The following is a 144179-nucleotide window of genomic DNA, read 5'->3' as shown; positions in this document are numbered from 1 at the left end:
ATATGTACTTATTGTTGTTGCAAATAAATGTTTGCTGAGCTAAAGAGATTTCCTTGTAAGTACTTGTAAGTACTTGCTTTTAACCAACTAATGTTCGAGCTTAAGTATAAATAAAGGAACAGTCTGGGAAGTCCCTCAGAGCTGATTCTGAAACTACAACTACTTGTCTGTGTCTCATTTCATCCCTCTCCGGTCGACTGTATTACTGCTCATAGGAAATCAGGTTATCAGAAATCGATAATAGGGGCACCAAGCCTCGGTGCCCCGACATTTACTGGGGGCTTCGTCTGGGATACTCCAAATACCAGTCCAGGACTGAACAGATACCTTCTCAATCTTCGGGAATGGCAGACAAATCCGTACAGTGAATAATTGAAGTTTTGTGCATTTGCACCTCTCTACTCTATCTGCTTTTCTTGTAAGATATAAGGTGGGGTTCAGTAAAGGATGGTATAATGGGCATCTTAAAAATTACTGAATAACCAGTTTTCCTGACTTATTAATCAATTGTTTTGTGAAAAATAGATAAGACCGAATGTATGTGTTTGTGTTGATACAGGATGAGTATAAAAAGATACAAATAAATAACTTATATGACCTCGGTAATCAAAGGAATTCCTCTATATCCACAACTGAGGCTTGACCTTGTCCTTTGCAGATGATTATTCTTGGGTTTGAGAGGTTAATATAAGAGGTCCTTCTCTCCTGTAAAGACTGAGTGACATTGTGCTGATAAGAGATGTATAAGGGGATAACATAATGTAAACACATGTATATTTGTTTAGTGGAATAAAAAAAGGGGATTGTGAGAGTATAAAATAAAGAATAGTTATTAAATTTACAAATATATGTGTGAAGTACCTTAAAACCTATAAATACAGATATGAGAACTACACCCTTGACATAAGAGTCAAAGAAAAAACAAGTGTTTCCCATGGAACAGAGACAAAAACAGGATGCAACACTAAAAGCAACGACATTACACAGTACTGGACAAAGGATATTGCCAAATATGTACTTATTGTTGCAAAGAAAAATTTGCTGAGCTAAATAGATTTCCTTATATGTACTTGTTTTTAGCTAGTCAATGCTCAAGCTTAAGTATAAATAAAGGAACAGTCTGGCAAGTCCCTCAGAGCTGTATCTGAAACTACAACTACTTGTCTGTGTTTTATTTCATCCCTCTCCGGTCGCCTGTATTACAGCTGAAAGGAAATCAGGTTATCAGAGATCGATAATAGGGGCACCAAGCCTCGATACAACAACACTGTCTTAGTAATACCCTTAGGGTTAAGTCTTTACTGCCTTGTATATCCCGTGAAGCACTGCAAAATAGTTGGGGGTTTCCAGGAAAAAAAAAATGTAGGGGATTCCCAATGTAAAAATGATTGGGAGCCACTGGTCTAGACCAATAAAACTACATAGAAAACAAAACGCATAAACACTGTTTAAAATTAATACACCTTATTAAAATCATTATTGAAGTTCCCCCTTTATTTTAAAACTTTTTAAAAAATGCCGTGAGTCATAACCCAGATGTGACAACATAGTAATGAATTAACAATAGGAAAATCTGCCATATTAGATTGCCTTGAGACATCTTTTAGCTTGTGTATTCATATCATTTGTAAAACCACTTTCACAAACAGGAGTATAAGAGCTATGTGAGTTGATATATTTCTGATCACAGAGTTGCAGCAAGTCTGTAATGCATAAGTCACAGCCCAGCTTCATAACTAGTTAAATCAGTGTTTCACCTAACAAAGCTGGTGGAAGTGTTTAGCTATGAAGAGCTGTCACTCAGCACAGGTGTAAACAGTCACCCCTGCTTCCGCTATCTCGTTCAGGAAGGACAAAATCCATTGATTTAATGGGTTAGTAACACTTTTCATTCCAGAAGGTGATCGACCAATGGAGAGATTTTAAAGTACTTCTCAGATAATCTAAAAGGAGGAATTTCAGCCAATAGAAGATCCAGGGCGGTTGGAAGCTCAGGTCATGCCAGAGAGGGTCCAGCCAGAATCGCCATGGGGAAATTATTATTCCTGAAGCCTGTACCTATCCCAGAAGGGACATTAGTTTGCCCATGATACTTAACTATGAGTCCCTAGGTAAAAGTGCTGAGATACCTAGTGTAATCCATTGATTCTATTCCTGATTATTGATTATATTCTTGGCCATGCTACAATGTGTACCACCCTTGTGTGAGTGTGGTTGGTTCTGCTGGAAGACAGGATTTATTAGCTCACCCTTGCTTTTTAGGTGGTGCACCAGAACAGCTATCGTCCTGTGCTAGAGCACCAGGGAGAGAGCGCAACCAGGCTGTCTTATGCTGAACAGCAGGGAACTCATATTGCTATGGAAGTGCAGAGTAAAGCAAAGTTCAGCCCTGCCAGTGAGTCTAAGCTGAGAGGTTAGACAGGAAGAAAGGAAAATACAGACAGGAAAAGAAGCTGGCAGCCTGAGGTGTGTGTGAGAGCAGCAAGGGAAGGAGAGAAGTCAGATAGGAGAGTCTATTGGAAAGACAAAGGGCCTAAGTCATTAAGGAGAGCAAAGCATTAAAAATGAGTATCTTTGCACCTGAGCAAAACCATGTTGCATTGTACGGGGAGATAAATTTAAAATGTGGGGACCGATTTATAGTTTGGGTAGGGCATGTCCTAGATCAACTCTAAATTTCAGTGTGAAAATATAGCTATCAAGTATTTGTGTGCTAGATGAAAAAACAGCGAGAATTTAACTTATGTGCAAAATAATAAACTAATTTGCACCCCTTGCATTTGAACATGGTTTGTCCCTGAGGATATTTACAACTTTTTTTTACCTTACTTTCCTTAATGACTCAGGCCCCTAGTTTACAAACAAAGAAAGAGACATCAGAGCTATGGAAAGAGATATAGCAGAATAGGTCAGTCAAGCAGCAAACGCTTGTCTCTAGCACATACACAATATAATGGAATGAATACAAATAAACAATAGAACAAAACTTCAAGGGGTAAATGTATCAATCTGCGGGTTCTACAACACCCGCGTGTTCAGCCTCTTCCGCGAATAAATTTCAAGCGGCGCTGCATTGTAAAGGGAAGTTAACCCTTTACAATGCAGCGCCGCTTGAAATTTAATCGCAGAAGAGGCTGAACACGCGGGTGTTGAAGAACCCGCAGATTGATACATTTACCCCCAAGAGTCTATTAGAAATATCACAAAAGTCACTTGATTAATGTAGTGTCAAGTTTTCCTTTTTTCCATAGATGGTATCGAGCAAATAATTCTTCAAAGTTTAAAAGTTAAAAGTTAATTCCATTATATTCTGAATGTGCTAGAGACGAGCGCTTTGCTGCTTGACTGACCTTTTCTGCTATATATGTTGTTTAGAGGACCGTTGGTGGAATCCTCACAGTTATAGTACTAGCTGCTATCTTTGTCTAGCGTGGCAAGAACCTTTCTATTTTCTTTTACTATGGAAAGAGATGCTGGGGTTGACTCAGGAAGCCCCTTTTACCCGGCCACACTAACCCTCGGAATAATAATCACACACTCTGATTACAAAACAATCAACTGGGTGTTTATTTTGTGGAAAGTAAATGGGTAAGGCAGCTTTAAATATGGGGAGATTCTGGATGGGATAAGTAGGACAACGAGTAGTGCACTTGTAGAAATGTTGGTAACTTGCATTATATTTCTGGACTTGAAATGTCTCTATATATATATATATCTGAAAGGTAACACAGTCTTTGACATATGTACAGATTTATGTAAGAAGGTCTAACCTATGGAATTATAGTGTTCTTTTCTTAATGCAGCAATAATGGTGTCACTGTGCTTGGTGTTTCATTACATATCTCTCTCTCCATCTGGATGAAGATGAAGGTCTCAGCCACTGTTGGATTGTGGACACACTGCAAGTCTAACCTTGCTAGCTGTCCCTCTTTACTTAATTTGCTAATAGCAGGAGCCTCTCTCTCCACAGAGAGGCTTGCTTTGCTGTGTAATCTTCCTCAGGCTGTTTAATAGCTCATTTTCTGCAGGGATCCGGCTACAAGACTTTTCTGTGCAAAGTTATAACCATGAAGTTGTTTCTGAATCCTTGAAAGATGAATTGCATGAATTGCAAGTCATATGAGGAAAAAGGAAAATAATTGAAAGCTCTTAAAGACATTGCAAAAGAGATTGCAGCAGAGAGAGCAAGAAATTGTTGTTTTGAAACAAAAACGTGTCATGGTTCAACAAGGGGTGCACACCTTAATACAGACTGTAAAGGAAAGTAATGCGGAACATACTTTTGTGTCAAAAAAGGCAAAAAGGAGGTTTTCGTTATGGATGAAAGAGTAAAAGTCTTACAAGTTCAGAGGTCTGCACTCTGCTGTGGGGTGTGAAGTGTATCTATGTAGTGGGTCATAAATCCAGGTGTTAGATTGAGTCCTTTAGTCAACGACTATCTAACACCTGGATTTATGACCCACTACATGGACACACTTCACACCCCACAGCAGAGTGCAGACCTCTGAACTCATAGGACTTTTACTCTTCCATTCATAACGAAAGCCTCCTTTTTATTACTTTAACTTTTCTTAATGATGTATTCCCCCCTCCTCTGTACAAAGTTCTTGATGTGACAGCTTTCTGTCACATAATTATTATTATTATTATCCTTTATTTATTAGGCGCCACAAGAGTTCCGCAGCGCCGTACACAGCACAAACAGTAGACTAAACAAGGTGACACATTACAAACGGTTAACAAAAAAATACCAAGACTTCAGAGACTCCAGGCAGGCTAATGCAGTAAAGACGGAGCAGAAGAGCAGGTATGGAGAACAGAGGGAAGAGGGCCCTGCTCAAATGAGCTTACATCCTAAGGGAGGGTAGACAGATCTCAGGCACACAGGGAGCAAGTTGAAGTAAGTGGGGAGAGAACAGGGGGGCGGGAGGAGAGAGGGGAAGAACAGGTGGAGGAGAGGTTAGGTGGAAGGTTGGTAAGCCTTTAGGAAATAATATTTCTTTTGCATCTTAGGTTTTGTCTAAATCTTTCTATGAGGAACAAAAGAACACAATGGCACTGGTATAATAATCTGAAAACTAATATTGAGACGTATAAAGTGCTTAATTACAAAGTCTACAGAGAAAAATAAAAATGAAATAAAAGACAAGAAGGAGAGGAATCTGCTGCTCAAAAAAGACACACAGCATAATCCAGGTAGCAAAATGCAGAAAGCTATTTATTGGTTGTAAAATTAATTTATTAACAGTTTTTGATATAGTGCCTACATCTTACACAGTGATTTACAAAGAATATTTAATCATTCATATCAGTCTCAGTGGAGCTTACAATCTATTTTTCCTTTGGATAGAGAAAATAACTGTCGCACCAGATTAATTGAAAGAAATTGACAAAAGTTATAATAGATACTCCTGTTTCAAGAGGATAATAAGTATATTAAATATCCATTATTAGTTCTCAGGAGGTGCTACCGAAAGTCATAGCATTATATGTACTAAAAAACAAAGAAAAGCATGTGGTGAAAGACGGTGCACTTATCTGGTAATTACCTGTAGTTTATATTGTTAAATTAATGACATACATTATATAGAGGTTTCACAAACCAAAAGCTGATAAAATAATATCTTTATTAATGATTAAAAAAATTATTAAAATCATTGTGGTAGCGAAATTGTCATTAAAAATGTGTGGGTGTAAGTGTAGTATCATTAAAAATAAGACACTCTAGGAGCTGCAATTAATCTATATAATGGTAATACCCTTTATTATATTATTCATTCATTCTGATCCAGATTGCAGATTATGCAGCTACCCAAATATAATAAAATAGATGGTAAATTATATAGCTGTAATTCTGCAGCAATACATATACTAACTGCTAGCCGTAGCTAGATTGGTGTTAACTAATTGTAAAGGGACGTGATTTGATAACTGGTATCTATAAGCTGATCATATTCAACCACAAAGAAAAGATTGATATAATCGTCAACTTCATTAAGTCTCTTCATAAAAGGTTGCAAGGAGATATACTCTGTTATTAGCATGTCTGATCAGAGTATGTGTCAATGTTAGAAAGTTTAATATAGTCGTCAACATGAATCTTAGAATTTATTAGATTCTTAATACTAATAGTGAACCATGATACTATCAAAATTCTATGACTGTTGGGAGTATACTGCGACTCTTTGTAAAATACGCTATAGCTAACTCCGCTCACATGAATAGCAGGCTTCAATGGAATTAACTACGAAAATGATATATCAGGATGATTTAAGTATTAAGATATATTTTTGGAAAAACATGCTTCATTATGTCTCTTCATGAAAGGTTATGCAGACATATACTCCACTACTAGCGTATCTGCTCAGAGTGTATGTCAGTGATAGGATTATATATTATCAGTATTAATAGTCCATCAGTGTTGCTGATAAGTTTTAGTGAATAAAGAGCAAGGTTTTATAATATGTAATTATTTTTTAAAATGTATTGACAATAATAATAATCATTAATAGTACTGTTTATTTCAGATTCCAAATAATGCCTGAATGCATCAAAAAAGGTCCTCTAAGTGGCGAGATAAGGAGATCCACATTAGGAGACCAAAAAAAGATCTCACCCAAAAAAATGTTTTAATATTTTTAAATTCCTCCTGCTTCTCTTCAAAAGCGAGCAGGATAACTTCACCACTCTGGCAAACATAACGGATCAGTGAACTCTCACAAGGATTTGTCAGAGATTTTTACAGAATTCACTGTTTTCCCCATTGCTTATCAATTTGACGATTGTATATGTCACACTGTATTTGGAACATCCTACATTATCCATTCAATAATAGTTTTAAATATATGTAAGTTATTTTCAAGCTATATTAATTGTGGTGTGTTAACCACAGGTAACTTACAACATGATGATGCATAATGTGTTACAGGGATGATTAAAGGATGTGAGAAATATACTTGATTTAAAAGTATGTGCATAATATTGAAAATAAAAAAAAAAAAATATATTAAAAAAAAATATGAATGTCTGCGTTATGTGAAAAGTGTCAGATTAGGTGAAATGACAAAGATATAAAAGAGGTTGATCTAAATATAGATGATAATAATTACAACCAAATGTGACATATTTACATATATGTAAATATGTCACATTTGGTTGTAATTATTATTATGACGATTTTAAAGCGGCAATGTCCGGACCCGCTGCCTGTATAATGTAATCTAGGCAACGGATCTGGGCATTGCTGCTTTAAAACCAGCATTTTCACGTTGGGCATTAGGAGTGATGTCATTTTTTCATAGAGAGATTTGTGAAAGTTGCCTTTTACATGTGCAGGTCATTAAGCGTGGCGGAAATAGTGGCTGTCTGTTAGATAGTAAGTCTACATTTTCTGCTTGTTGCTCTTATAGTCTTCACTATTTTAACGTCGCTGTAAGGTGTGTCGGTTTTTACACAACTGAGAAAACCAACCACACCCATATAGACTTGGACAAAATAAATACAAAACCTATATGAGGCAAAATGTAACAGAGTGCATACATAAAACACACAAGTGATCTGTATGGCTAATAAGGTCAATGAGTATAAATAAGTGGGCAGTAGACTGTAAATATAAGTATCCTCAGCTGCAGGTATGATTATTGCATGGACACAAAATATACAGTGGCTGAATAGGAACAGACCATGGCAGATATAAATAGATAACAACACACAGATAATCTTTGTAAATAATATGTCCAGTGAATGACAGTTACTGGGCTGTTTTTTATGCTTTGATATATATTTGTCTCAGTATTATAATATCCATGACTTTTTCCAGGCACCCAGAGATATTAAATGTTCAGCACTGAACACACATTATCTGTTTCTGACACCTATTACATGTTTGTATCACAAGGCATATTGCACAATGGTTAACATATCTTATGTATGTGAAATTTACACAATAAATATCTTTCTGCATTTTGCTGTGAATATTTTGATATTTAGAAACAGTTTCTTCGCCTTTGTTTTTTTTTATTTTATATATATTTTTAGTTGCAAGGGACATTTTTATATTTTCAGAAATGAACTTTACATAGGGAGTTACAGAAAAACAGAGAGGAAAGAGAGAATTTCAGTTTTAAGCCTCTTACAGGGGGTAACAGACATCATTGAGAGAGACAGAAAGGAAGTGGTATGTGGCTACTGATTTGTAGTATGAATAGTAATATTGTATTTGTATTTGCAAATTGTAGTTTTGTATAGGTACATTGCCTTTTATCCAGAATGCTTTCATCGTGATTTTCACGATAATGTGCTTTTCCATTATTTATGTAACTATGCCTAGAACCTTCCAAAGCAGCTTCTTAAACATAACCTTCATTACCTTTTGGAGCAGTGACTGTAGCAAGTGGTGCTCAGTGATCATGTCTGTGTGTATATTACAATCATTAAACAGTAACATTTTTCAACCTTTTTCTCAGTTTTTGGCTTTTAATGGATACCTGCTATGTGTCCCATATGTTCGTTATTGTATTATCCCATTGATACCAAGCAGGATAAAAATAATATGATGCTACAACCTTCTGCAGCATCTATTTATTTAATGCATAATATAGTTTAAAAAGAGCTTACATTTGAAGACTTGACGCAAGAATCAAAATGTTTGTGATTTTCCAAGAAACAAGTGATTGAAAATGTTCATATTTGTAATGATATTTTTCTTTTGAGATGCTGCTGGAGAGATTTTTCAGCACCAGCATTTTCTACCACCAAATAGTGAAGAAAATTTAAAAATTCATTTTGAAATCAATCAGGTTATTCTACAGGATTTTCTGTTATCTCCAAGTTGCTTCAAACAGGATGAGCAGCACACTTGTGACTGCTGCACCTGTATGAGATTCTGACCCGCATCACAGCTTTAATAAACTGTGATAAACAACATGTTATCTAAGTTTAACTGGCCTTGGGGCTCTTCAGAGGTTATGTGGTCGCTCCCTTATATTATGGTAATGATACATAATTATACATTAAAATATAGCTGAGTGATAATCAGAGCAAAACTACATCTGGCCCAGAAAAGATTCTATGACTAGTTTATTTCAGGATAATTCTACTTGGCAATTGTTACAGCTCAAAAACTGTTAATGTTATAAATCTAAAATTTTATAAGATTAGTAAAGTAAATTGATAATATCTATCTATCTATCTATCTATCTATCTATCTATCTATCTATCTATATACACCCGGGTTTAAATCTTCAAGTTAATAAGTTATAGATGAGTTGGATGTAGCTGTCAACATTTTAAAAATAATTAGCAACCAAGATGTCATCCATATCCGTCCAGTGGAAGGCCCAGAACATGCTCACTCTATCAAAGTTATGCCCAGCGCGTACACCAACGGGAGGTCTGACTAGGACCCCAACCACTCCATTAGGCATCCCAGACCAATTGCCACCCCTTTGTGAAGTTTTCATCCAAATACTTCCAGTGGAAGGCCCAGAACAGTCTCCCAGGTCTAAGTTCTGGCCAGCATGTGGGGGACACACCCGGGGATCTGAGGCCCGATTAGCCCCTCCTGCGGGGTCCTGGATCTAAGACGGTGATCAAATGCAATTCACCACCGGTGCCTTGTGGGGCGGGACGGGGAGCCGATTAGGGCTCGACATGTGACATCTGTGTGACAGAGCTATATAAGCCGATGTTCGCCACCATTTTTCCAGTCTGACAGCAGAGAGAGATGATAGAGGACAGCACAGAGCGGCCAGAAAAACAATAAGAAAAGAAGAAGTGGAAGATATCAGAGAGTGGTGGAGAGCAGCGGCAGGGAGGCTGAGAGCTACCCTGCCAAGAAGATGCCGGGATCAAGAGGAAGAGAAACAGAAGAAAATAAAAAGTCTGCGGCCGGCAGAGAGGATGGCGGCAGTGTGGAGAGTGGCGCGGAAAGCCCCAGCAGTAGACAGGAAACAGGTACGTTCCTTGTAGGCGTCCCAACTCCCAGGTCCCCGCCGGCACCACTTGCTTCCATCTTTTCCGCAGCGGGCACAAGACCCAAATGGCAGATAGGATTAAGTGAGGATTGGGCACTATGCCCCAGTAAATTGGGCACTAGACTCCAATAAATTTTGCGCTAGTCCCTTGATAGGTAATATGGCACAAGGCTCTTGATAGTTAGTAGAGTACAAGCCCCTGATAGTTAGTAGGGCACAATGCCCTTGGTATACAGACAGTAGGGTACAATGCCCTTGGTAATCAGACAGTAGGGCACAAGGCCCTCAGTAATCAGATAGTAGGGCAGGTCAGGAATAGAAATGGGGAAGAAGTTCAGCTGACTAAGACTGGGACCGGTCTGTTCCTTTGAATTGGAGAAGGTGACTATTTGTCTGGTAGTCCTTTTTCTATGGTAGTTAGGGCTGCTTGAACCCCTGTAAGTGCCTTGAGTTGTAGTCCAATCCCTATCCTTAGTGCCCCGAAGTGCTCACTCTATCCGTGAGTAGACAACAGGAACAACCAGTTTTGCAGCACAGCACAACCTTTTGAATGAGTTCATGCAGCTTAGGTTGTGGGTTCCAATTTGGGGGTGCACGGATTTAAGTTCAAGCAGTTCAGACTGGGGGTTCCACTTCCGGGCTGTGTATTCCGTAGGGGGTGGCTTAACTTGTGTTGAGTTCCGGCAGTGGCCACTGATGGTTCCAGGCAGTTTTTCCTAGAGTGTATACTTCATAGGTGGTGGAGTAATACTCTCCCCAGTAGGTCCCATGTGATAGTTGGAGTGGTTCACTGTTCGGAACAGAGAAAAAAACCCAGGAAGGCATTCCAGAAATTCCTCAGCAGGGACCAGGAGTCAGGCCCCCATGAAAGGTAGGCACCCTTTCTCGTCTACACTTCCAATATCTATTGCCTTGTAACTGTTGGTGTTAAGCAGAGTATTACACAACATCTAGTACTAGTGAGTTGTATGTGTTGTGAAACCAGGTCTCATAGGCTATTGATAGGACTGGGGGCTGCCTGCTGTATTGAAGCTAGTATAGGTGTGGGTAGTACATGACAGTCTACAGGTCGTACTGTGGGAGGGCTGTGTTCTTATCACCCGGTTCTAACAGGTACTGATACATGTTGTGTGGATGAGTGCCGGAAGAGGACAATGAGTCTCGGTGAGCATTACCATCCTGTGGGTTGGGTGGGATACTCAAACGGATTCTGTTCCTGGCCCAAGTATTCATAGTCCCATGCCTAGACCAGAATAAATCGAGGGAATGTTAAATGGAGTATAGGGAAGTCTCTAAACGCCCAACCTCCACCTCATACACATATTCACTTGGAGCTGTAGCTCTTCTTGACAGTTATTGTGTCTCTCTTTTCCTTAGGTTGAACTGCCAGGAAGTGCCCACGCGGAGGTATAACATCAGGGGAGTTGGTGAAAACGAGTGACCGGTGCATTTCGTAGTTATGCCTCAGGATCTGGTAATTGTAAGGCACACATTTGGAAGCAATTGGTGGTTTTGTGGCCTCCTCCCTTAGGCACCCCTACAAGCATACACCAAAGGCAGGTCTGTTCGGGACCCCAACCACTCCATTAGGCATCCCAGACCCATTGTCACCCCTTTGTGAAGTTTTCATCAAAATTCTTCTAACGGTAGGCCCAGAAAAGGCTCCCCGGGTCAAAGTTCTGCCCAGCATACACCAATGGGAGGTCTGACCAGAACCTCAGCCCCCTAGTATGTCTTCTGGGATACAATGTTATCACTCTGTGAAGTTTTTGTCCAATCCATCCAGTGGAAGGCTCAGAAAATGTTCCCCGAGTTAAAGTTCTGCTCAGCGTACACCAACGGAGTTCCGACCAGGACCCTAACCCCCCTAAAACCTGGCCAGGATCCAAATGGTATAGGTAAGAGAGAAAACTAACCGCACCACGGTATTGTGTTCAGTTATAAATATCAGAACATCCACTAATTTATAGGTTAATCCAGTGGATCCCAAACTTTCTCAGTTCAAGGCACCCTTAGGATCGCCATAATTTTTTCAAGGCACCCCTAAGCCAAAATAATTACCAAGTAGTCCCCTGCCTTGCTTACCACCAGCCCTGTCTGTGGCACCCTTGTGAGATCGCTGAGGCACCCCAGGGAGCCAGTTTGGGAACCATTTGGTTAATCCAATATTTGATAAGAATCTTAGTATTAATATTTATCTGGTGGGTGCACCCAAATCCTTGAAACATAAGTATACACAAAGAAGGAAAAGACACACATATATATTGAGGCATTCTGGAGTGTTCAATCACATTTAAAATCAAATATTTTATTGATATGCATTAAAATAATTTTGTTTCTGGTTTCAAAGAGAGTCACGAAATAATAAAAACAAAAGTGATCTGTGAATTATTTAAAAGCTATATAGGACCTATCTTATAGCCATAGGTAGCGTGACTAGAGGAGAAGCTGATAAAATTCAGATTAGCTGATTACTAGTAAGTATCTAGCTTGCAATCAGAGTGTCATAATGACAGAATAAAAGTAGCGAGATACAAAGCCACCAACGCACGTTTCGCTCAGACTTGCTTTCTCAGGGCAAGATGGGGAAGTGAAATAACAGCTCTTATATACAATGAACATCAAGCCTCCTCCATGATGTCAGTTTTTTACCAAATCCATGCGTATTAACATGTAAATGATTGGCAGTGCTAGGTGCCAATCAAGAAGCATAGACTGGTGGTCCTACCCCCTGTAGTTTCCTGTTGGCTAGGAAACAATGTCAATTGATTATAGTACAGGGAACTCGATCGCCGAGTTACTTTCATTATGGAGTATTATTTATTTATTTATTTATTATGATACAGGTCCTCGCGGATGTTGTAAGAATTAATGCTGGGCAATTAATTAACATGTAAGTAACTGTACATAAATTGACATACAGTGACCAGTCATAATATGTTTACATGTGAATGATTGACAATAGTAATGGCCAATCAAAAGAAATATATAAGTAGCCCTTCCCACTGTAATTGCCTATTGGTTAAGGAACAATGTCAGCTTACAAGGTGTTAGTTATAGTAGTATCTTTCTATAGCATGTATTAGATTGTAGAGAAATGGAGTCAATCATAAATATAAAGTATATGGTTAGTCCTAATATGTTTAACTAATCTAATAATAATAATAAAATAAAATAAAAAGTAAGTGGTAAATGTGATAATTAGTGATAAAATATGATAAACCATAATTATTTGCTGAATAGAAAAATAGTAAATAAGTAAAATAAAAGGAATGGGGATGGGGTGATAAATCTGGACATTAATATTGAGCAATGTGTTAAAAAATAAATATTACAGCAACATTTGATAATAGGGAAGTATTATCGTAATCAGTTTTTTTAAAATAATAAAGTGCAAGTGCATGAGAAATCCTAGATATGAATACAATACTGGGATAACAATGAGGTGATGATTAGTGATGGTGCAAATAATAAAACAAAAATGTGAACCGTGTGTAAGACAAGTACATGATAATTAAAAAAGTGAAGAGTGCCATTTTAATATCCCTATTGATAACCCGTCTGACCCTTCCTCCATCAAACTTCTCACCCTTTCCTCCTCCCTTGGCCTCATTCAGTGGACCTCATCCCCACCCACTGTCTTGGTCACTCCCTTGACCTAGCCTTCTCTCATCTTTGTGCTCTCTTCGACTTCTCTAAGTTCTCGACTTCTCTAACTATCCCTTCCAACTCTCTGACCCCCATCTCCTCTCCATCATTCTGTCCTCCTTCCCTGCTTCCCCCCTGCCTAAAACCACAATCACTTGGTGCATTCTTGATGCTTTTGACCCTACTTCTTTCTCCTCCTCTCTCAAAACTCTCCTATTCCCTCTTCCCACCCTGGTCTGTCTGGACCATGCATCCTCTCTCTATAACTACTCCCTCGCCACTGCCCTGGATGCTATCATCATCATCCCCAGTTATTTATATAGCGCCACTAATTCCGCAGCGCTATTCAGAGAACTCACTCACATTAGTCCCTGCCCCACTGGAGCTTACAGCTTAAATTCCCTAACATATGCACACACAGACAGAGAGAGAGAGAGAGAGAGAAAGAGAGACTGGGGTCAATTTGATAGCAACCAATTAACCTACTAGTATGTTTTTGGAGTGTGGGAGGAAACTGGAGCACCTGGAGGAAACCCATGCAAACACAGGGAAAACATACAAACTCCACACAGATAAGGCCATGGTCGGGAATTGAACTCATGATCCCAGTGCTCTGAGTCAGAAGTGCTAACCACTTAGCCACCGTGTTGCCCCTGCATATTCTGTCTGCTGGCGCCGCTTAATTCCCAAACCCTGGCACTCCAAATTCACCTGCTTCTTTCAGAAGTGCTTTCATGTTGCTGAACGTCTCTGGAGGAAATTTCGCTCCCTGGCTGACTTTCTTCATTTTAGATTTATCTTCTTTTCTTATTGCTCTGCCCTCTCCCTTGCTAAACAATCTTTCTTTAAGTCCCTTATTTCTTGTCAGTCCTCCAATCCTCGCCGCATCTTTGCCACGTTCAATTCTCTGCTCTCCTCCCCAACTCCTGTCCCGCTCTCCCTCTCTGCTACTGACTCGCCACCTTTTTCCCCACCAAAATTGAGGCCATCAGACTTAACATCTCCTCCTCCCATCCCTCTCCTGCCACCTTCGCTGCTCCACCTTCCTCCAAAAACCAACTTTGATTCTCCTTCCGTCCTACTTCAGGTGAAGAAATTCACTCCCTTATCTTCTCCCCGAACTACCTGTCCCCTTGATCCCATCCCCTCTCACCTCCTTCATTCTCTCTCTCTCACTGCCTGCTCCTACCTTGCACACCTCTTCAACCTGTCACTCTCCTCCAGCATCGTCGCCTCCTCATTTAGACATAACCTTATCTCTCCCATCAAAAATCCCAATCTCAATCCCACCTTACTTGCTAACTACTGCCCCATCTCACTTCTCCCCTATTCCTCTAAATCACTTGAATGGATTGTCTGCAACCAAACACATCTTGGACAATTTCCTTCCTCGACCCTCTCCAATCCGGTTTCCACCCCCTCCACTCCACTGAAACCGCCGTGGCCTAAGTCACTAATGATTTTCAGTCAGCTAAATCTAGGGGTCACTTCTCCATACTCATCCTCCTGGATCTCTCCACAGCCTTTGACACTGTGGAGGACCCCCTTCTGTTGCAAATCCTTCTCTCTCTTGGCCTCTCTGGCTCTGTCTTTTCCTGGTTGACCTAATACCTCGCCCACCGTTCCTTTTCCGTATCCGTGTCTGGTTCTTCCTTCCCTCCCTCCCCCTTCCCGGTAGGAGTGCTCCAGAGCTCTGTTCTTGGCCCTCTGCTCTTTTCGCTTTATACTACCTCCTTGGGTTCCTCGCATCTCTTCCTTCTTTCTTCAGTATCACCTCTATGCTGATGAATTTCAACTCTACATCTCCTCTCCTGATCTTTTCTCCACCCTCCTTTCTCATGTATCTGACTGCCTCTCCATCTCCATCTCCACTTGGATGTCCTCACGCTTTCTCAAAATCAAAATTGCTAAAACTGAACTCATTGTCTTCCCTCCCTCTAGATTCTCATCCCACACTGACATCTCTATCTCTGTTAACATCACCACTTTCTCCTCTGTCCCCCAAATCCCTCTCTTTTACCCCCCACATTCATTCATTTGCCCAGTCCTGTCGCTTCCAACTGTGCAACAGTGACATCCGGCCCTTCTTTCCTAGGATGCCACCAAAACTATTATCCATACACTCATCATCTCCTGTCTTGATTATTGTAACCTTCTCCTTACCGGCCTCCCGCACTCCCATCTCACCCCCCTTCATTCTATACTCAACGCGGCTACGAAACTTATCTTCCTTACATGCCGCTCACTTTCTGCCTCCCCTCTCTGCCTTGCTTTACACTGGCTCTCATTCCCCTACAGAATCCTGTTCAAACTCTTCACCATCACCTTCAAGGACCTCTCCCAATCCACCGCCCCATATATCTCCTCTCTATTTACACACTCTCCCTCTCCCTGTGCTCGGCCAATGACCGTCCCCTCTCCTCCACTCCGATCCCCTCATCCCTCTCCAGAATCCAAGATTTCTCCCGTGCTGCCCCTTCACTGGAACGACCTCCCTCGCTCCATCTGTCTGTCCCCTAATGTGTGTTCGTTCAAACGGACACATAAAACTCACCTGTTTCTTAAAGACTTCCAACCATCCATCTAACCCTTTCTCTTCTCCTCCAGCTTGCTCTCATCTCCTCTCTTCTCCATGGCCTTTTCACTCCTCCCACGCTATATAACCTGAACTGACTCCCCTCCATGCCTGATGTCTGTTTGCCCTCCCTTAGGATGTAAGCTCTTATGAGCAGGGCCCTCATTCCTCCTGTCTCTATGCCTCTTCTTCTGCTCATACTTCACTACAATACCCTCGCCTTGGATTTTCTGACATTTTGGTTTTTTTATTTATTGTTCTGTACTGTATCACCCTGTATAGTCGTATGTTTGTATTGTTTACAACGCTGCGGAAACCTTGTGGTGCCTCATAAATAAAGGATAATAATAATAATAATAATAATAATAATAATAATAATAATAATAATAATTGATGGAACAATAAAGAAAAAAAATATTTTTGAAAGCTCAATGAAAAAGGACCACTTAAAAATACAGGTCCATAACAAGTTTATTGAGGTATCAGTAATGGAGGTTACCATCCTGATGAAAAAAGATAGTTAAGGTCTCATAGATATTCTATTTTTATATTACAGAAATACCAGTTTCTGCATTGACTATAAATATGCCAAATAAATATTATAATAATTGAGGCCATCCCTAATCAATCTTCCCATAATGAAGATTTGTATTAGCTTAATTTTTGAGCAGTTCTTTCTGAAGGGTCTCCTCTAATTCCCATGTGTATTCTGTCCATAATAAATGCTTTTAACAATTTTGAATTGCAAGTAGAAAGTGCTTTGAAACTGTAATAAGTGTTCTGAATTTTTTTGGGGTTTTTGTTTGTATTTTTGATGTTACACACATGTTCTAGTAACCTTTTTTTTATATAAAAAAAAAAAGTTGACTTGTCATTCCAATATAATTTGTATGGCCAGAACATGATAAACAAAAGATTAGTCCAGTAGAATTATAGTTAAGAAAATCCTCTATATAGCAAATTTACTCATATTTGTCCTTATGTTCTTTGGTGGTAATGGTATACTGGCATGCTTTACATGATCCATAGTCTAAGAAGCCTTTGGATCTGTTTCAATTGATATTTCTACGATAATAGGGACTATGTACTAGATGATAATATAGATTTATGGATCCAACTTATGGAAATTCTATCATCTAAATTCTGTCTCAGATCCTGATCCAAAAGAAGTTTTAAAGATTGCATTATGTTGTTTCCATGTAGCACAGTAAGCGCCGATCATTCTAACCTTTGAATCCCTAGCTTTGGGATTTGGAGGAGAAAAAATGAGGGATTCTTTGTCTCTTTGAGAGACAAAATGTAGAGCAGTTTCAATAATTTTTCTCCCATAGCCCCTTTGTTTCAATCTGGTAATTAGTTTGTCTTATCTTTATGCAAATGTTTGAGGATTCGAGCAATTTCGCTTCATTCTCAGTAATTTCCCTTTCGGTATACCTTAAATAACTGGTGTAAAATGAGCACTTGATCGATGTAAAATGCTATTAGTAGCAGTATGTTTCCTAAATACATCAGTACTTAAGGTACCTTCTTCAGTTTTACAGATCATCAGATTGAGGAAATTTGTTCTTTGTGGGTTTAATCTCTGAGGTTAATTTCAGATTTAGTTGGTTTGTATTCAAAATCCTGTGACTTGTATACTATTCATTGACCTCGGAGAGCACATGCTTCTTCTCCCACCAACCCAGAAATAGGTTGGCATAAGTTGGAGCACAGCGTGTTCCCATAGCGGTCCATCTTACTTGGAGCAATAATCTTTCCATTACGAAGTAATTTTTTGTTAGATTAAATCTCAAAAGATTGATGATGAAATTATACAGATATGTTTTAACACCCATATCAAGGAAATATGGGACCACATCCAGTCCTTGTTCGTGACTTATATGTGTGTATAGAGATTCCATGTAGTAAGATGCCAAGTATGTATTGTCACCCACTGTTATGTCTTGTATCTAAGATAAAATATCTAGGAGTAAATGTATTAACTTTCGATTTTTTTTTAACTCGCCGCTATTCGGCAAGTTTGCAGTGAAAATTTAATGTGGCAATGGCTTAAATGGCAAAACAATGCCGAATAGCACTGAGTTGAAAAAATCGGAAGTTAATACATTTACCCTCTAGAGTGTCTCTAGTATATGACTGTAGGCTAAGGACATATGGTCGCAGATGTTTGTCCACAAATTTGTTTGCTCTCTCTTTTAATCCACCAATTCCCGATATGATAGGCCTTCCCATGGGGTTCTTTTTGTTTTTATCTATCTTTGGAAGTATATATAAAGTTGGTAATTTTGGATTACCCCCATAGAGGAATTCATAATTTTGTTTAGTAATGGTCCTCTCATGGAATGCTCTGTTAATCATCATTTGATACATACTCAAAACTTTGCAGTGGGGTTGAAGATGAGGCCTTTGTAACAAAATGTATTGTTTAGTTAATGGTAAATTTCTCTTACATATTTGTCAAGTGGCCACAGGACGATATTGCCTCCTTTATCAGAAGGTTTGTTTCAATAACATCTCAGCTTTCTGAAATACTAAAGAGATTAATAAATCTAATCAGTAGTTGTTAGAAACATGTTATGCAGCAATGTATTACTCTGGGGCAATATAATGTAGTACTTAACTAACTGCCTATATAGCACCTATCTAATAGCCATAGATCGTGCGACTAGAGAAGAAGCTGATGGAATGCTGAATAGCTGACTAAACTGTAATATCCTAGCTTGCAATCAGAGTGTCATAATGGCAGAAAACAGTAGCAAGATACAAAGCAATGCCAACACACATTTCGTTCAAAAATGCTTTCTCAGGCAAGCTGGGGAAGTGAAATGACAGCTCTTATATACTATGAGGATCAAGCCTCCTCCGTAACGTCAGTTTTTTTTATCCAATCCAAGCATATTTACATGTAAATGATTGGCCCACTTAAAGAGAGAAAATGCAGAAAAATCTCTCGAATCCCTCCACCCAAGAGTAGCAAGCAACCGAGTCCTGTGTCATCTCGGAGAGATTAGAGGAAGCAGAACAAATATGCAACAGACTTTCATCTACCTAATTCCTGAATACATGGGCCTGAAGTCCCATCCACAGCCGAACACATGGGTGCACCTATTCTAAAGGAATGTGCACCACAATGTGCACTATCAAGGCCTAGGGCACCAAGCATGTACTTAAAGACTACCGTGAACTGATACAGCATGAGGGGCGGATGCATCACTATGCACCAAACACGGCAACGCATCCTGCGGTCAGACTCCAGCAAATCTAGTGATCACCTGTACAGGGGAAACCGAGCAGCTGCGGTGGGGCAACAGCACAACTCATTGTCCCCTACCCGGCTGCCGCACCTTGCAAGATGTTGAATCAGGGGACAGGACTACATTTTTGGCCAACATCCCTGAGACTGGAGCAGACCGTCCAGAGGCCACCAACTTGCTCATTTGAAATGCACCAAAGAACAGCGTTATAAAGACTGTGCTAAATAAATTACATTCATAAGGATCAAGTGCCACACCAGCACGTGCTCCTAGCAATTCTATCAAAATCTAGGAACTAATAGGTCTCCTGACATCAGAAAGGATGGGGAGCTTTCGTGATCAGCCTTACAGCGCCCCTTGAGATCAAGAATCCCCTGGTCACATCCACCAATCTGTACAGTTGGGGAAAAAAGGAGATCTCCACAAGGGTGCCAGACATCGCCGACTTGGACTTACCAGTGGTATAACCAGCCCACACAAAGCCCTGCATCCAGTCATACCAATCTCCACTACTGCCAGAAACCGCATCCTGGAAGGAAAGCCACTCTCGCCAGACTGAGGGATACTTGCGCAGTGTAGCAGAAGCCAAGGAAGTTTCCTCCAGACTCCTTACTCCCGCAGCACAATCTGCCAGACATAAGTGAGACAGGGAGAACCAATGAGAGCAGTCTCTGCTGCCAGCGACTGAAATGTGACCCAATTACCCCTAGGCAATGCATCCGCTAGACCATTTTCCAAACCCACGTGACGGGCACTAAAGGATATGTCGTAGGACAGGCAGCGCAACACCAGCTGCCAGAGCGAGCTGATAAGTGGGGGCAAAAAGCACTCTGCTTATTAATTGCATGCACTACGCCCAAGTTGTCAAACCAGAAGCCTATTTATCCCGGAACTTAGCAGCCCAAAGCTCAACCGCATTGATGATGGCAAACAGTTCCAGAAGGACCAGATTAGCTGTCCAACCAGAACAATCGTCAGGCCAGTGCAAAATACACCAGTCACCGGCAAAGGAGGCCCCGGACCCCACTGAACCTGTAGCGTCCATAAACAGCTGAAACTCCCGACTAGAAATCAAGGGATCGGCCCAGACGCGAACCCCGTGAAACTCCCAGAGAAACACTTCCTACACTTGCTGGTTGTCCCTAATTTCAAATGACAGCGGAAAAAGATTTTGCCCATCGGAATTATTCGACAAGCAAAATTTAACTGACCCAGATGAGATTGGGCCTCCTTTAAGCGCATCTTCAGGGACTCCCTTGCCTCGCAGATCATCACCAGCAATTTTGTGATCTTATCAGCCGGCAACCGACACAGGCCCATTTGAGTGTCAGCATCAATCCCCAGGTAAGACAGACGGTTGTAGTACTCTCACCCCCTCCAGCTTCACACCCTCCAGTCCGTTGGCCTCTCTGGCACTGTCCTTTCCTGGTTCTCCTCTTACCTTGCTGACCGTTTCTTCTCTGTTTCCACCTCTGGTTCTCTTTCCCCTCTTCCATCCTTCCAGTTGGGATCTCACAGGGATCTGTTCTTGGACCCTTACTCTTCTTGCTATAACACCTCCTCCCTGGGTGAACTCATCAGCTCCTTTGGCCTCAAGTACCAACTTTATGCTGACGACACTCAACTCTACTCTCATCTGCTGATCTCTCTCCCTTGCTCCTCTCTAGGGTGTCCACCTGCCTCTCTGCCATCTCCTCTTGGATGTCCTCTAGATTTCTTAAACTTAACATTGCTAAAACCAAACTCATTGTCTCTCTCCATCTTGAACCTCCTCCTCCTCTGACCTTTCAATCACTGTTGACAATTCTTCTATCTCTCCTGTTCCCCAACTTTACTGCCTGGGTGTCATACTCGACTCCTCTCTCTCCTTTGCCCCACACATTAATTCTCTTGTCAAATCCTGCTGCTTCCAGCTACGTAACATTGCTCGCATTCAGCCCTTCCTCTCCCAGGATGCCACCAAATCTCTAATCCACTCTCTGATCATCTCCAGCTTGGACTACTATAACCTTTTCTTTATTGAACTCCCCTTTTCAAATCTCGCTCCTCTTCAATCTGTACTCAACGCGGCTGCTAGACTTATCTTCCTTTCTCGCCGCTCAACTTCTGTCTCCCCCTCTACCAAGCCCTACACTGGCACCCCTTCCCCCACACAATACTTTTCTGTAGGGGCCCTCACCAACACAAGGCCCTCGCCAACTCTACTGCTCCCTACATCTCCATTATCCTGGCTATTCACACTCAATCCCGCCCACTACGATCGGCCAATGATCATTGCCTCTCTTCTCCTATGATTACTATTACTTCTTCTCATGGACGTATTCAAGACTTCTCTCATGCTGCCCCCTTTTATTGGAACGAACCCTCTCTATCAGAATATCCCCCAATCTGTGCAGTTTCAAACAGGCATTGAAAACCAACCTTTTCTTAAAAGCCTTTCAGTCATCTGCTTAACTACCCACCTTGTCGGCTACCTCTTCCTCTCATCCCTTCTTCCCCCTTCTTCTCTGCCTCTGTGTGACTCTGTCCCCATATCACCATTGTATCCTCTGTATGTCTGCCCCTCCCTTCAGATTGTAAGCTCCTTTGAGCAGGTCTCTCTCCTCATGTTTCCATCACTTTTTACTTTGCTCTCCAGCTACTCTGCCCACCTCATTCCTGGGCCTTCTTCCCTCTGACTCCTCTCTTGTTTTTCTCTGCACCTTTCAGTTGCTCTTAACCTGTTAGCCCACCGTCTTGTGCCCAGGTTTCCAGCCTGTGCTGAATATCCCTCACCCTCACCCTTTCAGCCTCTCTCTTTAGCTGTGCTTTGAGCTATCTGAGTTATAGTGTTTATTGTTAATTGTACTGTGCTGTTTTACCTTGTACTGATTGTTTATTCCTGTACGGCGCTACAGATACTTTTGCCCTATAAATAAAAAATTATATTTTTAATAATAATAATAATAATAATAATAATAATAATAGTGGGTGACCATGTGGTGACCCATACCAGCAGTCACGCACCAGTGCAAAAAAATGCTGAAGCACTCGAAGGAGCCAGATACAGCACAGCCTATGGGAAAGCACTTGTCCACATGGCACCTGTCCTCCAGTTAAAGGAAAGGAGTCTGAGAGCAATGGGGGAAGCCAGAAGGTGGACTCAATATCCACCTTTGCCAATATTGCCCCTGCCCCGAAAATGCGCACTAAGTCCTGGGCAGATTCAAAGGACTTGTAGGAAATGCTGCAGCAACGTGTCAGGATGGCATCATTTACCGACACCCCAGGTGCAATGATAAATGTTGAATAAGGTGGAACTTCCCCAGCACCTTCTTAGGCATCACACCAATCGGGGAAATAACCATGCCCTGCAGCGGCGGTTCCGGGAAGGGGCCACACATACGCCCTAAAGCCTCCTCCTTACACACCTTCTTGGCTAAAACCTCTGAAAACATAATGGCAGACTAAGTTTTTAACCTGAGAGGCCCCAACAGACCCCTCAATTGGCAAACGAAACCCCAGCAAAAAAAAACGGAATGCAGAAACTCAGCATCCGACTGCCGGGGATATCTGGCCAGTCAACGGACTATGCTGGAAAAAACTATGGGAGAAAAAGCCTTACGGAGCACCGGAGGATGATGTCCCCATCTCCTCTTACAGGCATGTTACAATTTTTATGGCCAGGTTAGTCCCGCCGCAGAGCAAGGAGGAATGGACGAACCTGCACCCCGCTCCACTCCCACAATGTCCCCCATTAAAGGCATAATATTGCCCCCTCATTGTGATGGCATGCCAAGCCTCCCATGCCATGGGAGCCGCTGGTTGACAGCAGCACTCGATACACTGTGCCATTCAAGATTTAATTAAGGGTGCAATATTACCCATTTGTATGATATTGTCTCTGGTGTTATAACATAAATAGGAAATTTTTTTAAACTTCTGTTTTTATTGTTCTGATGATTTTCCCTTTATTCAGTGCCTTATTTATATTTATATATTCAAATTATATTCATCTTTTATTTTGTTTTAAGCTCTAGCTGGTGCTTGCATTTAATCTTCAGTGTTTATACACTTTAATTGGTCATGGGAGTGATTTTGAAGTTATTTGACTAGTGCAGATTATAAAGAAGAGGGATTAATGAAGGCTCTCTCCAATTTTTATATGCAATTGGACTGTTAAAATAAATGTTTCCCGTAATTGTGACATAGACCTGGAAGCAGACGCACATACACCTTTCAAGTGGTATATCTTTTGCTGGTGCTGGAGGACTGGTGCAACGAGACACACTGATGATGATGATGATGATGATGATGATGATGATGATCAGCAGGACTAGCTGCACATCTCTGTTTGGATTATTGCATATTGACAATTCCAACTGACACTACTTCATTCATTAGTGGGCTGCTATATAATACAAAGTGGCGGCCATCTATTCACATTAATCCATTGATATTTATATTTTGATTTCAGCAGGAAATATTCCTATCTAATTTTTTAAAATATAAATAAATGTATTTAATTTAATTTCACTTAATTTAATTTAATTTTATTTGTGTAATATTGCAGAGCTGGATGCATTGTGAGATGCAGCTGACAAAAAATATGCATGTAATACCACTTTTTCATGTGTGCGTCTCTTCTTGTTAACTTATGGGGTGCATATGTGTCCAACCATACATGAGCCCCGGTATGTACAACACTACCTTCTCAAAATAGACATTGATTCATTAAGGAAAGTAGACAAAAAAAGAGTAACTTTGCACCTTGGCAAAACCATGTTGCACTGGAGGGGGATGTAAATTTAAAATGTGATTGCAGATTTATAGTTGGGGGTGGACATGTCCTAGATCATATTTAAATTTCAGTGTACAAATAAAGCTATGAATTATATGTGTGCTACATAAATAAACAGCAAGTATTTAGTATCTAACTTAAATAATAAACTAATTTGCACCCCTTGCGTTGTAACATGGTTTGTCCAGGAGAAAACTTACTCCTTTTTTTGACTTATTTGCTTTACTTTCCTTAATGAATATGTCATGATGCATAAATGGTCAGAATTAAATGATTAAGGGCAGGGCCGGATTAACCCGAGGTCTAACTGGGCTATAGCCCAGGGGCCTCGGGCATCCAGGGGGCCCTTCAAACTCCTCAGCAGCATTATTGATCGGTCGGGGGCGGGGGCGCCCCCGGCCCGATCGATGCTGCTGAGTACTGTCAGTGCAGTCCTCCGTCCCGGCGCGCTGTAGTCTGCTTACTGAGGATATCTCGCGAGAGTTCATGAACTCTCGCGAGATCTCCTCAGTAAGGAGCTTACAGCGCGCCGGGACGGAGGACTGCACTGACAGGTAAGTGCTTGGGGGGGTCCTCGCGGGGGGTGGGGGGCGGCGGACGGCTCACATTGGGGGCCTCGCGGGGAATGGAGGGCCCCTTAGCCCAGGGGCCTCCATTCCCTTAATCCGGCCCTGATTAAGGGTCAACTCCAGGCTAAACAAAAATGATTGTGGGAAATACAATGCAAAACATGTAAGGGCAAATTCTGCCAGGAAACCTTGCAACATTCAGCAGCCAAATGAAAAATAAGACCAGGGGTTCTGAAGAACAGTTTTCAAAATTTCATCATCTTTAGTTTATATTAGAAACGCTGTATCATACTAAGTGTGGCAAAGTAAGCTAAAGTTTCTCAGTCTAACATCTCAGTTCCCAGGATATTCTTCTAAGCAATTGTGAAAGGCATACACACAAGTCTGCAACCAAAGTTTCAGAGTGGGAGTTCATGCCACAGTAAAAACTTATTGAGGTCCCTCTGGTTAGGGGATAACTTCTATTAGTGTGGTTAGTGAATTCTGTAATCCGCCAAGTTTTCCAGTATCCCCCTATGCTGCTTCTTTATTTATGCTACATGAAAAAACAGTCAGTATTTAACTTATGTGCAAAACAGAAAACTAGTTTGCACCCCTTGCATTGTAACATGGTTTTGTCCAGGAGACTGAAATAAGATACCTCTTCATTTAAGAACCTTAATGAATAAGGCCCCTGGTCTTATCCTGTATACATGGGTGACCAAACTGGATGCTCATCCATGTATTACATCTGGGATTTTCACCCAAATATGTTTGTCAAATGAATTTTGCAGCCTGGTTGCATTTGAAAGACTCAATTTCAAGAAATATTTAAGAGAAGAGGTCTCCACATCACCCACGCTGGTCAATACTGCCATAATTACTACAGCTTTGATCAATCTACTTGCTTTGAATATTCTCACCTATGTGAGTATAATGACATTTATTTTATCATTGTATATAATTAAACAGTTTTACATTTGTTCCTCACTCTAGGGCACTTGAGCCTTGTGTATTACTTGCAATATTTCTGAAGCTGGTTATACAGCATAACAGCAGATGGCAGCAGAGGAGAGGTGAAAACATTGTAGATCTACACTGCACATTCCAGCATCAAGTCCTTTGAATTTTGCAGAATTATACATAACTACTATTTTTTTCATGGACTCTTTGAGGCATCCTTTATTTATAATCTACAGAGGACACAGTGTAAACAGTGAAATTATTCTACTTTCATTGAATAACTTTTAGTACATTTCTTATTGCTAATTGTTTTTGCAACTGTTCAATTTGGGCCTGATTCATTAAGCAACGCAATTTTCGTTTTTTCTTAAATAGACGGAAATAGCACACAAGTATGCCTGTATTCAAGGACAAGCGGATCTGAAAAAACATTTGTAGTTGAATTTGGGCCTAAGTACGCTCTGCCTATACGACATACTTACCTACTTTCTATTGTTGAGGGGCTGTGTGGTGGGAGGGTGGAAGGGAGTGGGTTGGGATGAAAGCATAATTTTTTTTGTGGAGGGGCGGAGCCAAAATGACATGATTCACTGCGAATTGAGGCTCCTAACGGGTAGGTTGCGGGAGAATTGTATGCTCACCCGGGGGTCCGGGAGACCTACCCGAAAATCAGGAGTCTCCTGGACGTTCTGGGAGAGTGGGTAAGTATGCTATACGGCACTTGTCATATGCAGACACACAACACACTGCTGGATATGCACAATGCATAGGTAGATGTAATGTCCCATCAGAATGCACAGAACAAAAATACATTAACAACTATTAATAATATAATCTTTAATAAAACATACATTGAAAAAATGTTTTTATTTAAAAAATAATTATGATTAATACATATATCAGGATGTTATATCATGCCTACTGCACACAGAATGCATTTTACAGTTGCTCTTAATTGCAAACACATGTTCTGGCATGCATGCGTATCAGTCATCACTATCACTCGGCACTTACACCTGCCCTGTAGCTGGTGCAAATGAAAATCACGTACCTCAGTGATGCCCAGAGCTTGAGTACGATGGATGTGTCGACCTTGGCATGCCCTTACTGTACATTACCTATGAGCAGGCTGTCGGAAGTGTCCTTTGTTTTTGAAGATGAAATGGATGCGCTGTGTTCGTATAGTCAGCACAGTGGCCTAGTGGTTAGCACTTGTGCTTCGCAGCACTGGGGTCATGAGTTCGATTCCCAACCATGGCCTTATCTGTGTGGAGTTTGTATGTTCTCCCTGTGTTTGCGTGGGTTTCCTCCGGGTGCTCCGGTTTCCTCCCACACTTCAAAAACATACTGGTAGGTTAATTGGCTGCTATCAAAAAATTGACCCTAGTCTCTACCTTTCTGTCTGTATGTATATGTGTGAGTGTGTGTCTATATTAGGGAATTTAGACTGTAAGCTCCAATGGGGCAGGGACTGATGTGAATGAGTTCTCTGTACAGCGCTGCGGAATTAGTGGCGCTATATAAATAAGTGATGATGATGATGATGATAGTCCACTTCTGAGCATGCACAGAGCAATTTTCAGCAAAATACAGCACATATCAGGATTTACGTTTCTTAATGAATCAAGCCCTTTATGTGCACTTATACAGTTTATTAATATTGGGTCTTCACACGGTGTATTATGTTTAGCATGTACCTTACTTTACAGTGGAATTGTGGAGGGTTCTTTATAAATGAGTGGTGATATTTGTGGTTGTATATTCTGTAGTTTGACATATTATTTGCATTTATTACCTGCTAGTTTACGTGAATAACAGAGATCTATTTTTTGTTCAATATTTCTTTATTAAATAGAACATCGTGATTTACAACACGTTACAATAACAAAGTCAAAATGAACAAACCACTAAAGTAGACATGACTTATTCTTTTTTCTTTTTTTTCCCTCTCCCCAATTCCGTTATTTTATAGCAAATAAACGATATTTAAATTTTAACCAAGGATAAGAGAAATAAAAAAAAAGAAAAGAAAAGTGTAATATTGCCTCACTTGGGCATCAGCCAGAGAGGAGAAGAAAAAGATAGTAAAGGGAGAGAGAAGGAGGGGGGGAAATCAGGTGAGGAAAGAGGAGCTACCTCATTAAAATTGTAATTAACATGGATCCTCCTTGGCTGAGGGAGAAAGGGTTGAACTCGTCAGCTGAGCTAGTTTCCCTGTATCCTTAAATGCAAACCAGGGACACCAAATGACATAATATTCTGTAAAATTTACATCTGAAGAGAAAATTAATTCATCCATTAACCTGTAGAATTCTATTCTCTGTAACCAATCCCTAATGTGGGGGATTTCCAATGAACCGGTATCACTGCTTTAGCGGCAGTAATTTTTTAAAGCTAACAATCAGTAATTTAGTTTTGTTTAGTAACCAAAAAGCAGGGTCATCAGGAACCTCATTACCCAAAATATCTGTAGAGACTGCCATAACCTGTGTCCAAAACAGCCGGAGAACAACACAATTCCACCAACTATGAAGGGGTGTGCCAGGGGTTTCCTGACACCTCCAACAAACACCCGGCACCCCTGGGAAAATTTTTGCTAATTGAGCTGGGCATCTATACCATCTTGACAAGACCTTATAGTGAGATTCTGCAACTGCTGCGCTAGTGGAGCATGCATGAATGGATTGGAAAATGTTAGGCCAATCATCCGTCTGAATCTGATTGCCCAAATCACGTTCCCACTCTCTGGTAAATCTTGGTAAGGAATTAAATACATTTTCTATAAGAAGTGACTATATAGTAGAGAGGAGGTGGCGAGGGCAGCTGGAGGTTTGACAAATCGATTCCAAGGCTGTAAGGTCCCTTGTTGTGTCTTTATGGGGAGGACCAGAGGACAGAAAATGTTTGATTTGGAGAAATCTCCAAATTTCTGAATTTGGCAAGTCCCATTTTGTCGGAATTATAGAGAAAGAAGACACACCCATGGGGCTTCTCAACTGAATATTACTGATTTATTTATGTATTTCATTTGTATAATTTATTTTAAGGTGCACTTACAGATACCATTCAGTGTTTTCTGTAATCATCTAAAAAGTCACCTAAGTTTTGTGCATGAGAAGAATTATATTATATTTTATAAGAGATGGTCTAATATCCATTGATTTTACTTCAGCTAAATGTACTGCTAGGGGATTTTTTTCATATCCACCTACAACACCCTGAATGGTGAGAGAGATCTAAGCTTGTACTCTGGTGGCAGTTTGAGGGTGTACACCAAGGTAGATTAGGAGAGGCACCTAAAACACCACAACGATGAACAGGAGGCTACACAGCCCCAAGTTGATTAATCAGGTTCTTGCTACAAAAGCTAGAGAGTTAATCATAATTATGAAGGGAAAAGCTGGAGAATGTCAATTCATAGGGCTAGTGGATAGGGATCCAATAAGTCAGCAATCATAATGCTTGGCTTATTATGTAATAGTTTTATATAAGTAATACTTTAATTAATTCATTAGAATTTTAAATTTATTTGTAGCCAACTAGATATGTGTATATTTAGATTTTTTTTCTTACAAGGATAACCATCTCCACTGACCTGTTCCCCGCCATTCCCCCTAATTTTTAGTTACAGCCAGCTGTACAATTCTAGCAATGAATGTGCTGTGTGCAATGTACACTATTTAGTTTTCATCACCGGAGACAGTTTGATAAATGTAGACCAGTATATCCAGGGGGCTCCTGTGTCTTTCCTGCTTCACTGTAATGTGCTATATGTGACAACATATTATAGTAGTGACTAGTGCATATTCCTTCAGTCTAATGTAGTTCCAAGCCAACATCCACTTCTGTCTCTCTGTATATTCTGCTGCAAAGTGAGATACAGGTAACACCATCCCTTTTGAAAGACCTCATAGTCATATCTACTTCTTATTAGTTTCTATAAGAGGTATAATTCAAAGTGGATCTTGGTAGTGCAATTGATTTAATATATTTGAATTTTTTTCGAAAGCATTTGATACTGTTACTCACAATTGTCTGGTTCATAGGATGAGAGGATTAGGTCTAGGGGAAAATTGGTAGAAAACCGGTTACATGATAGAAGGCAAAGAGAACATATTCAGACTGGGCTAAAGTTAGCGGTGTAACAGAAAGATCCGTATTGGGTTCTGTTCTTTTCAATTTCTTTATTAATGATCTAGTAGACTACCTAAAAAGTAAGGTGTCCATATTTACTGTTTATGTAGAGTAAGAGTTGTGTTTATTATAGGGCATAAATAATTATGCTAGCTTTTAATGGCCTCCATCTCCTTTAGAAACTTTAGAAAAGTAAAAAGAACTCTGGCATTCTACTCTCATTCATCCTGACCCCAAACAAACTTCAACATTGGAAGTGGATGCTTAAAAATCTATACTAGAAGCAATAATTTCACAAAGGGAAACAAATCAAGAACTAGCTCATCCCACTTTTTTGGAAACAAAACACATCTGAAATTGCTTATATTCAAATAGAGAATTGTTTACAATTAAACTTGATGTTAAAGTGTTGAGACTGTGAATATCAAATATATTTAGTCTGCAAAGAAATTTAGACAGGGTAAGCAAGGGAAGCACCATTTCTTAAGATTAATTTTATTTCACCTACAAATCTTGCATTTCTTCTTATCTTGCAATATTTCAGTTGAGCATTTACAAATGTCTTCCCTGGATGCAAAACAGCAACAAAACTATTTCCGTATTATATAGCTTCTCTAATCTAACAAGTCAAAGATATAATTTTGCTATAGTCTCTAAATATAATGATTTTCACTTAGCTGGGCATAATATATGCCTCTAAAGTCTTTGGGCCTAATTCATTAAGGAAAGTAAAAATAGGAGTAGCTTTGCACCTTGGCAAAACCATGTTGCATTGAAGGGGGATGTAGATTTATAGTTGGGGTAGGGCAAGTCCTAGATCAACTTTAAATTTCAGTGTAAAAATAAAGCTGTTAAGTATTTGCGTGCTATATGACAAAGCAGCCAGGGCCTGATTCATTAAGGAAAATAATTTAAAAAAAGGAGTACATTTTTCTCCTGAACAAACCATTTTACAATGCAAGGGATGCAAATTAGTTTATTATTTTGCACATCAGTCAAATACTGGTTGCTTTTTCATGTAGCAAACAAATAAATACTCAATAGCTTTAACTTTACACTGAAAAATAAAGTTGATCTAGGACATGCCCTATCCCAACAATAAATCTGTCCCCCCATTTTAAATGTACCACCCCTCCAATGCAACATAGTTTTGCCAAGGTGTAAAGTTACTCATTTTTTTTGCCTTCCTTTCCTAAATGAATCAGGTCCCCAGTATTCAACTTATGTGCAAATAATAAACTAATTTGCACCCCTTGCATTGTAACATGGTTTGTCCAGGAGTAAATTTACTCTTTCTTTGCCTTACTTTCCTTAATGAATCAAGCACTTTGTTTTATTAAAAGACTATTTTGGTGGCCAAGCTTGTGTGGATGCTTGTGAAACTTGTGCTAGATTTAAGGGCACACAAAGCAAGTCCTTAGGATTAATAAAGTCTCAACCAGATTCTAGTAAACTTTGTCCTTCAGTGTCTGTGTACTTTATGAAAGGCATTGCCATTTTAGAAGCTGTAATAGTTTTGGTTAATGCCAATCTCATTTTGCTCTTGCCAAAAAACTTCCTTTTATGGGGCTGTGGATATTAAGGATGTGATCAGATGTGTTGTTCTCGAACTACACTTCAGCCCAAGTCCTACATTCATTTTCTGTATTATCCCGGTGACAATTCCCAGATCTATTTAGCTGTATGCTACTGAATTACCAGAACCCAAGTATGGTCAAAAAGAGTCCTAATTGTCATCTGGTTGGCAGAGAAGCTGGCTCCATTTACCCAGGACCTTGCTCTGACACTGTTGGTGCATTTAAGAGGCTAAATACACAGGGGCTTGATAAGGTGTGTAGGTTTGAGGGGACACATGGCAGCTCTGTTTTATATACCTCTGTGTTAAAATTGGCTATGCATGCTCTGATGCTGTCAGATGGTATGGAGAGGATGTTCCCAGTGTCCCTCTTCATGTGACACTGGGGAAAAGTCCACACGGTCAGATTGCCTGGCTGTATGGGGCACTGGCTGAAAAACCCACACTTACTCTGATCTTAGATGATATACAAAGATACCAGACAACAAAATATCCTCCAAAGAAGGAGATAATCTCCGGCGTTAGAATAAAAAATGTATATAAGTAAAAATGTTAAATATATTTTATGAAATATGTACTTCCAATAATCAGCTCCCACTGCAGCTGTATAAAACGACTATTGTTCCCTCTCAAGACATACCAATATATACAACAAACAGCATTGTGGGAAGACTATAGAAGGACAGTATTTATAAATAATAAAAAATACAATTTATAAAATAATGAATAAAATAAAATAAAAAATATAAATATACAGACAAAGAGGGTATATTTACTAAACTGCGGGTTTGAAAAAGTGGAGTTGCCTATAGCAGATTCTAGCTGTCATTTTGTAGCATGTACTAAATAAATGATAACTCGAATGTGATTGGTTGCTATTAGAAATGTTCACTGACCCCCATGTTTTGGTTTTGGATCTGTTTTTTTTTTTTTTTTTAAACAGTTTCTGAAAAATGCTAAAATCACATATTTTGGTTCTTATTTTTATTCTACATTATTATTAACCTCAATAACATTAATTTCCAGTCCTGTCCAGTCAATTTTTGTCAAGTGTCAAGAACACTGCTACCCCTCCTGTTTCTGTGTGAGCAATGGCACTGAGCAATGGCACTGGAGATTGGAGAGTGACAGGAACACTGCTACCCCTGTTTCTGTGTGAGCAATGGGGCTGAATTACCTGGGGAGGGTGGTACTTATAAAATCCAAAACTCGCGAGATTTAATGCCGCAACAATGAAGTTTTGCCTCGTTTTCAGTTCCGAAGATGCACGAATGTACCGTGCCTGTTCGGCTCGGTACTCGGATCTGCAAAGTTCGGGTGGGCTCGGTTTTTTGAAAACTGAGCCCCTGCATCTCTGGTTGCTATAGGCAACATCTCCACTTTTTCAAACCCACAGTTTAGTAAATATACAGCAAAGTATCTTCAAGCCTGAGTTTGCATGGAAAAGGAATTGATCGCTTCACTACATTCAATCCAAAAAAGCTAATTTATTATGTATACATAAAAACATCAGCTTTGAGAAAATCTACAGGCTGGGCGAAACGCGTCAGTCATATGCCTTCACTGTGATAACGTCTGCTTACTTGTTAATTTCACTGTAGTACTTTAGTGAACGGAATATTCACACTGTTGGATTGAATGTGGTGGAACGATCAATTCTTTTTCCACATAAACTTGAAGATACGTTGTCTGTATACTTATATTTATATTTTTTATTTTAGTTTAAGCATTATTTTATAAATTGAATTTTTCATTATTTATAAATACCATACTTCCATAGTCTTCTCACAGCGCTGTTTGTTGTATATATACAAAAATACCAGACCCTGAGAGACAGAACAACAAAGTGCTCTGTCTACTGGAGCTCACAAAAGTCCCACACCAGGAAACATTTGGGGAATCCTGGTTGTGGGATCCACTTGGAATACAGTGCTTTTCCACTCTCCTAACTGTAAAACATATCCACAGGATACCTAATTGGCCACTACACAGCCATAACCTCTGATTGCTCACCTCTTAAACTATAGATACTGTAAAGCAGTTCTTACATTAGCCAAGAAAGCTGGTTAACTGAAAAATAACAGTAAAAAGGCTCAATATATGCAGATTACTCTGTTGAGAGTTAAAGTCAAAGATCCACATTTACTGCAGAAAAGCAGCAGCTTAAGAAACAAAATCTGGTTTAAAATTGGATGTACCCCACTAAGGTGGGTCTGATGGATTCTGGTAGGGATCAATTTTGTAACACCTAAGGAAGCCGGGGAATGGTAGTATATATGAGACTTTGAATCCTAAGGGCTCCTTTGCAAAGACTTCTTCCCCAGGAATAAGATGGGAATGGCATTGTTTTCTTGTCTTTGGGTGAAGTCCAATTACTACTGTTTATGAAATGTGTACAGTACATGACTGGTATAAAAATGCTATATTGAAATGTTTGGTGGGTGGTTGAATACCTGAGTTAACTGCAATTTCTTTAAATAGTATTTCCCCCATATTGTTCTTCTACAGGTGACTCAATTCATGGATTCAAACACCTCAGAGACGTAATATTACTCCACACAGCTTACTTTTCCTATTCTAAAGGTATCTCAATAGTCATGCATGAGGCAGAAGGCATTAAATATGGGTCTCGGTTAAACTAGATGCTTTTAGCCATTATGTGATTATTTGTCACAACTATCGGCTGGCTATTGTCTGTGAGAGAATGTTGGGCTTGTAGTTTCACAACACCTGAAGAGCCACGGGTTGTCCATGCTTGGCTTAGTGGATGTTTGGAAATGGAGATTTCATGCCCATCAACACCCAATAATCTAATTGGTCACATCATAATATTAATGTTAAGCTAGTGTGAATCAGACTGCAGTCTTATCCTATGTTGCCAAATGATTACCTAATATTCCAGAGGGATCATAGGTTGTCAAGATATGGGGTGAATCAGCTGTGTAATGGTCTCTCATTTAAATCCTTCAAATCTTAATTCTGAATTTGAGGGCCCATTTATTTTAAGCTATACAATTATTTTTTAAGCTACTTGCAGTTGAGACATATAACCAGTTTGACTATGGGATGCTGAAATTTCTGGCTGCAATTAGGAGCATCATCTCATAGATTCAAATTTACAGTCAGTCTTTGAGATGTTGATCTAAAATGCAGGCATAAGTTGTATATGATTTAAATGCTCAAATCAAACTGGGAATTATGTACATATACATTTTTGAGTGGGCATGTTCAGTTATTAGGTATAGGCCAATGAATTGCTTTATATTTTCTACCTGAAGGTGTGCCTTTTGTAGATCGGTTTCAGGGAAATAAAAATAGAGTCCCCTATTATTATTATTATTATTATTATTATCATTTATTTGTTGGGTCGCCACAAGGTTTCCGCAGCGCCTTACATAGTACAAACAGTAGACCATACTGGGTGAAACATTACAGAACAATAAACACAAAGTACCAATGCTTCAGAAACTCCGGGCAGACATATGGAGTAAATACGGAGCAGAAGAGTCGGTATGGAGACAGGAGGGGAGAGGGGCCCTGCTCATGCGAGCTTACATCCTAAGGGAAGGTGGACAAAAAGGCACGAAAGGGAGGCAGTGATACGAGGGAGAAAAAGGGACAGGGGAGAGGGGGGAGAACTGCAGAGTAGATGAGGGGTTAAGTGGATGCTTGGAAGTCCCCTAGAGACTTATCCATTCTTGAGACTTATCCTTTCGTAGCTGTGGATTCCTATATAGAGTCCTGTCTAGTGAATCGATAACTGGAGTAGTGTTGTTTGTAGTTTTGTTGTTAAGGGGGGGTGCTTGGGATCACGAATAAATAAAATATGTTAAGAGAGGAGGATAAATAAGTATGAATGAAAGAAGGTAAAAAGATATGAATTGTGCCAACTGTGAAATGCGGGTGAGCAAGAGAGGAGAAAAAAATGATGTCTGAATGAAAAGAGGAAAGAGAGACTATAAATTAAATAAAGATAACAATGAAAATAAAACCCAGAAAAGAGCTGAATGGGAAGATTGGGAAGCCAGAGATTCATGGGAAAGATACAGTGACACTATATGACTTTAAACAGTGTTGAAAATAAACAATTAAAAGCATGGGCAACAGATGCAGCTCCTAGAGAGACATATCACCCTCTCCCTGATTCACAGACAGCTGCTGTTGTTATGGTGACAGTATACTCTCAATGAAGAGTTTATGTAGTCTGTGGGTCTCCAGGAAATACATGGTGGGTGTCACTCCGATGTTTGTGGTGGCTGTGCTCAGAGAAGGCGAACAACGAAAATGTGAGATTCCCAAGCTGAGAGGCCCTGTACATAGTGGGTGTGAAGAGTTAGCATTCTGTGGGTTTCTTTGCCATGTTTTATGGGCATAGAGGCTGGGAGGTAGCTCATGTCATCAGGAATCACTTTGGAGATATATTTGCACCTAGGTCCCCCATTCCATAATTCCACCACTGTAACAACCTCATATGATTAGCATTCCCTATATGGACTGTTAACACTGACTATTGCCAATGACAAAACTGTCCCTACTGCAATCAATGAGTGATGATCTTCTCTGACACAATCTTACATTGGCTTTCCATAACTTCCAGAGATAATCTGCCCTAGCCTACAAATCACACTACTTATATGTCTGACGGGGCAGGCTACATAATTGCGACAGTGTAAATGTCAGCACTTAACCTGTAAACATGAAAATGTCGGCAGGTTAAATTCTGACATTTCTATTATGTGGACAGGTTGACAATGTCTACAGTGTGATTGGCGATATGCACAATGTCACCAATGACATTGCTGACAGTAAAAGAGCAATCCCGGGGGGTACAGTGGCTATACTCCAGACCCGCCGGCATTAGTCTTTTAATGTCGGCATTGTGATTGGGGACAATGTGCATGTTGCCAATCACACTGTAGACATTGTCAACCTGTAAGCTTAATAGAAGAGTTGACATTTAACCTGCCAACATTTTCATGCCGACAGGTTAAGTGCCGAAATATACATTGTCACAATTATGACCGCCACCGATCTTACCATACCTATATGTAATCTGTCACCTGCTGCAATCCTTCAGTGACCTTTCAACTCTCTTTGATAACCTAATCCAATTTCTGCTGGAAGATGTCTCATGAATAGCTCCCACACCTCACCCTGTTAGTCAACCTTCAAGATCTTCAAACATGATCACTATTTTTTCCACCAAAGAGGCATTAAGTAAAGTATTTTATTCTAGCATTTTAATTCTAGTACAATGCATGTAAATGAAATTAAAATATCATTCTTAATGAATCGATACCCGCATTTTTTTCTAGTGTTTGGGTGCATTGCAATTCTATGAACTTATTGTTTCCCATTCACTTGTGTTTGATTCAACTAAAAACATCAGAGAATCCTACAGTGACTAACTGCCTGACGGTGAAATGTGATTGACCTGAAAACGGTAGTTAAAACACTAATAACAAGCACATATCAAAAGTGTTTGCCATGAGTTTTCACTCATGTTTTTACTTACATTTTATTTAATTTCTTTGATACATAGAGTGGAATATGACTGAACTTTTAATAAGTAAAGGCTTTTAGAATTACATCTATTAGTAGTACCAGGAGCCAAGTGAATCTTATAAGTGCTACTTATACTGTATATATAAATTTATGTGATCTATTATTTAGAGGAAAAAATATAAAATATGTTAAAAAAAAAATGGCAGTTTACAAACAACACAAAAAGATTAACTAGTTAACAAAATAGCCAGAAAAGAAACAATATCTAGTTAAAAAATGTATCAATTTATTTTATAAGTGTTTGAATATATTAGACAATATTTTGATACATGTTAGATATAATTATTTATATGGCTATTGCAAGTAATTTTATTAAAAGTTAAAATTAAACAAATTATGAGTACATATACAGAAATGAAAAGCAATGTCATGGCTTAGAGATTTGTTTAAAATGATCTCAATAATAATTTACAATTCAGTTTATTCAACAAAATGCTGGCTGTTTTTCATATCTTCCTGTAAAGCGACGATGGCTTGTAAAGGCAAACTTGCCTTTACAAGCCATTGCCGCTTTAAATTTTCACTGCAAAGTCGGCGATTTCCGGCGAATTGCAGAAATCGGAGGATGATACATTTACCCGCTAGAGTTCATAAAGAACAATGCATGTGTGTTTTATTGCAGTGTTGGTAAACTTATGTATGCTAAAATAAATATTATATTTGGATATGTGATTGTTTGTTTAGTTTTCTTGTCTTTTGTTAAATACTGTAACAAGCGTTTACATGCAATAATGCATCATTGACATCTAAGCTCATGTTAGAACATATAAACCCATGCTTAAAAACTAAGGGCACTGTTTAGAGAACCATCTGGATTAAATAAGACCCAGAGGTCCCCTTTTCTATTGGAAAACACCATTGATGATGTCACCATATTCTCTGTATGAAGTAAAAAATCTTCAAGTACCTGCAAAGACAGCTACAATACTGTCTTTGCAGGTCTAATTTCTGGGAATTGAATCAAATGGTTCTAAGAAGAAATATAGTCCAGATCTAATGAAGACAGACAAGGAGGGTGCATACCAACTACCGTTCGGTATAGTAGTTAAAAGTTAACTTGTAAGTATACTAGAACTACAGGGCATGGGACTATGACATGTCATCTGGAAAATACTCATAAAATACACAAGTTTTCCTAGTAAATAATTTAATAGTAAGGAAAGTTAAGCAAAAGTAAGCAAGTTAGGCAAAACCATGTTGCATTGGAGGGAGAAGTAAATTTAAAATGTGGGGACAGATTTATATTTGGGGTAGTGTTTGTCCTAGATCAACTTCAAAGTTCAATGTACAAATAAGCTATCAAGTATTTGTGTGCTACATGAAAAAAACAGACAGTATTGTCCTTATGTGCAAAATAATAAACGAATTTGCACCCCTTGCATTGCAACATGGTTCTGTCCAGAAAATTGAGTAAGAAAACTTACTCAATTTTGTGTTTAACTTTCCTTAATGAATCAGGCCCACTATCATTAAGAACAATGAAGACAAATAATAATCACATAGTTTTATATAGTGTCTTTCTCATTTAGCAGAATCTTAATGGCCACACAATGTCAGTTCCTTCTAGTAAGAAAAAAGTGAAACTTTATTGGTATGTAAATAAATGTGGTTTCTTAGGGTTACAAGTAGTGTAATTGATTATGTACAGTCCACAGGCTGTAGTCGTCATTGCTCAAGCACCTGGGACAAATCTGGCAGTGGGGCGGCCCTAAGCTGATTCCTTTTAGTGCCAGTTGTAGCTATTTCAAGGCTCTCTCCTTCTGCTGAGAGTACAGAATACAACTAGACAAGAATAACTTTCCCTTTACTTATTGCAACATGTGCTAGGTTGAAGATGGCTTTCAAAAGTTCACATATGAAAATGCTTTATCCGACATAATGCTTGATGTTTTTTCATGAAAAAGAAACACATTTTTATTGTAAGAGTAATAATCATTTTAATACTGTCTGCAATGCCTCACACACGTCCAAGGAACACCAGCCCTGTCCCTGAAGTTAACTGGGATGCAGGACTTAAGGAAATGAACGAAACATGGAAAGGAGCCATCGCTTGTGTCGGGGTTGCAATTTTCTTCATTATGACAATCGGCATTATCTACTGGCAGGTGATGGACCAACCTAACAAGAACTGGATCCTGAAAGGAAAAGTCAGCGGACTCATATGGGATAGAAATACTCACACTTTGATACTGCAGACACTGAGTGAAAACAAAACGTACGTGGAGATAGATGTAGGCAACTTTCCTGACATGGAGCAAAATTTTGTTAAAAACTTATGTTGGCTTAATAAAACAGACTTTTGCTATACATGGGATTCTACAACAGATGTTAAAATAACACTAGACCGCAATTTCTCAGATGGTACTGAGTGCTACAATATTACCTGGACCCCAATACACTGTGACGTTAAACTAAAGGTATGTAACTGAAGGTATGTTCAATTGATAATTACTGATATTTGGCCATGGGGCTGTCACAAAAATACCACTTTCTAGTTACTTTTATTTAATGTTTTGTACAGTATACGCCCTCCTTCAACTTTTACTATTACATTGTTTTAGCTATTCGTGCTTTCAGGCTTGATTTTATATCATCAGGCAAAGGGTAGTTTATTTTCTTTGCCCGTGAAGATTACACACAGCTGCTTTCTGGACACAATTCAGAGAGCAGGAGTAGCTGTGCCATTGGCAACATAAAAAAATATATACTTGACTGAATAGTAGAGAAAAAAAAGTAACAAAGTTAAAGCAATCTCTTTAGTACAAGTTGCAGGAGGAAAGATAACATAATAAAAGAATAATAGAAAAAAAACAAAATGCACCAGATTGTGAATTCTTTCATGTTCTGAGAATTCTAGGAAAAGAACATTGATTATTCTGGAGATTTTAAATATCAAGGTAAGAAAGGTTAATTTAATAACAATGTGTAAATAACACATATGTGCTGTAAAGCTGACAGATATGTGCTTTGTTAGTCTAACTCCAAACAGAGCTCTGACCTCACACAAATCTGTGCTATTTGTATTTGATTTCATAAAACTATGACTGTCATTTACTAGCAAAGAAGCAGAATGAGTTCTGCCAATCTGACTTAGTTTTGAATTTTGTTTAGGTTTAAATTTTTTACCCACCTTAAAATGCACTTAATGTGCATAAACAGAGCAGAATAAATAGAATATTTGCCAAAACCCCATATTTAAAGAGGTGGCTCTTATATTAGATTTTCCTTATTTAAACTGTCATTTTCAGTTTCATTTCTCTATTTTATTAGTTCTAATCATTGAGATATTTAGCTAGCTAAATATTACTAAGATAAATATTGTCATTTTAGTGAATTTGTGCACAGAGCCCCTTGTTAGAGTCCATTGCTATGTCCATTCTTCTGCTGAATTTTCTGTAATGAATCTAAAAAATTAAAACTTAGATAACGTGTATATCGGGCTTCTTAGCAATAGCTGACGATGTATGTTTGTTACCTAATAAGAGTGCAACCACGTGTTATCATTGCAGCCTATAAGGGTTCTTAGTCAGGACAAGCACCTGAGGTCTATTCTTATGTGAACACAGTTTGAACAAAGGTAAAAATCAGGTCTTTAATTTTAAACAAATTAAAGAAAATCACTGTTGGACTAAATATAGAACAAGCAAAATGCACATTCTGTCTAATTTTGGTTGTGAATATAAATCTATTTCATATATAACGCAGAGCAGAAATCCGACCATTGGTAGATATTTAGACCCCTGTAAGCTGTCAGACTAGAGCTCATGATACAATAGCGAAGATGCAGAAAATAAATTTAGATATTTACACTTAGAATTCTATAGTTGGAAAAACAATAAACTGATAATGAAAACATGCACATTAAATTTGTTGTCTTACTCAAGTACCTTTAAACGTTCCTGCTGCTGTTTTCAAAGCTACTTGTTTATCTGTCCATAAATAACTTTCAAGCATTTTCTGAAACGTAATACACAGGAAGTATAGGACATATGATATCTCGTTTATAAAACATGTAGCAATTATGTGTATAGGTAAGAAAATATGTATAGTTGAATTGTAGCATACTTGGGCGCTTATTGGTTAAACAGAAGCGAAATAAAAAAAAAGTCGGAATGTTTATTAGAATAAACATGTTAACATATACATCAATTAATTAATATAAAAGTTCTATGTTAAACGGCATATTTAGTACACTTCTCTTAAAGAAAAATGAGCTTTAAATTGTTTTTATATAACTCAAGCCACCAATTGTCATAATCACGGGGCTCTAGTGTCCACTTGCCCCTCGGTTCTGAAATACTCAACCCTGCCTCGATGTGTAAGAGTCACTATTCAGGGTAATTCTCATGGAGTACTTTGAATTAATACAGTGAGTAGTGCAAAGGTATCCACAACACTGATTGAATGACAGCTGCAATGTCCAATCAGCATCATGGATACATTTGCACCGATCTGTGTATGTTAGAGAATTTCTGAAAGTTGTCGAGCTCTGAGAACTAAGCATTACAGTTCTCAGAGATCTAGGACATGCCTTACCTCAACTATAAATCTGTCCCCACATTTTAAATTTACCTCCCCCTCCAATGCAACATGGTTCTGTTAAGGTGCAAAGTTACTCCTTGTTTTTGCTTTGCTCTCCTCAATAACTCAGGCCCAATATGTAAGGAGAGCATGAGGACATGAGCAGGGCCCTCTTAACAACATCTTGGGCCCCCGGGCACAGCAGTGCATCGGGTCCCCTATATATAAAAATATATATAAAAAAAATAATTATTGTATATATAGACCCTGCAGCCCAGGGGGGCTTGTCGGAGGCAGCAAAAAAAACAAAACAATACTTACCTTGCGGTCAGCTCGCGATCCGGCTCCCTCCATGGTCTCCTCCTCCGTCGCGCTCCACAATGGATGTCGGGCGGGCGTGATGACGTCACGCCCGACATGCACTGCGAGCGCCGCACGGAGGAGGAGACCATGGAGGGAAAGACGGCCCTGGACATGAGGACCTCACAGTAATGTCATTTGGAAGAAGGAAATTAATTTATTGAACAGAAAAAAACTATTTTGAACTGAAGGTCTTCTTCAATGTGCAATGTTTAAGGAAGAAAACAAAAGACTGAATCATTTTATTACAGTACAGAAGTTAAGTAAACAGCAAAAATAACAAGAAAAGTTTGAAACCTTTTACAGTTCACACCAGATTTAAATATTTCAACATATACAAATAAAGGTAAAATGTGCTAACATTGAAAAATAGGAAGACATAAGAACATATTTTATACTTTTAAGATTACACACAATTAGGTCACATGCAGAGTTGGTTGCAAAATTGAATTCCTATAAAAAGAGCACGGAAAAATGCCTTATTTCCACCTGTATGCAAACTGTACACGATTATTATTATTACCATTTATTTATATAGCACCACTAATTCCGTAGCGCTGTACATAAAACTCACTCACGTCAGTCCCTGCCCCATTGGGGTTTACAGTCTAAATTCTCTAACACAGACAGACAGACTGAACAAAGACAGACAGATACACAGACTATGGTCAATTTGTTAGCGGCCAATTAACCTACTAGTTTGTTTTTGGAGTGTGGGAGGAAACCGGTGCACCCGGAGGAAAATCACGCAAACACGGGGAGAACATACAAACTCCACACAGATAAGGCCATGGTTGGGAATTGAACTCATGACCCCAGTGCTGTAAAGCAGAAGTGCTAGCCACATAGCCACCATGCTGCCCATACAATGAGTCTGTTTCCACATCAGCTGCTTCTGCTCCTGTTGTACGACAAGTCATCATCATCATCAGAGAGTATTTGCACCTGCCCTGTAGCAAGTGCAAAAGATACGTCTACTAACATATATGCATAAATGCGTGTTTCTGCAGGTCTGCATGAGCCGCATTTGCATAAATACGGCTTTATTGTGCTCTACCAATGTTAAAACACCACTACCCTTCCTTGCCCCGCCTCTCCAAACACAGGCAGGCGCAAGTACCAGAATTAAGCAAGTCTGAACAGGTGCCCACTTTCAGGTCTTAAGTGATTTCACACAAGATATTTTACACAAACTGGCATATGTCCCACTCTGCATTATACCCTTAGTGTATTGAGTATGTCCAGGGCCGGTGCTAGGGTCCACGGCGCCCTAGGCATTTTTAAAAAAGCGGCGCAACCCCGCAAAAATCGCCGCCCTCCTCCCTCCTCTCCTTACCTTGTCTCACCACCGCCGCCTCTCTGCTCCGTCTCCTCCCCTCCACTCACTGACACTAGTAAGTGGAGGGGAGGAGACGGAGCCGAGAGACGGCGGTGGTGACAAAATAGCCTCTTCCCCCCTCCCCGTGCATCTGAATGCTGTGCGGCGGCCGTGACAGGTATGGTCAGCGGTCGCCGCACAGTATTAAAGTCTTTTAGAATTCTGTGGCGCCCTCCAGGCACCCTCCAGAGCCCGGCGCCCTAGGCAAGTGCCTAACCTTGCCTAATGGGAGAGCCGGGCCTGAGTATGTCTTCCCCATCAGAGATGGCACCTGTATAAGGAACATTAATACCTAAGGCTTTCACATGAACTGTGCATACTGTTATTTTACTGTTTACCTCATGAGGTATTTTTAGCACTTTTTAAGAGAAATTGTGCTCCATTCGTTGCAGGATAAATGGAGTGGAATTCACATATCAGGGGTGTTAATGCATATGAACCCTTAAACATTTAAATGTAATTAATATAATGTTCAAAGGGCTTAACTTCAATTCTCCCTTCCCAATCTCTTTAATCCTTCCTTAAACTGGGTACACAGTAATGCAATTATCGTACAGATCACACGACAAACAACCGTTTGGTCACATATTGCAAGAGTGTGTACGCTCCCACAATCATGTTTTATCATACCAAAACACATTGCATCTGTTGATTTGATTTTATAAATTTCCTAAAAATCACAATCAATGATGGAACAATGTTGGGCAAATGTGGAAGTGTGTACGCACTCACTCCCAGCAGTGTAGGCAGATATCTGTAGAGTATGCAGAGTCACGATCTTTTCAGCAGATGGTTATGACAGATGAAGATCACAGATCTGTAGGTAAATTCTGTACACGTGAATCTGCATGATCATCGGGACTTTCAGTCATTGGTAAAATTGTTAAAGAAATTGCTTCTGAAGTAAAATGCAATAATGTGTAGATAGCTTTAGAGTATTTATAACAGTAGCTTAAACAATATTTGGTCTAAAGGTGTTGGTAATGTCCACTGTGTAAATCTGGTAAAGAAACTTTTATGAAATGCTAGTAAAGATCTGGCCTGAGCTGTTTTTTACTTATGCGCTCTCAGACAGGGACTTTAACCTGTAGGTAGTGGTGGAACTATCGACACTGCAGGGCGTGTGGCTGCAACGGGGCCTGATGTCACGACTGATAGTGGGTGTATGACTGGTAGAAAGTACCTGCTGTTGTTGGCGCAACTCAGAGGAAGGCGCGGAGTCTAACGTGCCCCTGGTATTCACCAGGAACCCCCGCAAGGAAGTATGGACTCCGCTGCAGGGACACGCAGGTCGCGGTCCTTCCTAGAGTCCACAGCGAGATACAAGGGGTTGTCAGACAGGCCGGTTCAGCAACGTTCAGGTAGAGGAGGTGCAAAGGGAAATCCAGAAGAATGGTGAGGCAAGCCGGGTCGGTAACGTTCAGGGAGTGCAGTACAAAGGCAGAATCCAGATAGGGGTGGTCAAACGGTCCGGGTCAAAAGGGTCACAAGCAGCACGAGGAATGTCAGGGACAAATACAGCAACTGGAACACACAAACGCTGGAGACAGGAGACCTGATACTCTGGCACTGATTAGAGGGCAGGAAGAGGTTTAAATAGTGTGGAGGTCCAATCAGCATCAGCGCTGCAGCGCTGTCATACCTGCCGCCGGGAATCCTACATAGCGTCCCGTTGCCTAGCAACGGGGCGCGTCATACAGCAAGGGGTCAGGCAGGGGGAATCCGGAAGTGATGCGTCTGGTTGCATGGCAACCAGACGCGCGGTCAGGCAGTCAGGCGGCCGTGCGGACGGCGCCTGACAGTATACCCTCCTCTTCTTCCTCCTGTTTGAAGGAACTTTTTGAGAATTCTAGGAGCGTGAAGGTCCTGCTTGTCCACCCATGATCTCTCCTCTGGGCCAAATCCTTTCCAATGGACAAGAAATTGCTGTTTGCCACGAAGAATGCGAGAGGCCAAGATCCGATTGACTTCGAATTCAGTTCCAGAAGAGGTTTGTATTGGTGGGGGACGACAGGGAGGTCGATAGAATTTATTGAGTACCACTGGTCGTAGTAATGAGACATGAAAAGTATTATGACATCTCAGAGAAGGAGGAAGTTTCAATTTGAAGCATACAGGATTAATGACTTGCATGATGGTGTACGGACCAATAAATCGAGGAGCCATCTTCATAGAAGGAACCTTTAGTCTTAGGTCCCGGGTGGATAGCCATACTTGGTCTCCCACCTTTAAGAGAGGAGTGGCCCTCCGATGACGATCTGCAAAGATTTTGTGATGCTGAGTAGCCTTGAGTAAAGCCATCTTAGTCTTAGCCCAAATGAGAGAAAACTCCCGATAAAGAGTATCTACGGCTGGAACCGGTGAAGAGGACACTGGAAAAGGATCCGGAAACACAGGATGACTTCCATATACAATAAAGAAAGGGGAGAATCCGGTAGACTCATGAATGTGTTGATTATGGGAGAACTCCGCCCAAGGAAGGAATTGAGACCATTTATTCTGGTTGTCGGAGGTAAAACAGCGGAGGAATGTCTCGAGATCTTGATTGATTCGCTCCGTCTGTCCGTTGGTTTGCGGATGATATCCCGAAGAGAATTTCAATTCTATGTTCAATCTCTTACAAAAGGTTCTCCAGAAATGGGATGTGAATTGGACTCCACGGTCCGAAATGATCTCCTTCGGGCAACCATGTAATCTGAATATCTCTTTGATGAAGATATCTGCCAAACGACTGGCCGTGGGCAGTCCAGTTAGAGGAATAAAATGTGCCATCTTCGAAAATCGATCAATAACCACCCAGATAGTGGTAAACCCTGCACTGAGGGGTAGGTCCGTGATAAAATCCATGGCCACACTTTCCCAAGGAGCATCGGGGATAGGGAGTGGACGAAGAAGGCCTGCCGGAACTCTTCTACAAGTTTTGTGTTGAGCACAAGTAGTGCAGGAAGCAATAAATTTACCAATATCGGCACGTACATTAGGCCACCAGAAGCGTCGGCAAAGCAGCGATGTTGTCTTCTTTATTCCAGCATGGCCGGCAATGCGGGATGAATGAGCCCACTGCAGGGTCTTGAGCCGGAGATGGGGTTCCACGAATGACCGGCCTGGAGGAGGAGAGGACGTTTTGGTCCTAGTAAGAGCTACGATATTAGCAGGATCAATAATATGCTGAGGAACCAACGGTCTTAAACGATCGGAATCGTCAAATGAGCGAGATAATGCATCGGCACGTCCGTTCTTGGCTCCCGGGCAGAATGTGAGCTTCATGTTAAATCGAGCGAAGAAGGATGCCCAGCGGGCTTGCCGAGGATTAAGGCAACGAGCCTCTTGAATGAACACTAGGTTCCGATGGTCGGTAAACACAGTAACAGGAAATATAGCCCCCTCCAACAGATGTCGCCATTCCTCCAGAGCCGCCTTGATGGCCAGTAACTCCTTGTCCCCTATTCCATAATTACATTCACTAGGAAGAAATCGTCTGGAAAAAAACCCACACGGGTTGTGTGAGCCAGCCGGAGACTCTTGAAAAAGCACCGCCCCAATGCCTACAGAGGATGCATCTACCTCTAAGAAGAAAGGTCGTTCTTGGTCTGGCTGGGACAGAACTGGGGCTGAAGAAAATGCTTTCTTTAACATTATGAAGGCAGACATGGCTTCCGAGGACCAAACCCTGGGGTTGGCAGTCTTCCTGGTTAAAGCTGTAATGGGGGCTATAATGGTGGAGAATCCCTGAATAAATTGGCGATAATAGTTTGCAAAGCCGATGAACCTTTGAATAGCTTTAAGGCCTTGTGGCTGAGGCCAGTCCAGAATAGCTGACACCTTGGTGGGATCCATACAAAGACCTTGACCCGACACAATGAAACCAAGAAAAGGTACCTGGCTAATCTCAAACACACATTTCTCCAGCTTGCAGTAGAGGTGATGTTTCCGGAGTCTACGTAAGACCTCCTTTACTTGTTCCCGATGAGTCTTCAGATCTTTAGAAAATATTAATATATCGTCTAAATACACTACCACAGAAGTGTATAACAGGTCATGGAAGATATCGTTAACAAAGGTTTGGAAGATGGCTGGGGCGTTGCAGAGGCCGAAGGGCATCACCAGGTACTCGAAATGTCCATCTCTGGTATTAAAGGCCGTTTTCCATTCGTCTCCTTCTTTGATGCGAATCAAATTATAGGCCCCACGGAGATCTAGTTTGGAAAAGATTTGAGATCCACTGAGTTTGTCAAAGAGGTCGGAGATGAGGGGTAGTGGATATCGATTCTTGACAGTGATGCGGTTGAGAGGACGATAATCAATACAAGGCCGAAGAGACCCATCCTTCTTCTTAACAAAAAAAAACCCTGCACCCGCTGGGGAAGTGGATTTGCGGATAAATCCCCGTCTCAGGTTTTCTGAAATATATTGAGACATGGCTGACGTCTCTGGACGAGATAAAGGGTAGGTCCTTCCTTTGGGGATGGGTTGGTCAGGAGATAAAACAATAGCACAATCCCAGGGACGATGAGGAGGCAAGATCTCCGCTTCCACTTTACTGAATACATCTTGGAATTCTATATAGGCCTCAGGAAGGTGGGTTAGCTCGGAATGAGCCATTACTTGACATTTTGGAGGCAAGACTCTAGACAGACATTCAAAGCGACATCCTGAACCCCACGACATGACTTGAGCGTGGTCCCAATCCATCTGAGGAGAATGTTTTCTCAGCCACGGTAGCCCCAAGATGAGGGGATTAATGGACCTCGGCAACACCAAAAGTTGGATCATTTCGCTATGAAGTACTCCTACCCTCAACCGAACAGGAGACGTCACGGAGGAGATGGAGCCGTGAGTGACACGACTTCCGTCGACTGCCGTCAGAGATAACGGTTGGGGCAATGGGTTTAGAGGTATTTGGAGCTGCGAAGCTAGATCTGCCGAAATGAAGTTCCCGGAGGAGCCGGAGTCCACAAAGGCCGTGGTGGAAAAGGTACCCTTGGGGGTGCTCAGGATGACAGCCATCTGAAATTCTGGGGAATTTTCTTTAGAATAGGGAGCAACTGTGGATTCTCCTAAAACGGCCTCCCCGCCACCGTTTAGGAGGAAGAGTTTCCCGGTTTCTTGGGACAAACTCTTAGCAGGTGTCCCGGATCTCCGCAATACAGACACAGGCGTTGTTTGAAGCGTCTCTCCCTCTCTTCAAGGGATAATTTAGAGCGGCCTACTTGCATTGGCTCGTCCACTGGCAGGATGGGATTTTGGAACTGGGGTGCTAGCCGTGGTATGAACCGTTTGCCGGGAGAGCGTTCTTGCGTGCGCTCTTGGTAGCGCAAATCCACCTTGATGCACATGGAGATGAGAGAATCTAACTCAGCCGGGAGTTCTCTGGAAATTAGCTCATCCTTAATCCGGTCCACCAGACCTTGCCAAAAGGTTGCCACCAGTGCTTCGTTATTCCATTTTAACTCGGAAGCCAGGGTTCGAAATTGAACTGCGTATTGCCCCACGGACAGGTCACCTTGGCGGAGGTTTAACAAGCTGGTAGCTGCAGAAGCAACTCTTCCGGGATCATCGAAGACTTTCCTGAAAGCTTCAATGAAAGAGTTGGAGTTATTAAGAAGTGGACCCCCTTGTTCCCATAAAGGTGAGGCCCAGGCAAGGGCTTGACCACTGAGGAGGGAGATGAGAAAGGCTACTTTGGTGCGTTCTGAAGAAAAGGCCCCTGGGTTGCACTCAAATTGAATGGCACATTGGTTCAAAAAGCCCCTGCACTTCTTGGGATCACCGTCAAACTTTTCGGGTGTCGGGATGCGTACACCGGAGGCCGCTGTAGAGACGGTAACCACACTGGATGCTGTGGATGCCGCAGAGGTTATGGCTGGTGTAGCGGGTGCAGCATTCTGAAATGTATCGAAGCGGGAAGCAATCCCTTGGACACATTGTAGAAGATGCGCTTGGGCTGCTTCTTGTTGCTCCACTCGTTGAGCCAAATGCAGGAGTAGGTCACGAGCAGACGGTTCACCAGACCCCTCCGTTGTCATGGCCAGAGTATACTGTCACGACTGATAGTGGGTGTATGACTGGTAGAAAGTACCTGCTGTTGTTGGCGCAACTCAGAGGAAGGCGCGGAGTCTAACGTGCCCCTGGTATTCACCAGGAACCCCCGCAAGGAAGTATGGACTCCGCTGCAGGGACACGCAGGTCGCGGTCCTTCCTAGAGTCCACAGCGAGATACCAGGGGTTGTCAGACAGGCCGGTTCAGCAACGTTCAGGTAGAGGAGGTGCAAAGGGAAATCCAGAAGAATGGTGAGGCAAGCCGGGTCGGTAACGTTCAGGGAGTGCAGTACAAAGGCAGAATCCAGATAGGGGTGGTCAAACGGTCCGGGTCAAAAGGGTCACAAGCAGCACGAGGAATGTCAGGGACAAATACAGCAACTGGAACACGCAAACGCTGGAGACAGGAGACCTGATACTCTGGCACTGATTAGAGGGCAGGAAGAGGTTTAAATAGTGTGGAGGTCCAATCAGCATCAGCACTGCAGCGCTGTCATACCTGCCGCCGGGAATCCTACATAGCGTCCCGTTGCCTAGCAACGGGGCGCGTCATACAGCAAGGGGTCAGGCAGGGGGAATCCGGAAGTGATGCGTCTGGTTGCATGGCAACCAGACGCGCGGTCAGGCAGTCAGGCGGCCGTGCGGACGGCGCCTGACACCTGACAATGCAGATCCACTCTCCCGAGGCCCCTGCTCGACTTATCTATGTGTGGGGGTTGTGATGCGGTGATTGAAGCATGACCAGGCCCCCCCCTGCTTGTAGAAGAAGGATGTCTTCAATTTGGGCTTCAGATGAGCACCAAACTTACCATCTTGCTCCCCCATGTAGCAAAAACCCTTCATTATCTGCCTTGTCATGCTGTGAGTCTACTCCCATACAGCTAAGTAGCCCTCTATTCAGTTCTATGGGAGAGGACACAACACGATTAGGGTTCCATCAGCTTCTGACTTCAGAATTTCCTGGCTCATTGCTGAGGAATATTATTTTATTTTTAGACCTGGAAATGTAATACTTCCTGGTTCAATTTCTGTACTGTACATAAACACCCTCTGAGAGGAGTAGTCTCAAATTCTATAACTGGTGCTCATCTCAGCTAAGTTTTTCTCCACTAGGACAGGGCTGTTAACTTGTGACCCAGGAAGCATGGTTGTAGTTAAAGCTACTGCAGACCACGTGACTGCTATGAAGTCTAAAAGCGTAGGGGACCCTGGTTAAGAGAACAATGGTAAGCATTAACAAAGAGGTAGAACACCTGCTACACAGTGCACACTTTGGACCTGCTGTGCGCCAGAATTTGCACAACTGTGCCTAAATTTCTAAAGAGGTGCATGGGTCTATTATGGGGCAGCACTGGGGTCATGAGTTCAATTCCTAACCATGGCCTTATCTGTAAGGAGTTTGTATGTTCCCCCCGTGTTTGCGAGGGTTTCCTCCAGGTGCTCCGGTTTCCTCCCACACTCCAAAAACATACTTGTCTCTAAACCCTACTCTATGTATTTGTGTGTGTTAGGGAATTTAGACTGTAAGCCCCAATGGGGCAGGGATTTATGTGAGTGAGTTCTCTGTACAGCGCTGCGGAATTAGTGGCGATATATAAATAAAGGATGATGATATAAAGCAATAAAGTTATGGCATTTGCATAGGCTAAGAAGTTTGCACAATCAGAGTGGAGGTACTGAGAAGAGTGTAGGAGTTCCTAGCAAAGTATGGAGCAAGTGCACTAATGTGCCTTGTTTTACAAAACAGTGCAGACACAAAATTTAATTTTGAATTGAGATAAAGGAGTGGAGAAGGCAACTTTTAGTAGAGATAGTCACTGACCCCCATGTTTTGGTTTTGGATCTGGATTACCTTCGTGTGCTGGTTTTAATTTTGGTTTTGTTTAGTTTTGTTTTGCTATTTTTGAAAAAAATACAATTTTTTTGGTCTAAAATAACCTAATTTAGTACTCCACCAGTTTCTTAGATAAGTGAGGTAATTCTAAGGCTAAAAAATTATGAAAAAAACAGTTTAATCCCTGGTAGGCCGTCCTTAATTCAAACACTTGTCTGCAAATTATACAGACAAACCTGGTTGTCTACCTCCTCCATCTTTGATTATTGGCAATGTAGCCATCGTCTTTGGGTGTATATTAAACCCTCCACTTCTAGTTGAATATAAAAAAAGCAGCCTGCACGGACTGTGGAACTAGAAAATAAAATTAAATGGACCACGGTAGTTTGATGGCTATCTATGCCCCCCGCCCTCCACTTGTAGTTGAATATAAAAAAAGCAGCCTGCACAGACTGTGGAACTAGAAATTCGAATATACAGAGAAATGGACAAAGGCAGTTTGGTATCTGTCTGCATCAGATCCCCTCTCCACTAGGAGTGAAATAGAAAACTATTCAGCCGTTATATAATCTAGAATATAAATAGAAATTGAGAAAGGCAATTTGGTATCTGTCTGCATCATAATCATCAACATCCCTCGTCACCTCCACAAATCTCCCCCTCATCCTCTTCTAATTCCAAAGTGGCATCCTCAATTTGTGTATCACCGGCTACACTCGGGCTGTTCAGGTACACATCAGCAGAACTGCTGAAAAGGCCCTTCTTTATGGGTACACTAACAGAATGCTTATGATTAGACATACCAGTGTTGGATGGACTCTCCACAGGGATTGGTGTCATTTGTGAATCAGAGCAAACATTATCCTCTAATGCCTTACTGTTATCTTGCAGCTCGGCTTTGACGCGTAACAGTAGTTGTGCACCAATTGTAGGCTCGGTAACTTTTTGGGATCTGCCACTAATAGCCAAAGGTGAAGGCCTCATTCTCTCTTTGCCACTGCGTGTGAAGAATGGCATGTTGCCAATTTTTTTATTGTCGGCACTTAACTTTTGCTCAGTAACACTTCTTTTTCACTTCAACACAGTAAATTTTTTTTTTTGGACTGATTTCGAAACACTGTGTAGTTTGACATCGCCTTGGCCAGATGACGTACTGGGAACACTAACATCAGGACTGGTGACAGAACCTGGTTGCTTATTCTGCTCATATGTGGACTGCTTTGAATCCATTCTCAGCCCAAAGCACTTGTAGTGCTAAAAATTATTTGGTAGATATACTGATAGATAGTAATTTTGACAGCCAGAAATATTTATGCACAATTATTGGGGACACCCCAAAAGCTCTGGGGAGTGCTAAAAATTATTTGGTAGATACTGCTGACAGATAGTAATTTTGACAGCCAGAAATATTTATGCACAATTATGGGGGACACCCCAAAAGCACTGGGGAGTGCTAAAAATTATTTGGTAGATACTGCTGACAGATGGTAATTTTGACAGCCAGAAATATTTATGCACAATTAGGGGGGACACCCCAAAAGCACTGTGGAGTGCTAAAAATTATTTGATAGATACTGCTGACAGATAGTAATTTTGACAGCCAGAAATATTTAGGCAAAATAATGGGGGACACCCAAAAAGCACTTTGAGTGCCAAATATTGAAAAAAAAAAATAAACTCCTCTATCCTCCTCTCTTCTCTAGCGATTTTTGTTAGCACAATTGGATTCAGAATATTGTATTTTCTGTCCCTGCTCTAATCAGCCTGTGACTACACCCTGCTCTCTCCCTCTGTCAAATGGCGATGGATTGCTGTGGAGGCGTGTATTTATAATCTTCAAGTATCGCGAGAACCGAGCCCCAAGATCCGACGATGTCACGATGACATTCGGCCTCGATTTGGATTCCGAACGGGCGGGAGAGTACCGAGCTACTCAGCTCGGTACTCGGATACCCAAAGTTCGGGTGGGTTCGGTTCTCGGGGAAACGAGCCCGCCCATCTCTAGTTTTTAGGCAGGTTCCTTGTTGCGGTAGGAGTGGAGACAGCCCTATAATGCCTCTTAATGAGCACTGACACAAGCTAATTTTCTGTGAAATCATAAACCTTTTCATAATTAATGCAGATGACCTTATACACAGGTAATTGGGAGAGGGACTACATCTATCTAAAAGTAACAAAACAACAGCAAAATGTTAATTGGAACATTGCTGCAGAACGACTTATGGTCAACGTGCAGCTTTAATTTGATACCCGTGAAAAAACTGTGCCTGTCACTGTTGTACTACCTTCAATAACAGAGGGCCAGTTCCTGGATGGGATATTTAGTTCCGAATATCTTATCCCTTTCACTGGCAGAGGTCTGTTCCCTATTTTTCATCTCAAGTGTCCAAAATGAATTTCACAATTAGTGCTCGTACACATGGGTGTTGAAACACAACACTACTTAAAATGTAAACAAAATTTTGTACTTTGTCCTCGTCTTAAGAGGACGTTAGAAGTACGTTCATCAACACATCACATAGCTTTCCTGCAGCACAGTGCCCTATGAACTTACAGGAGTGTTCTCATAGAAATTCATTGTATTTAACCAAGCAGTAACGTTTCTCAACACTGCAGGCAACATTAACATTGAAGTAAAGCAAAGGGAAGCAAATGTTTTTCAGACAGTGTGTGCATACAGGTCTATTTGCTATTGCTTACATTATGTTTGAAGATGCAAGTCAAAGCGTGTAGGAGGCCTTGTTGACTGTGTTAGTAGTAGTGAGGCTTTTTATAACTTTGCAAACTTTATATAGATAGGGCAAATAATGCTTTATATAAATATATGTGATCTTATTTAGAATATATGTAAGAAAAGTGAGTGCAAACAGTAAAACTTTGCTCCTAACCATCATGCGTGGTTTCCTCCGGGTGCTCCGGTTTCCTCCCACACTCCAAAAACATACTAGTAGGTTAACTGGCTGCTATTAAATTGACCTTAGTGTGTATATATGTGTGTGTGTGTGTGTGTGTGTGTGTGTGTGTATGCTAGGGAATTTAGACTGTAAGCTCCAATGGGGCAGGGACTGATGTGAGTTCTCTGTACAGCGCTGCGGAAATAGTGGCGCTATATAAATAGCTGAAGATGATGTTGTTCATTCTGTATTTTATTATTTTCATGCAGGCAGCACTTTAGATGTGGTAGAGGCTAATACAGTAGAGCAGTTTAAACATGCTTGGGCTAGACATAAGCATATCCTTATAAAGAATTAGGGATCAAATAAGGTTTAAGGTTACCATAGGTTAATAAAACAATGGGCAGACTAGATGGGCCAAGTGGTTCTTATCTGGCGTCAAATTCTATGTTTCTAAGTAAGTGTGTGTGTGTGTGTGTGTGTGTGTACATGCGTGTGTGTAACCTAAGAAATACAGAATATAGTTCAGAGTACAGCATGTGGAAATTTTAACAAAGTCAAAAAGTCAAATTAGAGAACAAAGTGTAACATTCCCATAGAATAATATTCAAATATGTTCCGGGGAAGTCAAGAGTTGAATTATGACTGTCTTAGATCTTGGATAGATAGTAACTGTGCTTATTTAATTTAATTTTGTCTGCTTCTGCTTTTTCCTTTAAATATGCCCCTTATGTGTTTCATCTGGTTACCCCATCTACCACTGCTAACCTCTGGTTAGTAGTGGCTAAGCAGCATTCTAATAAATTGAGATGCAATGTTGGTATGTTCCATTCATTATGTTAAAAAATCAGTAAACTTAAAAAACAAAAAGTATGAATATAACACTCTAAGGGCTAGATTTACTAAGCTGCGGGTTTGAAAAAGTGGGGATGTTGCCTACAGCAACCAATAAGATTCTAGCTGTCATTTTGTAGAAAGTACTAAATAAATGAAAGCTATAATCTGATTGGTTGCTATAGGCAACATCCTCACTTTATCAAACCTGCAGCTTAGTAAATCTAGCCCTTAGATGTTGTTTTAAATATTCAATAAAAAAAACAATGGTCCTTGGCTAACATGCATTTTGTAAAGTAAAATAATGCATAAATGCATGGAACAAACATATTGCTATTGTAAAGATATAGATCGAAAATATTAAGAAAAAAACAAATAGAAAACAAAAGTAAAAACATACCTCAAACACACACAAAGAGGGTAGGCTAGTTCAAATTGTATGTTCTTTTCTGTCATCAAATTATATATTTTCAAGTCTAAGTGGGAGACAGTATAGCAACAAGTGGAATATCAACCGATCTTGTTCTGAACAGTACTATCTCAAAGTAGTCTTTTACTTTTCAAGTAGACCTTTCATCAGTGGTTGGGTAGAGCTGTATTAGAGCTCTGGGAGGTCTGGGGCACCTAAGATAGGGGTAACCCTATGGTCTAATATGGCATTTGTCATTTGGACAAATACACAGGAAATACTGTGTTCATTACTGTTAGGTGCTCACAGCTCACCCTTCACGAGGAGAGCAGGACACAATTTCCAAATGTCCTTGCAGTTGAACTAAATCTAAGACCATACTTGCCATCTCTCCCAGAATGTCCGGGAGACTCCGGATTCCGGGTGGGTCTCACGGACTCCCGGGAGAGTATTGCAGCCTCCCGCATCTGCCCACTTCCTAGTGAAGTGGGCAGAATTAGATCTAAATTGCAGCGATTCTCAGGGCATTGCGGCATTACATCACAGGGGCGGGGCCAAAATTATGCATTTTCTGCCCCCCGCATGCCCACCTCCTCCTGGCAGCTTCCGGACGCCAATGATAAGAAGTTGGCAAGTATTTCTAAGACTAAGCAAGACAGTCACCCAAATTCGGGACTGCCCCACCAGATTTAGGACAGTTTTGGCAGACTGTTCTTGCTGCTTCCACTACCTGCAGCTGCTGGTGTCTTTAGCTCAGATGCTGCTTGTCTGGATCCTGGAATGGTGGGGATCTATTTGGAAAAAAGACAGGTACATGTAGAAAGCTCCAACCAGCCCGACATTAAATCAATAGCATCCAAATTTCAATAATTAGGTCTCCCTCCCTGCCACCAGACCCAATACTAAATTAATAGCATACACATTTAATAAATAGAACTATTTCCCCCACAACTAGCCTCAACATCAATTTATCAGTATTTCCCTCCCCACACACATCCTCAGCAATAATTTAATAACATTTACATTTAATAAATCTAACTATTTCCCACAACCGTTCTGACATTAAATAATTAATTTTAATATTTAATAAATAGCCCTAATTTAACTCAGCCTCACATTCAATTAATAGCCTCCACACCACCCCCAATATTAAATGAAAGGTCCCATACCTGACCTTAAAAGCCCCACCATTAAATTAAATACCTCCACCATCATCCCACAAATAAATTAGCCCCCTGTAAATAATTAGGAAGAAGAAAAATGAGAATACAATGTTGTCCACCAATTGTATATTTAAAAATGAATGTAAATGATAATAATAATATAATGATTAATTCTCTCACAAATCACCAGCACCATCTAATTGTTATTTTAATTAAGATTGCAATCAAATACTATTACCAACATATATAGTTTTCAATAAAAACATGCAAATAGATGTATTACATTACACACATAAATAACTAATTAATAGATTTGGACATCTGTTAATTTCTCTGAGACATCAATCACATAACAGTAAAAGATTAATATTAATGTTAAACTGCAGGTAGATTATTATTGACTTCACAGAATACCACCAGTTGAAGGAACAAGCAATGGGCATCATGGTTGACAGAATCACTAACCACCCAAGATTAAATTAACAAAGTTAACCTGACATTCCAGTGCAACTCTGTGGAAAAGTATAGTGTTACCTCTCCACTCCATGACAGCTGCAACTTCCCTCACATATTTTGAACAGTATCTTAATGGAATTTGATAGATATCAAAAAGCTGAGACTTCTTTGTGTGACATCACTGGCCCCTGTTTATGAATAAACCAGTTCACACTGTACATTTGTGAAGAGCAAGTCTGCCGAGCTGTTAGTCACTGTCTGCTTGTTTAGTTAGATAAGCTCCTCCTTCCTAACATGGCAACCTATGGGTGAAAGAGAGCATGGCAGAGATATTTAGTTACTAATAAACATTTCAGTTATGCCACATACATATATAACTGCAGTTCAGTATGGCACATCCTAGATATATATTAATCTCAAATAGTGACTTTTCAACCCCTTTAAATTAAAACTCACGTTCCTTACGATTGAGAATATCTGAGCAGCTAAAAATCAGTCACAGCTTGTTGTCTTATGGTTTAACTCCTAAGCAATAAAATTGAGTCTTGATTTAAGTCTTGAAGTCCACAGCTAGTTCCATCAACACTTCTTGGCCTTTGATTGGGGGTATTGTGTATCTATTTCAGCATAATAAAATGTCTGTTGTGCTATATAATATATATATATATATATATATATATATATATAGCAATCAGGTCCCTCGGTTATCCCAGAACAGAAGGTGTGATAAAACATGCCCAGTATATTAATAGTTCAGCTTCTGAGTTGGGCTGCAAGGCGAACTAGGTACCAATTTGAACCCATCACACTTAGTTTTGGCAGAAGCCTAACCATAGTCTTCCATCACAAAGCTTCCAAGAGGGCCCGCCTCATCCCAATCTCTATGCCCCTGAGTTTTAAATCCTGGCTTTGGGTAGGGGATAATTACAGTCCATGTGTTAGTTTCTGGACTGGTCAATTTGTTCAAAACTTTGTTCCAGCATATAATCTGTATACTGTGGACTTCCCATGAAGAACCAAATCTGTAAACTAAAATTAAATGCTAACTTGAGAATAAAAACATCAGACCTGTCCTTATCTGAGCAAATATATCCAGTCCTTTGTATATATACCATGTACGATACTACTTTGTATATATTTTTGTATGAATGACTACACTGTGCTGAACACTTGGAGTACTACAGAGCAAAAAAACTAATGTAAAGTACTATAATAGTACAAAATAGTATATATTATAGTACACAATACTGTATTTTGGTAAATTACATGGTGTAAAATGTGAGAAAAGGGATTGTAATCAGGGCCATCTTTTCCATTGGGCACAATGGGCAGGTGCCCGGGGGCACAACGGGCAAGGGGGCCCCATAGGCAAATTCTCTTAATAAGAATAAATAATCCTGCAAAAAAAAATTCTGCAAAAGAAAAACTTCAAGGGTCACTGAGCGAGTACATTTAAAAAAAGCAGTGCATCGGGGCCCATATATATATATATATATATATATATATATAATATATATAGGGGCCCCGATGCACTGCTTAGCCCGGGGGCCCGTAATGTTGTTAAGATTGTAAAATCACAGAAATTTATTAGGGGTCTATGGGACCATGATGAAAGTGTACATTTTGGAAAGTGTGAAGTTAGAGAATAGGGGTTTGACTGTATTTGCTTCTGTATTCAAAAGTTTTGCCATCTGCATCTTGTGCTGATCACAGAACCGGGTCTCCAGTGCAATGATTATATACATGTTATGGTATTTGCTGACTTGTTATTTAGCAGTAATGTAAGATATAAAATCCAATTTAGTTTATTCATTAACTTTACTTAGGACTGATTTAAAAGAATCCAAAAACTCATACCAACATATAACCACAATGCTTAACTATATGAATTGTTGCCACCTATTATATGTTCATACAAATAAATATATATCAGTTTTATAAATTTTCCAGTGGCTATTTATTGACATTGCAGTACGACTTATATTCAATAAACATGGATATAATCTTTTTTTATATTTCAAATACTAATCTTCAGTAAACACCAATTTAAAGAGTCCAATGTATAAAAATAGTAATAGTGTGTTGTACAGAGTAAGAGAAATTGTTCCATGGACAAAAAAAAAAAGCCTTTGTTGCGACAATAGCAAAATGAATTTTAAAAAGTTTCAGTTTGAAAAAACAATTTATTGCATAAAAAATCAGGCTATTCTTTCTGTTATCACCATAATTAAATGACGTTAATAGAACAAATATCACAGCGGAACTTAATAAAAAAAAAGGGGGAGATATCGCTGCAGGCAGGGACGACGCCACCATTAGGCAGCTTTCGGCAGCTGCCTAGGGTGCTGGCCTCTGGGGGACGCCTCTGTGGCCAATTACGCACACTAACAATGCCACTGAATGAGACATTGTTATTTAGCAAGCGGCCAGGGTGGTTCGGACCGTGCGATCGCACACCCGATATTTCCCCATGCTAATGTCAGCAACACCTTTCCACATCTGCCAGGTGTCTGACTCCGGGCAGCGTTGGGACATCACAAAGCTGTCAGTGGAGAGGAATCGAGAGGGTCCAGGAAGCAAGAAGAAAGTAGAAGCAGCGACGCGGATAAGAAACGAAAAGAAGTGAAGGTAATTATATTAATAAAGAGAAAACGGGGTGAGAGGGGGCTGGAAAAAATGTTGAGAGATGGGGCTGGAGAAAATTGGGGTCAGATGCGCTGAAGAAAATAGGGGGAGAGGGCTGGAGAAAACTGAGAGTCGGGGTTGGAGAAAACGGAGGGAAAGAAACTGGTGAAAATGGGGGGAGTCGGGGCTGGAGAAAACAAGAAGAGTGGGGGCTACAGAAAATGGGTGGGGGGGCTGGAGAAAACAAGAAGAGTGGGGGCTACAGAAAATGGGTGGGGGGGCTGGAGAAAACATGGAGCACGGTGGCTGGATATAACCGGGACATGTGGTGGGGTCAGGAGTAAATGATGGATGGAGAAAACAGGGATGGGGGGGTAGGAGAATACAATGACTGGAGAAAGCGGGGACAGGGGGAGGGGGTAGGAGTAAACAATGGATGGAGAAAATGCCACGAGCTACATACTATTAATTTGAGTAATTGTTTATTTTATTAGTGTTTGCACACTATTTGGCTCTCCCCTGTTGCGATGTATTAGTATAATCAATTTTACATTTACAGAATACATAACACATAAACAAAGGCGATCTAAATGGCGTACATACAGCATTAAGCTGTTTATTTATTAAAAACTTCTATGCTAGCGGGCATGGGAGAAAAAAGCTATTTGGCAGGGAGGCGTGTTTGAGAGAATCTGGTGGGGAGTGGGGCATGTGCGACAAAAGTTGGTGGGTAGGGGGACATGTGAAAAATCTGGCTAGGGCACTTTCGGCAGGGATGCATATGAGAGAAACGTTAGTGGGCAGAAGGGCACATGAGAAAAGCTGGTGGATTGGAGGTGGCATGTGTGACAAAAGCTGATGGGTATCGATGGCATGTGTAAGAATAGCTGGTGGGTAGGGGGCATGTCTGGTAGGCAGCAGAGTACATGTCAGTATGTAACATTTGTGAGGTAACAAGGGTTTTTTTGCTTTGTTCAGAAATCTAACATTTGGAGCCCCCCCTCTATAAATCCTGTGATTGTTCCTGGACAGCATTCTGCGTCAGACATCAGTACATCTGGACACTAGAGCATCTGGACTGCAGCCTTACCAGCCAGCCAGGAGGAGGTAAGAGTTACTGTATTTATTTTACAAATGTCAGGTGTGTGAGTGGCCAAGTGGTAATTGGGAGTGGGGGGGACTGAAGCTTTGCCTAAGGCACCGAGAACCCTTGCACCACTCCTGGCCTCGGGCGATAATATGGTTGTTTGCCAGACGCAACTCTGTTAAGAAATTCTAGGGAAGATTCTGTACTTGGCGATCAATTCTCTCTGTAAGACCTTCATATGAAATAACATTTAATTATTTAATGCTTTTCTTTGTGGTTTTTAAACTATTTGAATGGCAGTTTCCAGACAAGAGATCCTATTCCTGCTCTGTTCCAGCCTTTTGTAGACATAATTGAATAGTGGGCTATAGCCTGAAAATAATGTGTATAAAAATTCTAATGTAGGTCTTATATATTGTCATTTTAATTTTATAACCATCCATTGAGCATGGTTTAATTTTTAAATGAACATAAAGATAATGGATGTTTAAAATCATATTATGAAGTTTGGGTTATATTAATATATTCTGGCCTTAGAGCACTACATTCTATAATGAGAATTATTTTGTCAAGATCATCTTTGTGTGAACTTCGAAGTCCTATTTTCTGTTAAATCTTTTGCACTTGTTAAGAAGTCATGTGAATTGTTAAATCTGACTAATCCTGTCTTGACACAAAAAAGACTTAAATGGGTACATTGGATTTGCATTCAGGCTGACAGGCAGCATGACTGAAAAATTCCGATGCCTTATTAAAGAATGTGTGGCAAATTAATTCACTTTTGTGTGAAAATGAGGGTAGAGAACTATTGTAAACGATATGGTTATTTTAAGCCTATATGAGATTTAGAAATTTAAGAGTTCTTAAACCTGGTTTTATTTCCATTCAGTGTGTCATCTTCTACCTCTTACTAACTTGTGATTTACCCTATACAGTCACTGATGTTGGATACTATATTAAAAAATGAAGAGATTAGATAAAAAAGAAAAAATAGGCAAATAAAAATAAGTTAGGAGCACTAATCCCCACTCCCCCAGCAGTGTGGGATAATACCTAGTTATCCTATCATCATGGTGTATTGGTTAGGCCTTGGCCCTTATAGTGCTTAGAATCTTATATTATTCCCATATGATGCCTCATGGGTTCAGATGTTACTAAAATAATTGTCAAGGTAGGTGGGGTATTTTGGTGTTACCCTGGTCCCAAACCACATCCTTTGGAACTGAGCCAGCCCACAGCATTAGGCTGCGACTACCCAGGGCATAAGGGTCACAATGGGTGCCTGCTATTTGCCCAAGCTCCAGAACTCCAGGTATATAGGAATTAGAGGTGCTCATGCTCGGTTTTCCGAAAAATTGAACCCCCGAACATCGCCAATCCGAGTATGTTTACACATCCTTGGATCTGAATCGAGGTAAAACGTTAGTGTTGTATTGTCAGATCTCGTGTGTTTTGGATTCCATAAGTACCTCCCTCTCCAAGAGATCGAGTGCCATTGCTCACACAGAAACAGGGGTAGCAGTGTTCTTGCCACTCTCCAGTCTCCAGTGCCATTGCTCAGCTGGGGCGGATCTAGGCAACTGCTCTACCCGGGGCGATTTTAGGGGGGGGTGATTTAGGCCCCGCCCCCTTTCTAATTTCTAAGGCTGCTGACGGCTGCACAGTATGTGCAGGTCCGTTCAGCATTGGCAGTGTGCTGTCCCGCTGCTCTGATTGTGTTTAAAACACAATCAGAGCAGCCGGGCAGCACACTGTCAATGCTGAACGGACCTGCACAGTGTGCAGCCGTCAGCAGCAAGCCCCTGCTGGATCCGCCACTGTTGCTCAGTGCCATTGACTATACAGAAACAGGAGGGGTAGCAGTGTTCTTGTCACTTGACAAAAATTGACCGGAAATGGCTGGAAATTAATGTTATTGAGGTTAATAATGTAGGAACAAAAAAACAGCCAAATTATGTGATTTTAGCATTTTTTTGTATTTTTTTTTTCTTTTTAAATGCAGATTCAAAACCAAAACACATGATGGAGGTTTTGCCAAAACCAAAACATAAAGTTAATACAGATCCAAAACCAATACCAAAACACGGGGGTCAGTGACCATTCCTAATAGGAATGTGGTGTTTGACACAGGGCAGCACCACAGGTCATCACCTACCCTGGCGACAGAGGAAATGATGCCCAACTCCCTGTTCTCTGCAGCGTTGTGATCAGTGGCGAAACTTTCATTGGTGCAGCCAATACCTCCCCTCCTACCTGCACTGAGGCCCACAGCTCACTGGGTCTGCCTCTGGCTGTGACGTCACAACGTTGTCAGTAGAGTAGAGCCAGATAGAAGGCAAAGAAGACAAGAATAAGCAGATAAGCAGGCAAGCGTTCTCTCTTGCCGAGGCCACTAAAATGTTTCGTTATGGCTCTGACAATCAAAGTATATGAATTTAAAAAAATGTGTTAATTTTCTTTTTAAATAAATCATAACTTATTGTTAAAGCATGTGCATTGTATCCTTTACATTTAACTGTGACTATTTTATCTGAATTCTCAGGTGGCAGAACATAACTCAAGTAAATTAAAAGCTGTCACCCAATTTAGACTTTGTGCTCAGTACAAGAGGTCACCACCCACACCAAGGTATTGATAGATAATGTAAACAAATTATTTTGCAGACCTATAGGAGATGGTTCAAGTAAATTAGAGGAATGAAAGATCTGCACAAATGGTAGAGGGAATGTGTAGATGTGGTGAAAGGAGGACACGACTGGCAATGTTTTTCCTTTAGACAAATTACCAACATTGCTGAAAAAGAACATTGCTTACATATTTCATAAGCATGCCTCACATAGAGATGGAAGTGCTTAGAAATGTTCACTGACCCATATTAGTTAGTGCTTAACAAGTAAAGTGCAAATTGAAAATATGGGATTTCACTACTAGTGTTATATAGTTTGCTTTTTGGAATCGCTGTTAGATCACATGGGGGCTTATTTTGAGTTAGGTGAAAAGTTTTCCCGGGTGTGAAATTTGCAGCCGAGACAACCATTTTCCGCTGCAAGGGGTGCAAATGCAAACTTTTATTTGCATGCAGGACAAATACTATAGGCCTAAGTCATTAAGGAAAGTAAATGTTCTCCAGGACAAACCATGTTACAATGCAAGGGGTGGAAATTAGTTTATTATTTTGCACATAAGTTAAATACTGGCTGTTTTCTCATGTAGCACACAAATACTTGATAGCTTTATTTTTACCCTGAAATCTAAAGTTGTTGTAGGACATGCCCTATCCCAAATATACCCACATTTTAAATGTACCTCCTCCTCCAATGCAGCATGGTTTTGCCCAGGTGCAAAGTTACTCCTTTCTTATGCTTTGCTCTCCTTAATGACTCAGGCCCTTTCATACTGCACATACATACTAAGACAATACAGAATGCTATCATTAGAAAGGGGAACTCGTGGGACATAGTTTAATGCCAACATCACTTGTGCAAATGATAGCAAACACACGCATAAGAAAATATCAAACAAAAGATCCATAAAATCATAAACTTTAGAAGAATTTCTTTAAAATCATGGATGAAAAAGTCAAGTATTATAAATTTTAGGGTGCAATATTTCATTGAAATATTGCGTTGATAGTGGATATTTTATCGTCATGATAATCGGCAATAAAAAAGTAAGCCTTATCGCGGCATGATACAAATAGACCCATTAGTCACCAAGCTGTTTTGTATTTATTTAAGATCATAGAATCATAGAAAAAAGAGATAGCTCATTTCTGTAATCAATGTATAAGAACCCTAAAATAAGTCAACAGCCATTCCAATTGGCTTGCAATATATATAGTGTGCAAAAGGTAGTGGGTGCTGGTTTAGCATAATAAGCACACTCTTATACCTCTACTGGTAAGACTGGCAAATATATTTAGAAATTTGTGTCTATAGTCTGGACTGCAATATTCATTAAATACTAACACAAGTTACTGGACAAGAGTGGATTTGCATATATAGACATTGTGCCTGATTTAGAGTATGAGCAAAGATGTGTCTGCACACTTGTGTTTCCATGTCTATATTTTGAGTTGCACTCATCTTAAGATATATACAGCCTGTAGCTTGTAGTGCTTTGTAGCTCCCTTTAACTGTAATCACAACAGACATATCATTGTTTGGGAGCCTCCCACATTTAACAGCATTTTCTGGATTTCATGAGACCAGGAGACTGTGAACCAAGTTACTCCAACCTGCCACTACTACAGTTGTGTCAGGAAGTGGTCATAGTTAGAAGATTGCTCCTAGCATTCTGATTGGTGGTTAGCACAGGCTAGTCACCAATCAGAATTTAGGGAGCCATGTACATGGCATAATTGCTTCCTGGAACTTTTCCAGTGTGCCAAAAACAGCGCAGCACCACATGACTGGTGAATAAATTATTGGGGTCTGGAGTATGCATTGTGTTGCAACAATAGATCTGGGGTCTGCATTGTTTCATGGTCAGAGATCTGGAGGTAAATGTATTTTACTTTGATTTCTGCAACTCACCGATATTCGGAGAATTTGAAAGCTAAATATAAGATGGCAATGCCTTTATGGGCAAGTTTTGCATTTAAAGACATTGCCGTTTTAAGAGTAGCTGTCAAACTCGCCGAACATTGGCGAGTTGCAGAATTTGGAGTATAATACATTTACCCCCTGGGGTCAGTATTGTGTAACCAAAAGCTAGAGGTCCTCATTATACAGCCAACAGAAATTTGGGATTTAGCATCTTAAAGCCACAAGAGAGTTTCTTAGGCGGGTCTATTTTGCAAGGCCACCAGAGATTTGCCTGTCTGCATTGTATTATTACTGAAAAACTGAAACTGCAGTGTAATGCCACCAGATATCTGGGTTCTGTATTGTAAAGCCCCCAAAAATTTGGGGGCTTTGCATTGTAATGCCTCCAGAAATATTGGTATCTGCAATGTAACATCAACAAAGATTTGGGAGATCTGTATTTCGTAGTGCCCTCCAGAATAGGGTCAGTGTTGAATAGAAGCCACTAATATGTACTCTGCACTATATATCAGTCACTAAGATACTCTCTGTATTGTATAATGGTTTGTAATGTTTTCTGTACTGTATAGTGTTTCAAAGAATGTTCTAGATTTGGGATGTTGGTCACTAGAATGCTCTCTGTATTAGTCACTAGAATGCTTTTTTGTATTGCATACAAGTTAAAAGACTAATCTCTGTATTGTATAGTGGTCACTACAATGATCTTTGTGTTCTAAATCTGTCACTGGAATGCTCTATGTAGTGTATAATATTCACTAAAATTCTAACTGTATTGTAAATAGGTCTCAAGAATAAACTCTGCACTGAATACCAGTCAGCAGGGACTGGGTTATACTACTACTACTACTGAAAATAAAAGTTTTAATTTTTTTACTCTAAGGGGGAGATCCAATCAGCCATTATGTCCCTGGGAACATCGTGGCTGCTCATTTTTATAATTTTCACAGTAAACAATATCATTTTTGCTTCCAGCAAGCACAAATGAGCGGATATTTCCCGAAAAAATATACGCGTGATGTCTCCTTGGCCGTGTGCATATTTTTTATTAATTGAATCTCCCCATAAATCTCTTTGTGCTGCACCATGGAAGGTCTCGCACCCTAAACAATACAGAGGTGAGGTCTAAAATTATATTCCTCAATGAATATAAGTTCATGGGGCCTGATTCATTAAGGATCTTAAATGAAGAGGATTCTTATTTCAGTCTCCTGGACAAAGCCATGTTACATTGCAAGGGGTGCAAATTAGTTTTCTGTTTTGCACATAAGTTAAATACTGACTTTTTTTGTCATGTAACACACACATATCAACTTTAAATTTCAGTGTACAAATAAGCTATCAAGTATTTGTGTGCTACATGAAAAAACAGTCAGTATTTAACTTATGTGCAAAACAGAACACTCATTTGCACCCCTTGCATTGTAACATGGTTTTGTCCAGGAGACTGAAATAAGAATCCTCTTCATTTAAGATCCTTAATGAATCAGGCCCCATGGTCTCTAAACAGCTGTCAAGCAAGGTGCTTTTTAGACCCTTGTTATATCTAATAGAACTAATGTTCACTTTTTGGAATTTGAGACTACTATAATTACAAACAAACTTGTAGCGGTTTTTATTGACTATCTGGAATTCAAGTAGAGAAGCATTACCAGGATGTGCTCTGGATTTCAATCATCATGATACCTGATAGATACAGTATGTTTTTGGCATGTGTCATTTAAAACATGATCTGAATTGCCTACTAATTTCCCACAAGGTCACAGGGGGCATTTGTTGCCACTTGTAAATTACAATCAGTAAATACCAAGTAATTAAAACGGAGTCATATTGTACCGTGCATCAGTAACTGTGTAAAAAGAGGAATTTAAAAACATCTTTACTCTTAACATAATATGCGTGAAAGAAAAGAGTAAGAGCTTAAGATGGATTTGTAATACAGGCTTGCACCTGGTCATAATTAAGCTAATAAGAGGTCATATAAGGTCACAGCCTAAATAGGTTCCCAAAGGCAGAGGGGTTTTGGTATCTGCCACCACATAGATTTCAGCACTAGTTAATTGATTCAGTTTATTTTCTCAATAATACAGAGTTTCTTAAGTTCATAGATGATACATTGAGCAAATGTATCAACAAGGCAGATCCATTTAAACAATTAAATTAATTAGATAGAAAGATTTAATTTGTTTAAACTTTAGTCTATCGCAAAAACCCCATGCTACACACTGGGTACAATAAACGCTTTGCAGCTTTTGGAAGTTGCACATGTAAATACTGGACTCTCTTCTGTTGGTCTTATCCTTCTGAAAGAAGGGCATTAAAACATGTTAAGGAAACCATCAACACATTTGCCTTCCAGGGGGTATATTTACTAAACTGCTGTCATTTTGTAGCATGTACTAAATAAATGATAGCTAGAATCCGATTTGTTGCTATAGGCAACATCTCCACTTTTTCAAACCTGCAGTTTAGTAAATATACCCCCTGGACTCATACAGCTACTGATAAAATGTGACCTCTTATCCTTGCTTTTCCATTTCTGGTGGATTTACCTTCCCAGCAATTCTGATTATCTGTGGAGACTGATTGAGATATTGTAGGAGCTTTTGCTCAGCACAATTAAACCAGAGGACGTTTCAGTTCCATATTGACTTTGTTCACTCCTCATTAACGAGTCAGCCAATCCTTTAGAAAGTGCATTTCAACTCCTGATAATCAACTTTGGATCTATGGATATAATCTGTACGGCGCTGCAGACACCTTGTGGAGCCATATGAATAAAGACTAATAATAATATGGGATTTTCCACCTAAGTAGACTTTTAAATTCTAGAGGCCCATTATATTTGTGAGATATCTGTTGCATACAGTGTATTGCTGATGATGTTTATTACTAAGCTGTGGCCCCATTTTGTGTTTTTATATTTTAAGAACACAATAAAATAGTACTGTTTTTATATATTGTAATATGGGCACATCTTCTCAACTCTGTAGGGGAGAATTATGCACTCTCAGGACTGCACAAGTGTCTGACACCAAACCTGTAATTTCCACAATCTATCCTGGTTTCTGTGATAGCTTTACTACTTCTTGACTGTAATATACCTTTGTGCAGTCATTTTATGTTTAGATTTCAGACGCACACTGCTGAGCTATGCCATAACTATCTCCACCCCTCTCCTGGCTGTCAGTGACAGTCTGGTCAATAAGTGTAAGCTTTGCCATCTTGGAAAGTGCACGCATCATAACACTCAATCGCTCTCATTCCCATCCTGATCAGGACAGTATTGTAGACAATGCACAAAGCTTTCACACTGAATGGACAATGTTGAAGCAAGAGACTTTCAGCAAATATAGGGCAAATATTGTAAAATATTGTGGGAGTGTGATATCAAAACAATTACAGCACAATTGATATTTAAGACTTCACATCTTTTTTTAAAAAAAGGACAAAATCCTCATGTGTTTTGGTTTTGGTTTCAGGGCTGGATTTAATAAAAATTGTGAACAATAGGTAAAATCATGTGATTTTGTGTTGTTTTTGATCCTATATTACTATTTATAGCACTAACATTCATTTCAAATCTATTCTCTAATGATCCCTCCACAACGGTCCACATTTTCAATTGTCTTAATGAAGGATTTTATAACTTTGCCATCGTTGCATTTGCTTTCTCTGATTCAATTCAAACAAGAATAAACTGAATAGTGTTGATACCTCTCTTTCATTGCACACAAACTTCCTTTGCATATTCAGACTTACTATTACTGCAACTGAATAAATAATTAACCACATGGACACCAATGTAAATTTAGCAAAAGGTCAGTTCTTGTTGAAACAAAAATGGTGACAGAGAGAACAATGCAAATCAGCTAACAACCAATAGCAAAACCAAACAGTGGAAGGTCAGATTGCCATTTCTCCACTGATCCCAGGATATAATCCTTTATGATGTTACGGCTTCCTAGTAACTGTCATAAGCTTTTAGAATTATCAGGAGAGGTCTTCACCTATAGCATTCACCTTTCCTGTAGAGTTGGACGAACTTACAGGTACTCGGATGCCCCCAGGACTTAACTCAACGTAGGAAAAGCTTATGAGCAGGAATCAGTAGCATGGAGACAGGAGAAATGGGGCCAAGAGCATACCCCCCACATCCATTCAGAATGAAGAAATAATTTAATTTAAAAACCTGCACGACCCAGCTGCTTGTTACCAGCTGGGAAGCAGCAGGGCATCCGAGTGAGTACACCACTTCTTGGGGACCACCTCTGCTACAAGTCTCAGCCAGTCCCCTTTACCACGAGGTTGGACGAAGCTTACCCTGGGGCAATGATTTTTCTGCCCTCCTTCCCACATAAATGCTTACAAGTCCCTTAGTTTAATTCAGAAGGGTGGCATTACGGCAGAGAGCATATAAAGCTGCTATTAAATTGACCTTAGTCTCTCTTGGTCTGTGTGTGTGTGTTAAGGAATTTAGACCGTAAGCTCCATTGGGGCAGGTACTAATGTTATTGAGTTCTCTGTACAGCGCTGCAGAATTAATGACAATACATAATTAACTGACGATGATTCTATAAGGAAAACAAGGTAGGAAAACCATGCTCTTGGCTACCGATGAATGCTCTGGCAATGTATTGTGTGCCTAATCTTTTAGTTTTTGTAGTATGGGTGCAGGACACCTTTCTCTATTTACTTTCCAAAGTGTCTAACTCTGTTCATTTATACCAGTGTCCATCCAATGACCTCTGCCTGTTAATTTAATTACAGCAGCGTAAACTGGCTGACAGTCATTAGCGGGACGCGGTGGCAATATGAGGCGTCAAGGTTGCCCTGGGTTAGGATTGAGTGCACCCCTTCTTGGGGACCGCCTCTGCTGCAAGTTTCAGGCAGTCCCCTTTACCCCGGCCCTGAACAAAGCTTATCCCGGGGCAATGATGTTTCTGTCTTCCCTCCCACATAAATATTTACCAGTCCCCTAGTTTAATTCAGAAAGGCAGCATTACGGTACAGATGTTCCTCACTGCAAGGATAATGCTATTGTTACTTGCACCATTTAAAATTTGCCCTCTCATCATCTTTTACATGTGCCGCTGTCCATAGTTTACCACTGTTGTCTTAATTAAGGATTTTATAAATCTGCCACTGATTCATTTGCTTTCTCCAATTCAATGAAAAAAATAATTAACCAAACTTCTCTAACCCCACATAGCATAAATCATCAGGCATCAAAACTCAATCTATACATGTATTGTTTGCAAGGTCCAAAATCTGTTCTGTTTATTTCTCAGAATGTGGAATTTCAATTGCATTGTTAAGACATGTTTGGGCAACCAAATCTGCATCAATGTAAGCATTATACATACTTGCATGTGTGGGTGGGAAAGGTGACTATTGGCCTATCTGAACTGTCTCTTCTATATATTTATATACATGAGTCTTGGGGACCACCTCTGCTGCAAGTCTCTGGCAGTCCCCTTTACACCGGGGTTGGACGAAGCTTACCCCGGGAATTACTTTTCCTCCCTCCCTATACACGAGTCCCCTGGTTGATTTAGAAAGACAGCATTATGGCACAGAGCATATAAGTAGAAAAGGTAATGAAAGCCCTGCTCTTGGCAACCGATGAATACTGTGTGGCTAATTGTTCAATTGTTGTAGTAGGGGTGCAGGCCACATTTATCTCTCAGCATTCTCATTTATATATATATATATATATATATATATTGACAAGGTAATGAAAGTCATGCTTTTGGCAACAGATGAATTCTCTGGCAATGTATTGTGTGGCTAATCTTTCAATTGATGTAGTAGGGCTGCAGGCCATATTTATATGTCAGCATACTCATTTATTTATATTGCGGGAGCAAATTAGATAGCTCTTTACAATTGGTTATCTACTTGTGTAAATATCTGCCTCTGTCCATCTAATGACAATTGCTACTGCCAATAGTTATGGCACCAGTTACTGCTACTGCTGGTAACAAGCAGTCGGGGCGTGCAACTTTTTAAATCAAATTATTTCTGCATTCTGAATGGACGTGGGGGGCATGCTCTTGGCCCCATTTCTCCTGTCTCCATCCTGCTCATAAGCTTTTCCTAGCAATGACAATTGCTACTGCCTCTTGACTCTCCATACTGCTTGCATAAAGATTCAAATGTAGTGTGTACGTAGCATTTCAACATTTTTAGGTCTTGCGCCCTACAAAATTTTTGTGTTTGTTATTTAATTTATCCAATGGGCTTGCTTCAGATGGTGGCATGGCAGATGAATTTTTTTTTTTTTTTTGCAGCTCCTGCAATGTTCTACATGCGATCACTTAATGTCGAAAATGCCCAGACAAAACCGTCTAACAAAAACTCCCTTTTTTAAATATAGATTTCACTGAATGACCCTTCCAAAATATAAATGTATTGAGAAATAGAAAAGATCACAGCATATTGTTTTTTTGGGGTGTGCAACTGCTGCTGAATCTCACACGCAAAAACAGTTTTTTTCAAAATTTATTGTCACTGCCCCACACAAGATTACTTTCAGTAGAAAACCTTTCACTTTTAAAAGATAGAAATCTGTTTGTTGCACTGAAAAAAGTGAGGAACGCCTATATATATATATATATATATATATATATATATATATATATATAGCGCACATTTTGCAAAAACAAAATTGCCGGAAATGGCGTTTTGCCTCATTTTGAGATCCGAGTTTGGAGGGAGAAACCGAGTATTGTCTTGGTTTCACTCGGATCATCAACGTCGGATTTCACATAATCCGAACCGCTCATCTCTAATATATACACATTCATATACATGTTTCATATATGTGTATTAACATCTGTCTGTTAATCTGTTTACATAAACATATGAATAGATTCATGATTTTTTTTATTGGAGTAGTACAAATTTTAAAAAGCAAATAATAAATGCAACAGAAGCAAGTTCTTAACAACAAAAGTATATAACATAAGTATGTCCATGTGATAAGTAGAAATACACATGTAAACTTACAGTTTGATGAATGTTTTGGGAAAAAGTTATGGCACCAGTTGTGGTCAATATCCTCATTACATATTAACAGTATTCTAAATAATTTGTTGCAATCAAGTCCCTTTTGTAAATAATATAGGTCCTTGTCATGCAATACATTTTATAAAACATTATAGCACCCCACAAAGACTATAGGAATGCTTCTATATATTAACTACATCCTTGTCATTCTTTTTCCAGGTTCATTGATTATCTTCTAGAGTAGTGGTCAAAGTGGGCTGGTATACAGTGATATGACATACCGCCACTTCTCCTGAAGTCTTCACTGTGAAATTATCATATTCCATTCACTTACATTTTACATAACGCTGCTTCTAAATTTCCATTTTGATCACTAATCTAGATATATTAAATAAAACTTCTCAGCTCATACCAAGTATTTATTTTAAAGCAGTGATGTATTTGCAATTTCATTATATAAGATAGTTTCAATAAAGCTCTCCCATATCTTAAATAATCTTTTTTAAAAATGTTTTAGGTAATAATGATTTCACCCAATCTATTCTAAAAACATGGAGTAGCTTGTTTTTTTTAACAAAGAGATAGTGGGAGGTTGTTCCTGTATCCACATTGAAGTATGCACTTTCTAGCCACTGCAGTAATGATTAATAACAAGTTAACCCGTGCATGATACTCATGCATTCTAGTCAAATCAAGCTACTTAAGGTGTTAAAAAGGTTCTTGTCATGCATTTGGGCCTAGCCCAGGCCTCCTCAGGGGAAGAGCGTTACTTCCACATGTCACCACCTCATCATTTTTATCCATCACCTCATCCTTCATCTTCATCGCCACATCCTTCATCAAGCTTCTTAAGGTGTTAAAAACTCCCCACTGTCACCCCCGGCAACCACCAACCACTCCCAACTGTCACTTCTCCTTCAAGAAATATATAGGTCAGTGTACAACTCTGCCCAGCAGGTGGCGCTGCAGCTTGGTTTTTTTTCCACACACGCCACTAGGCATTTATATAGTAGATATTTTTTACTATCACTAGTTAGCTTTGAGGATCATTATTATCATCATCACCATTTATTTATATAGCTCCATCAACTTCTGTAGCACTTTTCAATTGGTAACAAACATTAATTAAAACAATACTGGGTAATACATACAAACAGAGAGGTAAGAGGGCCCTGCTCACAAGCTTACAATTTATGGGACAATTGGAGTTTGATACATGAGGGTAAGCGGTCCAGCTAGAATACAAAGGTAAGAAGTACATAGTGGACTATATGATCCACTCACACAGCAATGTTGGTCACAGAATTGTTGTCTTGTGCTAACTGTATAGAGGGTGGTAATAGGGTATCCTAGAGAGATTAAGGGGACAGTTGAGGAATAGTCTAAGCTTGCCTGAGGAGGTGGGTTTTCAGAGAACGCTTGGAGATTTGAAGACTAGCGGAAAGTCTTTTTGTGTGAGGGAGGGAATTTCACAAAATGGGTAAAGCTCGAAAAAAGTCCTGTAATTGGGACAAGCGTGGAACAGAGTTGCAGATCTTGTGCAGAATGGAGGTGTCCAGTTGGGCGTTATGTTGGTGCAAATTTGTTTGTGGCCTTGTTTGTTAATAGAAGAATTAAATGTTGTATATGTTGAAAAACAGGTAACCAATGTAAAGACTGACAGAGTGGCTCAGCAAAGGAAGAACGATTTGCTGCATGCAAGTTAGATAGGAGGGGTAAGAGTCAGATTTGGGAAAGACCAGTAAGGAGGAAATTGCAATAGTCGAGGAAGAACTATTTGCAAGGAAAATCAGTCTAGCCACTGCATGCAAACTAGATTGTAGGGGCTCGAGTCTGATTTTGGGAAGATCAGTAAGGAGGGAATTGCAATAGTCTATGTGGGAGAAGATGAGTGCATGAATTAAATATTTTTGCAGTGTCTTGTGTGAGATCTATATTTATGCTGAAAATGTTTTTTAGATGTATGCAACATGATATAAATATAGAGTCTATGTAGGGAACAAAGGATAGTTGTGAGTCAAGGATTACACCTAGGCAGTGAGCTTGCGTGGTGGGATTTATGGTTATGTTATCAACAGAAATAGAAATATTAGGCAGGAAGCTTCTGTTGGTGGATGGGAACATTATTAACTATGTTTTTGAAAGTTTGAGTTTGAGTTGGCGAGAGGACATCCAAGATGAAAGATGGCAGAAAGACAGTCAGTAATACGAGACAAAACAGATGGTGAGATAAATGGGGGAAAAAAGGAGAGTATAGATAAATTTGGGTATCATCCACACAGAGATAAAACTGAAATCCAAAAGAGCTAATTAGTTGTCCAAGAGAAATGGTGTAGATAGTGAACAGCAGAGGACCAAGGACTGAGTCTTGTGGTACTCCAACTGAGAAAGGAAGCAGAGCGATTAGATAGGTAGGAAGAGAACCAGGATAGGACAGTGTCTTGAAGGCCTAAGGATTGTAGCGTTTGAATGAGGAGAGAGTGGTCAACAGTGTCAAATGCAGCAGAGAGATGCAGGAGAATGGGAAGAGAGTAATGACCTTTATTTTTACCTGTAATCTAGTCATTGACAACCTTGGACAATGCAGTCTCTGGGCGTGTTTACAGAGAAAGCCTGAATGAAAAGAATCCAATAGGCTGTTTGCGGTAAGAAAGTGTGTGAGACGAGTGTAGGCTATTCTCTCAAGAAGCTTGTAGGGGAATGAGAGCTGAGGGATGTGGTAGTAATTTGAGAGAGACTTTGGGTCAGAATTTTGGTTTTTCAGGATAGGAGTAATCACTGTAAACATGAATAGTGATGGAAAGATACCAGTAAAGAGAGACAGAATGCAGATTTTAGTTAGAGGTAGAATGAGCACAGGAGACAGGGATCTACCAATTTGTGTGGTTATAAGGTCAAGAGGACAGGAGGTAGAGTAGGAAAATAAGTAGAGAGTAGATACTTCCATTTCCTTTGTGCAATCAAAAGGGGATAGGGTGTTAGAGGGGAGGGTGCTATGAGGGAATTGAGCTGATTGCTTGTCAAGGGGGATGATACCAAGTAGGATCTTATCAATCTTGTCCTTCAAGTAGGAAGCAAGGTTCTGGGCACTGGTGGTAGTAGGGTTTGAGTTGGAGGGTTAAGAAGAGATTTAAATGTGCTTTTTAGCCTTTTTAGGCTTTTAGGTTTAGAAGTCTGAGCAAATATGAGAGATTGGAAGTATGTTTGTTTAGCAGTATCCAGAGCATTTGGATAGGAGTGGTAGATAGCAGTATATGTGAAGAAATCATTAGAGGTACAAGATTTCCGCCAGTGACATTCTGCTTTACGAGAAGGTTTTTGAAGATTTCATGTTACTTTAGTGTGCCATGGCTGACAACGAAGAAGGATGCAGCACATGAAGAGTCGCTGGAGCCACTTGATCAAGGGCAGTTGCAAGGGTTTGGTGAAAATGAGGTAATGCCATATCAGGGGAGGTGAATGGAGAAATTGGAGAGAGAAGGCGTTGAATAGAAGTGGAAAACTGTCGAAAACCAATAGAATTAGGATTCCTGCAGGTATGAGGAGGCTTGGTAGAGTTTGACAGTAGAGAGGTTAAAGAAATTTGTGTGAGCGTGTAGCTGATAAGATGATGATCAGCGAGAGGGAAAGGAGTGTTAAAGATATCAGAAACTGAGCATAGTCTAGAGAAAACAAGGTCAAGATAGTGGACATCCACTAATGTACCTTTATTGGGGGAGATACCCCTTGATGGTAAATATTAAGAAACATTTCTCTATATGTTTTAGCAACAAGTGTAGAAAAAGAATTTGACAATGGAGTAAAAAGTTTTTCTAAAGATATATACAGAAAGATTTCAGACCAATAACAAAGTCCATTGTTCACTTTTGAAAAGTCAAAAGAAACCATAGGTTTCTGTAGTGGGCTGGTTTGTCTCTCCTATCTGTTAAAGGATTAAACAATGTAAAATTCAAAGTGTTACACCAATCTGAAGAGGAAAGGTTCTTGATTGAGGTATTTGCATAATGCTGAGCCTGATGAATTGCACATAGTTGGGTTGATGTTTTACCATATTTTTATATGATCTGGGTAATCGTTAAGAGTGAAAGGAAGAGCGTATGGTGACTATTAAGATTATATTTCTTATGAATAGCCTTACACACTTTCAAGAGAACATTAATGAAAGGTTATCCATGACATCTGTGGGAAATCTCAGATTTATGGGTACGTAGTTAAGCTACTAAACTATCCTGAATGAAAGCCTGCTTACAGTTTCAATTTCATAGCTATCTTTGAAATGTGTCCAGTCTCTAATAAATCTGAGGATACTTGCATAATTACAAAGTTTAAAATTAAGGTCACTTGTTTTGCCATAAAAACTTCCTAAATTCAATATTTAGCAGCAACTAGCCATTAAAAGTAAATAATATAGATGAAGTCAATGGATATAACAACTTAAGAAATATGATCATTTTGATTAAATTGCTACAACCCAGATAAGATGACAGATTTTTCCAACTATTCATTTTATCTATCACCGCTTTGATTTTACTCATGTTAGGAGAGTATGAATTATGAATATTTTTGGGGACCTGTATGTCTAAGTACATTAAAGATGCAGTGGCCCAAGGTAACTTCATATACTTGCTCTATGTAGGGATAGTCATGTAACGGGTCTCCACGCTGCTCGCGACGGCCCTCCTGCCCTCTCTCTTCCGAGTCCCGACTATTGCTCTGACAGCTGGGACGTCACATCCGGTCTGAGTGTCCAGCTCACTCCATTGCTGCCGCGCCCAGCAAGCTGTCAAACAGCTGGGCGCACAGGTTCTCTGAATATAAATTAATTAATCACCTCCTAGGAGTCACACTTTCTGGAACTAAGATGGCAATTGACACTTCTTTACAGTGAGGTGCATGAGTCTAACAAGCATCCGGGCTTCTCCAGGGATCCCAGCAAGGTAGTTTGGGTTTTGCATGCGGGAGACGCGCAGGTTGCAGTCCTCAGAGAGAGTTACCAGCAAAGCAATAGATGGAAGTGATGGTCAGGCGATCCAGGTCAAACTGTGCGGTCAGAATCAACACAGGGGTGATCCAGAAGTGAGGTCAGGGAAGCCATGTCAGAAACAGAAATTCATATAACACCAAGAACGATACACTGAAACGAGGTCACAGAGAAGCCGAGGTCAAATACTGGAATAAGACTAAAACCAAAAGGGATGAGCAGTAGCGAGGTCACAGGGAAGCCGAGGTCAAACACTGGAGTCAAATGGTGCAGATCAAATAAGTAGTGCTGGAGTAGGGGGACCCAATACTCTGTTACCCTAGTTGTACCAGAGCCGAGTATCAATTGAGGAGAGATGATCACATGATTACCTGCGGCAGTGACGCAAACAACCGGCACCTAGCAACGGGACATGCATGCTCATTGGTGTCAGGATCTGTCTTCATCTTTTCTGCAACATAGCATCTGCATGCTGCTTTGTATTGGGAGCTCCTGCCTATGTGAATATATTGGACTAGTTACATTGAATGTAATATCCGGCAGTACCTCTTATCCACCAAAGGTGCTGCTATTGTGCCTTGCTTCTTCTTACTACTAGGGATTAACTTGCTGCACTAATTATCACCAGCACTGGTGGTTCACTATTTATATCTGCTTCTCCCAGTTTGCTGTGCTGGTCATTGCTGTTATGTTGATGTTCCTTTTAATTGTGCTCTCCTGTTTCTCCTGTTCTATGGGGCTTCTACATGCTACTGCTGACTTCTCTGTACCGGATTTCTCTCCACTCAGTCATTCCACCTGCATCAGCTGTATTCCTTATTACTACCAGTCTTCAGCTTCACTCAGAAATCCTTGTTCAGTATCTGCAATACTTGGTTTGTAACATTTCCTGTATTCTCTGGTTTATACCTGTTCAAAAAACATCTTATGCTTTCATAATATTCTGGGCTCCATAGCTGTGATTTCCAGTTTTCTGCATAGAAGCGTGATAGTTTCAGGCGGCCAGGAGTAGTGCATCTGGTTGACAAGCAACCAGATGCGGCTGGGTCAGAGGAGGCAGTCCTAATGCGGAAGCAGAAACACAGGGATGGTGCCTGACAGTGGGGCTTATTAGTGCAGGGCTCAGCCCTGCTTCTGGATCGGCAAAAAGTACTATTTAAGCAGGGAGGGCAAACCCTCCCTGACGTTATATATTCTGTGTTATTTGTGATATTTGTTGTGATCTCAGCTTGTTTCTGGACTTTGCTTCTTTGCTGATAGCCCCTGACCTCTGCATGGAATTCAGATTCTCCTTGACTGCAACCTGTCCTGACTTTTGCCCTGTTCCAGTTAACTCTGCTTGCTACAGAACCACAACCATATCTTGTCTATGATACTCCAGTTACTTCATCCTACCACCTGCTTTAAAGTCTCCAAACATAAGCTCCTACTACCTAAGAGTTAAGTCTTGGGGACATCTGAGTACCTGTAAGCAAAATGAGCTCTATGGGAAAGGTGGCTGCTTAAGGTGAAGACCTCTACTGCTAGTTGTCACAAACACCCATCCTGTCTCAGATACAGCAATCTGAACAGCTGGCTGTGACTGGCGTCACCTTAGTCATTTAACAATGAATACGCCTTTTCTGCCGCCACAAAGAATTTACTGTGGTGTTCTTACATTCACTAAAACCACTTATTAATGTTTCACACTTAAATCACATACACATGTAGTATGTGCCTCCAGGGCTTCGTAAGTTCACAAAGAATCACAGAGAACACACTAGATTAAATGTATTTAATCTTAAAAATGTCTCCAAGGCTTAGTTACAAAAAAGTTAATAACAAGACATACAATAAGTTGCACAAATAAGTTTCAGAAATAAAATAGGAAATAAAACCAGAGCACTATTTACTAGTTAAGACTTGGCGTGTGTGAGGGAACACAATTGAGAAATATGTGACATTTCAGTATTGATAGACCCCCTCATGAAAATGCACACTGTAATGTCTAAAAATGAAGATTATAAACCCTTCTTACTTGGCTCTTTATCTCCACCTTAGGAATTACATTTTCAATTAAGTCAGATTGATTCCCAAAATGACACAGAGCTTTCCGAAGTGAGTTATGGATGTCCTGAGATCTGGAATTTTCACAGGGCCTGAGTTCTCACCTCTGCTCGTTCTGCTTGACTGGTCAGGTCCACATCCTCTGCATACAAAAAAAAATCATCAGAGATGCTTATCTATCCCTGTTTCTAGCTCATTTCAAAAGATTATTGACACTTGTATAGGTTCAGACTCATTTAGCAAAGCACACGTTGAGATTTTCATTAAATGTTACATATTTGTTACATTGTCATACCTGAATATTAAGAAAAAATAACAATAGTACATAATTGTCACACTAGTTTATACTTAGGATGCAAGCCTAACAGGTCACGGAGCCCAATGATATGGCAATTATCATTTCCTGATTAAAAGTGAAACTGGAGACAACACAAATGCCTTCATTTTATAAAACATGAGATGTAGAGATTGGCAGGAATTGGATGTATAGAGTAGTATGTCATCAGAAAAGGCTGTAAGCATGATTTCTGTGTCAGCCATAGTAATCCATTAAAACCATTCCATGATTGAAGAAATCTAATTAGACGATCAAGGGCTGAGTTGAAAAGTAAGGGAGGTTATGGCCAGCCCTGTTGAGTGCCCTTGGTCATTGTGACTGGTGTACCAAATATTTGATTAATAAAAAGAGAGGTAACTGGGGACGCATTTATGTATTTTATGAATTGAGAGACTGTATGACGAAACTCTCTTTTTTCAAATATTCTTTGCAGGTGTAGCTCAGTAACATTTCCTTGATTTTTTAATATTTTTTTAGAAGCAACCTCTGTAGATGCAATAGCTGTTCTCACACCTTTTAGTGAATATGTGTTGTGAATAAAGCCCAATTGGTGAAGTGTAAAGAGTTTAGGTACAATTGATTAGAGTCCTTTGTCCCACAACTTTAGCCAGAATTTTAAAATCCTGGAGAGGATATGTTTTAAGTTTGAAAATGAATATCTGAGCCTCAATAAAATTTGTAAAGTAAGGTTGTGTAATATCAGATATAGTGTAGTTAAGATAGATACAATATAAATGTGTGGGATTTTATAAAATTCACTACTCAGGCCATTTGGATATGGAGATTTGTTATTTTGAAGTGATGAATTCATGCCCCACACCTCTTTTTCTATTATGTCTGAATTGAGAAGTTCTGTTTGAGCTGAAATGAGCTTTGGTAACTTAGTTTTATTTAGAGGCTACAAATTTAAAGTGGGATCATCTCAGATATCAGTGAACAGAACTTTTCAAAATGACTCATTATTTCAGATGTAGAGGTGAACCTTTGACCCGTGACTTGATTTTTGATTACCAAGATATGTTGTTTTCTGCCTAACGTTCTGGTCATCTTGGTCAGTATTTTCTTAAGATATGTACAGCTCAACATAACCACTTAAGAGCATAATTTTTACAGCTCACATTGACTTGTGAGTTCGGGCTGCAAATAGCGCTCAACACTACATGAGACCCAAACTGTGCATACAAAGAGGATAAACCAATGCTCTATGTGCACCACATTGCACCTCACCCCACATTCCATTTGGTCTAGTTAGAAGTTTGGTATATCTGAATTGGAGAACCTTACTGTGCTATCTCTGTTCAGATAACTACTGTTGAATGGTCAGGTGACTAGCCTTACATCATGACTGATGACACTGTCATGGATACTGGCAGTTCCACCTTATAGCTTTTCAATAGCACCATACCTGAAAATCAAGTGGGAAGCCCAACAGTACCCTAGAGCCATGTCCCCCAGCCAGAGTTCAGTGTCACTCTTTTGGAACTGAACAAAGCACAGTCTGAGCTGCACAACTTTACATGTTTAATCAATGTGGAGCAACTCTAAAACTGCTTAATGCATACTATAATAACAGAACCCCCACTGCTGGTTTGGAAGAAGCAAAACTATCATTTAAATCTGCAGTTTTCAATCATATTAAACAATAGCGGCAGTATGACTTATATTTAAAAATACAAATTTTGGTGTAACAAACTTATAGTGCATATGAGTAAAAGTAAATTATATAAAGGAGTATATGGAATGGTCTTGAGGAAAGTTAAGTGTTCTAATTACTAGTACTTATATATCCAACAGTATTTAAACACACTAGTGCTGATATTACTATAACTGGTATTATTGTACACCTTGATTTGGCATCTTGGACAGACGTCATGCCTGTGTTATAACGAATAAAGAAGGAGGAGCTCAATGAACACTAATACCTGCATGAAGTCTACCACCAAAATCTTGGCTTAGGCAATAAAAGTGAAATTTTATTATGTGTTTTGCATATAATCTACTGGATGCTTTGTTTCAGGATTGCTTTTCAATGACAAATGTATCATGGTATGGAGGAGCGAGTCTCAGTGCTCAGCACTGGCCCATGAACAGTGTAAATGTGGCTCTACAACCATTTGTGATCAGCAACCTGAAATCCAGTCCAGGTGCATATGGGTCTGTTTTAGAAAGATACTTTCTGGGATCAACAGGTAAGAAGAAAACAGCAGTGTTTTCATTACAATGTTCTATTGCAGTGCTATATTAATGTGGTGATGACCTTGCATGATCATTATTATGTTATTTTACAGTGACATTGAGATACAGTGAGATAAAACAAACATAAATTTACAACCTAGTTTGCAATACAAGAAAATAACTTGAGAAAAAAATGGAGGTAGGGCCATACAATTTCTGTGAGATGCGGATTTACACAGTAGTGGCATTCTGTAGAATGGCAAAGGAAAAGCAACGCCCAAAGATTGTATTGCTGGAACTTCTCATTTCTGTAAAATGGCCAGTTCCACTGATCTAGATTCAGAGTAAAATTCAGAGTGACTTTGCTGATGTGTGAAGACTGCTATTTTAAAGAGCTATAACACTAAGGAGACTATACAGAAAAGCGCCCTATCACTGAATGCAGTACCATTGTACAATGTCATATGTGGTAATCAATATACAAGACTCACCCTTTCTCATTCACTTGTGGCTGGTATGGATTATATGCACCTCATTCACTGGTCATTAATGTGGACGATACAGACTTCATAACTGGAAAATAGTGGTCAGAGCTCTTCCTACAATGCAAGACAGACTCCTTTATGGCAGCTAGTGGACAATACAAACCCCATTATATTGTGGCTAGTGGAAAATGCAGATCCCCTACACTGTTTAGTGATACAAAAAAATAAGCAATAAATGTGCTAGGTGCCAACCAATAAGTGATTTATAATTAACAACAAACCATAAAGTGCTTTATATCAACAATAAAAACCATACATGAAGAACCTTTGTATACCACAAAGAAGTAGGCAGCTTCAAATCTTTTAAGGCATTTATCTGCAAATGCCACAACCTAGATACAACAAAAAAAGAAACAGAAGCGCCACACATAGTGCAGAATCAGGTTTCATAAGTGAATATATATTAAATTAGCACAATAGACTTGTACCAAAAATATAACACATTTAGGGCTTATCTGATGTGCTGATGAATAAGATCTTCCTAATGACCCAGTTATGACTGAATCTATTAATATAGGAAAAAGTGGTTTATGAATTACTGATCTTAGTTCCTTTAGCATGTGTTGGTGGATTCCATCTGATCCAGGTGTATAATCTTTCTTAATGTTTTTTAGGTGTAATCTCAGTGGTGATATAGGATTATATGGAGCCCTACAATGTATATACATGACGGCCCCCCCACTCCACATTTAAATCTCATCTACATGTCAAACACATATTATGCAACACGCCATGCACCTGCCACATAAATACATGACATGAAACTTGAGTAGTACATGCACCTCTGTCCTGGGTCTGGGTTGCATTATAACATCCACTTTGCCTTGTTACATATGACCCCACCCTTCTTCTCTTTATTGCATGTCAATGGGAGGGCAGGGGTCATATATTACAAGGGGAGAATTGAGAAGTGTATATTTTCAGTTGTCACATATGTTCCACAATATTCTTCCCTTGTCCCCACTACACCCACTACAGAGCTACCTGTTGTTTGGTTCAGTCAAATAGGGCTACTTCATGTAGGAAAAAACTTGTGCAGTGCATCAATGACTCCCATTGATGACATCACCAGTAGTATGTACACATCATGGAGCAGGGGAGTGAGCACCATTACTAGATGCATACAGCTCCCCCTTCCTGAGCAACGCACCAACAGTTAGGTAGAATAGTCTCTTCCAGCTGTTGCTGGAATCTTATGCTCTGTTGCTGCTTGGCCAGGTCCTTTGGTTTTGTTTGGTAAAAGGAATAGGTAATTTTCACAACCTGCAAAGCTGAGAAACTAGTGTAAACTTTAGCCCCCAAACCAGTCAGGCAATATTACCCCCCTCCCCCCCGCCCATTTATTTCCCTCCAAACAGCTCCAACATTAAGTTAATAGCATTTACATTTAATAAACAGGCTTATTTCTCCCCAACTAGCCCCATGTTATTAGCCCCCACATTTTATACAGAGATTCCATATTGCATTATTAGTGCATACAATTATTCCACATTTCATTACTAGCCCTAACACATTTTCTAAAGAGACCTAATTAAAGAGACCTAATATTAAACGACCCCCATCAGCCATCACATTACATTGATATTCCCTTAATATCCCTCACATTATATTAATATCCCCAACTAACTTACATTAATAGTCCCCACTACATTACATTAGTACCTTCACCACTTTACTTACTTTATACGTTGTCTGCACCTGATCATATGTCAATGTGGTAATCCATGACTGCAACATGGGGTAAGGGAACAAGAGGAAGAGCTATTTAGACATCAGGAGGTAAAAAGTGGTAAGACCACTGCTTTTACTGGTTGTTAACCTTGTAGCCTAGGCACCTCTGGCTAGAGGGTAATGCAGACTTAATTCGCTGGTAGCTAATGCCTTGCATTTTTGTACCCATAGCATAAAAAGTATTGATTTAAAAACCTCACTAGAAATCTGCAAAGCTTTAACATCTACTTATGACCAAATAGATAATGATAAAGTATTTTAAATTTTATCAATAGTTCTATAGTTTGGCCCCTTACTGATCACATATGTGTGCAAGGATCATCTTGGAAGTCACAAAACATGATTTGATTAAATACAAAACATATATAAAGTAGCTACTAAACTTGCAAATGTCAAGGTGTTTCCTACTTTGCCCAGAAATACAGGACTTTTTGCTAAGCCCTTGATTACAACACAATCTACTTTTAATGGGTGCACAATAGAAGCTGGGCACACATTTCAGCACACATATGTCAATTTGTTTAATATTCTAAAGTGTGACCACAAATATAACACTTAAAATTCTCTAAACATAATATATATCACACAAGAAACTCAAAGAAAGAGATAAGGAAAAAAGTCAGTTTAAATGGGAGTGAACGATAGAGAAGTAGGCAGTGTATTGACCTGACTTGTACTATTGTACCCAGTACCACATTGTGTCACAACAATGCTACAAATTCCTGATAAATTTATTAGGATGTGATATCAGATATATTGGTTCCACTAACATAATGCCTGCTTTTCAATTATATAATTATAAATAAAAAAATTAAACAATAAACAAATAAATAAACAATTTATGCTTCACACTTCACAGTGTTCCGTTTCAGATTTAACAGAATAAAATATGCAAATAAACATTTTGCACTCTGACTTCAACCTAAATGTAATTTCTGAGTTTATTTTATTAATACAAATGCATATCATTGTCTAGCTGAAAGCCAGGATACAGCATATGGCGCCTAGTGTCTATATGTCTTCCGGATGCCTGAATTCAAGTCTATTTTTGTGTACCCTTCAATGTTGTTCTCATGTTATGAGTTATTCTCCTTTCAGCTGTGGATTTGTGAATGCAAAGGAAAGATATGCTAAGTAAGTAGCCAAAAATGCACTTGTTTTGGAGTAACTAAAACTAGCTACTATTATCTAAAAAGGGTTGAAAAGTGGGTTATGTAACTGGAGGCACTCAGTAATCCATGACTGGTAATACAGTGTGTTATCAATTTTAAAATATTTAAAACTTTATTTTTAATAACCTTAAAATAATGTTACAGATTTTTTATTTTTATATATTTTTTTCCAAAGCGAAATATAAAATTAAAGAACTAGTGATAAAGATTTGCAATTAAGTAAAGTATTTTATAACAGGGGAAAAGACAGAACTTCTTCTCTGAGGTCTTTAGGGGCATATTCAATTAAGAAGGCAGATTGCGGTTACAGGCGGCTGCACGCTTCCCGTTAACGCAACTTTGTTGATTTCCCTTTGCACCCCGTAGGATTGCGAAGGGAAATCGGCAATTGGGCTGTACCATATTGGCAATTTAAGTGCGCAGCCGCACGTAACCACAATCTCCCTTCTTAATTGAATATGCCCCTTATAGTGTCTGGTTACTGTTCTGTCCATATTTCTGTTAGATAGATTAATGTAATGTATTCCTTCACTGCAATTGTGTTCTTGGTAATTTCAAAAAGATTCTCATACCAATTTTTAATTGTTTAGTTTTTTTATTGATAGGGATTATGATTCATCCTAAATGTATCATCTTCAGACAGTTTTCTAATAAGAGGTCTATATATATATATATATATATATATATATATATACACAAGTTAACCCGTGCATGATACTCATGCATTCTAGTCAAATCAAGCTACTTAAGGTGTTAAAAAGGTTCTTGTCATGCATTTGGGCCATAGCCCAGGCCTCAACCACCAACCACTCCCCACTGTCACCCCCGGCAACCACCAACAACTCCCAACTGTCACTTCTCCTTCAAGAAATATATATATTTTTTTTAAAATCATTATAAACACTTTTAACAATTAACAAATGAAATGAACAAATTAAAAACATCTTAGTATACCAAATTTCAGCCCTTTCTGATTTTTTTTTTCCACACACACTAAGAATTTAGTAGGTCAGTGTATAACTCCGCCCAGCAGGTGGCGCTGCAGCTTGGTTTTATTTTTTCCACACACAGACAGACTAACACACGCCACTAGACATTTATATTATAGATATATATATATATATATATATATATATATATGTGTGTGTGTGTTTGAGATGTTTGCAGTAATTAAAATATTAAACAAATAATATGATAAAATCTTTTTGACCTAACAAGATAGATGATGTATTAAAACACAATAGCAGTGAATGAGAACATTACAATAATCTATCTAATAGGAATATGGACAGCACACTAACCAGACACTAACCCAGCATCACTGTGGCTGAAAGTTGTTACACAGATGTTGAGGTGGGTCATTATGAAATGGTATATTTTATGCCTGATTTGAAATTTTAAGAATGATTTTAGAAGATTATTAGTGTATTTGGAATAATGAACTATTGAAGGTGGTATTTCGAATAAAAAAATAGTGACAAGTTTCACCCAGATTATCACTGTAATCGCTGCAATAAAAATCTGGTGTCCCGGGCATATACATTTGTAACACACTTGGTATGTATGAGTGGTCTTACCATCTTTTTTAGCGAGACACACTTGACATCTTTTTCGAACTTCTGGTACGTTTGCTGGGGGCTCCTCTGAAGATTCCAGTCAAAGCTCTAATTCTTTTGCCCTTTTCTCTAGGTAAATTAAATACATCTTCTGTGGGTGCTCAAGTGTTCATCTAGGAGAACAAGACCCAAGGTTTTGATGAATTTACGTTTTACGTGAATTTACTTACGTTGTTTTTGCAACACACTATTACTACTATGTCTATATATTGTGGTCGCATTGATTCCAGCCATATTTAGCATGGCATAAAAAATTGTCAGTGGCCATTTTCTCTTATTGCCGCTCACATCATACGTCGAACAAAGCTCATCTGCAACATCTTCTCCACCTTTTGTCAATTTATAAAATGTATTTATTTCCGGATTCTGCTTTTCTCCAGTTAACTTGTCAATTTGTTCAACATGGTGTAGACGTGACATAAGCAAAGCCACCTTATTCTTCTTAGGAATTTGGGACACAATCGTAACATCTATTTGAAAGCCAAATCTAGAGGAATAAACATCTCCACCACAGGTTTTAGTCAACTCAGGAGGAATTTGTCTTTTATTTTTACACAAAGTGCCCACAGAAGTCAAGCTATGTTCTTTGAGTAAATGGGAGACTAATTCATAGCTAGTAAACCAGTTATCAAATGTAATATTGTGGTTAGTTTTGGAAATGGGCTGCACAATATGATCTACAACATAACATGGCTTATTACTGACGGAATACGGACCATCAGGCTGCTTTCCAGAATATATCTGAAGATTGATAATATAAAAGGTTTTCGCATCAACCAAAACAATTATTTATTTATTTTACTTAAAAGGTTTTTATTAAGTTTTTAGTAAAAGAATATGTAACAAACATGGCAGTTACAACAGAGTACAGTGCCTAATGTAGATCCAATAAATCAGTCAGAACAAACAATCAAAAAAGAAACAACAAACAATAACACAAGAAACATTCAAATACACATAAGACAAAGACTTCAAGGGGGAGGGGGAGGGAGACAGACAGGGGGGTAAGAGTCGGAGACTGGCCGTATTAAACCCAATCAACCATAAAAATAAATTTTGAAAACAGGACAGAGGGGTATACAGCATGGGAGAGTTAGGTGGCAGACACAGGTCTGTACCCTAAGAAAAATTCGTACCATGTGAACCATTTAACCAGGGGTGAGGAAGCCCTTGAGGTGAAGTTAAACCCTATGGTTTCCATCTCATAGCTGTGTTGTACTTCGCTGATGATTTTGGTAAGAGATGGAGCCAAGGGGGATTTCCAGCTTTGAGCTATTGCGGCTCTGGCTGAGATGAGAATGTGCCCAGCCACATAGTGATTAGGACGCTGAAGATGAGGGGGACATAGGTGTAAAAGCGCCATAGCCGGGGATGGGGATAAATCATCCTTAGTGACCTTAGTAATTAGCTGGAAAATTTCAACCCAAAGTGGTTGTAGCTTAGGACAGTTCCAAAAAACGTGTATAAGCGTACCAATTTCCCCATAATTTCTCCAACAGTATTTGGTTTCTGACGGCCAGATTTCCAAAACAATTATTTTTAGCCTATATGTATCCGGCTTTGATGGTATATATTGCCTAAACGAGCACCTGTCTCGGAACATGATGAGCATTTTGTCTATAGTTACATATTCTTGTGGAATATAATCACTTTCATAATACTCAACAAACATTTAGAAAAGCTTTTGAATAAAAATAATCTGAAATTATGTTAAGGTTATTAACAATAGTTAACTATTTTTAAATGTATCACTCACTTTATTTGCAGCCATGGATTACTGAGTTTCCCTAATAATAGGAATCTATTTTCTTCCCTTTTTGGAAAATATTGACAATGGTTCTGGGAGAGTACTCCCTTTGAAAATGCTTAAATAAGAAATAGAAAAAAGAATAATAGGGTATTTCATTGGTATAAGGAACTATCAATTAATTGATACATACATAGACTTAAAATATAAAATATATCATTTAAAGATTAAAAAACATTAAACAATTATCTATATTTACTGTAATGATCCCATATTTTTTTAAGTAAATCAATGTAACTACACAAATTCACCCACTTGGATGTAATGTCATGGATCTAGCTATCTTGTCAATAATATGAACACGTAAATTCATATAGCAAGATAAATTAAAAACATTTGTGGAAAATGAGCAGTATATTGGGGGAGGTTCCTTTCTACAAATTTAGTTTAAACCACGAATGGAGCCTACATTGCTTTGCTGATCTGTATGTAGATGAAAAATTAGGCTAAACTGAGTAGTATTTTTGAAGAAAAACCTGAGAAGTTGAGAGATGATAGATAAAAGAATGTGATGATAAAGTGGTAGTAGGTAAGTGATGTCTTCAGACTTTCCACTTTGCTTATTCAGCTGGTTTCACAAACCTGCAAAGGAAAGTGCTTGAAATCCTGGGGGCAATTGTAGTAATACATGAGTCCCTGTACCATTGATCTTTACAATCTAAATTCCCTGCCACTCACATAGACTAGGGTTTATTTTGTCAGAAGCCAATTAAACTCCACAAAGAAAGGGCCATCAGTTTGGTTCCAGGGCCCTTACTGACAGTGAGTCGCGTTATGCTCAGATTGAAAAGGAACTATTGGCTCTAATATTTGCCAATAGTTCACAAGTGTATTTATGGGTGTCCAGTGGTGGATGAGACAGACCACCAAACCCTGACTACTATTCTCTGCAAACCCATGCATTCTGCCTCAGCACAAATTCAACATTTCATGCTCAAGCTCCAAAAGTATCATTTGGATATGGTGTACAAATGTGGAAAAGACCTCCATGTAGCAGACGCCTAATTACCTGCTCACCTCCTGGACTCAGGTGTCCCTGATGCTGATCTGGATGTCACGTAGTTTGATGTCCTCTACTCCTGGTGCATGGAGGAGCCCCATGAAGAGACACTCAGGAATGAACTCTGCCAATGGATGTTTTTATGATGCCATGCATGACTGGCCTCCCTTCTCCAGGAATCTGTCTTGTGACCTCAAGTCTTTCTTCGCCTTCTGCGATGAATTAACTCTCTGGTATTCTCTTGCATGGTCAGCAATTAGTGATGCCCTATGTCCTTCAAGGTTTCTATACTCACAAGTCTCACCAGAGGCACACCGGACATGAGGCCACTATACAGCGAGTTAAGGATGCCTTATTTTGACCCTCTATGGCTGCTGACATTGAGCGGGTTGTCTCTCCCTGTGCCTCCTGCAATGCTTTACAGACCACCAACTGTTCACTCTCCATGAAGTTCCTGACATCCCTGGGTTCATCGTTGCTGCAGATCTCTTTGAATGCAGGGGGAAAAAAGCACCAAGCGCTAGTGGATTCATATTCTGGTTGATTAGAGATAGATTATTTTTCCAAACTGACAAGTGCCACAGTCATCAAGAAAATAAAGATATACTTTTCTGCACATGGCATACCATGCAAGCTACTTACTGACAATACCATGCAGTTCATGAGTTACGAGTTCCAGACTTTCACCAATGAAGGGGACATCACATGTCACTAGCAAACAGTCCAACGGATTAGTAGAAAGATAGATAAATGTTATAGAGATGGTTCAGACGTGTTTATGGATATCCTCAATTTGAGAAATACTCAGAGATGAACTTTGCTCTTCTGCTCAATGTCTTCTGTCCAGGCACACCTGCACCATCATTGCTATCACCAAGTTCAAACTTAGACCACAAGTTGAGAACAATGTGCAAAATGCTCTGCAGAATTCCAGGTTGCGGCTCAAAGCCACTCATAATAAAACATCCTAGCGCTTCAGACCGTTGTTCCTTGGGCAGACCATCCAAACCTCTGCCGGGTTGTCTCGAGACTATGTAGGGATCTTTCAACAGGCCCAACAGCTATGTATTGCATTCTGACAGTGGTTTGTATGAGCACAACAGCCGTCCTGGGGGTGTGTGAGCCAACACCACCACCTCACCTGACACCAAATGAGGGTGTCAGAACACCCTTCATCATGGACAATGGATCCCCTGAAGAAACATCTACTGCAGTGTAGGACAGTTCCATACCCCTGCCCAATAGTGAGCCTATTCAGACACTGGACACACATCTAGTCCCTTTCTTTGTCACCAGGTCTGGGAGAATTCCAGGCCTAATCCAAAATTCCATGACTATGTTACTTTCACTGCCATTTTCTCAGTTCATATTTGTTCCTTGTTGCACACTGTTCACGTATTCAACACCTGTCACGCTGTCTTACACCCACACACTTGTCAATTGCTCTTTATGTTGAAAATGGAAGGGATGTAGATGTATGCTACATGTGTATGGTGTACGTTTTATCAGCCACTTGTTACAGGAAGTGTTTTTTTACACAGGAAGTTGTTTGTTATACAGGAAATGTCCCTGCAGCCATGGTCTTTTCAGCATGACTGCAGCTAGTAAAGGCACACTTCTTTAGCACTCCAGAATCTTGTGGTGAATTGCACAAAGACCACTTCGCAGTTCCCTTTTACATTAATGATTTTATTAGTCATTTTATTTTAGTTTGCTGGGATTGATTGATTAATTGATTGATTTATAAGTGTACTTCAATATAATTGATGTGATAATATATATAAATGCCAAACACATTTCACTGCATTGATTTTTCTTTACCTAACTGAATTTGCTAATATTGCAACATTCTTTGTAAATGACAGAGTACTGAATCCCCTAACATTGCATAAAGATGAGCATTGTAAATAATTGTGACTTTACAAAATTATTTCAATCTTGTACAATAAAACATTGCAATTATAAATCAAAACAAAGTAATCATGTATAATGAACAGTTTCAGGTCTCCTCGGGATATTCATACTTGTACAATATAATTTGTAAATTCTATTTCTATAACAGATAAGTTGATTTGTAATTTTGCACAGTAGTCTGCAAAACTCGTTCAGGTCACTGGGGATTCCCAACTGCAATAAATGTGACACTGTTTATTTGATCACTTGTCATGCATCTTAACTATTACAATGATTTCTGCATAGCAAAAACCGTTCAGTATTATACTTATATTGTAAAAATGAAAAGAAGGACAAAAAATAATGCACACAAGTTGCGACACAACAGTTACTGAAAGTGCACTTTCAAAATATTTAAAACTGTGGAACGTTTTCAAGCAATGGACAATGTAATATATACATAGAACATATAGCATTATGAGCCTATTTAAAATTTATTTATACAATATTCAATAAAATATAGTTAGTGCAAACTGTCCATAAAACTGCAAATATATTCATTTATTTTATAATGTGTGCCAGATCATGTGTTTTGCCATAATAGTTAAAATATCAACTACTTCACCACCGGTAAGTTTTTCTTTTTCTCAACTAGGCCAATTTTCAAAGTTTATTTTTATAGATTTTTTGGCCTTCTGACTTGCCCCGTTGGCCAGGTCATTCCTCAAGGCTCAGCCGCTGCCGTCTTTCTTAATTCTCTGTTTCTGGTTCTCAAGAACTCTTATGTCTCCCCTGATGGACTGAGCCATGCCGCTCGCAATGGGTTATTATAAGGTGTTTGAAAGGCGGGGGGCGATGATGTGGAGAACACGGACTGGCTTACTGCAAGTTAAACAGCCAATGGCAAACTCTAATTGGTTGGCCATGGGGGCCTCTCATTCGACCAAAGCCAAGCATCACAGATTCACTTGGTTCAGGGCTTGATGAAGATGCTGAAGTCTAATCCTGAAGCCAATGCCTCTCCTTCTCTCCTTCCAACCTTCGCAACATGTGGAGAAACATTGTCACGGGCACTAGGAGTCTTTACCCAGGGATCACCAGAGGGTAGGCTTACCAGAGCAATGTAGATGGTAATAGGGTACTCTGGTAGCTGGGTGATCACGGAACATGAAATGATGGCCGATGAGATGCTCAGGAAAGTCTATGACTAGCAACACTGGTAATAATGAGGTAATGATACACAAGGAACTGTATGGACAAGGACACGTGAAGGTAGTCAGTGGTCTGCGATAGCAAGTTGTACCACTGCTATAGTGAGGAGGAATGTCCAACAGAAACAAGGAGGTGATGAGAGTCAGCGGTCTGCGGGTAGCAAGTTGTACCGCTGTCTGAGTGAAGGAATGGAATCCAAGTGGAGGTATCCAGGTAGTCAGTGGTCTGCGGTAGCAAGTTGTACCACTGCTATGTGAGAGGATAATGGAACAGGTGATACCGGAAACAGGGATCAGTGGTCTGACATCAGCAAGTTGTACCACTGAATATATATGAGAGGAGGTGCACGGGGGAAGACTGCAACACAGGATATACACAGGCACCTTATACACGATCCACAGTAATATGCACAATATAGATATATATGTAAATGACTGATCAGGTCTGCAATCTAGAAAGTCTCTTGAAGTAGTCCAGCACAATGATAACACAGTCAATGATGGCAATAGACTCAGCGGATAGCAGACTCCAGAGAGAACCAAACACAGTCCAGCAAGATATGCAATACACAGCACAGTCAATGAGAAGTATGCATACCGTGGTTCAGCAGTAGCAGTCAGATGGGATAGCAGCGGTACCTGAGCGGCTGGAGGCCGACTGGATAGGAAGTCCCTGGATAGGTGAAGCAGCGGTCTAGCAGGTGCAGCGCACAGGTGAGTAGACCGACAGGGACACGAATCCACAGGAGTCAGCAACACGTGGAACTGGACTCATAGGAAACCCAGGAGAATGGAGATGATCCAGCAGAGGGTAGTAGAAGAGATACAAATCCAATGCTGACAGGAGGGTAGAGGCCAGTGGAACACGTGAAGGCGTGGAAAGTGGATCAGCAGGAGATGGACGATAGCGCTGACCACAGCGGCAGGACTCAGCGGCACACGGAGGTAACCAGTAGCAACCACAGGAACCAACAGCGATGGGAAACAGGAGTGCAGCGCAGGGCAGGAGCTGTAGATCACGAAGTGTAGCAGATGGTAATGAAAAGCGGCAATCTCGAGGAAGCCACAGCAGAGATGAGATGAGAGTGTAGTGCACGGAGGCAGCGGATAGTAATCAGCTGGCAGTCACGATGATGAACACAGGCGAGTTGCAAGCAGGAGACTGTAGTGCACAGAGGCAGCAGATAGTAGTCAGCTGGCAGTCACGATGTTGAACACAGGCGAGTTGCAAGCAGGAGACTGTAGTGCACAGAGGCAGCGGATAGAAATCAGCAAAGAGACTTGATGAGAAGCAGGTGAGTGAGGTAAAAGCTGGAGTGCACGGAGGCAGCGGATAGCAATGAGTAAACAGTCACATAGATATAAAATAACGTTGAAGTGGTGTAGAAGACTGTAGTGCACGGAGGCAGCGGATAGGAATCAGCAAACAGTCATGATGACACAGTTGATGGTAGAAGTGGTATGGAACCACAGCAGTAGAAGTGGTTTGGAAACCACAGGAATCAGCAGCACTGAATACACAAGTAATACAGGAACACCTTCAGAGACTCATGAGGAATGAGACTCCAAGATCAGGCCACGTGGTAGTGACCACAGGTGCTTAATATAGGGAGGTTGCCTGATCTGCCAATTAAGTTAAAGGGGTATACACTGAAGTATAGAAAAGGGCTGCGCATGCGCAGACCCTCAGGATGGTGGACGGCCACGGTTCCTAAATGTCCGGGAAGAGGCACTCACGGTCCGGTGAGTGACAGTACCCCCCCTTTTAAAGGTGGGCACAGAACGCCTGGAACCGGGCTTGTCCGGATTTTTGGAGTAAAACTTCTTCAAAAGGGCAGGAGCATTAAGATCTTCAGCTTTGATCCAAGAGCGCTCCTCAGGACCAAAGCCCTTCCAATGAACGAGGAAGTGGAGGACTCCTCGCGAAATTTTTGCATCTAGTACCTCGGTAATCTCAAAATCCTCCTCCTGATGGACTTGAACTGGCTGCGGAGCTGAGGGAGGAGTTGAAAAACGGTTGATAATAAGAGGTTTGAGCAAAGATACATGGAAGGCATTAGAAATCCGAAGACTCTTAGGAAGAAGGAGTTTCACACATACTGGATTGATAACTTGAATGATCCTATATGGACCAATAAAACGAGGGGCGAATTTCATGGATGGAACCTTCAAACGAATATTTTTTGTGGATAACCAGACACGATCTCCAATTTTTAGTGGTGGAATAGCCCGCCTCTTCTTATCAGCGAAAGATTTATATTTGACAGATGTCTTCTTTAAACAGGTTCTAACCTGAGACCAGATATTTTTAAAGGTCTGACAAACAGTTTCCACCGCAGGAACTTGGGTGGGCGGGAGGGCAGGAAATTCCGGAAAAGACGGATGGTGACCGTGAACCACCAGCACTTGACTTTTTGAAGATGACTCCTGAGATCCATCTTCAACGTCCGATGACGTCATGAACGCCCGATGAGGAGGAAGGCGTTCAGACTGAACTTTATCACACAGATCCGTAGATGAAGGATCTTGTGGAGGAGGACCTGGTGGAATAGACGAATGCTGTCTTTTGAATGAAACCACTTGGGAGAGACAACGATGATGACATTCAGTTCCCCAAGATGTAACTCGAGGAGTGCGCCAGTCAATCTGGGGAGAGTGACACTGAAGCCATGGAAGGCCTAAGACAATCGGACTTGTCGTAACAGGAAGGATCAAAAACGATATTTCTTCATGATGCAGGGCACCAATCTGAAGGGTTACTGGAGACGTACTCTGGGTGATGAGACCGTTGATGAGACGTGATCCATCTATAGCCGTCACAGTAATGGGTGTTTTTAAGGTAATCACTGGTAGAGACCATTGGTTTACTAATGATTTGGAAATAAAATTTCCTGCTGCTCCGGAATCAATCAATGCCTGTGACTCAAAGGTTTTGGTAGCAAAGGAAATAGTCACCTCCAAAGCGCAGACTTTAGATTTCATAGACGATGGAGAGGACTGCAGGAACCCTAACCTTATCTCCCCAGTATTGGTTAGAGCCCGGCATCTCCTGGGACAAGAATTGAGCATATGCGTAGAATCGGCACAATAGATACAAAGTCTATTCTTTATTCTTCGGTCCCTCTCCTCTAAAGTTAATTTGGAGCGACCTATCTCCATGGGTATCACCGGAGATGAAGCTGGGTGAAATTGAGGATTTGAGAGAAGAGGTGTTTTAACCGAAGTTGATTTCTCAGGTTCTCTTTCACGAAACCTCAGGTCTACACGATGGCAAAGAGAGATCAAATCTTCTAAAGAGGAGGGTAGTTCTTGTGAAGTCAGTGCGTTTTTAATTTTATCGGAAAGCCCCTGCCAGAAGGCGGCAATTAATGCTTCAGTGTTCCACTGAAGTTCAGAGGCTAAGATCCTAAATTGAATGACGTACTGAGCCACAGTGCGAGATCCTTGGCGAAGACGGAGAATGCTGGATGCAGCGGAAATAACACGACCTGGTTCATCGAATACACTTCGGAACGTGGAAATAAATTCGGCACTATCCTGTAACAATGGATCGTTTCTTTCCCACAGAGGGGAAGCCCAAGCCAGGGCTTGTCCTGAAAACAATGAAATAAGATAGGCCACTCTGGAACGATGGGTAGAAAAATTTTGAGGTTGGAGCTCAAAATGAACTGAGCATTGAGTAAGAAAACCCCTACAGGTTTTGGGGTCTCCATCATATTTTGACGGAGTAGGCAGGTGTAGCGTGGAAGCAGTAGACACCTGGGATGGCACAGGGGAAGAAGATGACGACACGGAAGGATCAACAGTGGCTGCTACCTTAGGCACAGAAGTTACTTGGGCGACTAAAGTCTGATAACATTGCAGCAACTGTTGTTGACGAACATCTTGTTGTTCCATACGGGTAACCAGATATTGCAGCATCTCTTTGGCGGTAGGTTCCACATCTGGGTCTGTCATGGCCTGATCTTACTGTCACGGGCACTAGGAGTCTTTACCCAGGGATCACCAGAGGGTAGGCTTACCAGAGCAATGTAGATGGTAATAGGGTACTCTGGTAGCTGGGTGATCACGGAACATGAAATGATGGCCGATGAGATGCTCAGGAAAGTCTATGACTAGCAACACTGGTAATAATGAGGTAATGATACACAAGGAACTGTATGGACAAGGACACGTGAAGGTAGTCAGTGGTCTGCGATAGCAAGTTGTACCACTGCTATAGTGAGGAGGAATGTCCAACAGAAACAAGGAGGTGATGAGAGTCAGCGGTCTGCGGGTAGCAAGTTGTACCGCTGTCTGAGTGAAGGAATGGAATCCAAGTGGAGGTATCCAGGTAGTCAGTGGTCTGCGGTAGCAAGTTGTACCACTGCTATGTGAGAGGATAATGGAACAGGTGATACCGGAAACAGGGATCAGTGGTCTGACATCAGCAAGTTGTACCACTGAATATATATGAGAGGAGGTGCACGGGGGAAGACTGCAACACAGGATATACACAGGCACCTTATACACGATCCACAGTAATATGCACAATATAGATATATATGTAAATGACTGATCAGGTCTGCAATCTAGAAAGTCTCTTGAAGTAGTCCAGCACAATGATAACACAGTCAATGATGGCAATAGACTCAGCGGATAGCAGACTCCAGAGAGAACCAAACACAGTCCAGCAAGATATGCAATACACAGCACAGTCAATGAGAAGTATGCATACCGTGGTTCAGCAGTAGCAGTCAGATGGGATAGCAGCGGTACCTGAGCGGCTGGAGGCCGACTGGATAGGAAGTCCCTGGATAGGTGAAGCAGCGGTCTAGCAGGTGCAGCGCACAGGTGAGTAGACCGACAGGGACACGAATCCACAGGAGTCAGCAACACGTGGAACTGGACTCATAGGAAACCCAGGAGAATGGAGATGATCCAGCAGAGGGTAGTAGAAGAGATACAAATCCAATGCTGACAGGAGGGTAGAGGCCAGTGGAACACGTGAAGGCGTGGAAAGTGGATCAGCAGGAGATGGACGATAGCGCTGACCACAGCGGCAGGACTCAGCGGCACACGGAGGTAACCAGTAGCAACCACAGGAACCAACAGCGATGGGAAACAGGAGTGCAGCGCAGGGCAGGAGCTGTAGATCACGAAGTGTAGCAGATGGTAATGAAAAGCGGCAATCTCGAGGAAGCCACAGCAGAGATGAGATGAGAGTGTAGTGCACGGAGGCAGCGGATAGTAATCAGCTGGCAGTCACGATGATGAACACAGGCGAGTTGCAAGCAGGAGACTGTAGTGCACAGAGGCAGCAGATAGTAGTCAGCTGGCAGTCACGATGTTGAACACAGGCGAGTTGCAAGCAGGAGACTGTAGTGCACAGAGGCAGCGGATAGAAATCAGCAAAGAGACTTGATGAGAAGCAGGTGAGTGAGGTAAAAGCTGGAGTGCACGGAGGCAGCGGATAGCAATGAGTAAACAGTCACATAGATATAAAATAACGTTGAAGTGGTGTAGAAGACTGTAGTGCACGGAGGCAGCGGATAGGAATCAGCAAACAGTCATGATGACACAGTTGATGGTAGAAGTGGTATGGAACCACAGCAGTAGAAGTGGTTTGGAAACCACAGGAATCAGCAGCACTGAATACACAAGTAATACAGGAACACCTTCAGAGACTCATGAGGAATGAGACTCCAAGATCAGGCCACGTGGTAGTGACCACAGGTGCTTAATATAGGGAGGTTGCCTGATCTGCCAATTAAGTTAAAGGGGTATACACTGAAGTATAGAAAAGGGCTGCGCATGCGCAGACCCTCAGGATGGTGGACGGCCACGGTTCCTAAATGTCCGGGAAGAGGCACTCACGGTCCGGTGAGTGACAAACATCAAGTTCTACTACTTACATGATTAATTAACTTGAGGATGATAAAGAATGGTGCATAGCTTCCGGATCCCGTATGTACTACACAGCTCTTCCGTGAGGCGTTCCTGGAAGCAGGCTCCTTGGTCAGAGGCAGGGTCGGATTGGCCACAGAACCTACTGGGAGTTTTCCAGGTAGGCCGCTGGCCACAGGAGGCCACCGATTGTTGTTTATGTTGGAGGGTTAAAAAAAATAAATGAAGTGCAGTGCCCAATTTTGCCAGATGCAGGACTCCCCAGACCGGCTGCCGGGGGTGGGACAATGTGGTGGTCCCAGAGGAGGGGCCAGCCACCTTCCCCAATGTGGCCGCGGATCTATTGATCCGTTCCCCCTCCCCCCGACATTGCCTCCTCCATTCCCCATAGTGCTAGATGTCACATAGGACATGCACCACTTGACAGGTACCGTCCCATGTGTGCGCGCAGAGGAGTCTCCAAGCGGGCTGCAGATAAGTTTGAATGCTGGGGGGCTTCTTTTTTTGTTTGAATGAAAGGGGGGAGGCTGTTCTAATGTCTGAATGAAAAAGGGGTCCTTTTTTGTTTGAATGAAAAGGGGGGCAGATCTAATGTCTGAATGAAAGGGGGGGTGCACTAATGTTTGAATGAAAGGACTGGGGGGCCTGCTCTGATGTGTGAATGAAAGGACTGGGGGGGCTGGTCTGATGTGTGAATGAAGGACTGGGGGACCTGCTCTGCTGTGTGAATGAAAGGACAGGGGGGGACTGGTCTGATGTGTGAATGAAGGACTGGGGGGACTGGTCTGATGTGTGAATGAAGGACTGGGGGACCTACTCTGATGTGTGAATGAAAGGACTGGGGGCCTGCTCTGATGTGTGAATGAAAGGACTGGGGGGCCATGTTTCTATAATATGTCAGGGAAGAGAGGGGTATGTTGCTATGTGAGGGAATGGGGGATTTTTAATATAATGTGTGATATGAGGGAAGGGTGGGGGATAGTCTTAATAGTATAAGGGTGAAAGGTAGGCTATTAATGTAATGATGGCGTTTAGGTGGGGGTTAATTATTTAACGGGTGCTACTTTATTTGTGGGGTGATGGTGGGGCAATTTAATTTATTGGTGGGCTATTTAATTTAATAGTGGGGCCTATTAAATTAAGATGGGATGACAGGACCTTTAATTTAATGCTGGGGTGGTTTGGGGCTATTAATTGAATGTGGGGCTGAGTTTAGGGCAGAGGGCTATTTATTAAATGTGAATATGAATTATTTAATGTTGGGGATGGTTGTGGGAAATGGTAATGGTTATTATAATATATATCAATCACATATCATCACAAATTGGTAGGTTGCTGTGTCCTTTGCTCATTCTACTTCTAAATAAAATCTGTAATCTATCTCTTTCTACAGGTATCTTTCATCACCATTCAAGCATACAGTGATTACTCCTATTCTGAACATTCTGACCCAATCTCTTCCTCAAATTACCTCCTAATCTCTCAGCTCCCATGCCCCTCCAAATTTCTCGAGAGAATTGCCTACACTTTGTCACACATCAGGCACTCAGATTCTGTTACTCATCTCTTCGCTGCCTTTCCAAGTTGTCCCGGCGGCCCTCAGGCTCTGCTGGTTTCAGACCTATCTGTAAGATGCTGTTCACTCTATCTTCATTCCAGAGATCCCTCCAGAATCAGAGTACGGGTGCGGCCATCTTGGATTCGGTCACATGATTCCTCTCAGCCAATCAAATGATTGGATGAGAGGAATCATGTTAGCCTCCATTTCAGATTCCCTCCAAAACCAGTCCATGGAAACTGCCATCTTGGATATAGTCACTTGATGCATCTCAACAACTGAGTGCTGCTTCTGCCCAGCTGACTGCAGTCTCCAATCAGGAATCAACAACAACTATAAAAGGACTTCCTGGAGTCCTTACCTGTTGCCAGTCCAAAGTTGTATTTTAGATGCCAACCTGATTCCCAGCAATTTGCAGTCTTGCTATTAATCCAGCTCTGACAGTGCAGTCTGCATTTTGACTCCAGTCCAATTCCAGAACTCTGGTTCCATTTCAGCATTCCGGTTCCAGTCCTGGTAAAGCAATCCTCTTTCAGCATTCTGGTTAGAGCATTACGGTTACAGTCCGGTTCAGCATTCCGGTTCCGATCTGGTCCAGCAATCCACTTCCTGGTTGCTCTCCTCTGCTAGTGTAATCACTATCTGCACCATTCCATTCACTACATGCAGAGGAACATTATCAGGCCACCCAGCTTGGTCCATGTAGTCACCAGTCCAGCTCCAGAGATACAACCGGATTTGGGTACAGACAGATCCTCAGGCATGACACACTTGCCTCACACGCTTCCTTTCTGAAAACAACCTACTGGACCTCTTCAGTCAGGCTTTTGCTCTAAACACTCCACAGAGACTGTGCTGACCGAGATTGTCAATTATTTGATCACAGCTAAAACTAAAGGCCATTTCTCCCTTCTAATTTCTCCTGGATCTCTCTGCTGCATTTGACACTGTTGACCACTCTCTCCTTATACAAACGATATATCCCTAGGTCTTCAAGACACTGTCCTATTCTGGCTCACATCCTACCTATCTAATCCCTCTTTGAGCGTTAATTTCTCTGGATCACCCTCCACCCCGCTTCTTTTATCAGTTGGAGTACCACAAGGCTCAGTCCTAGGTCCTCTGCTATTCTCTATCTACACCACTTATCTTGGAAAACAAATAAGCTTCTTTGGATTTCAGTATCATCTCTTTGCAGATGAAACACAAATTTATCTATCATCTCCTGATCTCTCGCCATTTGTGTTGACTCTCGTTACTGTCTTTCTGTCATTTTCATTTTGGATGTCCTCATGCCATCTTAAACTCAATCTTTCAAAAACAGAATTAATAATATTTTCACCCACCAATAGAAGCTTCCTGCCTGAAATTTCTATTTCTGTTGACAACATGACCATTAATCCCACCCCACAAACTCGCTGCCTAGGTGTAATCCTTGACTCACAACTATCCTTTGTACCCCACATCAACTCTATATTTACATCATGCTGCATACATCTAAAAAACATTTCCAGAATACATACATATTTTACACAAGACATTGCAAAAACTTTCATTCATGCACTTATCATCTGCCGCATCAACAATTGCAATTCCCTCCTTAATGGTCTTCTCAAAATCAGACTTGAGCCCCTACTAGTTTGCATGCAGCAGCTAGATTGATTGTCCTTGCAAATCGTTCTTCCTCTACTGAGCCACTCTGTCAGTGTCTACATTGGTTGCCTGTTTTTCAACGAATCCAATATAAAATTCTTCTACTAACATACAAGCCCATCAACAAAATTGCACCATACATACATCTCCTCATTTGTCTCAAAATATCTCCCAACTTGACATCTCCATTCTGCACAAGATCTGCATCTCTCTTCCACTATCATCACATCCTCTCATTCCCGGTTACAATACATGTTTCTGGATGTACCCACTTTGTGGAATTCACTCCCTCGCACAGTAAGACTTTCCTCTAGTCTTCAAACCTTCAAGTGTTCTCTGAAAACCGACCTCTTCAGACAAGTTTATAATATTCCACTACTGCCCTCTTAATCTCCCTAGATTACTCTATTACCACCCTCTACACAAATAACACAAGACAACAACCCTCTGACCAACATAGTTGTGTGACTGAACATGCAGTCCACTAAATACTTTTTTAACCTTTGCATTCAAGGTGGACAAATATGTAAAATTATGCTGCACTTACCCTTTTCTATCAAATTCCCATTGTCTCATAGATTGTAAGCTTGCGAGCAGGGTCCTCTTACCTCTCTGTCAGTATGTATCACCCAATATTGTTTTATTACTGTTTGTTTCCAATTGTAAAGCGCTATGGAATCTGCTGGTGCTATATAAATAAATGTTGATGATGATGATAATAAACCACAGGGAGACAGTAAACACAGTAATTTAGGTTAACATACTTCAGTAGATCTCCCAGATTAGCTTCACAAAAAAGAAGCACCTTTAGTTACCCCTTGGCTAGACACACACAGCAGGGCCCAGAAATGATGGATCATTTTTGCATAACTGTTTCTCTGGTTCTATACAAAAGTGTCATGTCAGAATAGAAGCACCCCAAAAAATTACTCTATCTGTTAAACTAACGGTGGGTATTTAAAAAACCCAAAAAAAACCCGATGTCACTAATGTCACTCATACAGTATTTTTAATGCCCTTTGGCACCAGTCACTGACTTATTACATGTGAAGATGTTGGCTGCTGCTCTTCAATGTCACTATTAAGATGGGAGTGTGGTGCTTGGCTCTGAAGTCATAGGTAAGTGCCACATTTCCAGTCTGAAGAGCTCCACACTCCCAGTTTGAGGAGGTAAGAAGAAGCAGCACGGGGGTTTCAAGCTCCACCTCCAAGTGGGGAGGTGCCACCTCCCCACTTATAAGCCACCTAGGGTGCCCTTAGGGCTTGTGTGGCTTATAATCTACTACCTAACATGTAAATAACAAATTTAAATAACACTAACCTATATAAATATTATCTTTAACTACCCTAATAATAATATTGAGAAACCAATATTCCCATTTCACTGACCCCCCACCCCCCACCCCTAGATAAACAAAGTCAAGCAGAGCCTGAGGTAAAATTGGGCAAAAAGGATTAATTGAGGGAATGGTGAAACAAATTATATTCTAATGCATTCTCTTTTAACACATCTTTTATAATTCAGCCAGTTCTTCTTGTCTTACTCATATAAACATTGAATGGCTGTGCTCTGAGGGAAAGGGCTGGCTACTTTTATAAACATTTATTATGTGCAATTAACTTCTAATGGGATTGTATTGCCAGGAAACACATTGATTGGTTCCTAAGCTTTGGTTCATGATCAGAGCTGTCTAGCATTACCTAATCACAAACACACATACCCGCCAGTATCTGAATAACTTGTTTAATGTCGTTTCAGAGATTATGTAGAAAGACAGAGATTGCAGACATGCAGAGATTAAAATCAGCGTTTCTGTCTTGTTTTCTGTGATATATATATATATATATATATATATATATATATATATATATATATATATTAAAGAGACATCAGGCACATTACTGAACAAAGCTCAGTGCATGTCTGCTGTTTTTAATTATTACTGCACACATAACTATTGTTAAGCAAATAAAGTATTAAAAATAAATAGATAGGGCCATATCACACATTTTCTACTTTGTTCATTTAAAACTATATCTTACCATTTAATAGTTCAGCTATGCAATAAATGCCTAATTCCATTGTATAGTTCTTGCTCAAGTAATAAAAAAAACCTCTACTCTTAGTTTACATGAAGACATTTCCAGAGGGTTTGAACATGTTGACAAGGAGTTTAAACAATGGACAGGGGTTGATTAGTTAAATGATTCAGGAATAATTTTAGTAGTATCAGAAAATAGAATCCAATTTATTCCACAGATGACCTATTGGGTGCTACAGTTAGTATCAATATAGTTAAAGATGGGTGCACTAATTCAGAGATGTTTAGAAAACAACAGTTTATTGGAAAACTTACGGTGATCACAAATATATAAGATTGTAATACTAACTGAGCAAGTTTTTCTTATTAGGTTATTTATGTCTTTCTTAGAATTATTTTGTAATCTTTTTTGTTTGTTTGCTTTTACCAGGTGTTTCAGTGCTGATCAACCCAAATATTCAACTTTCCATGTCAATTGAGAGGAATAAGTCATTTTGTTTGGAAACACCTGCAAGTACAGAGAGGTTTCCATTGCAATATACCGTGTGTATTGGTCAGACTATTCAGTCTGTTCATCAAGAGATAGGAAGCCAGCTTTATGAGAACCAAAGAATGCTTCCGGATTTCAGTATTGTTAGGTAACACTCTTAAAAGTGGAGGAAACAAAAGTACTGCTGTGCTAATATGCTGCATTATTTATTGTGTTGCATTTATTTATTTCATCTTTCTTTTTACCTTTTATTAAGTGGAATATGTCTATACATTAATCTCAAAAGTTTTGTAGCTAATTGGGCCTAGCGTAGAGATGTATATACTAAACATGGTTTTGTTACTCCTCCATGCAGTTTACGAGCAAGTTTAGGGAGTTGTGTCTGCCACCACTTTGCCTGCCCTCTCTCATATTTTTGGACTTATCCAGACATGACCACATCCACTATGATGTCATACCCTTCCCCAAATGATGTCACACATATCCTTTTGCTTTAGTTATGCCCTTAAACTGATGAGAGGATTATCACACCGCATTTCCATTGACAGGAAAGCTCTTGGATGAGATGAAGGGGTTATGGAAAAGCGAAAGCTAATAATGTAATTGCACTTAATGGTGAGCACCACAACAGACTTAGAAGCACCATCACAGAAACTAAGTAATATTTTATAACAAAAGCATTTTATACAGTCATCCCTAATATTTATTTCAAAAAGACAAATACAAAAAAGAAAATAAAACATTTGTTTATAGACCCTTTTATGGAAAACTTTTCTCTGTGTTCCACATCTCTAAATTTGTTGTATTGCAAATAAAACAGACACTGTACATCCACTGCTATTAAAAATGGCAACCATCCTTATGCAGGTTCCACTAGACCAATGAGACCAGGATATTAGTAATAAGAAAAAAATTAAGATAGCCAGTAATACACCGGAGATAGTCTGCTTAGAGTAACATATTCTAGTCCATGTGAGAATCTAAAGCGAGAGTATATCAATAAAAGCCACTAAAAACATATGACCATGTAGGCTTTTTCTGGATTTCAACCAGGTAACCAGGGAAAATAAACTACATCCCAGCTTGGCGCCTGTCTTCCCAGTATCGCTTTGTGGATTATTGAGAGTGTGAATAGTGAATAACTTCCCCATCCATATAAACATGTCTTTCCAGCCCATTCATTTGACCTGGGAATAATAGATCACACCCCTGGCTCTTCCTATGCTTTTTTATGTATTATTTTGATTAAATTGCAGTATGCAATGAAATGCTTCAAGTACAAGTAATTATTACGGTCATCAATTCATTCGGGGTAGTTAGCACTAGCAGTTCCTGTGCTAGTGAACTCTGAGGATGGACAGTTAATTCACATAGCTGCTTCACCTGCACAGAGGAACACAGACCTATTGGAACATAATTAGTCTGGCTATGTATTATAGAGTTTCCTTCGCCTTTGTGGAAAAGCCTTTATTACCGGATAGTCTTATGAAGCTGTTGGCCTGTGGTAAGCAGGAATGGATCCTAGTAGCTAAGGCAGAAAGGGCATCATCATCATCATTTATTTATATAGCATCACTAATTCTGCAGCACTGTACAGAGAACTCATTCACACCAGTCCCTGCCCCATTGGAGCTTACAGTCTAAATTCTCTAATATACACACACACAGACAGTGAGAGAGAGACTAGGGTCAATTCTGATAGCAGCTAATTAACTTACTAGTACAGTGGTTCCCAAACTTTTGCAGTTCGTGGCACCCTTAGAGACTCCAAATTTTTTCAAGGCACCCCTCCAAAATAATTATTGAGCAGTCCTGTTTTAGAAGTAGTTGGGTCAAAAAATTGTAATAAGTATTTAGGTCAGGACAGAAATACTTATTTAGTTGTATGCAAAAATGCCCCCTCTGCATCCAGACACTCTGCCCTCAGGCACTCTGCCCACTCTGCATCCAGACACACTGCCCTCTCTCACACTGCCCCCTCTGCCCTCTGTCACGCTGTCCCCCCTCCTCTGCTCTGTCACATTGTCCCTCCTCCTCTGCCCTCTCTCACAATGTCCCCTCCTCTGCCCTCTCACACGCTGTCCCCTTCTCTGCCCTCTCACGCTGTGTCCCCCTCCACTGCCCATCTCACGCTGTGTCCCCCTCCTCTGCCCCGCTGTGCCTCTCCTCTGCCCCACTGTGCCCCTTCTCTGTTCTCTGTCCCCCTTCTCTGCCCTGCTGTCTCCATCCTCTGCTCTCTGTCCCCATCCTCTGCCCCTCTGTCCCCTTCCTCTGCCCCGCTGTCACCATCCTCTGCCCCACTGTCACCATCCTCTGTCCCCCTCCTCTGTCCCGCTGTCACCACCCTCTGTGCCACTCCTCTGTCCCGCTGTCACCATCCTCTGTCCCCCTCCTCTGTCCCACTGTCACCATCCTCTGCTCTCCTCCTCTGTCCCGCTGTCACCATCCTCTGTCCCCCTCCTCTGTCCCGCTGTCACCATCCTCTGCTCTCCTCCTCTGTCCCGCTGTCACCATCCTGTCACCAACCTCTGTCCCGCTGTCACCATCCTCTGCTCTCCTCCTCTGTCCCGCTGTCACCATCCTCTGCTCTCCTCCTCTGTCCCGCTGTCACCATCCTCTGTCCCCCTCCTCTGTCCCGCTGTCACCACCCTCTGTGCCACTCCTCTGTCCCGCTGTCACCATCCTCTGTCCCCCTCCTCTGTCCCACTGTCACCATCCTCTGCTCTCCTCCTCTGTCCCGCTGTCACCATCCTCTGTCCCCCTCCTCTGTCCCGCTGTCACCATCCTCTGCTCTCCTACTCTGTCCCGCTGTCACCATCCTGTCACCAACCTCTGTCCCGCTGTCACCATCCTCTGCTCTCCTCCTCTGTCCCGCTGTCACCACCCTCTGTGTCACTCCTCTGTCCCGCTGTCACCATCCTCTGTCCCCCTCCTCTGTCCCACTGTCACCATCCTCTGCTCTCCTCCTCTGTCCCGCTGTCACCATACTCTGCTCTCCTCCTCTGTCCCGCTGTCACCATCCTGTCACTAACCTCTGTCCCGCTGTCACCATTCTCTGCTCTCCTCCTCTGTCCCGCTGTCACCTGTCACCATCCTCTGCTCTCCTCCTCTGTCCCGCTGTCACCATCCTGTCACCAACCTCTGTCCCGCTGGCACCATCCTCTGCTCTCCTCCTCTGTCCCGCTGTCACCATCCTGTCACCATCCTCTGTCCCCCTCTCACCATCCTCTGTCCTCCTCCTCTGTCCCGCTGTCACCATCCTCTGTCCCCCTCCTCTGCCACGATCCCTCTCAATCTGCCCCGCGCCAGGCGCCAGCCATAAAAAAAAATAAAAACACATAAACTTACCAATCCGTCGGGCGCCGGGACCCAGCAACCTCCTCTCTCCTGCAGCTTGTTACTGACGTCGATATTCAGTGACAGCTGCAGTAGAGAGGAGGCTGCTGGGTCCCGGCGCCCGGCGGATTGGTAAGTTTCTGTGTTTTTTGTTTTTTTTATGTCTGGCCCGCGGCACCCCAGTGACAGCGCCACCCCTGGGAGCCGCGGCGCACGGTTTGGGAACCGCCGTACTAGTATGTTTTTGGAGGGTGGGAGGAAACTGGAGCACCCGGAGGAAACCCACGCAAACACGGGAGAACATACAAACTCCACACAGATAAGGCCATGGTTGGAAATTGAACTCATGCACTTTCATTATTAATAAAAGACTAAGTAATATTATATAAGTAAAACATTACAAAAAACAATAAAAGTTTAAATGAATGAAGAGGATGGTGCATTGAATTGACACCGTGACACTTTACAAAATGTGGATTTATAGGTGGATCCACAAACCTGCAAAATTTGGGGGCAGTTCCAGAATGTGGGAGTATGTCTTGAAATGTGCCCTGTGGGCATACTTTCATAAATAAAGAAGCAAAAATCAGTCTCACTGACATTCTTTCTTAAAGATATAATGGCCATAAACACTACTTACTTTTTATTATTTGGACCATCATCCTTTTAAATAATGACAGCGTGATTAAAAAGGTGCTACACAGAGGTGTTGATGATATATTATTTTACAAATGCAGCATGCAGCTGCGAACTGTGTGCATATATACTTTAAAGGCACAGCAGGAATTCACTATAGGACAAATAAATATTACTTTTATGTATGTATAATATTGAAAACAGCACAGACAAGTCTGCATATCTTGTTTTATATATTACTAAAAAGAAGCAAAAGATCAGATGAACTTCAACAAACACACAGTCAACTAATTATATTACTTTAAAATGGAAGTGTTCTGCCCCTTTCCCTGGACATTACTAATTGTCGCTATGTTTCCCATTCAGGAAGCCAGTCTGGAAACACTACGGGGTATCTGATTCTGCAGCAAAACTTGAAAGAGAAGTAAGATCCTTCCATAATAAATTAAGGAGGCATGGCCTGGGAGAATGCCTGATATCTATCAATGAACATTCCACAATGTTACTTTCTAGTAAGGTGGGCTCACACTTTATGTTATCTCCTGGCTTGACATAGTGTCTAAGGAACCTGGCACTACAGCTCTTTCTATATGTACAATCCATAAAACCAAGGGTTAAAAACCTTGAGGTCTATTCATTTCTAGGTCTGCACAAAATGTTTTTGTGCTAGTGTAATGAGACTCTACCAGCAGATCGATAAGGAAAAATTCCATACTCAAAGAAACATAGCTGTTGTATTACATGAGCTGGTTGTTGCGGGGGCATTGGTGAGTGGGTCATAGTGTGAAAGTATCTCATACTTGTCAACTTTGGAGATCACCCCTCCAGGAGATCTCCAAAGTTGACTGTATCTTGGGGGGCGTGGTCATGCTAATGCCAACACCCTGGCCCCGCACCCTGCTATACAATACCAATTTCGGCCTATTATAGCAGGATTTGGGAGATTGTCCTGCTCTCACGGGAGTCTGGGAGAGCTCACAAAAATTTCGGGAGCCTCCCGGACATTCTGGGAGAGTAGGCAACTATGATGTATCTTATTGGAACACTGTAAACACATAGGGCCTGAGCCATTAAGGAAAGTAAGGCAAAAAAAGGAGTAAATGTTCTTCAGGACAAACCATGTTACAATGCAAGGGGTGCAAATTAGTTTATTATTGTGCACATAAGTTAAATACTGGCTGTTTTTTCATCTAGCACACAAATACTTGATAGCTTTATTTTTACACGGAAATTAAAAGTTGACATGTTCTATCCCAACTATAAATCTGTCCCCACATTTGAAATTTACCTCCCCCTCCAGTGAAACATGGCTTTGCCAAGGTGCAAAGTTGCTCCTTTTTTCTGCTTTGCTCTCATTAATGACTCAGGCCCATAAAGAATAGCTCCACCCAGGAGGAACAAATACATATAAATAGCACGCAACAAATAAAACTACTGAACTATGACAGTGCAAAATACTGTATTTGGGTAAATTCTGTGGTATAAATCTGCCTGACAACGTGGTGTAATTTCAGGGAAATTAGCCAATTAACATTCATTTGGGGCTACAGTGACTAAAAAGCAAAACAAATTTTTTTTTTAGAAAGTTTAAAGTCAGGACATATAAAATAGGGCCTTAACTATAATTAAGAACAAGTAAACAATTATTCATATTTTTATAGCACCATAGATTAATATTTATTATTTATTTTCATGGTATCTACATATTATGCATAGAAAAGAAATATCTTTTTTTTGTATTCTAAAAACATTTTGGAAATCTGACTTATTTGAAGTAGCAATATTTAATACCTTAAGATATACTATTTTTTTCTTTATAGGACCATGTAACTATCATAGACCAACGAAGAGAGACTCAAAGACACCACAAGGATCCATATCTTTTTAAGCACCTCAATCTTTCAATAACCACATCTCCATACCAAAGTGTTAACTCAGAGCAACTTCAAAGTTACCTGAACAAAGGGCATGAAAACTACTGGCTCAGTCTCCAATCAAAATTAGATGGATCACTGGTATAACATGATGTTTTTTAACAATTGTTTTTATAGATATTTTTACAGAAAATAGGCAGCTAAAACAAAAGAAACAAACAATATTAACTAGATACATATGTTTTGAAATACAATGTTACTGAATACCTTAAGCGTTACTTAGTTTTTAGGGTATGTAGACCTTTGTGAACACAGCTTGTACAAACTTAATGACATAGATGATTGAAAGCTACATAAAGCACACTTTCAGCACTCCCATTCGGTTGCTGGCTAGATCTAAACACAGCTTTTAATGTTTGTGATGTATTAGCACTTGAAACAAATGTCAAAAATGTGCTGACAGTGCGTTTTCCATGGAGATATGACCTCCGTGATTAGGACCAATCAAGTTGCACACAACATGCTCAGCTGACCATGCTTTTCACATAAAAGGCATTGCATAATGCTTGCTTATATTGACTGTATATAAGACCTATATGTTAAGGACCACAACTTTTTAATCGACTTTACTGACTCATAAAAGCAGATTTCTCTCCACGGGGTCTATTTCTTAATGGGGTTTTGTGCCGTTAATTATCGTTTCGATGACAGATGATTTTTCTGATGCAGTTACTAAAAAATTATCCCAGGACAGCGCACGCGATCGGAGGCTGTACTGGCGATGACTTTACTTACCTTCGAACTGCGATAGTCTGTCTCTCCCCTCTGGTTACTATCACAAAGTGGCTTTGCGCATGCACGACCTAAGTTCACGCATGCGCAAAGCCACTTTGCAGTAGTAACCAGAGTGGAGAACAGGAAGGCTGGAAAGACCGCAATACTCTCCCCACAGGGTAGAAAGGCCAACACCATCTCGTTAGCCAACGGGCTCAAGCTCTGAAAAGCTAGAATTTTAGGAGCTTGTTAAATAGCCCCAGACCTCAGACTCAATTAAATGCAAAACTTAGCCTAATGCAGGAGATATCTATGTTAACTCCTGTGTTAGGCTTTTGTTGCATAGCTATATAACTTACAAATGCCTAAACCAGTGTTGGCTAACCTGTGACACTCCAGGTGTTGTTAAACTACAAGTCCCAGCATACACTTCCAGCAATAAGCTGCTATATATTGGCAAAGCATGCTGGGACATGTAGTTTAAAAACACCTGGAGTGTCACAGGTTAGCCAACACTGGCCTAAACCATGCAGAAAAAGCTGTTTCTGCATAGTTTATGGCTTAATAAACAAGCCCTCCAAGGCTCAGAAAATAAGTCATACCCTTAAAGAATACAAGTAAATATGTAAATAGAAACAAGCAGACTAAATAGCTCTATTTTCTTATTAGTGACTGGATAGGTGACCACATGGACAATATATTATAATTTGACACAAGGTTTGTGCTCTAATTTCCTCCCTGTAGGCACCAATTCTTACCAAATGGAAAGGACAGTTTTCAGTGAGATTAAATGTAACCAGTAAACCTGCAGTTAACTGGTATTTTAACAATGTGAATAATTTGATAAACAAGCTTGGGGCTGAATACATCATATTTGAAGGCGCAGAAGGCAATACATTTCTAGAGCAATCAATGAAACCTCCCAAAGGACTGGAGGGTGACCGGTATACTGAATCTCTAGCAGCAGCAGTTGCAAAGCTTGGAAATTCTGCAATAATTACAGCCAGCACACGGTAAGGCAATATCAGGTTTTATTTCCTTTTTAGTTTGTTGCACCAGTGTTGAAACTGAAATTGTTTTCTTCAGTATGACCATGTACACATTTCTAACTACTATTGGAGCTATGAAATAAATTGATCACAATATAATGCAGGGAAATTTTCTTTGTCAACAGATCAAACTACTTACCACTCTTTATTCAAATGAGCCCACTTCACTCAGACTGGAGCTATCACGGACTGAAAGGAATCATCCCCTCTGTTCTGCACTACAGTTTGTTAGGAAACAATTTTTTCATTCCAGATGCAGTAGGTAATTGTTTTATTGACTATCTGTCTGCTTATTTAAATGAGTACAATAACGCTAAATGCATAGGCAAACTGAGGGGGGTTTTCCTAGTGCCTGGAAAGCCCCATCCAAGCCTGGGGCGCTGTATAATTGAGGTGGCTGGACCCTGCCCCCGCTTCACACGGCTCTGGATGAAATGGGAGAGCTGCGTGCATCTAACAGTAGTGCACGCAGCATTGCCCTTGTACATTACAGGGATAGGAAGAGTTGGAGAGCAGCCAAGCACTGTCTAATATTATAGCCACGCCCCCATGCATGCTGGTCACGCCCACTGGTGGCGTGGTGTAGAAACCTCCCTCTACAAATCCTGTGTTTGCCCCTTTAAGGGGTTTGTACACCTAATATGTTTTATTTTCCCTATCTCATGCAATTTTAAATTATTTTTTTTCACTGTAAGACATTACCCATTACTACTTTCCAACGACTATCCATTGATGGACATTACTATTAAGTTTTAGGTTCTAGATTCTCTGTACTCACCTGACACCCATAACTGATTATAATGTGCTATACTGTAATTGAAAATTGTGATATGACCTACCATATAATGTGCTACCAAAGTGACCTGCATCTTAACCACTTATAGTTGGCATTGAGCCCAGAGTAGCAGGGACCCTGGAGCTGGGGGTGGTAGTCATTATTCTGATTGCCATAATTCCGACAATAGTTACACTGACCCAAAAATGCAGATTGTTATATGGGCGACATGAAGGAAATAAAGACTTACCATAAAACAGACAGACAACATGTCTGACAAGCTTGATATAAATTGTGACTATAGAAAATGCCGCCAGTGGGATTCTGATCAGTTAAAATGGCCACAGTGAGATTGCTAGTTTTAAGGCGGCAATGCAAGGACCCGCCGCCTGTATAATCTAATCGAATGGTTAGGTTTAGGGTTAGTATTAGGGTGAGGGTTACAGTTAGGGTTAGGATTAGGGGTTCCTCTCTCTCTCTCTCTCTCTCTCTCTCTCAGTCTGTGTATGTTAGGGAATTTAGACTGTAAGCTCCAATGGGGCAGGGACTGATGTGAGTGAGTTCTCTGTACAGCGCTGAGAATTAGTGGCACTATATAAATAGTTGATAATGGTGATGATTTAGTGTAGGAACACTCATGTTTATAAATATTAAGGTGACAGGTCATGTTCAATTTCTTTAAATATATTTACACATATTCACAAAATTGACTTTCTTTTCCTTACCATATGTATTTTTAATAGAAATCCTGTTTTCTATCAGCAGGAATATCTCCGTGTCTCAGGCTTCCACTGACACCTGTTATAGTGGGGAAAGGCAGCTGATAACATTTATATTGCTGTCAGTTAAAGCTTCAACCCACTTTAAACATGTATCCACTTATTCAGAACAGATTTATTCAGCATAGCATTGGCTGGAAATACTTAGCCAGCAAATTTACCCACCACAGAAATTTATATCAGTCTCATTTTGTTCCACTGTGTATAGTCATAACTGTAAAATAGAAATATATCATGTGCTGATTATTTTGTATATATTACTGCAAGGTAGAACATTCAACCACAATCATTTAACAATGGGGTAAGGCATGCAATCAAATGATAGCTTCAATCCCTCCAAGCGCAAAAGAGTCTAGCTATATGTAATTTAAGATACTGTAATTCTATGTAAGGATAATTAATGTTGGTTAATGTTAGTTATTTTGTGGACTTACCCTTAAAGCCGAATTACATCTAAGAAGCGGTGGTAGTCATATTCCCAGTATTGATAATACCGACAGTTAGTTCTCTGATGCTTACATGCCTGACAATAAATAAATATAGACTGACCTTAATAATGACACGTGAAGCATCTGATATAGATCAGCTACATTTCAAAGCCTAAAAAAATCACAGCATGGCGTTTTGACATAATTTAAAATGGCGACCGTCATATTACCTGTTTTACAGTGGCAATGCCAGGTCCTGCCACCTAATTCATCTAAGCTAAGTGTTACTGTTAGGGTTAGGTTTAGGGTTAGGAATCGGGTTAGGGTTAGGTTTAGGGTTAGGAATCGGGTTAGGGTTAGGTTTAGGGTTAGGGATCGGGACCTGGCATTGCCGCTTTAAAACCACTAATATGACAGATTTTAAAGGACATCATAACGCTGTGCTGTGATTTCTTGTATTCGGAATGTAGCTGAACACTGTCGGATACTTCAAGTGTCATTATTAAGGTCAGTCTATATTTATTTATTGTCGGGCCTGTAAGCATTGGAGATTTTATGTTGTTAAACTAACTGTCAGTGTTATCAGTAGCGGGTAAATGTACCCAACCCCTAAAAAGGTTCAATTCAGAGACAGTCACAGAGTAGAGATGCGTTTTTGTTTACAAGTTAGTGTTTTATGTAATATTTGCTTAAAAAAAACACAAATTAATTTGGTGTAAAAAACAAACTTTGTTTAAATGTTACTTTGTATTTTATAACCTCACAAAATAGTCACTTTGGTAAGCAAATATGCAGACATTTAATAAAATTTATCTATGTCATATCTATGCTAAAATCATAGTAGCCAATCCTGGTATTGTTTTTAACTTTCTCTAGACCGATAACAGCTTACTGCTAATTGGTTGCAAGATTTACATCTGAGCAATCTTAGTAAATATCTCTTACAACATTAATATTGATAACTTAATTTAGCATTGCAAACATGTATGTTTAAATCAGGCAGTGTTCAAATGTATTTTACCTATTGCATGATATAAGTAATATACATACAAGACTGCACACGTTACGTATTAAGTGCTGCATGAATGTAATTTCTTCTTAAAATGTGTTTATTTAAAGGTGGGACGCTAACTGATGAATTTCTAACAGATGAAGAACTGTTCATCCGGTGGCTGCAAATTGTTACGTTTCTACCTGTCATGTCTTTTAATACTCCACCATGGGTTTGCTGCAATGATTGGGTAAGATTTTTTTAGTACCTTTATAGAAAACCATTATTACTTAGAAAGAAGAGGCACAAAAAAAATCTAAGAATATATCTGCTAACAAATCTTCAATAAGAAAATTTAAAAAATGTTGATGTCATTAATCCAATCTGCATGACCACATCCTCAGTTAGCTGTGGAACACACACTCACTTGAAAAGGCCACGTTTCTTTTGTTTGACTGGACACCAAGACTATTCTTGGATATGTAGGAAGAGTAGTTTTTATGATATCACTGGGGTCATGAGTTTGATTCCCGACCATGGCCTTATCTGTGAGGAGATTGTATGTTCTCCCCGTGTCTCTGTGGGTTTCCTCAGGATGCTCCGATTTCTTCCCACACTCCAAAAACATACTGATAGGTTAATTGGCTGCTATTAAATTGCCCTTAGTCTCTCTTGGTCTGCGTGTGTGTATTGTAGAGGATTTCGATTGTAAGCTCCAATTCTGCTTATAGTAGAGAACTTATCTGTGGCTTCTTTGAAATAATTGTTCATCTACTGTACTTTCGTTTTCATGTGATAGGTATTGAATCTCACAAGACGATACATACAGAAACATCAAGACCTGGTCGTACCTCTCTTAATAAAATATGCTGAAGAGTGGCTCAGAACAGGGAACCCCATCTACAGGCCTGTATGGTGGCTCAGTCCAGAAGACCCAATGGCATTCACCATAGACAATGAGTTTCTAATTGGAGATGAGGTAGGAAAAAAGGTGTCTGTCATAGGCAAAAAAAAATAATAATTAACCAACAGAATAGTGCAAAAGCAGAGTTAAGAAACCTAGGGGTAAATGTATCAAGCTGCGAGTTTCCGGTGGGTTCGAAAACTGGAGGTGTTGCCTATAGCTACCAATCTAGCTGCCAACCAATCAGATTCTAGCTGCCATTTTGTAGACTGTACTAAATAAATGATAACTAGAATCTGATTGGTTGCTATGGGCAACATCTCCACTTTTCAAACCCACCAGAAACTCGCAGCTTGATACATTTACCCCCTGGTCAGCATGTTACCAAGAGTAAAAGTGGAGTCACTGTTCTACTATGATGATTTTCAATGTGCGTAAAACTTTCTGTTATGCTCTAGTATTTTCAAGTAGATTATATTATTTCTACGTACACCCCACTTTTGTTTTCTACAACATTCTATTGAGTAGCATAGCCCTGTGTCCTGCAACGGTGTGTCAAGCATATAAGAGCCCTTCTAAGCTAGTGGTAGATGAGAGCTTTTCAGCAGTTAAAAAAAGCCAAAGTAAATTATTTGTGTACGTTTACTCTGAGCATTTTCTTCTTACAATCTCAGCAAAAAAAAATACCAGTTAAAGATTTCTCAACATTTTCATTTGCAAACATCATCCAAAAGGTTGAATGTTAACTACATTGGTGCACTTGAAAAATATTGTGTGTGATAAATTATGAATGACACTTATAGAAGAGTATGCATTCATTTTAATGTAATAGTATTTATAGTTAGAGTTTTCCACGCTACCCCCAAATGCTACAAGTAGCATTTGAAGTGATTGTAGACACCAAAATCATTTTAATAATCTTGCTCTGCAAGGTGAAGTGCTGTTTGCATTCTCCTGCAAGACAAGGAGTGCACCTACTTCGTCCTTTGCAAGGGACACCCAACTTCACCTATGGTCCAGGTCAAATTGCTACTCCTCAGCAGGTGCTGCCATTTATAAACCTACATACTGTGTTTTGGTAGAAATCTACATGCACAACTTGACACTGATGTCACCACCAAAGAGGATATTTCACTGCATCTTGACCGCTTTACATATGAACCAGTAATAACCCCAAATGAATGGGGCTGTGACACCAAAAATTGCAGAAACTTTATAATTACTAACAAAAAAAATGTATCCCTCTGTTTCCATTTACCCACATTTGTCAGTAGAAAAAACTGACTTGGAAAGTGTTCTTTAAGTAACAAACTACTTTATTAGATCTATGTCTATATTTACAGCACATTAGGCATTAATAATATAGGTCAAGAAGGGCACATCCTGCAATCAAAATGAACCAAACAGATATGAGTTGACATTAGTCTAATTATAATAGAACACTGAGGACCAGAGCCAGATTTAAACCTCATGGGGCCCTAGGCAAGATACTGGTTTGGGGCCCCATCCCTGAAAAAATCCATAGCACTCCAGGTTTTTAGCATAACATATACCCCTATTCAGGGGCTGGCTGGCAGACTTTAGCCCAAGGGTGCATGCATATAGCACTGGCCCATAAGTAGCGCCCCATTTTTAAAGGGTGGTTTTACCGCCGGCCCTGGAAGGGGACCGCTGGGCCCTAGGCAATTGCCTAGGTTGCCTAGTGGTAAATCCGGCCCTGCTGAGGACCTCATTTAGAGTCGGACTCAAAGTCCGTTTCAGGCGCAGCCAACAAAAACACTACCACGCATGTGCAGAAAGCAACAAATCCGCCTGCATCTTGGACACAATTAACACTTGCGACAGCTTACAACACACTACAAAGGAATGGGAGGAACACGGAATTGTAAAGGCGTGACCATGTAAATACATCCTAGTCGCAGTGAGGCGCAGACGCAACCCACGACAAAACAGGGCTAAAGCTGTGCTGCAAGAATTAGGTGGCGCGAGCGTTAGCTAGCTGCAGGAACTGCTCGCAGCTCCATAGGGTATTAAGAGTGGGACGCAACTGGGTTTGCTTGCTACTCGTAAAATACCCTACCAAGCTGCGGCACACTCCCACTCCTATACTTCTTACACAGACTTTGCTTCCGACTCTAAATGAAGTGCTAAATGCTGATATCTGATTGGTTGGTATAGGCTATTGTACATCAGTGTGCTTCTATCATATAAGTAGATTAGCTCCAATGTAATCAATACCACAGTAGAAAGAAAATAAGCTCCTATTTGAAACAATCTAACTCTAACCTACCGTTTGGCTGTTCTTTTTGTCATAAATGGAGATTGAAAAATGCTACATGTGGGCAGTGTTTGAAATATGAACCATTTTTTCCCCCTGATTGTAAACATTCCTAAGTTTATTGGTTGACATCATTCATGTTAAGCAGTGATTCTATTCTAACAGTTTTATGGATCATATTAGTATCTGCCGCTTTGATGTTCATTTCATTGAAAGTTCAGACTACGCCACACATTCACATAAATAGATCACAAGTCCCAAATATCCAATGTAAAAGGAAGGGGTGAAAGGATGCATTTTGAAGTTGAAGCCAATTAGTCATCCTTTCCATTACAAAAAAAAGAGAACCTCTAAAAACATCTGCCCTTGCCTCAAATGATTTTAGTTTATGCTGCAAACAACGAACCTCCAAAAAATAGATGGTGATGTGCATAGAAACACATGTGGATTTACATTCTGTTAAAATATTATTTTCTGCATTATAATCTCATTCAATATTTTCCTATCCATCTCTGTCCATTTCTCTAGAGGATTAGTAGTTGTCAGAGGATGTGATACATAGCTATGCTTTCATTAGACTAACAAAAATATGTTCATCTGACCACTTTGTTGATCCACATAAAGGTGAAATGTCTAAATTAGGCCTGGCCAACCTGTGGCTCTCTAGGAGTTGTGAAACTACAAGTCCCAGCATGCTTTGCCAGTACCTAGCCAGCCGTCAGCTGGCAAAGCATGCTGGTACTTGTAATTTCACAACACCTGGAGAACCACAGTTAGCAAGGCCTGGGCTAAATGAAGAACAATTTCAGATGAAATGAGGATTATTATACAGTACAGCCAATAGCAGATGTAATAATTTAACAATTCAACACATGATTATTATACAGTACAGCCAATACCAAAAGATAAATACATACCGCTGCATTCGCATGTGCTCGCTGCGCTCCCACGGGTACCAGTGGACAGTATATCACTCTAGAATACTGTGGTCAGAGTAGACTGAAGCTAGTGGGAGCACAGCTATGATTATATACATTCAGTGTTACAGAGAGAACAATGCAGATGAAGTGGCTTGCTTCTATAGGTCCAGACTTCAGGTGAGTCCAATGTAAACAGGTCAAAGGCTAGTTCAAACAACCCCCTCTAAGGCTGAGGGTCAACATTCCAGATGATTCTCCCTCCCAGAAACCAGTTACAACTAGTCCATTAGCATTTTACAGTTTGGTATCACTCTGACTATTTTTTCCCTAACATCAATAACTAGAGTATGCAATATGCGATCTCTTCGGCAAATAAACCGGACAGCTGCTGATGAATAGGGGATTAAAATGATATCAGACATGACACATTTCCTATAACCTGAACCTTAAATACACTGAAGTGTACATATAATCATATTATATAAACTATGAAATAAACTAAATGCTATCTGCTCATAAATCACTGTATAACGGAACCAACATGAATATGAATTATATAAATAACTAAATGTTGTAATGCGAGTGTGTGCGTGCGTATTTTACCGTGCGATCGCAGTATGCCATGTGTAGCGTGGCATACTGAGTGCAATCGCACAATAAAACAATATTAACCAATATACTTTCGTTCATTCAATTATACGACTTCGACAGTGGGGGTCGCCCATGACGATAACACCGACACAGAACAGACCTACAAGAAAAAAACGATTTAATGAAAAAACGACAGGTATATTGACACTTACCTCAAAAACGACTGTGCACATCTCCGATGGCAGCAGAAGGCTGGCAGGACCTCCTTCCGACTGGCTAGCGTTCCGGCGGTACTGTGTGACGTCAGTGCGCCCTTCATGCCTTTAAATTTAAAGTGGCAATGTCAGGACCCTGTTTAAACAGTATCCCTGCAGGGTCCCGACATTGCCGCTTTAAATTTAAAGGCATGAAGGGCGCACTGACATCACACAGTACCGCCTGAGAGCTGGCCAGTCGGAAAGGAGGTCCTGCCAGCCTTCTGCTGCCATCGGAGAAGAGCACAGTCGTTTTTGAGGTAAGTCTGTCAATATACCTGTCATTTTTTCATTAAATCGTTTCTTACTTGTAGGTCTGCTCTGTGTCGGTGTTATCGTCATCGGCAAAGCGATTACCACCGATATGAATAGTCTGTGTTGGCGTCAAGCTTATTGTTGTACAAAATATCCAAACTGAGAGTAGGATATCGCAATCTCATCCGTAACTGTCGAAACAAAGACCCAAAAAATGGAAGTATAGTTAATACTGCCCGTCATACCTAATGAGTCTACTGTCCTTCTCCTCAGATGCTGATAGCACCCATCACTGAAAAAGGTCATGTAAAACGAGATGTTTTTCTACCTGGAAAGGATTATAAATGGATGGACACAAATACTTCACAGGTGTTCGATGGAGGCACCGTAATACAAAACTATAACTGCAGCCTGCAGGAAATTCCAGTTTTTACAAAGAAAACTTCATAGATTCAAAACTATTAATATGTATCACTTCTAAGAAGACAATATAGAAGTGTCTCTTATTTAGAGATGACTGCACTTTTACAAACACGCCAAGGATCGAATACTTCTAATTACGTTGTCATTTGTAATTGTTTAATGTTTTGTTACTATATTCAGCATATATAATGTGATTTCCTGAAAGGTCTCACTCTTGCTTATGAGATGAACTATGATCCTAGTGTGCTGTAAAGCTGAACAAATCAGATCATATACTACAATATTTATAACAAAAAAGTCTTAGCAAATAAACTACTATATCTACCTCTCTTTATTAACAAAATGATCCAACACTCCTTTGTGTCTGCCTTGTATAAGGCTTGGTTATAATAGTATTAAAGTACAATATTTTACCTACTTTGGATATTTTTGTGGTTTGTGTTTATCTCCTATACTCTCTGCAACTATACGATGGCTTCAATAAACCTTCTTAAATGGAAAAATGGAGGTGTTGCCAATAACAACCAATCCGATTCTAGCTATCATCTCTAGAATGTAGTAGATAAATGATAGAAGCTGATTGGTTGCTATGAGTAACATCTCCACTTTTATTTTGAGATGTTTTTATAAGTCTACCCCTTACAAACACACAATGGTGCTATATACAGTATGACCCAGTGCAGAGAGGAGAGTAGAACTGAACAAATGGAACCTTTAGGGGACTGTATTAGAGGAATAATGTAAACCAGATAAGTAGAGCTTTACTTTTATTACAATTTAGTGAACCCCATTCAAACTAAAATATAAATACATTTGTGCAGTTCTCCATTGAAAAAAATTCAAAATGTATTTAAAAATGTATGCAAAATTGGTAAAACGTATTCCATATTTTGATGGCCATCACTAATACATTTTTAGGGCAGCACGGTGGCTCAGTGGTTAGCACTTCTGCCTCACAGCGCTGGGGTCATGAGTTCAATTCCCGACCATGGCCTTATCTGTGTGGAGTTTGTATGTTCTCCCTGTGTTTGCGTGGGTTTCCTCCCACATTCCAAAAACATACTGGTAGGTTAATTGGCTGCTATCAAAATTGACCCTAGTCTCTGTCTGTGTGTGTGTGTATGTTAGGGAATTTAGACTGTAAGCTCCAATGGGGCAGGGACTGATGTGAGTGAGTTCTCTTTAAAGCGCTGCAGAATCAGTGGCGCTATATAAATAAATGGTGATGATGATAAAGTGTTATGCGCATGGCACTGGTCATTTGGTATTCACTTAGCTCCATACTTCTCACAGGAAAATCTTTATATTTCAATTCATTCCCCCCTAGGGAAAAGTATCAGTAAAGAAAATTTCAGGTAGGATCCCTTACTTAATTAGAATTATAGTGGCTAGTCACAAAAGTTCCCTCAGAAATGATATGTACCAGCTCTTTAAGAAACACAACTCCACACAACTGGAGCTGTCATTGTCAGTGTGCCCAAAGAGATGAGAGGCCCAATGCTAAAAAAAACTTAAGTTCTTTTACAAAAAGCGTAATAACCTTCTGGAACATATCCATCTTCTGTTCAAGATCTGAAAGTGAAAGTGGTCTATTTGCAAACTTCCCTTGATTGTTTGGTAAAGTCAGCAGCTGAATTTGAGACCAGGATAGATAAACTAACTGACATTATGAACACTATCCATGTAGTCATGGCGCACCATAAAATTTCTATTGTAATGTGCACGCATTAGGGGACTCAAGCTGGGTACACACCACAGGTTTTTCCAATGATTATTGTGCCAATCACATGATAAACGACTGTTAGGTCCCATATTGTATTAGGGTGTATGCACCCAAGCTTGATCATGTTTTATCATACCAAAGCACATTGTATTGTTTCACTTGATTTTATAACTGGAATAAAATCTATATAAACGATGGAACAATGTCGGGCAAATTCTGAAGTTTTTTATGCACTCACGACCAGCAGTGTAGGCAGATCTCCATAGAGTTTACAGAGTCAAATCTCTACAGCAGATGGTTATGACAGATGAAGAGCACAGATCTAAAGGTAAATTGTGTAAAATCGTGTAAGTGTTTACACATGAAATAATTAATACTCACATCTATGGTAAGATAATTATCTGGGGGGGTACATTTTCTTTTATTAGTTGTCATTTGCTTTATTGTCATCTATACAAGGCTGAAATTGCCAACTATACTTTGTCGGATGATGCTGCAGTATACATTAAGTCAGTTAGCAGAGCTGGATTAACAATAGGGCTAAAGGGCTACAGCCCAGGGGGCCCGCCGGCATTTATCGGGTCGGGGGCGTTCCCAGCTCCGATTGTCACCTGTTCAAGGAGAATGGCAGGCAGCTAACAGCAAATATTATGCTGTTAGCTGTCTGCTGTCACTGTAGGACTTACACGGCGTGCAGTAACCTCCTTACTGAGGAGATCTTGTGAGAGTGAGACTATGAGGCAGTCTCACTCTCATGAGATCTCCTCATTTTTGGGGGGCCTCATGGGGGGGCCCTCACAGTACCCTTAGCCCGGGGGCCTCCCTTCCCTTAATCCGGCCCTGGCCATTAGTGATACTCACAACTTTATGTCTTTGCACCTGAATGAGATTTATTAAACTCTCTTTACTCAATTCAATACAAAATTATAATACAGTATAATATTCTTAAAGATTTAGTATGATAGAAATATAAGATGGGTCTTGGCACGTCATAAAACCTCACATTAGAGATTCAATCATTCAACATTTTCACGTTCCAGATTCAGAGCTGTTTCGATTTACACAATAAGTTGTTTCCATTTCCAAGTCGTTTAGACAGTACTATGCTTACATGGCAAACAGAAAAGAAAAATTATATAGAAATGTAACTTATTTGTTTTGTGCATTATACTTGCTGATTTGTGCCTTAGACTGATATCTTGACATTTTTAATTGCATCAATCTAATTAAACAATTGGTTACTTTACTGCTTTTTCCATGAAAGTAAGCACATTCACAAAGCGGGCTGTGGACATTTGTGACACCCATCTACACCTTGTTTATTATTTATTATTGATATATATATGTGTTTACATATTGAAAAGTTTATATCACAAATATATATATATATATATATATATATATATATATATATTAATGTCCAGTTTGAGATTAAAATGTCAATCTGTAGTATATATGCCCCAGTACAGTTGGTTCAGGAGGACACCCTGAATGAGTGAGTCTTCTTGGTCTTATGCCGGAAGGCCATTGGTGTTTGGAGCCTGAGGTGCCTATGCCTCCAAGAGACAGGGCCCGTAGGTGACCTGAAAATTCAGTGGTGGTGGAACTCGAACCCTCACCTTGCACAACCCAAGGGTAAACGAGACTGCCCAAGACTTGTGGCGGAGGTGATCCCGAAAACCTATGTATATAAATATGGAATTGTGCCAAAGACACTGGAATATTGTTTGCAGACAGGTATATCAGTCGCAAGTTTTTAATCTACATGTGTTAAAACCACAGGGAGAGTGTTTATATTTGGAAAATTATTCTCAGAGAGATGTTCAGCTTTAGGGATAGAGTCCCTGGGGTATAAATGAAGAGAGAAGGGTGGGCAACATTTACAAGGCCCAGGTCTTCCGTTCTGCTGTCAGACTGATTAATGCTAGCACCTGTGAGCTATCTTTAAAAGGCTGCTAGACAGTGGATTTAGTCTCTCGTTACCTGGGGAAAAGGACTGCAGAGTCTCTGTGAAAGGAAGTCTAATCTTTGATGTGAGAAAACTGTGCTGGAACTTCTTAGGTTTTGTTTTAGTTTGTTAGTCAGGAGTGACTTATGGTTAGTTAGTACCAGACAAGCAGGGTGTTTATTTTGAAGTTTCTTTTATTTGTTTGCTTATAAAAACTGTCTGAAGTTAGTTGTACCTAAAGCCTTGGACTTGTATGATCTCTCGGCTTCTACACACTACCATCTACCCTAGGAGATGACACTTGTTCCGCTATCCCAATCACAGAATGTATATAAATATGGAATGTATAAATAACAAATTTTTTAGTAGCGAAGTATATTTTAATGAATTTTGGGTATTTTGTGGTTGATGAATTCAAAAATGAAATTAATTTCTTCTAATTGCCTCTAGTTCTTAAGATACTGTCAATGCCTAGGAAACTTATTCATAAAACATGCATATGGGAATTTACCAGAACTATCTAGAAGAGACACACAATTATTCTAGGTGTTCACTCCGCGATCATTCTAGAATATTTCCCCTCTGTACATGTGATCGATCACCCAACCAGCAGTCAGTTGGCAGTTGTTGACAGGTGTGCGGTTCCTGTTTTCTATTGTTTCTTGTTTCTTGTCCATGTAATGTATGTGTATACATGTAATTAGTGTAAATAAGTCAAGTTGTATACGGAGTCATTGTAGTGACAATTTGTATATACAGAGCGTTTCAATTTATAATAAAGTCAATTGGTTGACAGGGAAAAAAATCATTCTCCCATCACTCTGTTTCAAGCAGAGACTAAGGAAACAATTTGTTAAGACCTTGGGCAAAGATGACGATTGCTTCAAATACATTTGTAGATCATTCCCCGGATTAAGTATGGAAAAACTAAAAACTAGAATGTTTGTTGCCCCTCAAATTTGTAAACTTATCAAGAATTCTAATTTCACAAAATTTATGATTGGTGTTGAAGCTTCTGACTTGTGCAGTTATGTCTCAGTTGTCAAGAACTTCTTGGGTAACCACAAAGCAGACACTTATGAAGAACTGTCGCAAAACATGCTCACAAACTTTAAAAATGTGGGTACTAATATGAATATTATAGTGCACTTTCTCTATAGCCACTTACACAGATTTCCAGATAATCTTGGTGATTTTAGTGAGGAACAAGGGGAGAGGTTTCATCAAGTTATAAAGGTGATGGAGGAAAGTTATAAAGGCACATGGGACAAACACATGATGGCAGACTATTGCTGGAGCCTCCAACGTGTTTGGCCTGATAAACTACATAAAAGAAATTTGTACAAACAGCTTTTTGCTATACATTCATTGTAATGATCAACTTACAATGTTTATCTGTTATTATACTGAATAAAATGCCATTACGTATTTCATGTGTTTACTTTTGTAGGATTTCAGACAATTTCGATGCGATTTGTAACATGTATAGACAGGGTCTGATTAAGGGTTCTGGCTGCCTTAAGCTAATACACCCATAACGCCCCCCCACCCCTCACAAATCATTAAAGATACATTCAGTAGTATTATCCAGCAAAAAAATACAGAACAAGGGGCAGCTTGGGGGCGCATAATCAATAATAAAAAAATGAATTATTATTATTATCCTTTATTTGTTAGGCGCCACAAGGTTTCTGCAGTGCCGTACACAGTACAAACAGTAGACTAAACAGGGTGAAACAGTACAAAACAATAAACATATAATACCAATACTTCAGAAACTCCAGGCAGGCTAATGCAGTAAACACTGAGCAGAAGAACAGGTAGGGAGACAGGAGGGGAGAGGGCCCTGCTCATGTGAGCTTACATCCTAAGGGAGGGAAAACAGAACCGGCACAGTGGGAGCCAGATGAGGCCAGGGGGAGAGCGAGTGGAGTTATGTGAAGGGGATTATGTGGATGATTGGTAGGCTTTAAGGAAGAGGTGGGTTTTCCTTAAAGCTTAAATACTGCCTGTGATACCCCCCCCCCCCCCCCCCTAGGTCCCAGCGCCCTAGGCTGCAGCCTGATCAGCCTATTGGTTGATCAGGCCCTTTGTATAGATGGAGATATGACAGCTGATGATTTACGCTATGTGATAAAGTTAGAGAACCGTATAGACTGGTTAACTATTTTTGCAATTGAATCGGAGAAAGCAAATGGAATGATGGCAGAGTTACAAAATCCTTCACAAAGACGAGAGTGGACACAAGACCTCAACTACAGACAGCAGCATTAGTAGACATTTAAGAGATGATGAAAAGGCACAATGTTAAATGCTGCAAGTCAAGATGGTATTGTCCTTGGGGAAATATGTTGAAAAGCACATGCACATAGTTTAACAATCCAAGCACCTTTGCGACAGGGACTGCCAGCTTGTGGCTGAAGTACTTGACGTGTTTGGGTCCGCACAAGAGACAACATTTTGGTTGTTGAAATGGTGAATAGATGGGGATGTTAACAAATGAAACATTGGCATTTGGATAATAGTGGTTACTAGTCATTTTCCTCAGTGGTGACAAATTACAATGTTATCATCACCCTCATCATCATCCTCATCAAAGATGTCTACATCAATTACATTTTCATTTTTAAAAAGAAGATATACCAAGTAGGCAACTGTTAGGCAGCATGTGAGACGCAATGGAGAAGGTCAGCAGCAATACATTGGAGAGGGTCAGCAGCAATACATTGGAGAGGGTCAGCAGCAATACATTGGAGAGGGTCAGCAGCAATAGTTTACCAAAATTGGTGAAAATTTGGATAGTTGTGAAGAGATCATTAGAAAATAGACTGTAAATAACTGTTAATACTATATATAGTAACATAAGAGCAAAAACAGCTCTAAATCACATAATTTTACCAATTTTTCACAATTTTTCATTAAATCCAGACACAAAACCAAAACCTGTCATGATTTTGTGGCAAAAATGTCCTGTAACAATACCAAAACACAAAGAAGTTTTAGAACCAAAGCCACATCCAAAACTATGTCGGCGCACATCTCTAGTTAAACCAAAACAGAGAACAAGTAGAATTCTGAAATGTGGGAACAGTAACACTCAGGGCCATCTTAACAACATTATGGGCCCCCGGGCAAAGCAGTGCACCGGGGCCCCTATAGATATAGATATAGATATAGATATAGATATAGATGTATAGAGATACAGATATAGATAGAGATAGAGATAGATAGATGTACTTGCTTAGTGACCCTTGAAGGTTGTTTTGCAGGTTTTATCTTTTGCAGGATTATTTATTCTAATTAAAAGCCCTGCCTATGGGGCCCCTTTGCCCGTGGGGCCCCCGGGCACCTGCCCATCATGCCCAATGGAAAAGATGGCCCTGGTAACACTAACAACAATGGTTTTTATTGCCGTACCCATGTATATGCATTTTACATGTGTTAAAAAGCATTTAAAAAAATGCCAGTGGGTATGAGCTCTAATACTAATTGGCTGATAACAATAATGAAGAGGCAGCAAATGGTGTAACTGGTTGCTGAGGATGGCAGGATGGCATATAGCAACAACTGGTGGTGGTGGCAATAGGAGAAGAAGAAGAAGCACAAAAGAGCAAATTAAGTTTACCAATCTGGGAATTCAGCGCTGGTTACTGATCAAAGAGTGCTGGATGTTGTTGGCCAATGTATGCTTTTCATCAATAGGTGTTGCTGGTCAATTGGCACTGATGGGTAAAGAGTGCCACTAACAAATGGTGCTGTTGGTGAAAGGATGCTGCTGGTTAAATGGGTGCTAATTACTGGTCAAATAGGGGGTGTTTGCTGCTCATATAGGTGCCATACATAGTATAGCGTTATGGTGGTTGTGGTATAAAGGGGGCAAAGGGGGCATTTTTCTGGAACATTTTTCACAATTTGTTTTCATCTTTTGTGTGCAGTTTGCCTTTAAGTTTCTTGAACATGCACCAAAACTTGCCTGTGTCAGCCACATTTTCCTGGGAAACAATCTTCTATATTTTAATGATCGGAAAGACAATTGGTTGCTGTTACAAAATTGTTGATGCAAATTTGTTTGATAATGTTTTATATGCCACAAGTTGTTACATTTTAGAGAATCTTACAATAAAGTTTACCCTAATTGTCCCTTGATAAATCAGGCCATTAGCCTGAAGTGTTCTATTTCCTTTATAACATCTTGGGAGTTCAATATCTCTGCTGCCGACATTCGTCAGTTATTACACATCTGTTGTCAGCATGTCTTGGCAAAGCCTGAACTTGACAGACTGAGCTGTCAGCATTAGACTATGCTGCAGTATACCAGATTTTTGGACCATCAGGGTGAATATTTTCCAAATTTACAAAGTTCAGACTTTAAGGGGCATATTCAATTGTTGGCTTTACTGCCTAAAGTAACGCGGCGCGCGCACTATTACCGTCATTACGGTAATAGTGCGCATAAATACCGTTATTACAGTACATTTCACGCTTGATTTCAGCTCGCGGCTCAGGGAGCTGCGAGATGATATCCAGCTTAGTTTTACCATAATAACGGTAAACACTTTTTCTGCGGCGGAAAACGCCAACAATTGAATATGCCCCTACAAGCAACATAAAGACCAGAGGTAAACAATCTGTGGCTCTCTGGCCATACCAGTGTTTGGCATTGAGCATGAATGAAGATATACATTTTAAAGATAATTTAAAGGGTAACCACAAAAAAAAATATATTGCCTAAAATCATTTTGCATTACAGATTATGGGAAAAAAAATGCTCAACTTTAAAACAGGACTTCAGCCTAAAATTGGCTGTTCAAAACTGGGAAACATACTGTAAGTTACTTAAGAAACTGCTAATGGCAGCTCTACAGCACAAATGCAGCTTTGGACCTGTTGCGCATCTTGATTGGTGCAAGTGTATCTATCTGTATCTGTTGGGGTGCATATGTTTATGGAGCAAAATGGCCACATTTGCGAGGTAGCAGAAGTTGCAGTGGAAGAGGGGAGGAGTTGCAGAACTGGGCGGAGTTATTGAGTTTGTAGTGAAGCACAGAGAAAGTGCACCAGTGTACCTCCTTTTCCAGAGGAGGGCAAGAAATATGTTTCATTTTGCAAAGCAATGCAATAAACTTGAGATAAATGAATAAAGAGGTTGCATTTTTAAGGGTATTACTTGCCACGCACAGCCATTAACCCTCTGCAAATGGACTTGAATTTTGTACCAGCTCAGAGCTGGTGGAAATTGGGTCTCAATCTATACATTTATTGAGACAAAACAGTTTCCATATATAGCACACTTGTCACGGACTTACCTGATCCCTGCCGCTCCGTCCAGCCGCACTTCCGCATTCAGGACCATGTGACCGCACCCGGAGGCGGTCACATGACCACAACCCTAGAGGCGGGGATTTTGAATCCCCTTCAGTATAAAAACCTCACTCTGACACTCGCTGAGTGTCAGAGCAACACTTACCTGTTCCTGGCTCCTGCTCTTCGTGGATTGCAGTGTCTTCCTGTTTCCAGTGTCTCCTGTGTGCTGATCTCTGCCTGTTTGACTTTCCTGGCTCTCCAATCCCTGTGTACCGACCCGGCTTGCTGACCATTCTCCTATTCTTGTGACCCGTGTACCGAACCTGGCTTGTTGACTCCGAGTTGCCTTCTGATTCTGCCTAACTCCATTCCTGTGTACCGAACCGGCTTGTTGACTCCGCTACCACCGCTTCACTCCGCTGTACTACATCTTGAGGCGAACCTGGGGACCGCGACCTGCGACTCCTGGCAGCGAAGCCCACCCCGCCTTGCGGCGGTTCTTGGTGAACACCGGGGAGATCGTTAGACTCCGCACCTCAGGTAAGCCAGTGCTAATCAAGATTAGTAATATAGTATCCAGAATCTGTTACAACACTGTATCAAAGATATATAAAAACAAATAGAAAATAGAAAGCATGCTCTCTCCATCACAATCAGCCTGGGTGTTTGACCGCCTGCACTGATTTCCATAATTGCAGCCTGAGACTGATCAACACAGGACTGTTTACTTTCTGTGGGGGGACTCAAAAACTGAACATTCTTTCTCCCATAATTAACCAGCCCCATGATGAAAAGTACTGGGGCTTTTGCTGACCAAACTGGGCCATAGAGTGCTGTTATATGGGAAGTGGTCCTTAAGACCCCTGCTCATTATACCAAAAGAGTGAAAAAAAGACGTATCACACAGTTTTCAAATAATGTTTTATTGATTTGTAGGCATTGCGAAACACTCATTGCCCACTTTATTCTTTTTGTAAAAAGAAATCCTGATCTGTTATGGTCCAAATGGGAAATTAAATATTTTCTCCTTTCTTGATTTGTAATAGCCCAAATGTGAACCCCATGAAAGATCTCTATAAAATGATCCCCACATTTTTTGGGATTCCCCTTCCTTTTATTCACAGGGTGGGTCTGTCATTTTTTATTTATTTTTGTCGGGGGGAGGGGGAGCGGTGGGGTGTTCAACGGATGATCCCGTTTGGGTTATGATGGATCAAGAAAGAAGAAAGAAAAAATATTTTGTTATCTGTTTAATACAGTAATTCAACTTTAGTAGTGTATGTGTCTTTTTTTATACTATTATAGTACTATTATAGTGTAATGAGCAGGTGACACCTGTCATTATACTAGGATCACTGGGTTCGCAAAGTTGCCCGTCCAAGGCTCCTAATTTGGTTAATTAGCTATGTCTCCACAAACTCTGCAGCTCTTTTCCGCTCCTTGGAGGTACCAGCCCTGCTCTGAACAGATTGCACCTGGTTTTCACTATAGCATGTTCTCACCATTAAAGTGAAACCATCATAGGCTGTCTAACTCTGGGGCCGATCGAGGATATTAGGCATACTTGCCAACATTTTATAATTTATGTCCGGGAGATGCAAGGGGGAGGTGGGCGTGTAGTGGGCGGGGCTTCGAAATTCGTGACGTGATGACGCAAATCGCGCCATTTTACAGCGGGGGCGGGGCCAAACGCCGCGATTCCCACTAGGAAGTGGGCAGATCAGGGAGATTGCCATACTCTCCCAGGAGTCCTGGAGACTCTCGCGAAATGCGGGAGTCTCCCGGACATTCTGGGAGAGTTGGCAAGTATGATATTAGGGGCTGGGGGTTAGATATGCGCGGGAGGAGCTGACGGCTTTTCAATTATTTTTAATATTTTAAGCAGTGCACTGTATATGGGATGTGTTCTATTACAGGTGGCAAGTGCCCCTGCAAATGCGCTTATACACGGAACGGGCCCCACTAAGATTAAGAAGAGCAATGTAATAAAAAGCTTCACACACAAATAAAAGTGACACATGTAAAAAAGACTGACTTGATGTCCCCTCACTTTAATGATTTATTTAAACCATAAACAAGGATAAAGTGAGTAATAATTTAGGAGAAAAAAGGATTGGCTCTAGAGGAGTATGAGGTTGAAATTTAATGTGATGTTTATATCATCCCACAATACTCCTTAAGATTTTTCTGCCTCTTTGCACACCAGTGGCGGAACTACCATCTAGATAATAGGGCCCGCTGCATGGTAGATTCAGAGGATCGGAGCCCTCAGTTCCCTCCTCCCCGCCTCCCTGTACCGGGGCCCACAGCTCAATATTTCCGCCTCATCTGCACACCATGATGTGCACATTGGGTGGGTCATTAGTGCACTCAGGCCAAACCAAGATGCTTTACTGTGCATATTGGGTGTTCTTAGTCAATTACCTCAACTCTTGCTGTTATTTGACAGTTCACTTACGAATAACTGAACTAACTTAGTAAGATCTGTAATCATTTAAACAATCACCAAAGTCTACAGTTTATTTCCTTAGTTACAAATTTTGCTAAGGGAGGTCAATTTTTCACAACCTAACTGACAAATGGCAGCAATGGGTTGTGTGTGTGTGTGTGGGGGGGGGGGGGTCATTTCAACAGACAAATTCAGGTAAAAGTCCTATTTCAAGTACCAGGAGTTATTCTTGGTGGTCAAAGTGGTAGAAGTATCTCCCCACTTGGTAATCAATTGTCACAAACATAATTGTCTGTAATGTAGAAGCCATAGTGGGTGAGCTATTTGCAAAGACTTCAGTGTATTTTGGTCTCAGAAAATGGCTGCCTGATATAACTCTGTCAGTAATGGAGAAAACACTGTAAGATAAAACTTAATACACTTGAAACAGTAGTCTAGAATTAGGAGCCAGTTAGGCACTGAATTCCCAGCTTAATGGGCCAATGCCCCCCCCAAAAAAAAAAACCAACCCAAAACAAAACACTATTCCTTCCTCATTTTTTTATTTTGTTATGTTAAAAACAGAAGTTTTTTTTTACAAAATGCCTCCAACAAGCCCATAACACCATGGTGGGCCTATGACCAATCTGCTCCCGGCACAGGTCAACCAGAGTTCCACAATCATGTGTACAAGTTATATTTTCATGGCTAGCAGCCTCTGCATCATTATGCTTACAATTCTGATGAACTAATCCAGACATTACCGCTGCACACTAGTCATCAGATTCACCGATACTGCATGGGTCAGAAGTTTTGTGGTAGACAACATCTTCACCTTGGAATGTGCACATTATCCATGAGGAATGTAAAGGATTTTTTTATCAGTTCCTTTCTAATCTGTGCCACTAATTACATCATTAACAAGGGTTTGCAATAATAAAAACTCAGTATAACTGTTGTCACATGAAGCATATGTTTTACATATGGTTATAACTGAGGAAATGTGTTATTGACTCATTTATTTTGGATGATTTTGAAGAAGTTAATAATATCACACTGAGGCTTAAAGTATGTTAAGACTCCTGTGCCAACTGTGTCAGAGATGCTCAATGCCAAACTCTACATAACTTATTTTTTTGATTAACCAGTTTTATCAAAACATTTTTTTTACAAATCAAGGAGAAACAAACACAAACAACAAAGGTAATGTGAAGGCATGGTTGGTTAGAAACATATATATATATATATATATATATATATATATATATATATATATATATATATATATATATGGTAAGCAGAATAGGTCCTGTCAAACAGGGAAAGTTACAAAGTTACACACAGGATTAATAATCATGCTGTTACCATGATTGGGTAACAGCAGGAGCATGAGCATGACACAGGTATGATTGCTATATATATATATATATATATATATATATATATATATATATGTATATGTACACCTTGTGTGTGTCACTCCCCATCTAGGTGTAAAAGTTAAAGCTGAGAGTTTTGAACGTTTGAAAAATGAAGATGCTGCATATGGCAACCAATCAAATTCTAGTCATCATTTATTTAGAACATTGTACAAAATGATAGCTAGAATCTGATTGGTTGCAATAGGCAACATCTACACTTTTCAAACTGGCTGGAAACTCTCAACTTACAAAGAAATATAGAGTTTGATGGCAGATAAGAACCGCTTGGTCCATCTAGTCTGCCCATTGTTATATTAACCTATGGTAACCTCAACCCTATTTGATAATTTATGCTTCATAAGGATATTCTTAAGTTTTTCCCAAGCATGTTAAAACTGCTCTACTGTAGTAGCCTCTACCACCTCTGATGGGAGGCTATTCCACTTATCCACTACCCTTTCTGTGAAGTAGTTTTTTCCGCAAATTTCCTCTGAAGCTACTTCCCCCCAGTGTTAGTGCATGTCCTTGTGTTCTAGTACTTCTCTTCCTTTGAAGAATGTTTCCCCCTGACACCTTGTTAAAACCCCTCATATATTTGAAAGTTTCTATCATGTCCCCCTTTCCCTTCTCTGATCCAATCTATACATATTAAGATGTTTCAGTCTTTCCGGTTTTGTGCTATTGGCAATGCAACATTTTAGTTGCCCTTATTTGTACAGTTTCTAATGTATTTATATCCTTCTGGAGATATGGCCTCCAGAATTGAACACAGTATTCTAGATGAGGCCGTACCAATGACCTATACAGTGGCATTATTACATTATTACTTCTTTCTGCTACTGATTCCTCTCCCTATGCAACCAAGCATCTGATTTGCCTTCCTCATTGCTTTGTTACATTGCTTACCTGCCTTTACGTCACCTGACATAGTGGCTCCTAGATCCATTTCCTCCTCAATGGTTTTCATTATAGTGTCATTTATACTATATTATGCTTTGGGTTTTTAAGACCCAAGTGCATGATTTTGCATCTTTTGACATTAAACTGTAGTTCCCACTCTCCTGACCATTCCTCTAGTCTACCTAGATCATCAATCATTTGTGTTACCCCTCCTGGTGTGTCTACCCTGTTGCATATCGCTGTGCCATCTGCAAAAAGGCATACTTTTACTTCAATACCATTTGCAATGTCTCCAATAAACATATTTAAAATCACTGGTCCAAGTACAGATCCTTGAGGTACTCCTCTGGTAATCTTACTCCCTACTGTGAATGTACTCCATTTACTATAACTCTCTGATGTCTATCCTGCAACCAAGATCATATCCATTCCACCATCTTTGAATTCAATCCCAAGCTTTCACACTTATTTAATAGTCTGCGATGTGGGACAGTGTCAAAAGCCTTACTAAAATCTATATAAGCTACATCTACAGCCCCCCTTGATCTATTACTTTAGTCACCCAGTCAAAAAAGACAATAAGATTTGTTTGACATAATCTCCCCCTAGTAAATGCTGTTTGGGATCCTGTAAATTACTGGATTTGAAATATTCTACAACTCTTTTTTTTAAGAGTATTTCCATAAATTTCCCTACAACTGATGTAGGCTTGATACATTTACCTCATAGGGGGATAATTCAATTGCCGGAAATTAAGGTAGAAATCTCCATTGCAAAGTGTCTCTGGAACGTCCGTGAGTCACTTTGCGGCTAATTGAATTTCCCCTCTACAGTTAATTTACTTAAGAGAGGTGGTTAAAATAACATCTGATTGGTTGTCAATTCCCACCAATCAGATACACTGACACGTACAGAATTCGTCGTGGCAATGGCCATGTTTACAGTGTGGGTTAAAAACAAGCAAAATTAAAGTAAAATACAATTAAAGTGCACCCACATCCTTCACACAGTATATGCAGCCATTTTGCCGGCTTAACAGGTATACTTGTGAATGCAGTCTACCAATTCTCAAGGAACAGTGACATAACTGCGACAATAGTCACGAATTCCTAAAGAATTGATAGGCTGTATTCTCAAGCGTAATGGTTCAGCTCACAAAACAGCCGACTCCATTGTGTAAAGTCTGTGGGCCCAGAAAGATACAGAAACATTGCCAGAGCAGAGCTTTAATGCAATTAATTTTGCTGTAAAATGTGGATTAGAAAAATAATACCGTTGCATAAACCATTAAATACCGCAGAGTACTCTATCTGACCTACAGTAAAAGCTTATAAGCTGTCCACTTGCGTATGGCATTTGTTAGACTTGCAAAGCAAACGCGAAAAAAATATATACAGAAATTGTGTGAAGCGTAGATTACAAGTTGAAACAGATGGGACGTTAAAGCAGAATAATTTATAAAGACCATGCTTTTCAAAGTGTTGTGTGAAAGCTTCCATGTGCTCCGAAAAACACAATGTCAGCTGTCAGTGATATGAATCTGCACATTTAAATGTATTATTGTATAGTGTTTACTAGCAATTTCATGTGATAACATAAATATGTATAATATATATATGATCATAGTATTACCCTACTTTACATAATTCAGAATTAAATCTGTTTTATTTTGTATAGTAAAATGCATGTTACTTAAAGGGAGACATCAGTAGATAATATGGTTTTATTATTTTTTCATAATAGATGATAATCTCTATTTGTATTTACAATAAAATTATCCTATTCTATATACCCCTTATTAGTGTTGGTCTTACTATTTAATATCAGTGTTTAGTATCGGCATTACTATTTAGAAATATTTTTTTACAAAAACAATTAATGTATCATAAGAAATAATGCACACCTTGGGCCTGATTCATTAAGGATCTTAACTTAAGAAACTTCTTATTTAAGTCTCCTGGACAAAATCATGTTACAATGCAAGGGGTGCAGATTAGTATTCTGTTTTGCACATAAGTTAAATACTGACTGTTTTTTCATGTAGCACACAAATACTTGATAGCTTATTTGTACACTGAAATTTAAAGTTGATATTTGTGTGCTACATGAAAAAACAGTCAGTATTTAACTTATGTGCAAAACAGAATACTAATTTGCACCACTGGCATTGTCATATGGTTTTGTCCAGGAGACTTAAATAAGAAGTTTTTTAAGTTAAGATCCTTAATGAATCAGGCCCCTTATTGTGAAATATATATTAGAAGCCACCACTAAATTATATGTTGTATATAAAAACTGTGCACCTTTCCCCTCTCCTGCTTTCTGCTCTGATACCTGCTGTGTACGATGACAAACATTTGTCATATACAGTAAACATGTTGTCACAATAATGTATTTTCTCGTTTCATGACTAGCTGTCGCTTTGTAGGGTTGTAAACTGCTGTGAATGGCGATACATCGGTTCACTGCTCAGTATGTTAATGAAGGTGGGAAAGAGAGATGAAGGATGGAAGTTTAAGAACTTAGGGGCAGATTTATCAACGGACAAAAATCCCTACTGCTGGCAAAAAGTACCATTTGCCAGCTGTCGCTTGCCAAGGCTTCCCTGTTGCCTTTGCATAAAGAAGCCTATTTAAAAAGTATTGCGTCTCTACTTGTATTGACGCAATACCTGTTCTGTTACCGCCATGTTAGGATGGCAATAACATATTAAAATGATACACAGCTGATTATTTTTTTAAATAAATCATTTTTTAAACTATAAAGGTTTTGAAATGTTTTTGCTTTTTTTTAAACAATGTTATCTATTTCTAAACTTCTTTTTTATCGAATGCAGGCTCTCAGTTCAAATGCATAAGCCAGCGCATGCGCATGCGCACATATACAGTGACTGGTCCGGCGAAGCAGTTACCCCTTACTGCAACAGTATTGCCGAAGCAGATGAGTATTGACCAATGTTGGTCCATGTCAATATCAGTCTGTGTCAAACTGTTTAAGTCTTTGCCATTGGAACTTTGCCTGTGGAGATCATTTAACAACAGGAAACAGTACATTCTTTTTTATACATAAACACTTATGACATTTGAGATGAGCATTCCCGTATTTCTATAATCATAAATGAACCTTTTGCACATATCGGCTTGTTGTGTGTCTATATTTGTTTACCAGTGTATTATTTTTAGTGACATAAGCGTACTATAAGGAATAACGTACCATCCTGCCCCCGTGTGAAAGATAAAGATAAAGATACCTCAGGGTTCTCCAGCCTGTATAAACACACTCTACAAGTTTTTATATGGCATACTTGCCAACTTCATGTAGCTGGCATCCAGGAGATCCTAGGGAGAGGGTGTGGCGGGAGAACAGGAGGAGACGGGGCAATTTGCGTAATTTTGGCCCAGCCCCCATGACGAAATAGTCATTTTGTCACAGGGGGCTGGGCCAAAATAATGTGATTCCCTGCACATCGCATCATTTTGACACCCGATGGGCAGGACACGGGAGACTTGCCTGTTCTCCTGGGAGTCTGGGAGACCTACCTGGAAATCGGGAGTCTCCCAGACATTCTGGGAGAGTGGGGTAAGTATGTTATATGGTCCCAGAATGCCTCCATGACTTATAATGTGCATATATTTCACAGTTGTGACTACATTATACCATATATTAATAAACAACTTTTACATCAGAAATTCACCTCATTTGTTAGCCTGCCAAAAGGTTCAGTATGGATTACTGGTAACTGTATTTGAGGTCTTGGTTACTTCATGAATAATATTCAAAAGTCATTGTAATCACTAGTTTAGAAGTCCATGAGCAGACATGGAACTCCAGCTATTGTCTGACAGGCTGGCTGAAAAGAATGTACGATGCAGTAATACAACAGCTGGAATTTCAAATGTTTCACATTTATGCAGTGCACTTTGCAATATGCAGAGACATTTACTAGGCATCACTGGCCATATTGTATAACACTTCCAGGAACACAATTAAGTATGAAATTGCATTAGCTGTGGAAATATTTTAGAAGCATGGAATGCTGTTTTGTTCTGTCATTTCTCTACCACCAATAAGGTTGCATGAAATGTTTCTGCAATACCATCTGCATCGGTAACTGTGCTAAATATTGTGTTCTTACATCTTTCTGTGTCCAGAATCAGAGTAGCTATAAACTGATTTGTCTGAGGCAAGGTTTCTGCTGCTGGTAACTCTTTACCAGCAGATAAGGTAATACGCTACCACCTTTTTTCATGTTACTTTTGTACGAAATTAGGGAAAATATAAATGACTATTGTCAGTGCTTTTGAAGACGATATTTCCATTTTTTAATGCATTGGACTAGGATCAAAACATCTATTCCTATAATTCTTCACAACTGGGTACACATGTTTGAGCAGTATATTAAGTAGGAGAAACAAAAGCCCAGCTAAATTACTCTAATTAGTCTCCAAGTATTTTTTATCAGTCAGATAAGCATTTTGGGCCTGATTCATTAAGGAAAGTAAAGCAAAAAAATAAGTAACTTTGAACCTTGGCAAACCCATGTTGCAATGCAAGGGGTGCAAATGAGTTTATTATTTTGCACATAAGGAAAATACTGGCTGTTTTTTTCATGTAGGACGCAAATACTTGTTAGCTTTATTTTTACACTGACATTAAAAGTTGATCTAGGACATGCTCTACCCCAACTATAACTCTGTCCTCACATTTTAAATTTGCCTCCCTCTCTAAAACAAAATGGTTTTGCCACGGTTCAAAGTTACTAATTTTTTTTGCTTTACTTTCCTTAATGAATCAGGCTCTTTAAATCTGCAATATTGCCCACTAGTGGAATCTTTAAGAATTAAAGGAGGATAGAGCATAGGACGGCACATAAAAAGTGATGGCTGAGAAGTAAAAATGCAATTGAAAGTGCTACACATACAATGCAAAGGCACCGGAGTTATTCTGTATTGTAGTGGGCAGACACTAGTGAAATGATTAGGGTTTTGGTGACACACATCGCATCCCATACTACTACTAGTAGAGAGTTTGTTTGTTATGTGCAATTCACTACATATATCATTTTGTGAAGGGCTCTACATATATAGCTTTGCCCTAGCAGAATCTTTATTTAAGTGTTTTGCTTAATTGAATGCTATGGTCAGTTTTTTTACACCATGCTTTCTCTCTTTGCCAGAGAGCACGGTGTCGAAGTCGTAAAATTGGATGAACGAAAGTATATTGGTTAATATAGTTTTGTTGTGGGATTGCACTCAGTATGCCATGCTACACATGGCATACTGCGATCGCACAGTAAAATACGCACACACTCGCATTACAACATTTAGTTATTTATATATTTCATATATAAAATGATTCCGATCCACAGTGATTTATGAGCAGATAGTATTTAGTTTATTATTAGTTTATATATTATGATTATATGTACACTTTAGTGTTATTTAAGGTTCAGGTTATAGGAAATGTGTCATGTCTGATATCATTTTATTCCCCTATTCATCAGCAGTTGTCTGGTTCTTTCGCCGTAAAGATCGCATATTGCATACTCTAGTTATTGATGTTACGGAATAAATAGTCAGAGTGATATCAAACTGTAAAATGCTAATGGACTAACTTGTAACTGGTTTCTGGGCGGGAGAATCATCTGGAATGTTGACCTCAGCCTTTGATGGGGTTGTTTGAACTAGCCTATGACCTGTTTACCCTGGACCCACCTGAAGTCTGGACCTATAGAAGCAAGCCACGTCATCTGCATTGTTCTCTCTGTAACACTAAATGTATATAATCATAGCTGCGCTCCCACTAGCTTCAGTCATTCTCTGACCACAGTATTCTAGAGTGAACTACTGTTCACTGGTACCCGTGGGAGCGCAGCGAAGCGCATTGCGAACTCAGCGTTATGTATGTATCTTTTAGTATTGGCTGTACTGTACTGTATTATATTATAATCATGTATTGAACTGTTAAACTTTACATCTGCTAAAATAAATTCCTTTGTGCCTTGGAAACACAATACAATCGCCTATGCAATGCTTATTTGAGAACAATAGAATTAATTTAATAACGGTGTTAACAATAATTGGTCCTTACCAACACTCTATGCTACAATATTTTTGGCAGTTCTGTATTAGATATTTTTACATGAAACTTTTTAGAGCTTACATTTTTGCCGCACATGTGTGCAACTTGGCATGAACCCCGTAGTGTTTGTGGACTCAGGATGGAATGGAGAAAGCTTTTTTTTGTTTGGCGGACTGGACAGATTTATGAGGGAAATCTACTTGCTGTGAGGGGGTCCCAGAAGATCTTGGTCATTGTTAAGGGAGCCTGCTGGTATGGAAAAGATCCCACCAAGGGCAAGTACTTGAGGGGATGGTGGTTACATTTGAGATTCATACAAGAGTAAGATCCAAGGGCATCATCATCATAATCATCATTTATTTATATAGCACCACCAATTCCGCAGCGCTGTACAGAGAATATTTGTCACTCACATCATGATAGTCTTGGTGTGTCTGACCTCTCAAGCGGACAAATAGCAGATGGTTTAGTTCATGATTGTGGTTAAAGATGTGGCATCCACACATTTTGGGCAGTTAGTAGTGAGACAGAAGTATTTAAGTAACTTAAGTTAAAAAGTGCTAAGCAAGTTAAGGTTATTTATATACAGAGCTGTATGTTTATGGTTATAAACACGTGATGCTAATTGATTTTAGCACTTATGTAATCAATCAATTCTGAGGATAATTTTTATCCATGCAAGTGTTGCTGTCAGTTCTTTATGAGTCACAGAGAAATCATCGTGGACGTGGAAAATAACTGAATTTACACTGCATGGTTATGTATAATAGGTTATTTAATAAAAATATGTAAAAGATGTCTATTGCAAACAATGGATAAAAATGACTAGTTATTTAGTGGTAAGTGTAACTGCATGTGTGCACCTGTATTAGGAAATAACCAACTAGGGAAGAAGGGATAATTAACTAATTAACTAGATATTAATATAAATTTTATGCAAAGAAATCCCTCCTATTTTCTTCCTCTTGGAAGAGTATGTCCTATACATTAATCACTCATTGGGCAGTTTGCTGTCTCTCTGCTTTCCCCCAGCCCCTCTGGTTCTTTCCCATCTAAACAGCTGAGAGCACTAATATAGTGTAAGGGTAGAAGAGAGTAGGTACACTGCTAATCAGCACAACTACAATATTCCTTTACTGCTAATTAGAGTGGTGATAATCTGTCGACTGGGCAATCTACTTGTGAATGGCAGGGGAGAGATCTTTTAAAAAAAAAAACTATGTTTTTTATAAGTTCCTAGATAACACAGGTCTGCAACCAAAAAGCTGTTTAAATAATTTTATCTGATTCTTATGTTTTTTGGTGCGCTGAATTCGAAAATGACCACCGTTTTTTCCTGGGACGTCAGGTTTTTTCACAATCGAAACGTGCCTTGGTCAAACAGGTAGCTGGAAATCGCTAAATTTCAAATTCATCATACTTGGGGGAAAAAAACTGAACCTGGAAAAACAAATTTATTTTCACTGCCAGTGCTCCCAAAAACATGAAAATACATGTTTATTGGTCCTGATGGCGATCACTGCATTGTTGCGTGTGCTTGCTAGGGCCTGCCCGGACATGTTCTTTCATGCATTAACTTGTTCTCTGATTCCTCCACAATCTTGTATTTCATTTCAGTCGTCATCCTGCTATTGTCTGTGTGGTTCAAAATTAGTGCAATGCCTCCAAGAAAGTGTGTAAATTCGCCTGACAGTTTCTGTTTCATATGTGGAGAGTTCATGGTGAAAAAGCAGCAGAAACTGCAGAAACCAAAACTGGTTGGTATGTGGGGATTTAAAAGTATTGTGTATACTGCTGGGACAACAGGCTGGGTACACCAAATACCCTTGTTTTCTATGTTTATGGGACAGTAGAGACCGACATAATCACTGGAAACAAAAAAATTGGCCACCAAGAAGTCTAGTTGTTGGTGAAAAGAATGTTCTCAGAGATACATTGGTACCCCCTGAGAAGGTTTTATTACCCCCACTCCATATAAAATTAGGATTAATGAAGCAATTTGTTAAGGCACTTCCCAAAGATAGCGAATGCTTCAAGTACTTGGGATCCAAGTTTCCAGGTTTAACGGAGGCAAAACTGAAAGAGGGGGTTTTTGTTGGCCCGGATATTAGAAAACACATATCCGACAAAGACTTCATCAGTTCAATGACTCCAACTCCAAAAGAAGCATGGGTTGCCTTTACTGTGGTCATAAAAAACTTTTTGGGAAACCAAAAGGACCCAAATTACAAGGAAATGGTGGAAACAATGTTGAAAGCGTTCTACAAGCTTGGTTGCTACATCAGCTTAAAAGTCCATTTTCTCAACTCACACCTTGACTATTTTCCTGAAAATTTGGGAGCAGTGAGTGAAGAGCAGGGAGAACGTTTCCATCAAGATATAAAATAAATGGAAAGAAGGTATCAAGGGAAATGGAGTGTTACGATGATGGCTGACTACTGTTGGATGTTGTACAGGGATCTTTCGGAAGCCACCTACAAGAGGAAAAGATCAAAAAGAAGTTTAGAGTTTAAAAAAAGACGATTTCACAAGCAATCTACTTGAGTGTGGTGTTAATTTTGTCATCACCTGTGCAAATGAGTTAATATTTTTCATGTAAATAAAATATTTGCATTAAGAGATTTTTTTAAACGATGACCACCCGTTTGTTCGAAAACCTGACGTTCCAGGACAAAATGGCTGTCATTTTTTGATTCAGCGCACCAAAAAAATGTAAGAATCAGTCAACTAAACCAAAACAGCTGTCCAAAAATTTTTTTTTGCAGACCTGTGTAATTTAAAACCCTATCCCATAGTGCTTGGTCTAAAAAATAAAAATGTTGTGATTATTTTATTTCCTTCAATCAGTGCTTAATTTGGCCTGAAACGCACAAGACTGCAGTTCCGGAACTTCACTTGGTCCTATAGTTTTTATTATTTAAAGAACATGTTTAACGTCCTCCCAGGATATGTCATAATTATAATTTTTATTGTTAGGGTCTCATATCCTCACATTGGTTTTTCCTGAAAAATAATAACTTCCCCACCACCAAAAGTCAATAACATTTTCAAAATGCACCAGTTTTAATATTCTACATAGGGCCCTTCTTTTATAGTGCCAAACCCGGCGCTCCCATTAGGCAACCTTAGGCAGTTGCCTAGGGCGCCGGGACCTGCAGGGCGCCGCCGACTAGATTTTCTAATCTAGTCAGCGGCTCAGGAGAGGGTTGCAGCGGCGGCGGGGTGCCGCCGCTGTTTTTCAGTGTCCGCGGGGCATCTGTGAAGTATCACACTGTCTGTTAGACAGTGTGAATAAAGTTCTTTCCCGGCGCCCCCCTCCCCTCCCCTTCCCTCCCCTCCCAGAATGCATCACTCCGCCTCTGCGTGAAGAAGGCGCGGATCAGCTAGAGAAAAGGTAAGTAAACTCTACTTTTTTTTTGGGGGGGGGACGGCAAAATTTTGCCTAGGGCGCCGTGAACCCTAGCACAACTAGCATTATAAAGCAGGTGACATTTAATCATCATGATCATTTATATAGCGCCACTCCCATCAGTCCCTGCCCCAATAGAGCTTACAGTCTAATTTCCCTAACACACTCACAGACAGACTAGGGTCAATTTGATCACAGCCAATTAACCTACTAGTATGTTTTTGGATTGTGGGAGGAAACCCATGCAAAAACGGGGAGAACATACAAACTCCACAAAGATAAGGTCATGGTTGGGAATCGAACTCATGACCCCATTGTTGTGAGGCAGAAGTGCTAACCACTCATATATATTTGGCAGTATGTGAGGAAGGCATTATAAAGTA

The 144179-nt window shown here is 40.2% G+C and overlaps 1 protein-coding gene across 1 annotated transcript; it reads left to right on the top strand.

The window, feature by feature from the left end:
* Positions 1-38762: 38762 nt before the first annotated feature.
* LOC142103786 (SITS-binding protein-like) lies at positions 38763-120984 on the top strand. The gene is made up of 10 exons (XM_075187991.1): positions 38763-39434; positions 81554-81725; positions 104256-104463; positions 108654-108804; positions 110108-110302; positions 111680-111948; positions 112110-112246; positions 115086-115207; positions 115757-115936; positions 120433-120984. The coding sequence occupies exons 1-10, from the start codon at positions 38913-38915 to the stop codon at positions 120607-120609; spliced, it is 2133 nt and encodes a 710-aa protein (XP_075044092.1). The 5' UTR covers positions 38763-38912; the 3' UTR covers positions 120610-120984.
* The last annotated feature ends 23195 nt before the right edge of the window (positions 120985-144179 follow it).

Source organism: Mixophyes fleayi, chromosome 10 (assembly GCF_038048845.1).
Source record: "Mixophyes fleayi isolate aMixFle1 chromosome 10, aMixFle1.hap1, whole genome shotgun sequence".
NCBI lineage: Eukaryota > Metazoa > Chordata > Amphibia > Anura > Limnodynastidae > Mixophyes > Mixophyes fleayi.
Note: the sequence above shows the minus strand (reverse complement) of the source record. Positions and strands in the feature narration are given on the sequence as shown.

Excerpts from the sequence above, each read along its gene's own strand:
- LOC142103786 (XM_075187991.1), top strand. The coding sequence starts at position 38,913 with ATGAAAAAGAAACACATTTTTATTGTAAGAGTAATAATCATTTTAATA. Across the intron at positions 104,464-108,653 it reads CCGGATTTCAGTATTGTTAG|GAAGCCAGTCTGGAAACACT; the intron begins GTAACACTCTTA and ends TTTCCCATTCAG. Across the intron at positions 115,208-115,756 it reads GGGTTTGCTGCAATGATTGG|GTATTGAATCTCACAAGACG; the intron begins GTAAGATTTTTT and ends TTCATGTGATAG.